Source organism: Eubalaena glacialis, chromosome 6 (genome assembly GCF_028564815.1).
Source record: "Eubalaena glacialis isolate mEubGla1 chromosome 6, mEubGla1.1.hap2.+ XY, whole genome shotgun sequence".
Classification (NCBI taxonomy): Eukaryota; Metazoa; Chordata; class Mammalia; order Artiodactyla; family Balaenidae; genus Eubalaena; species Eubalaena glacialis.
Window position 1 is genome coordinate 134,116,989 of NC_083721.1, and position 142,867 is coordinate 134,259,855.

The window sequence follows — 142,867 nt, forward strand, 5'->3', positions numbered from 1 at the left end:
CGCTCACAGGGAGGGGTGCAGGGCCAGCCCTGTTGTGGTCTCTCTTTTTTCTGCGCCTGCTGCGTCTCCTGCCATAGCAGTGAGCGACCTGCACTGGGTGAGACCTAGAGCTGGAACAGGACACCAAGGCCTTGAGAAGCCCTTCCTGGAAGAAAGCGAACATCCCATCTGTGTGCCCCACCCCGAGCGAGCACTGGTGTACCCCAGGTAACATGCGACACAGCTGGGGTCCCAGGAGCGGGACCCCTGCCCCTTCCTCTCTTTGCTGCATTTTCTCATGGGGAGTGGGGAGCTAAGTCAACCCCGGGAGGGGCCCAGTGGCCGAGATAATGGCGTGCAGCAGGTGCTGCAGGAGGGAAGGTGCCAGGTAGAGGGGAGAGGAATGGAGGGCCCTCAGAGCTGGATCTAGAAGGGTCCCGGAGGCCCCGGGCTGTGCTCAGACCCCCACTCAGGGAGAGCACTCTGGGCTGGGTGTGCTGCTGGCAGCGGAGGTTCTGAGGGGGCAGGGATGGGTGAGGCCCAAGGTGGCTTCAGACCCCTGAAGGTCCATCCGGTGGGGGACTACACTTGTCCTGCCCAAACGCTGCGAGCGGGGGCCCCCAGGAGCTGGGACTCTACACCGAGAGGCTGGGGTTTGGATCCCAGCTCTGCCACCTCCTAGCTGTGTGGCCTTGAGCAAGTTATTTTAACCTCTCTGTGCCTCAGTTTCTCCAAATATAAAATGGCACTAATAAAAGTAATCCCTCTTATTGGGCTGTTTTGAGGATTAAATGAATCAGCATTGCACCAGCACGGGGCAAGGACTGTCAACACTGCATGTTTGTCCAATAAAAATATAAACTAGTGGCCAGGGCGGCTCACAGGGGACCAGGCCTCCCCACCAGTGACACTGACAAAGTGGTGGAGCACTCAGCTGCAGAGGTGCCCTCCACCTTGGTGGTGGGGTAGTCGTTGGGCCCCCCTCACCCCCCCAACTTGGCACACAAGGAGCTAGGTGGGCAGAGTTAATGAAAGATCGTAGTTGAGTCCAAATTGTCAACAGACCTCCATTAGTGGCTGCAGGAGTGTTGGGTGTGGCTCGGGGACTGATAAACACACCAAGGGGCCCCTGGCCAGCCTCCAGTGATGACAAGGCTGACAAGGGAGGCCTCCAGGGGGCAGAAGGGAGGGGCCCGGAATGCAGGCAGTAGGGGGTTGACAGAGACAGCGAGGGCTTGGAGGCCTCAGGAGCAATGAGGGCTTTCCCAGTCACTGGGTCTTTTTGGACTTTATTTCAGCTCAATTCCATTAAGTAAACATTTTAAAGCAACGGGATATGCTCAGCCAAATGGGGGACGCAAAGAGAATGAACACAGAACCTTTGTCTCAAGGAGCTCACAGCTGACTTGGAGGAAGAGAACACCATCAATCCCACCACCCACCAGGCACCGGCAGCTCCCACACCAGCACCAGGAACTCTCGGCACCACCTCACACACTTATAACAGCCCCAGGATGGGCACAGAGAAGCTGAGAGGTTAAGCAGGCCAACTAAGGTAACACAGCTTGTGAACGGTAGTGGCATCTATGTCTGACTTTGGGGTCTGTGCCCTCAGCAACACATGTATTGTCTCCACTGGAACCTGTGAAAATAAAGGCAGGAACACATGGTATGTGTTAGGGAAGAGCCCCGAGCCTCAGTTTATTCATCTGTGAAATGGGCATAATGACCTCTAGTTTCCTGAGTGACAGGGGATACTGTATGTGACAGGTTCTACTGTTTTTATGGGGGCCCAGAATAGGCAGTAACAGGAGCTGCCCTTGAAGGGTAGAAACCAAGTGCTATGAGGCAGGCAGCAGGGCAGGAGGAACAGCATGAGCAAAAGCCTGGAGGCGGGACATGTAACTGTTCCAGTTTCAAGCGGAGAGGAAGCAGGAGGTTTCAGGGCTGAGATGAGAAGCTGCTCAGCTCCTTTATCTTTCTTCTTCCCTCTGCACCCCTGGGGCAAGTTCTGCTGGCCTCCGTTTGCACTTTCTCCCTTCCAGCTCCTCCTCAGCCCACGTAGTCTGGCTTCTGCTCATATCACTCACCGGAAACACTCTTGCCAAGGTCCTCGGTGCCAGCCTATAGCCAGCCCGATGGCCATCCTTGGGTCTTATCTTCCCTCCTCACTGTCCTAGGCATGCTCCTGACCTCCTTCTCGAAACACTACCCCGGGGCTATATCAACATGTGGACATGCACTCTTGGGTTTACTTCCCTCCATGCTGGACTCTTCCCCTCTGTCTCCTTTGCTGGCTCCATCCCCTGCGCGACCTGGATGTTGCTGTGGCTGGTCCTGGACCTATTTCTCCAACAGATTCTCACCAGGAGACTCATCCTTTCTTGAGGCTTACCCACTGCCTCCATGCGGATGTCCAGGCCACAATCTCTAGCTCAGCGTCTGCCCTGAGCACTGGACCCCTGTACCAATCTACCTGCTGGACACCTTGCCTGCATGTGCTCCAGGCAGTCTGAACTCAAAATGAACCTAGAAGGACTCATCGCATTCCCCCAATTGCTGCTGCCCCTTCTGGTCCCCTCTGCCAGTAGTTGGTGTCACTGATGCAGGTTGCCCAAGTCAGACCCTGGGAGTCATCCCCGCAGAGCTCCTGAGATGCCTTCTAGACTGCCCCACTGCACTCTGACCCCACTGCCAGAGAGGCCCATGTAAAATGCCAAACAGCCCACGTCACCCCCTGTTCAGAAGCCTTTAAAGGCTCTCCATTATGTTGGGGATAAGACCTACACTTCACTGCATGCCACTCTTGTCCCAACCTCTTCACTGCACACCTTCCCACTGTCCCCAGGTCTCATGCTCCAGCCAGACTCAAATCATGGAGCAGATTTACCTTCCTTCACCTTAATCCTCCCAATCCTGACAGTCCCTAGGGCTCAGCTTGAAAGTCACCTCCTCCAGGAAACCTTCCTCCTGCCCCAAGATGAGTTAGGACCCCTCTTCTGTGTTCCCATAGCAGATGTGCACAACTGCTCTTTTTCTATGTCACACTGATGCTTTCTCTCCTCACTCCCACCCTGAGTTCATAGAGTCACAAGGAACTGTCCTTGTGCTTTGTTTTTCTAGTGCTGAGAAGTATTTGCTGAAATCAAAGGATCTGGGAAGAGTCTTAGAAACAGACCTTGGGGGTGTTCTTTGAGGGAAATGGGTTACCCTATGTGTAGACACTGAAAGGAAGCAGCTAGAGTATTAACTACAATTCTTAGCCGCCTTCTAATGGGTGACCACGTGACCCAGTTTGGGCCAACAAGGCTTAAGGAAATGTAGCTGAGCGTGCACAGGAGAGATTTGCTTCCCTGATGTGCTTACGGCCCCTTCCTGTTTTCTGTCTTCCACTTCCTCCCTGGAATTAGGAGAGGAGGCTGGCGGTGGAGCAGCCATCTTGTGACGATGAGCCAGCCATAAGTACAGGAGTCACACACTAAGGAATCTTGAAGGGACCTAGGTCATGACCCCTGGACTACCTACTAGGGGCTTCTTATTATGAAAGACAAATAAATCTCATTGAGGCCCCAACTTCAGCTGGGTCTCCATTACATTTAGCTGCACTCCCCCATAGAAAAGGCAGTTGATGGCAGATAACCATCTGTGGGCATTTCTGAATAGACCTTTTCTTTAAAGATGATGCTAGTCGTGACAGTGGGCAGAGGCAAGATTAATGGATCAGGACAAGGTGAGGGTTGGAGAGGCTGACCCTGCCTAGGATTCTATCAGAGGACCACGGCAAGGACTCACTCAAGGTTTGAGGAAGAGGCTCCAGTCATGGCGGCCCTAATGTGACCATGACCTTGGCCTGGGCCTCTCTGGTCTCTGCTTGGTTTCACTTGTGAAATGAGGCTGCTGGAATAAATAGCTTTTCAAAGGGCATAGCGCTGCAAGTCTGGGCTTTGGAGTCAGGAAAGCAGGGTTCAGGTTCCAGCTTCATCGCTTACTAGGTGTATGACTTCCAGTCACTCTTTTTGGTTGACCTCATCATCATCTGTAAAATCCAGATTGTGACAGTGCTGATAACTGTTGGGCTAATGCTGGGGTTCTGTGGCATCGTGCCTGGGGGTGCCAGCAGAATGCCTGGCGCAATCCACCATGGCTGCTACAGCCCAGCGCCCAGCACACATTGAGTGCTCTGTGGGGAAGGCCGTTCTTGTGTTGCAAGTTCTCTAAGACGGCTACTGGTGACCAGAGTTTCATGCCTACTCTGGATCTGGGGCTGCTGCAGGGCTCTGGAAAGCCTCTCTGATGCCCCTCGATCTGTGGGTGAGTAAAGTGGCCCAAGGCCACCCACTGTCCAATGGCTTTTCCTCCAGCACTGTGTGTTGTTGTGTCCAGGGTCCTAGGCCACAGGTAGAAAGGAGAAGCCCCTGGACATCGGACAGCCCAGACCAGGCCCAGAAAGGCATCAGGCCTTGGGTAGAAGTAAGAAACCTACATGGTCCATTCTGTCCTGTGGCCCCTGTCTTAGCCGAATCTTCCTGGGAGTTGAGGGGCATCTTTTCCTGGGAATAGCTGGGAGTGGGGATGTGAGGGTGGGGGCTTGAAGAGGTTGGTTCTGCAGAGAACTACAGGAATTAGGGAGTTAGAAAAATACCCCTAGAACTGGATTCCTTACTGCAGCTGCTTTGGGCAGACCCTTCTTACCCTTCTCGTTAAAGTGTCACCTTCTTTCTCTTTTCTGCACTACCTCTCCTGGTGGAAAAGATCTTGGGGGAAAAAAAAGTAAGCGTCTGTTCTATTCCAGCCCTGAAAAGGAGATCAGTGGGTGCATCCCATTTGTCCACGACCCGCCCCCCCTCCCCTCAACACTCCAGGCCAGGCGCAGCCATGCTGACACTCGACAGCACCTCCAGTTTACCTTGGCTCTCGTCCAGAGAATCCAGGCCCAGCCCGGGGCGGCCCCCACCTCTCCACCTTTGTTACCAGGCCCCTCTGCAGCGCAAAGAGCAGTTTAAATATAAATCAGTCCTGGACGCAAACAGAGCCTCGGCAAGTCTCAGAGCCATCACCGGAACTGAGAGCCCAGGTTTTCGGCGAGTGCAAACAAGCAGAGACCGACTCCGTAAACCTCCCTTAGCGCGTCGGGAGGGGCGCGGAGGCTCCGCTTCCCTTCACAAGCGTCGGCGCCTCTCCCACCCCCCTGGCTCCCGCTGGCCCCCCCGGCGACCCTCGCTCCTCCGCCAGTCTCCTCCGGCCCCCGCAGCCCTGCCGATCCCTTCTCGGGGCCCCTGCAGCCTGCGGGCCTGCGGCATTCACCCCGCCCCGTCAGCGCCCCGGGCGCCCCCCTACTCCGCAGCCTCCCGCCCCCTCCCTCAGACCTCCCCCTCCCGGGGCCCGCCACCTCCCGCCCCCTCCCGCTCCCACCCTCCAGCGGGCGGGACCTTCTCCCGGGGCGATCGAGCCTCGCGGGTCCCTGCAGGGCTGCGGGAGCGGAGACAACACCGGCCGGAACGAGGTCAAGCGCAGCCGGCCACCGCGTCACACCTGTCTGAGGGGGCGGCGGCGGGGCGGGGGCTCGCAGCGCCTTTGACACCCGAGGGAAAGAGGGAGGAGGGAGCGCGCGTTTCATCATCAGCGGCGGCGGCGGCCACTTATAAAACTTCTGGGCGCGCACCCTCGCGCTCAGTCTCCTCCGGCCGCGCCGCGTGCCTCCTCCGGCCACCAACGCCGCACCCGCCACCCGCCGGCCACACGCCGCAGCCCAGGCGTCCCGGCCCCGCTCGCCCGGCCTCCCACCCCGGGCCCCGCGCTGCAGCCACCATGGGGCTCCTACCCGAGCCCGGCGCGCGCCAGGGCAGCGGCGCCTCTGCGGGCCGAGCCGGCCGCTGTCCCCGCTCTATCTTCAGCAACGTTAAGGTGAGCGGAGAACCTGGGACGTCCTGGCCCGAGCCGCTCCGGGCGCACCTTCGGCGGGGTCCCGGCGTCGGTGCTGCGGGCGCTCGGGATGCGCTGGGGGGGCGGGCTCCCTCCCTCGCCGTCTATCCGTCGGTGTCGCGCTCCGGGACGCATCCCCGCGGGCCCCGCGCCGCCGGCGAGGGGGCACCTGGCCAGGGAAGCGCGTGCTGGGCGTGTGTGCATGTGTTTGCGCGAGTATGTGCTCGCGCGCGTGCTCACACGCCCTCGTCAGGGTAGGAAACGGCGATGAAAGTACTTGCTTATTGGGCCAACTCTATTCAGATAGTCCTGGCACTAGCCGAGGGAATTGTTCTGTTCTTTGAAAAAGAACATCTCCGGGGCACCTTTTTGGGCTCCTGTGGGCAGTTACTTCTTTAAGGGAGTGGGCTTGGAGTTGCCCGTGTCTTGCGCCTGGTAGGGGACAGGCTGGGGTCCCTCTGAGATGAAGATCAGAGCCCATCTCATCCAGGGTGGCTGGCAGAAGGGCTGTTCTCCGCTAGGCTTTCTTCTTCCCCAAGGGCGGCAGCGCGTGAGCTCTGCTACCTGAACGGGCTGCTGCCTGCAATGCTGAGAATTCCCCCGAGGCTGGCAACCAACACTGCAGCTCTTGGACCAGCTTTCCTGGTCCGGAACTGGCCCCAGGAAAGCAGAGGCTTTTGCAGTCTATTCCGTAAAGTCTAGGCAGGTGCCTGGCAAGTTATGGGGAGTAGGTGAAGGGGTGTAGGCAGTAGTGTGGTGAGGACGCTTTCCTCCCCAGGGGGTCAGGAATGCTTTCCACCCCCTCACAGGTCCAAGAGGACTGGAATGGTTGAATCCACACTCGGGCTTTTTTGCCTCTTCTGGCACGGCAGAAGCAACTGAGGAATGCATCTCCTGTGGTGAGGATGTGGGAGGTTGTAAAGCCCAGGTCACGGCTCCTTGGGGTCAGGGTGGGAATATGGTGCAGAGAGGTTGTTTCCGGCAATCACACAATCAGATGGGGCTAGGTAATGCGTCCAGTGGCGCAATTAAGGGGAACCCAGAACATACAAATGGAGGATGGGGGTCTCTGGGGGCCAGTTATGTGTGTCCAACAGAAAAGGATCTGGAGGTCACAGTGGAGCCCATCTATGTACTTACTCATATTGTTAGCAGTAGAGCTGGGCTCCCCACTCCTGCTTCTGCTCTTTCCCCACACCACACTAAATAAAGGTTGAATTGATTCCATGGTTGGACATAAATAAGACATAGAAATTTTGAGATAGTTTAAAATAATCCTCAAATCTCCTCACCTTTGGCCAGACCCTGATGAGAACACTGTGTGTGGTTTTGGTTCCATCATTTAAAAGAGTTTAGAGAAGTTTCAGCAGAGAATTGTGGAAAATTTGGGGTTTATAAATTAGGAATTGGGAGGAAAGGGCAGGGGCAATGGTTGGGTGGTCTGAAAAGAGAGAGGCCCAGGAGGGAGCCAGGGTGGGGGTAACTCTCTCTGTTTTTACCACTCTTAGGGTTGGGAGCAGGAGGGACAGCTGACAGCGAGGGTAACCCCAAACGAGATTGATCCATTTAGACCCGCCCTGAGTCCCTAAAATAAATGAGTTTATGGCAGCAGTTTCTCTGAAGATCTATAAAAATAAAATAATTTATCACGTGCTGATGATTTAGCCACACGTGCCTGAGGCCTGGACCCAGGCCAATTGGCCTCTGGAAGGCTCATACCAGTTAAGAGTTTTTCTGAACTCTAAAAACCAGATTCCTTTAATCATTGCCTCTGTTGATCCATAGTAATTCTAAGACCAGAGTTAGGAGCAACTTCCACTTAGCTTCACTTACCCGCCTGAAACCAGGTAGGAGATTGGATATCTCAAGGCAAATCTGGGGGCTGGAATTCCATTAGTTAAACTCCCTGAATTCGTTTCTTCCAGGGGGTAGGGCTGGCTTCTGGGGGCTTTGCTATTTGATGAGAGATTTCCTTCTCCCAATGAGAGGTTTGGTGGCTGCCATGCACCCTCCCAGGGGGGTATGGACTGCACATGTCGTGACATGTGTGACATGGGAGGAACACAGGACACCCAACCTGAGGACCCATCATTTTTCTAGGTTCCTCGTTGTTGGGACAGACTAACCAATAGGCTTTATGACATTCCTGCAAAACGCCACATACCATATGGTTTAGGGAAAGGGGATGAAGCCAGGGGACTCAGATCCAAGCCCCATGCCATCCGCTTACTAACTAGGTAACACAGGGAAGCACTCCTGAGCCTCGGAGTCCTTATGTGAAAAAAAACTGGGTAATATGAACAATTCCCTCCTCCCGGAGGCAGGGTGGAGGAGGCCTTCATAAGGATTATGTGGAATGAGGCAGAGGAAATGGCTTTGTAAACCATACTGGGCTTTCTGGGATTGGCATCACTGTGAGGTCAGTTCTCGCCTCAACAAACAAGACTGTGAATTCAAACGTCATTTAGGATCGATTATTCCACCAATTACGACTCATTCTATGAGACATAGTTAATAGTTAAGAAAAACTACAGTTAATAATAATATCCAAAAAATAGCAGTAGTAGCAAACAACAACAGATCTGTCTGAATTTACTGGGAACTACGGAAATATCTTACCCATATGCAGTCCTCATTACAGCTCTGTCAACGGGATGCTGTTACTGTCCCCATTAATGATGAGGAAAACAAGGCTTAGTGAGGCTGGTCCTTTGGGCTTGGATACATAGCCAGAAAGGGTGGAGTGTAGAGGAACCAGAAACGTGAGCCTCCAAGTCAGAACCCCTAACCGCTGAGCGCCCGGCCCTCTCTGTCGCACGGCACTGGTCAGCTCAGCGATAGCGCGTGGAGATTCCTCAGATGTGCTTGTTCCGAGTGGTCAGGGCTTTCTCCAGGCCCTGATGACACACACATCCCAGCCGTGACCAGGGGCCACTGCCATGGCTGCAGCACAGATCCGCGTAAGCACTAACAGGCTCAGACCCTTTCATTCCTCCTGATCTCATCTCAAGAGCCTGGTGACTCTCAGGCTCAGGGTGAGTTTTTGGTACTTCCTTCTGCAGGAGTCAATACAATCGTATTTAATCTAGAGACAGTCTCAATTGCCTCTGGGTTACAGCATTCTTAAGAACTAGAGGACCTGCTCGCCAGTCGTTGTTAGAGGGGGCAGTTCGGCATCCAGAACTCCAAAGCTCTAAATTAAAAACAGGTTCATTCAACAATTACGGGGCAGGGGTGGGGGAGTTAGTGGGGAGCCTTTTGGCTAACTTATCCTGGCAGCCTGAAAGAGATCTGTTTCTTCTGAAAATGAAACTTTTGGGGCCAAACTGAGGTTGTCTTATAGAAGGAGTGGTCGATTGGTAATTGCTGCCCAAATTTTGGGAACTTAAACACACCCAGGGCCCCAGTGTAGGGAAATAATGGATTTCCAGTCAGTGGGGACGGAGGCTGGGGAAGAACAGTGGGAAGAAAGGGATAGACAAATCTCACAGCTTGGCCTGGGTGGCTCTGGTGACCTGTGACCTGTGACCTGGGAGGGAGGCCCCCAAATGAGGGAGCGGTGCTTTGTCCTGGCCTGTGTCCATAACGTCCTGAGGCCTCTGACCCCCAATCATGGGGCAGCAGCTTGGGCTTAACTTCTCAGTTTCCAGAGGAAAGTGCTATATCCCAGCAACCTGCAATCCATGCTTGGGGAGACACTCTGAAGAGAATCCCCTGGGCCAAAGAATTCCTTCATCAACCTGGTGGATTAAGATATGCTCCTCCCTCCCCAGGGTGTATTTCTCTGACATTGGGGACAGCATATATTATGATCTCCAGGGTGTCTGTCCCCTGAGAGGCCCACCTTGCCCTGCTTGTGTGTGTGTGTGTGTGTTGGGGAGGCAGTTTTGGGGGATGGTTTGGGGGGTGGGGAGGGAGAACTATGGGAATGGGTGGGGTGGGGGTCAAAGGTCACTTAGATCCTTTCCTCCTGTAACTACGCTCAAAGCCCTTCCTAGCTTTCCTCGTGTCTCCTGGCGATGAATTCGTGACCTGTGCTGCCACAGAACAAGTGGAAGAGGGATTTATTTTGAAATAATTATAGATTCATAGGAAAAACAGTGCTGAGAGGTCCTGTGTTTACCCAGTTCCTCCCAAGGATTTCATCTTACATAGTTACAGTGTAATACCAAAAGCAGGAAATTGACATTGCCATGATGTGTGAGTATAGTTCCAGGCCATTCGATCGTGTGTACAGATTCAGGGAGCCACCACCCCACTGCTTCAAGACAGAACTATCCCATCTCCACAAAGGTCTCCTTCCGACTCCTATCCCTGATGTGTTCTCTAGCGCTGTAATTTTGTCATTTTGAGAACATTATATAAATGGAGTCATGCAATATGTGTGTGACCTTTTGAGACTGGCTTTTTTCATTAAGCATAATGCTCTTGAGATCGACCCAAGCTGTTCCATGTATCAATAGTTTGTTCCTTTTTATTGCTGAGTACTATTCCATGGCATGGATGTATCGTGATTTGTCCAGCCATTCACCTATTGAAGGACCTTTGGGTTGTTTCCTGTTTGGGGCTATTACAAATAAAGCTGCTATGAACAATCATGTATAGGTTTTTGTGTGGACATAAACTCTCATTTCTCTGGGGTAAATGCCCAGGAGTGCATTTGCTAGGTCATATGGTAGTTGCACGTTGATTTTTAAAAGAAACTGCCAAACTGTTTTCCAGAGTGGCCATAACATTTTACATTTGCCCCAGCAAGGTATGAGAAATTCAGTTTCTCTACATCCTGGCCAGTATTTGGTGTTGTTACTGCTTTTTATTTTAGCTATCTTTTTTTTTTTTTAAGAATTCCACCCCTACAGAAAGGCACTGCCCCTGGTGAAAATAAACCAGAGGACCCCATTTTTATGCAACAATAGAATGTAAACACCGGCAGGAACCTCCTCCAGATGAAGAAATGGGCCCAGGAGGGGAGGTGACCTATGCAAGGTCACAGGGAACTGGAAGTAGAGTATTTTAACTATTCGAATTGGTGTGTAGTGAGATCTCATCATGGTCTTAATTTGCATTTCCCTAATGGCTGGTGATGTTGCACATCTTTTCATGTGCTCATTTGCCATGTGTATATGCTCTTCACTGAAATATCTGTTCAAATATTTTGTCCATTTTTCTTTTCCTTTCTTTCTTTCTTTCTCTCTCTTTCTCTCTCTCTTTCTTTCTTCCTTCCTTTATTTATTATTTTTGGCTGCGTTGGGTCTTTGTTGCTACGCTCAGGCTTTCTCTAGTTGCAGTGAGCTGGGGCTATTCTTCGTTGCGGTGCTCAGCCTTCTCCTTGCGATGGCTTCTCTTGTTGTGGAGTACGGGCTCTAGGTGCACAGGCTTCAGTAGTTGTGGCATGCGGGCTCAGTTGTTGTGGCTCACGGGCTTAGTTGCTCCATGGCATGTGGGTTCTTCCCGGACCAAGGATCGAACCCATGTCCCCTGCATTGGCAGGCGGATTCTTAACCACTGCGCCACCAGGGAAGTCCCTCCATTTTCTAATTGGATTTTTAAATTGTTGTTTTGAGAGTTCTTTATATATATGAGATACAAGTCCTTTGTTGGGCATGTGGTTTGCAAATATTTTCTCCCAGTCTATAGCTTATGTTTTCATCCTCTTAATAGAATCTTTCACAGAGAAAAAGGTTTTGATTGTGATAAAGTCCAATTTATCAATTTTTAATTTTTTCTATCCTGCTTTTAGTGTCATGTCTAAAAACTCTTCACCAAATCCTAACTCCTGAGGGAGAAATCCTCTGTTTTCTTCTAAAAGTTTTATAATTTTACATTTAAATCTATGATCCATTTTGAGTTAATTTTTGTAGAGATGTGAGGTTTAGGTCAAGGTTCATTGTTTTGCCTGTGGTTATGCAATTGTTCCTGCACCATTTGTTGACAAGACTCTCCTTTCTCTATTGAATTGCCTTTGTATCTTTGTTGAAGATCAGTTGGCCATACTTGTGTGGGTCCATTCTGGGTTTTCTATCATGCTTCATTGATATATGTGTATATCTCTCTGCCAATACCACAATGTCTTGATTACTGCAGCTAAACAGCAAGTCTTGATATCAGGTAAAACTTGATTTTCATTCTGCAATGGAATGATTACCAAACCTTATAACCCATTCAGTTTCTCTTCTACTTTGCCTTTTAGGAAGATTTAAGGACAGATTTAAAGCTTGCTTTTAGTAGGTGGATGGGATCTTACATATTTACATGTTTCCAGCTTTTCTTCTGGCCTTAGCTGAATGGTTGTCTTTTCCCTTGAATTTGATTTTTCAGTCTATGTTCTTAAGCTTTTTCTATTTGTAATGACAGCCCTGCAAGGGAGGTATCAGCATCTCCATTTCATACTTGAAATCGAGGCACATCCAAGACCACATATCCAGTCAATGGCAAAGCAGAAATTCCCACCAGAGTCATCACTCCCAGCCCCTTTCTTCCCACGGCCCCAGAATGCCTCTCAGTTCTGGATTCTTTCATCCGTGAACCTTGGGGCCTGAGCTCAGTGATCTCTGAGGTCCTTTCAGGTTCTCAGATTCCCATCTCATGCTAAGTTGCTGATTGAGATGAGACCAGGAGCAGGGCCAGCTGGGTCTGAGCTTTGCCAGGAGACCTGCTCTGAAACCTGGCAAAAGAGGAGGGTGCGGCTGGCCGGGTTGTCTGCGATCAATCCCAGCTCTCTTGGTTTCGTGGACCTTGATTCCCTGGGATGGATTAAGTTTGATCGGGGTGAAGGATGAACCCAAGGCCAGGAGTCTCAGACTACACTGTGCACTGGATGGAGGGGATGATCCTATCCAGTGAGCAGCCCTCTCCCAGAGCTGTCTTCCCAGCCTCGTTGCCTTGTTGGGTGGAGATGCTATGGAGGCTGTGGCTTGGGGAGAGGGCACCAGCCAGCGCAGTAACCCCAGGACTTGTGACCTGTGGGACACTCAGTCTGGTCAGCATTGGCACTGACCCCCACAGGGCTGACTGCTGCCTCTATAAATATGGGCAAACGAACCCTTTCTTTATCATTTAGTGTGCACCAAGTCCTGTAGGAACCTGAGAGTCCTGATGACAAGTTTTATTTTGTTTACCCAAACATCAGCCATACCTATTTATGTTCTGAAGGGTGCTCCATCCAACACCCTTGAGAGATGCTGGCCTAGAGCACAGAAGGCCTCAGTTAAAATGCAGAGGGCACCAGGGAGGGTATAGCAAGCTAGTGGTTGTCAATCTGCCCACCAAGATGCCCTGAATTCTAGAAGGGAGTGACCGGTCTCCACAATGGAGCAGGACAAGGGGATGAAGGGTGGTGTCTGGAAATGTGGTTTAACTAATCATGAATATTACATTTCTGTAGTATTTTATGTTTCATCCTAGAATCAAGTGTATTTTATATTTTCCTCCACAATGTATCTACATGCTTCCAAATAATATGTTGTATTTCCCCCCAAATCTTGGAGTAACACTGATGCTCCAGGAAGCTATGCCATGTCTAGCTCATGTCTCCCAGATGTGACCCCAGCTGGAGTTTGGGAAACAACACAGCAGGCCTCAAGTCAGAATTAGTTTTTCTAACCCAGCCAGCTTGTTGGGCATAGAAGGAACCTAGGAAATGTAAGTGGGACAGGTGTGGGGTGTGAATAGCAGACAGTTCCTGGGCTGAGCCTGTGGGACACCCCAGGAGAGGAGCCGGCTAGAGAACACGGTGAGGCCCCTGCTGGCCTGGGGAAAGGGGACAGTGGCAGAGGGGAGGGGGAGGACGGCAGGCTGCCAGAGCCACACTTGTCCTGCCCGACTGGCTGCCAGAGAGACTTCAGGATGGAATTAAACTGAACACATTCTCAGTCTGTTTTACACGTCTTTCCTGCCTGTGCTCCAGGCCCTTCTGAAATTGTGCTGCTTTGCCTTTAATTCACAGTGCATTTGAGGGAAGTGGTGGGGAGCTGAGTGTGGATGCCGGAGCCTGGGCCTCACTCACTTGTGAGCCTTTACTGCATGTTTACAGTGGGAGGCTCTTCCCCAGGCTTCGCTGTTTGCACTCAGCTCCCAAAGAGACCCCCACGTTTCCAAGAAACAATGGCCTGTAGAGCCCTGCTTCTCAATGTGACCCACTGCCTCGATTTGCCCAGGACCGAGGGGGTTCCTGGGACACAGGACTTTCAGTTTTAAAACTGAAACTGTCTGGGCAGATTGGGATAAGTTGGTCACCCCACTGCCATTTTACAAGCATGGACTTCCACCCACTGATTGTGGGGCAGGGGAGGTGCCCATGGAGAGCCAGGGATGGTGCCCAGCAATGGAAATAAGCCTCAAGGACTCATGGCAGGAAGGAACTGGAGGCTTCCAGGGAGAAACCAAGCGGCAGGGCCCACTTATGCCTCTTGTTTGTACATGGAAGTCCTGCCGCCTGGCCCTGCCTTCATTGCCCGTTGTGATTTGTGCAGCATTTTTAACCTCTTACTGTATAGAATCCATACAAGTAATGATAAAACTGAGCTATAGAAACATGGTGCCCCTCACTTATAGAATTACTGAATTTCAGAATTGTATATCCCCCAGAGTGAAGCTAGCAGAGCCCCCTCTTCCTGGCCACTCTCCTCATTGTTTCTGGTAGAAAGCAGTCTCCCCTCTCCCACAAGTCCCTCTAACTAGGTTGAAACAGAAAGCCACGTGTCCTGGGCTACCCTCCTCTAAAAGCCGGGCCAGGCTCTGAAGGTGGGTGTTGCTGAGGGGCACGTGCGGCCCTCCGACTCTTGTTGTCCCAGATCACAAAGGTTTCCTCGCTGGTTCTGGTTATCGCTCACGAGGGGACCTCAGGCTTTAGGGAGACTGGTGGGCCCGGGGTTTCCTGGAACCAGCAGAGACCTTCCCATGATGGGGACCCCCCCAGTTTGTTATGCTCTCAGGAGCCCAAGGCCTGCTCCCGCCCCGGCTCTCACACTGTTCCTTCTTACCCCCGTCTTTCTCTCTTCTCACCCCAGCTCTCGCTTCTCCCTGACTTGGGAGCTTTCATGGAGAGTCCAGCAAGAGCCCTGGACAGGTCACTGGGTCCACCCTCCGGCCTCCAGCTGGGCGACATCTCTCTGGAGCAAGTAGACAAGGGGTTCACTGGGACCAGAGTCCCTGACTTGATCATCAGGGGGCCTGACAGAGACCCTTACAGAGGGCATCTGGCCTAATGCCAGTGGGAACGTTCCTGTGGACCCCCGCCTGTGCCCCAGGCTGTAACGCCCACATCCCACCCACGCAGACTGGCCGAGACCAAGCGAGGTAGAACCGGCCTTGTCTAGCAGACTGTCTCCAGCCCTGGACCTTGTCACTGACTTGGAAAGTGAGCCTCAGGGCCTTGTGGCTCCCGCTTCATTTCCACACTGCCCTTGCTGTCAGGAGGCTGCCCTCCAGGGTTCGCTGCCGCTCCAGACTCCTCCCTCTGTGTCCCGGGAAAGCGCAGGCCCACTGAGTCATCATGTGAATTTAATACATAAACACGTACAGTTAACAAGGAGTGGGGACAGGCGTTGGTCAAGCTTGTATTGGTTTACCTTAAAGTCACAAATATTTAGAATTCCCACCCTCAGCACCAACACATTTTTAGCCGCAATTATGATTTTCTGAGCTATCATCACAAAGACGGACACGTTTTATTAGGCCACATCTGTGTGATAAAGCATAAGGGGACATGTGGATATTTAGTTGTGAACACAAATGCTTTGTTGGGGGGCACCCATGTGTGCCACATTTAGTGAAATAACAAGGGCAGGTCCTTTCAGAAACGCTCTCTGTGCCGCGAGGTGCATGTTGTCCACTTTGTGTAGTGGAGGAAGGTGGCAGGCAGCCTGTGGAAACTGCCACATCACACAGTGACAGAGCTGCAATTCGGGCACTCTGTCTTAAGACCCTGTCCTCTGTGGCTGCTCTCCATTTCCCACCACAAACCCCAACCAGCCGAGCCAGGACTCTGCTACTTCCGTCCCCATACTGACAGACACAGCAGGGCTGCTTATTCCTATTTATTGTTTCATTTTCCTGAACCAAATCTGACACTGGTGGCCCGGAAAGTCCTTCTTCCTCAGTCTTCCTCTCTTGTGTCACGTTGTCTCACCCACAGCACACAAGCGTTGAGACCAGGGACCCGGCGTGGGGTGGGGACAGAGACCAAGTGGCTTAGAAACCCTTCCTGAACAAATAAATGGAAACCCAGTCTGCTGAACAACGTTTTATCATGTAACTCATCTGTTCAGAAACTTGTAATGAGGAAACGACTCGTATCGCTAGTTATTGGCAAGGCAATAAATAAATCATGGGACATCCATCTATGAGATATTTACAAGACACGTTTTAAAGTTTTATTGCGAACAGTTTCAACTTGAGGGAAGGGTTCGTTCTATAATGTTAAGTAGAGGCGGCAGGATGGACAACTGTATGAAGAGATGATCCAGATTTTTAAAAGTCACGAGACTTAAAGAGGGTATACCCAAACAGAGATAGTGCTCTGAGTGGGATCCTATAAATCGTTTTTTCTTCTTTGTGATGTTCTATGTTTTCCATATTTCTACAATAAACATGTCCTGCATTTATAATTAGAAAAAACTACCAATTAAAAGCCCTGAAGTCTGCGGTGACCCCCCCGGACACCCACCTTTGCCTGGTGCCGCAAGATCTGTCGTTGTGGTCTATGAAATGAGACATAAGGTGGGAGGAGGCTGGTCTCCAGGTCCCTGAGGATGCACCAGAGATGCAGCCAGGAGGGCAGCCAGGGGATGGGGTTGTCTGTAAGGACCATTCCTGTGCCTATCACTGTTGTCACTGCGTTTTTACATCTATTATTTCATTTGAGTCTTATGGCTCCTCAATGATGGAGGTGAAGTCAGATAACAATGCTTTAACGCTTAAAGAGAGGCAAAACTATGGAACATTTTCTTTTCTGGGAAGATTGAGAAGTGTTTCTGTCCAGGAAGGCCTCTCTGCTCTTCTGTTGCCCCACTCCCAAGGACTGGCTCAGAGCTTGGGAATCCAGCCCTAAGGGTTGGCCAGACATCTTAGGGGAGTGAGTGTACCTGGTCAGCTCCATGCCATGTAGGAAGAATGAGCCTCAGGGGAAGGTGGTGAGGGCAGAGTCTGGGATAGGATCTGCTAAGGGCTGCCTGTGGTCTGGTCCTGAGCCTGGAGTTTTATACTTGGGAGGATGTGGTGACATCCCTGGGTTGGCTTTCACGCAGTCATTTTGGTGAGCCTTGAGTCAGTTGGTGACCCACTGTTTGCAAGGCAGGACTCTGCTGATGTCATAAATAGCAGGGGTTTCAGAACTCTGAGGCTAGGAATGGTGTAAGGACAGCTGCCTGAGATGCATTCATTTGTTCATTTATTCATGCAACATGTAATTATTGATCACCTACCATCAACCATTGGAGGTACAGTGATGAACAAAACAGAGTGGGCCATGCCCTCATGAGAGATGTAAACAGTGGGCAGATGCACAAATAGATGCAAAGTTATAAGATGTGTCAAATAAGAGGGGAAAGAACTGGGTTTTGTGAGGGAGGAGAAGGTAGAAACAGAACTGCGTTCTGCTCAATACATCTGGGACCGCAGACTCTGAGCTCTAACATGCCACCTTCTTGCTTCTGCTATTTAGCCTCTGCATGGGGAATACAACCATGAATCAGGCAACGTCCCTGTCTTCCAAAGGCTCTGGTTAGTTGGGATAAGATGGGTCGTAAAGAACTATAGTGAATTGTGGTTTTCATCCATATGACAGGTTTACAAAACACGGGACCCTCCTACTACAAATACCTAGAGTTGCTGCATAAAATAGAACACCATCAAATATTTAAATACGGAGCTGAACTTGGAAGAAAGAAAGTGAAATCTTCAGGGGCAAGAAATGATGAATGAGTTGGACACCCAAACAATGACTGTACCAGCAGGGGTTGAGGGGAAGCTGTGTGTAAAGAAACCCTCAAGAAACTCCTGTTGCAGATTGGGTATTAGTAATCATACAGGCACCGAAGATGACATGGGGAGCTGGCACGAAGACTCATGCATGAAACTGGGTCCCTTGCTGAGAAAGGAACCCGTAAAACTTTGCCCACCACCCTGTTAGAGGTAAGAGGTATATCTCTAACAGGACCTCTGGGTAAAATAATTCCGCTGAGAAATCAAAACACCAAGTCCATGCCACATGGACTTGGAAGCAGAATGTATACTATCCACACGGTATGGGAATCTCTAAGCAAATAAATTAGGATAAGAAATTCATTCCGGGCTGGTGACAGTTCTTTGCCATCTGGTAGACACAAGAGCAAAACCACTCTGGAGGGATACTTCTACAGTCCAGACCAACTGGAATCCCCAAGAGAAGACAATGGCCGTGGAAGAGGAGCTTACGATAAACAGTTATACAGGAAATGACCCATCATAAGCCACAGGCAGTACATATATTCAGTGAGGAAGATTAGCACCTCAAGATTTTAAGATAATGGAACATTTTGAAAGAGACTATAAAAATACATTGAAATGTTTAAAGAAGTGTAAGAAGAAATAGAAAACACCAGGAAAGAACAAACGCTATGAAAAAGGAACAGGCAGATTTGAGAAACAAATGGGAATTCTATACATACAGAAAGTAAAAATTCAGCGAATGGTTAAATAGCAGATTAGGTACAATGATTGGTTAATTAACAGATTAGATAATTTCCCAATTTGAAGTCCTTAACTTAATGACATCTGCACTAAATGATAATTAGTAAGTGGAAGATAGGGTTGAAGAAGTCACCTGAATGCAGCACAGAGGAATAAAGAAGTAGAAACTGTGACACTTCACAGAGGAGAAACCTGGCAAGCACTGCCTTGGCCAAGTGACCAAGGTTAGCATTATCAGTGATAAGTCATCTTGAAAATATGTACCCTTTAACTAATGTGGTGAGAAGGGTGGTTTACCTCTGTGGCCTTCCTCCCCCAAAAAACATAACCCCAGTCTAACCATGAGAAAATCATGGACGAACCCAAACTGGGGAGCATTCTACAAAATACCTGACCAGTACTTCTCCAAACAAGGAATGTCTGAATGTCAGAGAACTGTCACAGCCAAGAGGAGCCTAAGGAGACCTGATAACCAAATGTGGTATGGTGTCCTGGATGGGATCCTGGGACAGAAAAAGAGAAAAGCTAATGAGATTTGAATAAAGTATAGTTTCGTGAGTAAAAAAACAAAACAAAAACAAAAGAAGTGGAAACTGTAAAAGGCAAGTTAAGAGGCATGAAAACAGTAAAAATAAAGTCCAATATAAGTCTGAAATGAGTCCCCAAGAAGAGAAAAGAATGAATAGCTGATAGTCAATACTGAAAAAATGACAGAGAATTTCCAGAATTAATAAGACATATGGTACCTCAAAATAAAAAAGCACAGTAAGTTCTGACAGGAATTTGCAAAAAAGTACACCTATACATATCATACTGGAACTGCAGAACAGTAAAGACAGAAAAACTTTAAGAGCTACTAGAGCAACATTATAGATTATGCATAAGACTCAATAATTAGACCAATAACAGTCTTCTCAAAATAAATAGATATACTAGAAAATAATGGAATACGTTTCAATATGCTGAAAGAAAATTACCACCAAATTCAAATGTTATAACTAAATGATAATTCAAGAGGACAAATAGAGATTTTCAAACAAAGGCAGAGAATTTACTAATCGTGAGTCCTACTAAAATAAACTACGAAAGGATGAAATTCATAAAGCAAGAAATCAAACACAGAAAAAGATGATACAGAATGGTAGTAATTATTGATTGTGAATAGACAAAAATAATAATGATTTATGGAGGGCAGAAAAGATGGAAGTAGAATAAGACATACCAATAATATGAAGAATTGGCAGGGAAATTTGGAGTTAAAATCTTAAGTCCTTGGCTTGCTTGGGAGGAGAGTGGAATAATTAATTAACTTTAGTCTTTCTTAAGTCAAACATTAAGTTAAAATGTATGGGTAATTATTCAGTGTAAAGACATTGAATGCATACCTTCCAAAGCAGAAGAGTGTAAAAAGTAGAAACCTAATCAACCAAAAGAGGGCTGGAAAAGAGGAGAATAAAAGGCAAACAAAAACAAACAAACAAAAAACATTATGGTAAATAGGAGCACAATAAAATGAGGTGGACATAAATCTAGATTTATCAGAAAATGGAGTACTTTCACCATTTCAAAGCTAGAGACAGACTGCCTAAAAGAGAGAGAGAGAGAGAGAATCTAGTTTCATGCTCTTTAAAAGAAAATGTTGAAAATCAAAGGACAAAAGAAGATATATCAGGAGAATACCAACTTAAAGAAGGAAGATTTATCTACTTTAATAACAGAAAATAGTGTTTCAGGCAAAAAGAATGACGGATTGTGAGATGTCTGCAATGTCTAAAACTGACTAGGATATGTGGAACCTAGAAAAATGGTACAGATGAACCAGTTTTCAGGGCAGAAATAGAGACACAGCTGTAGAGAACAAATGTATGGACACCAAGGGGGGAAAGTGGTGGGGCGGGGGTGTGGTGGGATGAACCGGGAGATTGGGATTGACATATATACACTAATATGTATAAAATAGATAACTAATAAGAACTTGCTGTATAAAAAATAGATAAAATAAAATTCAAAAAAAATAAAATTAAATTAAACTGACTAGGGACTAATATCTAGACTATACAAAGATCTCCTGCTAACCAACAAGAAAAAGACAAGAAACACAATAGAAAAATGTGTGAAGGATTTGGGCAGGTGGCCTGGAGTGCCAGCTGGCTCCATCTCCTCTCTCCTCTTCTCTTAATTCCCCTCGTCATTGTCTTCCATTGTAAACCTCTATCCTCTTCATGGCTGAGTCATGGTCAGCAACCAGCTTACCTGCTGCCCTTCATTTAGTTCCAACCTGAAAAACTACTGGGGCAGGACTCTCATTGGTTCAGCTGGGTCACGTGCCCTGAGGCAAGGTGGGGTCTCTGGGGGCTTCTCATAGTTGAATAGGTACCCTTTTCTAAATAAGGGGGAGCGCTGTTCTCAGGAGGGGGGCTGAACAGACAAGACGATTGAGACTTCCTGTGGAAAGTTGGAGAACAGACCCCAGGAGACGTCAAAAAAGGGGAGGTGTGGTTCTGCCGAGGGAAAAGAAGTGGCCTGAGTGAGGGCATTGAAGCGGGGGAAGATGGGGAGGGTTGATATGAACCAGGGATTGTATTAGTGTACTACTGCTGCTGTAACAAATCACCATAAGCCTAGTGGCTTAAAACAACATGGATTTACTCTCCTACAGTTCTGGAAGACAGAAGACCTAAAATCAAGGTGTTGGTAGGGCTGTGTTCCTTCTGAAGGTTTTAGTGAAGAATCTGTTTCCTTGCCTTTCCCAGTTTCTAGAGGCCACCAACATTCCTCGGCTTTTGGCCCCTTCCTGCATCTTCAAAGTCGGGAGTTCAGCATCTTGAAATCTCTCCTTTTCATCTTTTATTCTGACTCTGACCCTCCTGCCTCCCTCTTATAAGGACCCCTGTGATTACACTGGACCCTTTCAGATAATCCAGGATAACCTCCCTATGCTAAGAATCTTAGTTCAATCATATCAGCCAAGTTCTTTTTGCCATGTAAGGCAACGTATTCACAGGTTCTAATATCAGTACACAGGCATTGGGGAGGCCATTATTTTCTCTACTGTAGGGTTTAATCAAACCAGAGCCAATAGAAGATACAAACACACACACATGTATGTGTGTGTGTGTGTGTGTGTGTGTGTGTGTGTATATATATATGCATTAAGAGATTAATTTCAAGGAATTGGCTTATACAGTTGTGGGGGCTGAATAAGCAAATACAAAATTCACAGGGCAGGCAGTCAGGAAAGGATGATCACAGGCATTGGGCCAAAGCTCCTATTCAGGGGAATCAATTCCTCTCTCTCTCTCTCTCTCTCTCTCTCTCTCTCTCTTTCTCTCCACCCTGCTTTTAAGGCCTTCTGATTAATTGAATCAGGCCCACCCCGATTATCAGATTATCTAAAATAATCTTCCTTAAAATTGTATATTTTAATTACAGCTGCAAACTCCCTTCATAACCAACACCTAGATTAGTGTTTGATTGAATAACTGGGGACTGTAGCGTGGCCAAATTGACAAGTCAAAAGCACTGTCACAGGTCAAAGGGCAGTGACATTCAGGACACGTATGGGACAGAATGTCCCGCAGGAAGGAGAGGTGAGCACCCCTGGGCAATAGGCCTGCAGAAGGAGGGGCGTGGGGGACCAGAGGGGCTTTGCTGACATCACTGATGGGAGGAAGCTGTGCTTAGGGGCGAGCTTCCACAAGGAGGCTTGCAATGGGGCATTCCATCCTCTTCTTCCCACAGTTTGAAAATTCCACGATCGGGCTGTGCTTCCCTCCCCTACTCAGAGCAGATGCCCAGCATATCACCAGCGTCTCAATGACCCTTCCTACGCTGCCCACCAGTATTTGTTCTGTGACCTGCTGCTGAGGTCACAGCCCCCTGGGCTGCAGACATGAATCGCCCGCAGTGTTGGAAAGGTGGGTGAGCTCACGTCTGCTCCTCCCAGGGCTGCGGCTGGTAGGCGTCCAGTATTTGCTCAGCTAATCTTTCCCTATCTAAAGATGCTTACTGATGATTTCATTCAGGAGTCTTGAAACCTGCCAGGAGAGAGTCCAGCCAAACAGACCAGGTGTGGAAGATGAAATCACATTCCCTTGCACTTGCTGTCAAGAGCTCCACGCGAGGCAGTCCAAAGGAGTTGGGAGGTGGATGGAAGTTCCTAGTCAGAGCTAATTGTGGGGTGCTCTCGGCCCACACGACAGCGCGGACAGAGCCTCACTGTGCGAGCAGACCCCGTACCCAGATGGGCAGATGGCCAAGGGGAGGGCAGAGACATCAAGGGTGTGTCTCAGTTTTACCCCCATTCCTTTGTAAAGGGTTTACACAGACGTTGGGCCTTGTCTCCAGGAAAGAAGTGCCCAGAAGTAAGGATTTGGGTTAGAGTTTGGGGGACCTACTCGAGTCTGAGGCAGTGGTTCCCAAAGTGTGGTCCCTGTACCAGCAGCCTCAGCGTCACGTGCGAGCTGGTTAGAAATGTGAATTCTTGTGCCCTACCCCAGATCTACTGAATCCAAAACTGGAGGTGGGGCACGCTGCTTTAACAAACCCTCTAGGCGACTCTGATGCACCGTAAAGGTCTCGAGAACCTCTGCTCTAAGGCAAGGCACATATCAGAGCACTGATTCACAGGCAGAGGGCACTGAGGTGGCTGTGGTATTCTTGTCCCCAAGGTAATCGTTAAAGTGATTGATGGGAAGTAATCGTATTAAACTGAAATGGTTCCCAGGGAGCATGAGTCTCTCGTGTGGAGAGGAACTGATGGGAGGAACTTAGGGGAGCATTCTAGACTGGCCAGTGACGGCCTCCCAGAGCTCCCTGTGGAGAGAGGAAGGTGGGTGGGGTGGAGCAGAGCCTTCTTGGCCTTGAGGAGCATGGCGGCCACACGCTGGAATTCAGAGAATCTCCAGGGGAGCTCAGGGCACACAGGCGTGCTGTGCTAGGCTGAGTTCCATTTTGCTCTCTTTTTCCCCACAGGTAGTTTGGAAATGGCAAATGTTTTCGTAGGCTGAGGTCAGGGGCATTGTAACTAATGATATTTATAGCTTAAAGCTTACTGTAGGTAAACAGGGAATTTGAGGAATTGGTTTGCTTTCCCCTTGCTCCCACTCCTGCCCTCATTTCCTGTGTTTAGACTGGCCATTTCGCGGCACAGAGAAGACCTTGACAGCCTAAACGACCCCTCCCGGCAGCAGTGGAGATCCCTGTGGCCCACTCCCCTGCTCGCTCCCTGGGGCCCTTGGCAGCGGGGGTGGGAGGGAGCAACGGAAGGTGTGGGTACCAGGAAAGGATGTTCAGTTGCTTTCATCTAAACGTGGCTTTGTGATGGGAAAGAGGCTAGCATGCCTCACTTGGCCCCCTGCCTTGACCTTTCCGAGTAACAGTTTCCTTTCCTCTCTCAGGCCAAACCTGGGACCTGAGGAAACTTTTCCAAGAAAGGCTTTGGGCATTTTCTGTAGTGCTGACTGAAATCCTCTCCTGTCAGCCAAGGGCTGGATCCCACCCAGTTTCTTCTACCTTCCCCTCTCCAGGCCCCGCAACTGTTTCTCCCTCTTCCCTGCTCCTTGCTGATCTGAAGAGTGGAGTGGGAAGGAAGGCAGACCTGGTGGAGGGCAACGGGAACACCTTGGGAGGCACATAGGAAAGTCCAGGAGGTGAGACCATGGAAGGAGCAGCCCTCAGCCCAGAAAAGTCCAGAAATAAGTTGAAGTGATGGAGAGAGTAGAGCTGGAATAGAGGCTCCTTGGGACAAAGATGTCCCAGGCCACTGTGCTGGCCGGGGGTGACTACAGAAGACCAAGTAGATGCCCTGACCACCCTCATCCTGATGCAGCCTTCAGTGACCAAGCTGCCCACCCCTGGAGAAGGGGACCAGATGGGCAGACTTCTACCCATTTAAAGACTAGACAGAAGACTGGACTTGGACCAAATCATATTAGAAATCAAATAGCCTCTGTCAGGCGCCAGATCCTTTATCTTTCAAGTCAGAATTCACATGTCCCAGAGAGCCTCATCAAAAGCCGCTTTGTCCTCCTGATTCTTCTGCAAATTTAGCAAGTGAAGTTCTGTTAGGAGATATCCTTGGGGCTCCTTGCAGGCAACCTGTCCATCTTACAGATGGTGACTTGCAGCTGTGTGAAGTCTAACAAGGCATGAGGCTCTGACCTCTGGGAGAAGGAGCAAAAGGTAACAGAGATAATAGGACAAGACATCTTCCCACAGCTGCGGTCTTGCTCAAAGAGTGCCAACATAAAGCCCTAGGGGGATTTATTTCAAGACCCCAAATAGTAGCTACTGAGTCACCATTTTAACGTAGTGATTAGTCCTTGGATTCCGTTTGGTCCTGAAGGGATCTTCTCCTTTCTTCTTGGGGTGTGGGGTTAAAGAGCTGTCAGAAGTGAGGGCATATTTCCCTAGAGGTACCTGCCGGCTAGCCTGAAACCAGGGATGGCTCCCTGGATGTCCACTTGGGTCTTCCCCTGCCCCACAGCCCACCTCTGCCTCCCACCATTCACCCTGCTCCGCATTGTCTTTTGAGCTCCTTGCTTCCCTTTCCTTGGTCCTCAGATGCCCACTCACCATCCCCCACTTCTCCTTAGTCATCACGTCATGACTTTCTCCCCTGCTGATGTCCCTGCTGACTGCCACCCCCTGACTAGAGGCTTCTTCAACCTTGTCCCAAGATCTTTCATTGGCCTCCCTGCCTCTACTCTGTTACAGCTTAACCTTTCTAAAAATGTTTGACATGCATTATCCCTGCTCAGAAGTCGTCGGTGATGGCCAGAGAGAGAGAAAATTCTGTGGCTCCTCTCGGGTACCAATCCTCTTACTTGACTTGGTTTTCTCCTCTCACTTAGCCAGAACTTCCTCAGACAAACCAGATTGTTTCCTGACCCCTAATCACGCTTGTGTTTTTCTACTCTTCATTTTGCCTCCTGGGCCTGGGATGGCCCCTTTTTTCCATTCCACTTTCTGATGTTCTCCTCGTCCTCAAAGACCTAAGTCTAACCTCACTTTCTCCAGGGACCTCTCCCTCACCCTCGTGTGTCCTGAGCCCCTTTGGCATCTGCCATATTGCCTTGAGAGTAGTTGCCACTACTGTGTACACATACCCCATCTTATTAACAAACTGCCCCAGAGGAGTCTAGCCCTGCTTGGTCTCCCCTGGAATATGCTTGGCCCATAATGATATTCAATAAATATTTGCTTACCACATTACTTCAAATGTTCCTTCTGGGCAAAATTAGCAATAATGTACCCCCTGCCACACACACACACACACACACATCCCCCAATAAGATCTGTCAAAGCTGGCAGGCCACGGGAACTGTAAACTGTGCTTGCACCTTTGCCAGAGGGAGGTGCCATTTCAGTCTTCATAGGGAGACACAGCCTCCAGTGAAGGATGTCTTGACTTGTGCATGTTTTGAAGTAAATGAGCATCTTCGGGAGCGGATGCCCGAATCACTGCTCTGGAATCACGAGTGTGATGGCGTCGGAGAGAGGGGTCCACAGGTCCCTGTGGGGGTATGTGTCAGCAGCGGAGTAGCCTAAATAAGGGACCAGGAAGGCTTCCTGGGGAAGCGATGTTCAAACAGCGCTTGACAGGGGAGTCAGTTAGGCCAGCAAGGAGGCAAGGGAAGGGGCAGGAGAATGTTCTAGGCATAGGGCAGCATGCACAAGGAGTTGTAACCTGGATGAAGAGGGCTGAGTTCAAGTTCAGTGTGACGGGGCTGCACAACCCTGCAAGGCGAGGAGGCCTCTTTCAGGTACACATGTTGCAGGCTCAGGTTTAGAGCAAGTGTAGAAAAGCCAATCAATCTGGAGTTCTGTCTCTCACAAGGTCTAAAAAAAATGGTGGGTAGACATTCTCTGGCCTGTGGAGAAATGCCTGCAGACTGACTCTGCTACCTGGGAGAATTTGCCATCAGCCGAGAAGGCAGAGCACCCTACAGGACAGCTTCGAAGGGAAGGAAGGAAGCAGTCTCAGCTTGTGGAGAGAAGGAAGGCCCCTCCACTCCACACGGGCTTCCTGTAACTACTTGGCTCCCACAGAGGAGAGGTCTGTGTTGGGGGCAAATCCTCATGGAACGTGAGCAGTCAGGCCCCCCCAGGTGTGAATAGAAGGCAGAAGAGCCTGGGAATGAGAGGGGGGCACCCAGGGCAGGGGAGTGGAGCCCAGAGGCAATCAAATCAAGGGTGGGAGAGAGTGAGGCAGGAAATGGGTGACCAGCGCAGGAGGCCTCGGCTGTCTTGGTGTTTGTCCACAGAGGACAGTGATGAGTAATAGCGGACTTAAGAAAATAGCTGGGTGAATTTGGAGGGACTCAAACAATTGAAAAATAAGGCAACCTGCTTCCTCAGTCAGCTGGAGAGCAGGTGAGCGCAGACTCTCTCCGAAGCTGGAGGAGGAAGGGTGGTGGGACCGGGAGAGGTGAACCAGGTTTCTAGTAGGGTCAGCTGGGGACATCTGGGCCAGAGGGACAGGATTCTTTCACTGAACTGAGGGAAGAGGACCAAGGGAGTTGCAGGTGTGCCTCTAGTGACTGCCAGAAATCCTTGCCTTTTAGCCACATCACTCCATTCCGTGCCTCCAGTGTCCTGTGTCTCTGTTCCCAAATTTGCTCTTCTTATAAGGACACTCGTCTTTGGATTAAGGCCCAGCCTAATCCAGTATGACTTCACCGTAACTTGATTATATCTGCAAAGGCCCTATTTCCAATTAATATCATATTCACAGGTACCAGGGGTTAGGCCTTTGACGTATCTTTTTGGAGGACACAGTTCAGCCCGTAATACCCAACAAAGAGGCTGGGGACAGCACAGGTGATAGGGAATGTCCTTAGCAGAGGCAGAGGGAGTAGGGTGGAGAGAGAGGTGAGATCAGTCGTGAGGATCATAACGGAGGTGCTGGGGGACCACCTGGGGGGTTGGAGGGGAGAGGGGCTTGTGGGAGGGTGAAGTGGAGGCCCACAGGGCATGGTGGCGACAGATATTCTGGTTTCCTTGCCAGAGTCATCTGCAGGAGGTGCAGCCCTTTGGGTCAACATCCTTGGTATTTTGACTGTCACCGGTCAGTGGGGAGCCGGGACCACCAGGTTCCACGCCCCTCCAGGGATCTCCAGGAGGGCAGGTGGTGGGATCTGGATTTGTGCTCAGCACTTAGGGAGAACACGTCATCCTCTTGAGGCATCTGATGGGATAGAGAGGTTTGAATGTTGGACAAAGCCTTTTCCTCCTGCCACCCTTCCACCTGCCGCCAGAAAAGCAGAGGGAGGGCATGCCCACGAAGTGTGGAGATTGTCCTGTGTAGGGACGATCTGCTGGGAACATCTTATCCTGGCTGCCAAGGGCCTCTCCTCTTGGGACGGAGTTTTCAGGGAGCTGCCGTGGCTTTTGGAGTGATGGGGTGGAGGAGGGTCTTGGAAGGAAGCAGGCACCTGTGAGAACAGCCGTGGTTATGACTGTTGGGTCCCCGGCAGGCAGAGGAATGCCGGGGTGATCAGGCTGGGGTATGGGAATGCTTCCGTGCAGGAGAGCGTCGCTGCCAGTGACAGCCTATCGCAGGGGAGTCCCCGCCTCTGTGAGCGCAGGCGGTGGCGGCGGTGGCGGCGGCGGCGGCGGCGGCGGGACACGCCTTCTGCGTCCGTGCGGCTCCGGAATGCCACAGCCTCAGGAGGCGCTCTGACACCAGAGCAGCCAGCGAGAGGGCCAGTGGGACGAGGAGCAGACCCAGCGTCGTGGCGTCCACGCACGCCTGTGCCTTGGCCTCTCTTGGTGGGCGGCGGGCCCACCCTCGTCTCAGGCCCGCGTCTTCTGTCTTTGACTCTGTTACAGGTTCTCGAAGTTGGGTTCTCAGACCTCCACAGTGGCTTTGCTGGGGCTGGGCGTGCTGTGGTTTATCAGGAACTCGGCAGCCTCTGAGGGGGTGGGCACAGGCTGCCGGGCAGCGCTTCCCTGGGCGAGGGCTCCTTTCTTGTCCCAGCGGGGCACCCGCTGTTCCCGATGGAACCTCAGACTCCCCGCCAGGCAGCCTTGGGGGGACACCCAGACACAACCTCCCTCACTGCTCCGTATGTCTCCAGTCTCTTTTCTCCTAAAAAACCTGGCAGGGCCAAGAGGTGAACACAAGTCCAGGGGTTCATTTCTCCAAATGGAGATGTTTGGGAGCTCTGATGTGCATCTGGCTCTGGGTGTCACCCTGATGACGGTGAAAGAATTTACAAGGGTTTGCTAAGTAATTGATTTACCTCCTTGGGAGATAAATGGGCACAGTAGCAGGGGGAAAAAAAGAAAAAAGACCTATTTCTTCAAGGAATTCATGATCCACATTGATAATTTTACATCCACTTACTTATGGCTTACAGGTGTCTATGTAACCGGTGGTGTCATTCCCTGAAATTCATTCTTTCCCGTTGATTTGTTCATCGCCAGATATTTGCTGAGTGGACTGCCTCTTCCTCATAAAGTAGCAGCAGTGCTTCTGTGGTCATTTTCCTCCTCCGCCCCGCTGGCTGGCAAGAGCTATGCTCTGTGTGCCAGGATTGCCACAGGGCACCAAACACTTAAGGTGGTTGTAACTGCAATCTGGGCGCAGGGCCATGAAGTAACAACGGAGAATGTGTAACAGGAGGGACATTCTTTGCCATCATATAGATAGGTGAGTAGAAGCTAAGCAAGGGAGGGGGTGGGAATGAAGAGCCCCTCCCTCCATAGAGAGAATGGGCCCCACCACCAAAGGCTCTGAGGCAACACATCATCTCACATGGGCCATGAGTTTTCCAACCAGCTACAAATTTCAACTGCCTGTTACCCTAGACCGAATGTAGGTAGCTTAGTACCCGAGGAGAGGCCATGGTGGTGGGAAGCTCAGCGAGGCCGGAGATGGATGGGAGCTGGAACAGGGAGGGCCCTGTAGGCTGGGGTGCTCTGCTTGATTTTGATCTGAGCTGGTGGGAATCCATTGGAGGGTTTTTTCACAGTGTCATGACAGGCTCAGGTCTCCATCTTCAGAAGATCACACTGACACACTATATGATCGTATTTCTGTAAAATACAAAACTGGCAAACTAACCTGTGCTGCTAGAGGCCAGGAGAGTCGCTACCCTGGGGGGTTGGGGGGTGACTGAGAGGGCACTAGAGGACGTCTGGGAAGCCGGAAATGTTCTGTTTCTCTGTCTGAGTGCTGGTCCCTCACGTGTCCTCGGCATGTGACATTTTTATCAAGCTGTACCCTTGTGACTTGTGCCTTTTTTTGGTGAATGTTATACTTAAATAAAGCTTCTTAAAAGATCACTCTGGCTGCTGGTTAAAGAATAGATTGGAAGGAGGAAGGAGTGGGCTTGGGGAAAGGGTAGGAACTTGTAGTAGTGGCCAGATGGTGTCTGGACGGGAGGTGGCAGTGGAGGTGGAGATGCGGCGTGGGCTGGAGCCTTGGTTTGGAGGTCGAAGCACCAGGGCGAGAACTGGAACCCAGAGGAGGCAGCGCCGGGTAACGATAGTCGATAGTCATTTGGGGCGTGAATTTCAGATACTGATCATTGGGAGTAAAGTTGAACTGCGTGGGAAGCAGGGGGTTGAGGTGGGAGGTCCACATGGAGACTCCAGCACACCACCAAGGATGACCTCTGGGGTGGACGAGTAGGACCCCCAGGGTGAGTGTGTGCAGAGAGATGGGCAAGGGGGCTGAGGACAGAACCTCGGGTGGGGCGGCAGGAAAGAGCTCCCACAAGAATTTCTAAGGAGAAACACTTAGAGAGCCTGCAAGAGCTCGGGGGTGGCGATGACATCACAGATGGTGAGAGGAAACAGCAGTGTCAGATGCTGCAGGACTTGGGTAAAGCCGTCGTTGGAGAGCCCACTGGATTTGGCAGTTAGGTAACTGGCAATCTTGGTGAAAACAATGTCAGTGATGCCTTCTTCGCCCAAACTCTCATGCGCTTGGGCTGCTGGGTGGAGCAGAACGAGGGCGTGACATGGCTTCAGTCGGTTGCTACAATTTACCAACTGTGTGACATGAGAACTTTGTAAGCTTCCCTGGATCTCAGTTTCCTCATCCATAAACCAACAGAATCATATTTGCCTCTCAGGGTGGTATGAGGATTCACTTTATGCAGGAGATATTTATTGAACATTTGTTACGTGCCAGATAGGCAGCCAGATGCAGAAGATACAGGGTGACCAACAAACAGGAAGACAGAAGTTAATCATTAAACAAACAAGATGAGTGAGGAAAATAGCCCCTCAATGCTTCCCTGTGGCCATGAGCCAGGCTTCTTGGGCAGTGGGGTCCCTCCTTCCTGGCTGGCTTCCCAGGGATCAGCTCCCAGGGTCCTGGGCTCTTCTGATACCACGTCCCCACACCGCACTTTCTCTCTCTGAAAAACTAAATTCCCCTTCCTTGAGGGCAGGAAAGGAAGAGCTTAATCTGCAAACCCTTCAGGGAGGTGAGGAAAAATATTAACATCCCATCCTGTTACACAAAGAATAGGAAGAATATAAAATAGGTGAAGTTTCTATATTAATACAGTTTGAATGTTCTTTTCCTGCCATGAATGGATTCAAAGCAGTTTCCCTAATGGCTCCTTACTTCACCTAACAAACTGATCTTGTGCCAACTTCCAGAGAAGACAAATGGCACTTGTTTTCTGTGAAGGAAAGCTTTTCTGACTTAAAAAAAAAAAGTGACTTTGGAAATTTCTGAAGAAGAATTTGTACACATATTTACATAAATGTCAATGATAATTTTGTTTCAAAGTTTCTATTTTTCTGGGAAACTTTGAGCACCATGCTTCTAGCTAATCTGATAAATTCATCTAGTCTCATGCGCTTACGTTTCATCTCTTCCAGAATTTTTTTTTCATCTATGATTTCTAAAGCCCACACTGCAGGTCCTGGTCACCTCAGGCGGTCTCTCGCCCTTTGCTCTTTCATCTTCCCTCACAAATGCCACCAGGTCAACCCAGCCATCTGCCTTCTTCATCCCTGGGGCTGAGCTTCAGACACGCACCACCGGGCGAAACAGAGCAAAACAACCACAGCCAAAAGTGTGTGAGGATTACTGGTGTTAGGAGCTAGGAAGCTCGTCCGCCTTGCTTTTCCGTGGCCGTGTCGCTTCCAACAGGGCCGCTGCCATGGAAATCCATGTGTTTCTTTACATATAGTGCTCATCTTCATACTTCCAAGGTCTCTTAGGACTCGGTCTTATCAAAGGCCTTTCCTAGCTCACAATAACAACAAAAACCACAGAATTATGCGGATCGGGACTTCCATTGTCCAGTTAAATTTTCTCTTACCTAGAGGCCTTCAGGTGAGATTTTTTTCTAAGCTGAGTGGACTAAACTAAAAAATGGCCGAAAGACCCTGGTCTAACCTAATTCCTTGGCGACCTGGCTCCTAGAGGTACTTGGCCAGCCCCACCCCGCCCCCCAGGAGTATGAACGGTGGGATAGGCCACTTCAGCACCGTGGTCCTCTGGGCCTGTTGTGGTTTCTGGTGGCCTCCTGGCCTCCACTGAGGCTCCAGTCCTCCCTGGAGCAGCTCCCACAGACCTCAAAGGAGAACCCGCCGGACAGGAAGGTCACAGTGTGGACAGCAGGGCTGGCTCGGGGGCCCCGGAAAGAACACTTGCACTGAGCAGAGGTACTGTCGGGGCCCTGGCTCAGCTGGCCTCCCTTCCCAGGCAGGATCCCGGTCCCAGCTCTCCAGCCTGGCCACTGCCCTCTTAGGGAACAAGGAAGCTCTGAGGAAAATCTGTGTTTTTCTGTGATTGTTCTGATTTTTATACTTCCAAGGGTCCCCAGGACTGTGTCTTATCAAAGCCTTTTTCTAGTTCATAATAACACGAATGATACTAAAGATACCTTCTATTCCTGCTACTGTGACTACCACCACCTTGGACCCTAGGCTAGCTATTTTGAACCTCTGAACTTTATATTTTTTCCAGCATTCTTGCTACACAGGAACATACTTGATTTCCTGAATCACTTCTTGAAAGAGACATTCCCCTTTGGGGCCACTGGGCCATGATTCGGATCCAAAGTCACGCCCTGTTGAAGGTACAGGAGGGGTGAGTAGGCCGAAGGCCTTTACTCCAGGACACACCTTTGCTTTGCTTCCTTCTTCTTTTGGCAGGATGGGGGAAGGATCCCCTCTCCCCTCCAGCTCTGAGGGGCCTCAGAGGAGCCAACCCACAGACCCTCCTCCCCTTTCAGATGCTGCCTCTCTGAGATCATTGGGAAACAGCCGGGAGTCACCGTTTCTGAGTTTCCTTCTCTGTCCCCATTGCATTAGGGCCTCTTGAGCCCTGAGCCTCACCTCCCAGGTCTTACCCATTTGGTGAACTTCCAACCAGGACTGAGCATGGGCTATGAGAATAGAGACACTAAAAGCATAGAAATATTTAAGTGGAGATGGGGAGACACCCCAAGCAAGCACCGCTCTCCAGCCATGTGCCTTCTGTTGGAGACACGCCAACCATTTTGGAAGATTCTAGTCAAATCATGAGGTGTCAGGATGCATGAGTGTCCTGGGGGTGGGGGAGGGAAGGTTGTGGAGAAGGGCCTGGCTACACTTTTTGGTTTGACCACTTAGTCCACTGACAAGTACATCTTTTTTTTCCCATTGAAAAAGTGGGGACAGAATTATTAATTTGTGTACTGGACTCCTCATCAGGAGGTAGATTGGGTTCATAATTCAAGGTGGAAGGCTCATCACGTTTGTCTCCCCTCATCTCCAACACTCTCATTAGGATAAGAGCAATGAATTCAAAAATGGTAAAGACCAGTAACAGAAAAAAGAAAGGGAGAGGGATTATGAGTGGATGAAACGGTCCAATGGCTTCAGCAAGATGGAAGTGTTGATGGATGGAACAGAGCGGGGGAGGGCGGGCTCTTAAGTGCGTGGGTGGGGCCGGCAGCGGGGGAGCCCCTGGACCTGGGACTGGGCACAGCCATGGGGAGCAGCGCGTTCAGAGCAGGCAGGCGTGGCAGAAGGCAGAGATGACACGTGAAGCTGGATCCGAGGGGCTAGTACCGAGCAGCCCTTTACCCCAGGGAAAGCACAGGCGGCCTTCTCTCCATGAACCAAGGGACCGTCAGCTGGTGCGGGTGTGTCCCCAGGGCGGAAACCCTGCTCCTGGCTCCCAGCTTGCTTGCCACACAGTGAAGTGATTCAATAAGGATGCAAATACTGATAGAACTATTAAAAGTTGGGGGGAATAGTGAGAGGGGTGGGACCTGAATAAGTGAGCTAGATGCTCTTCTATCATGGCACACAGTCAAAAGTGATAAATCAAGAAATTGCAGAACAAGCATATTATTTTGAGATGTGTGGATGTAATCAACAGAAACACTAAAAACAGAGGTGATTGATTGTCCCTGCACTGCAGTACTGGTGGTGGGTTCGAGTTGAGCTCAGGGCTGGCCTTGTCATTCTAAGCCCTTCCATATTACTTAATTTTTTTAAACATGCGCATGTGATACATTGATTCAAAATAAAAGAAAAAAATGATAAAGTGAAAATAAATGTAAGTGGATTTATGATTGTAGGAGGGATTCCAGCTGACCGTGAAAAAGAGCTTCTGAAAGCCAGTGTGGCTCAAAGCCAGCTGGGTTATCACCATGGCTGGGCAGCTCTGGTGCTGCCCAAGAGACATGTGAGCCTCCAGCTGCTCCTGCCTCTGGGCTGCAGTCCACTCCAGCCCAGAGAGGAGGAACCGCATGGACTCTGGGGCCAGATTTTGACCCGTAGAAGCTGGAGGAGCTAAAGCAAGCGGCACTTCGGAGTCTCCGCGCTCACTCAGGAGAACTGCAAGCAGCCCTCAGCGCTCCTCTGAGCCCTCCCTGCACTGCTGGGCAGGGTGAGATTAAGGTTTCCCTGAGCTCTTCTCTTTCATCTCTCTCTCCTTCCCTCCCGTTTCTTCCTTCCTTCCTCCCTCCTCTCCCTTCCTCCCTCCCCTCCTTCCTTCCTTCCGAAGGATAGTTCCATTTAGACTGCTGACATCTGCCATCTATGGATCAGAGCATTGTTCCAAACTGGGGGGTCACAGCCGATGTCCCAGTCCAGCCCCATCTCCTGCTCCTGAATGGCTTTCTTCCCACTCCTGGGCTCCCTAAGTGTATTAAACTATCTCAGAGACATCACATCCTAGTGGACCTAAGGCATCAGCTGAATTTTCTAGAGTTTTGCCTTTATCAGGATGCGTGTGGATGAAATCAGAGTTGGTTGACAACAGAGTCAGTGGTTAAACAGGTAATAACCCTGTGGGGTCCACATTTCAGAACTTCTCCCAGTGTCCCTGTAACTCTTAATTAGCTGCCTCAGATCATAGTTCTTATGTCTAGTTTGGAAAAGAGGGTCATGAACGTGTAGAGCAGAGGAAACCATGGCTAGGCAGGACTTTGATCCTTTCTGATTCATCCTGTGCTGTGAGGGTTTCACTCTTTGTCCTAATGGTTTACCCTTATGGTCTGATTGCTTACTTATTTACTTACTTAGAGCTCTGAAGCTTGGCTGGGGCCTGGGGCCCCACTCTGGACCTTCACTTGGCATCTCAGCATCTTTTCAACCTTTCTTAGCTCTCTGGCAAAGGTGGTAAAAAGAGTCCTCATTGTTAAAGAAAGATCTTCATGACCACTCCAATCTCCCTGCTTCCTTCCTCGTCAAACTTCCTCTTCATGTTTGTTAAGACTGGAAAAAGAATAGAGCTGTGAACATGAACAGTTAGAAGTTTTAGAGCTTCCCACCCACCACACCCTACAAGAATGTTGTTCCCCCTGCATTAACTTTCCCTTCGAGCTTTCTTCTGCAAGATGTGCCTAAAGACATGTATAGTTTTAACACACACATACACACACACGAAAACCTAGATGTTTACATTAGCACACACACACATAGATATTTACATGGGTTTTGATGGTTTCAAAGTGAACCCCTTAAATAAACAGATCTATCCCAATGACATTGCCCATGCTCATAGTATTTTTTAAAAACTGTTTGTGGAATTCCCTTCAAAGGCTCAGAACGTTATTTTTTTTTTTTTTTTTTTTTTTTTAAAGTTTGCTGTTTTTTCTTTCTTTCTTTCTTTATATTTATGGCTGTGTTGGGTCTTCGTTTCTGTGCGAGGGGGCTTTCTCTAATTGTGGCAAGTGGGGGCCACTCTTCATCGCGGTGCGCGGGCCTCTCACTATCACGGCCTCTCTTGTTGCGGAGCACAGGCTCCACATGCGCAGGCTCAGTAATTGTGGCTCACGGGCCTAGTTGCTCCGCGGCATGTGGGATCTTCCCAGACCAGGGATCGAACCCGAGTCCCCTGCATTGGCAGGCAGATTCTCAACCACTGCGCCACCAGGGAAGCCCCTGAACGTTATTTTGAATACCTTCCTGGTTGCAGATCTTTTTAAAAAGATCCTTAAATCAACTTTATTAATGTATGGTTTACATATAATAAAGTGCACAGATTTTAAATGATTGATGAGTTTTGACAAATGCATACACCTGTGTAAATACCACCACAATCAAAATATAAAATATTTCTACCACCCCAGAAAGTCTCTTCAAACATAAATGCAAATCTTTAACTTTTTAATTTGAGTTTAGAAATATCCAAAAATGATTTTGAGCTGAGCCAAGTGAGTAAGTGTAAGTGGGGCAGCTGAGCTGACTAATGATGTTTTGTACCTTGTAAACTTTGTGGCTTGTAGACTGATTAAAAGCAATGCTGAAGGGGAAATCTGTGATTGAGGACAGATCACTGGAACAAATCTGCAGCTTCCCGAATGGCTACTCTGATGGATACATATGCTGGAAGAGGGTTCATCAGTTAGACTATTTAAAGACATATTCATTCACTTGACAGTGAATGAGCCCCATTTAAGGACTAGGCATTGTTCCAGACAACGGGGATGTGGCATCTTAAAAACACACATCATTTTTCCTCTGTGAAGTCTGCATTCTGGTGGGGGTAGATGTCCATAAGTGAGAAGTCAAATGCATGATGTAATTTTAGGAAGCAATAAATGCTATGAAAAAGGAAAAAAGTAGAGTGAGGAGACAGAAAATGCTGGTGTGCTATTTTTAGAAAGATAATACAGCCCATGTAATATATCTTTATTTTCTTTTCCTTTTGTGAAGAAATCTCAAGACCCAGATTCTACCATAAGCTACTTTCAAAAGGGACATGGAATCTTTCCCTAAGCTATATTCTGCAGAATGCTAGAATCTGTTTTATATATATACAGGGGGTTACATGGCTAAAGAAGCTATGGAGAAAGTTGGGTAAAACAAAGCTAAGACGGTCTTTACTGAAGGTTTTCTTAGAGCCTTTAATATGCTAATGCGAATTGTAAATATTCGCAAGGGAGGATTATAGCATGCAAAGTTTTCCAAACTTTTTTCTCCTTTCCAATCCTTTCAACTTGGAGCATCTCAAGCAAGTGGTGATCTGCCTAAGACATTGTGGGAAATTCTATCCTAGAGTTTTCATGCCACAGGAGACATGAAAGCAACAGAAAGGTTCAATTATTTGGGCAAGAGGAGGGAGTGGAGGAAGCCTGGGCTTATTACATATCCCTCCAGAATGTGGAGCACTCTCTGTGGGCCAGGCAGGGCGCCAGGCCTTTAAACACAGACTCTCTCGTGCAAGCCTCACAAGGCAGCGGGAACAGGTATTATCACAGCTTCCGTTTACTAGTGCGGAAACTGCTGTCAGAGGGTCAAATACGTGGCCGAAGGTCTTGCCATTCCTTACAGTCAGGATGTGAACTTCGGCTTGTTTGACTCCCAAACCCAAACTATCAAATTCCACAACACTATGTTGTCTAAATGGTGGTGGCAGGGGGTGGGTTGCAACCCAATGAGCGCACCTTTCCTTCTCCCACCAACCCATCTGCTTATGCTCATAAGCCCCATGTTCTCGCGGGGGGTGGAGTTCTACGTCCATGCATGGTGTCCTGCATGGTGTCTAGTGTTCGCTGCTCCATGTCATGCTGGCCATGGAGCGGGTACTTGGTAAGTTTGAGCAGCCTGGGTCTTGTCCACATAAGCTCATAAGCTGGTAGGTGGGACCAGATGGCTGTGACCCTGAGCGGCTCAGGCCAGAAAGCTCTGCTGGAACCACCCATCCACTTCTTTCTCTTTACCTGGCATCTTCCGCCGGGGCACCCATAAGGCACCCCGACCTGACAGGACTGCAGTGGCTGAAAGCTGGCAGTGCGGTTGGCTCTTTGGGGGGGGTGTGTGGGATGAGGAAGGCACCCGCTGGCTCTAGGTGGAGTCTTCCACCTCATATCTGAAGGGATTTTTGTATTTACTGGAAAAAGCAAAGGCTTATCTTTCAGGAAAAGATCTGAGACAGATTTTTTCCCCACTATCTTCACCTTCCTCTCATGAGACTGCTAGGGAACTGAGTAGAGATTAGTCACTCCTGTTAATTCACTACTAATTTGGTTAGAGGGAGACCAGTCTTTTCTGAGCTTTATGCTCAGAACCTCGGGTGTTCCAAACCTGAACTCAATGTCCACCCTCTCCATCTACACTCCTCCTCGTGGGCCCCCATCTCACACACAGCCTTGCCCCGTTCCTGGCCCTCAGGCTGGAAACACTGCCCCTTTTCTTCCACCTGGGATCAGTGACAGCCTTGTCAACTCAACCTCTGCAGGAGCCTCTGATCGGCCCCTGCCCACCTCCCCACTGCCCTGGACATTGGTTCAGCCCTCACTGTCTCTCCCCCAGGCTGTTATGACAGCCCTCATCCTCTGCTGGATGTCGCCCTAAATGCCAGCCATGTGCCAAGGCATCAAGATACCTCTTCGCAGAAGTCAGCATCAGGTGCCGGGATTTTCGGAAGCTACCTTGAACTAGACACATACCTGAGCCCTGTGCTGGGCAAGGGGGCCACCGAAGGGTTATCCAGACAAAGGCGGGGAAGATGATTTTGTGCAGATTGTGAGCAAAGATGCAGACAATGAGTGTGTGCTGTGGGGTAGTGTGACCTTGATGAAGTTTGAAGGACAAGGTGTTCTAGCTCTAGCGCTGCATAACAAAGCAGCCCTAAATTTAGTGCTTAAAACAATGGCAACATTTAGTTTGCTCACGGATCTGCCATCTGTAGAAGGTTTGGTGGGGATAGCTCACTTTTGCTCCACTTGGCATTGAAGGCTGGAATCCTCTGAAGGCTCTCTCAGTAACATGTCTGGCCGCTGATGCTGGCTGCAGGCTGAAACTTTAACTGGAATTGTTGGCTGGAACACCACCATGTGGACCCCCCATGAGTAGGGAAGACGGGGCTTCCTTATAGTGTGATGTCTGGGGTCTAAGGGTCCCAAGAGAGAAAGAGCTGGGGGATTCACTATCAACTTTCGGGACTTGGCCCCAGGAGTCACAGAGCATCACTTCTTCTTCCTTCTCTTCCTTAGAAGCAAATACCTAAGATTGGCCCATATTGAAAGGGAGGGAACACAGAGCCCACTTCTTGATGAACGAATGTCATTGTCCCATTGTTAGAGGTGTATGTGAGACAGGAGATATTGGTGTAGCCATCTTTGTGAAACATGATCTGCCACGGCAGGGTGTGGAGCCAAAGAGGCAGGCAGGGTCTAGGACCTGTAGCATCTTGGATACCACACCATGAGCATTGGTTTTTATCTTGTAGGAAGTGGGGAGCCAGTGAGAGGTATTAATTTGGGAGTAACCTGCTCACATTGGTGTTTCATAAAGCTCTTTCTGGAGTGGTGGGATGGAAGATTTGAAGGGACGGACAGATCTATGAGAGGCTGTTGAAGGAATCTAGGGGAGAGGGGAGAGGGCCTGAGGCAAGGCATAATCAGGAGATGAAGTGCCGGTCAAATACAAGAGACGCCAAGGTGAAATCACGGGGCTTAGCAGTGGCACCAAATGCCAGGGGGTGAGGAACAGGCATCCAGGAGGGTTCCCGGTTTCTGGCTTAGGGAACTGAGTGAAGGTGATGGGGAATGAATGAAAAGCTGGAGAGGTTTGTGGGGGAGGACCCTGAGCCCTATTTGGGAAGCGATTAGCCTGAGGGGTCTGAGAATGTCCACGTGGACACGTCCAGCACACAGTGAGATGGACTTGAGTGTAAAAGCTCTGGGGGAAGTTCTGGAGGAGGGTCTGAGATGTGGGCACCACAAATGGGGTTTCCAATGAATGTGTGCAGGAAGGGTGCCGTGTGCAGAGAAGGGGACTACAGACAGAGTTTGTGGGGGCATTAGCCTTTAGGGGATGGTCAGAAGAAGAGGATCTGGCAAAGCATCCAAGACCAAATTGCCTCTGTCCTGGATGTGGCAGGCACTGTGGGCTTAGTGCCAGGCACTTGAGATGCCTGCCGTGGACCGGTTCTGGGCCTGCCTCTCACACAATGGAGCAGCCATGGCCAGTTCCCGCCCTCGCAGGCCCTTGGTTTCCCCAACTCTGGGGCGCTAGGATTCCCCCTCTCTCCCTCTCTGGACTTCTGTTTCCCCATTTATAAGAGAGACTAGACCATTTTCCAGGGTACCTTTATCACAGAATATTAAGAATTCTAGTATATGAAATGAAGCAGAGCTGAGCCTCCCTAGGCGGGCAGGGGTGGAGGGCTGCCCCTGACTCCAGGTGGACCTGCTTCCTTCTGCCACTGATGAGGAGTGAGGAGGCCCCGCGGGCTCTGGGGTCGGGGGGGGGGGGCAGCAGTTCGGACAGGTGTCTGCTTTCGTGGCGTGATGACCTCCTTAGATTTGGATGCACGGGCAGGCAACTAGGGCTGCACCCTGGCCTCACAAAGGCCCTGCCTTGACAAGTAGGAGAGGGGAAGTCAGCTCTGATCCCACAGCCTGGAGCGGGGCCCCTGCGGAGGGGCTGGCTTGGCTTTACAAGGAAACGGAAATGAAGGTGGAGCCCCAGTTGCTCTCCTGAGATGCCAGCCCTTCAATTAAGGGAAGAGCTTTGGCAGACTACGAAACATAATGGCACCCCACCCTTCCCTGGAGGAAGAGTGAATCTCCAGAAGGGGCAATTCCAGGGAGCTCAGGATGTGGGGCTCTGGGCTCTGAGCTCTGAGCCTGCTCTCAGCCCAACAGCCGAGGACCCAGGAGAGCTCGGCCTGCAGCCGGCTCCACATACCACAAGCCCTCTCCACCCTCCCCATCAACCACATTTACTTGTCACATTTACTCATACCCACAGGACAAGGCATATGGGGCAGGGTGGGATGCCTTCCCCAGGCCCTCATCATCCACTCAGGAGAGGAGCCAGCACAATCGCAAATACCCCATATAAGAGGTGGTAACAAGCTTGGCTAGTGTTTCCATTCAAATGGGCTAGTGTGAAAGCCCATCCTGGAGCCTCACTGGGGTATGAGAGGTGGGCCTGGGAGGATGGGTGTTGATGGAGGGAGGGGAATGGAGGGCAGGTCAAGAGGAGTGGAGCAGTGTGACGCCTGGCTTGTTTGTGCCCCTGGGAGTGACATGAATGTGGCCCTCAGCCCTCACAGGACACAGGAGGGAGGGCAGAGCTGTCAGAGAACAATTCCAGGTGCTGAATGCCCTGGGCCATGGCTGATGAGTTAGGCCTTTCCCTCAGGGATGCTTCTCCAACCCTGTGGTTTTCCTGCCATTGATGATAATGTGACAAGAATGGCAGGAATGATGGGAATGGTTCACATGTGTTGACTAAGGCTATGGGTGAAACTGGTCTGAGGATGATGACATTTCACCCTAGGACCACCTGATGGAGAAAGTGTTCCCAACTAACAGGGGAGCGGGGCCAGGCTGCTGGGCCTCTGTGCCCCAGAATGGAGGGCCAAGGTGGGTGGTCAGGGCTCACCGTCCAGAGGCCTCACCGTCCAGGTCTCCTCCCCAGGTGTTCGTGCTGTGCCATGGCCTGCTGCAGCTCTGCCAGCTCCTGTACAGCGCCTACTTCAAGAGCAGCCTCACCACCATTGAGAAGCGCTTTGGCCTCTCCAGTTCTTCCTCAGGTCTCATTTCCAGCTTGAATGAGGTAAGCAGGATGCTCTAGTCCATCAGATCCCACTTGGGCACCACCCTGATCAAGGGATCCGGGAGGGGCTCGGGAGGAGCAGAAGAACGGGGCGGGGGGTGCGGGGTTGGACCCATGGGGGATGGAGACAGCCAGCTACATTTCCCAAGGCTGCCCTGCACCAGGCACTGAGCTGAGAGCCTCTGGAGACACCTGACCTCCTCACAGCAGCCCTGCGAGCAGGTACTCTGCTCCTCCCTGCTGACAGCTGAGGGCACCAGGGCTCAGGAAGGGCAGCAGCTTGTGCCAGGTGTGCAGGGCTGCTGCCTCCAAACTCTGTGCCTCTAATTGAGTTCTGTGACCACCCACGAGGTTATGTGGCCTCTGCCCATCCCCAGTCCAGGGGAAGACGAGCCCCAGGCATGCAGCTAGGGAAGCAGCCCCAGGCTGGCAGCTCCTGTCTTAGGAGGGCAACAGGAGCCAGAGCTGCTCAGTGGCCCTGGCTCCCAGGCAAGGTCAGAGGTCTATGACCTCCCAGCCACATGGAGTTTACACTGTCCCTCACTGATGGCACATCAAAGTTAGAGGAAGATAGGGTGGGCCAAGAGGCCAGGGTGAGAGATCAGAGGGCAGGGTCAGCTAGGAGTCACTGGAAGCCAGGGAGAAAGGGGCAGGGGAGGCAGCAAACCCCTGCATTGTGGCTGCAGCATCGTTGGCTCCAGGTGAGGAGATGGGCCCTGGGCCTGGCTCCTGTCTTTTCTTTCCACAAGGCCCACTGTTCTGGGATGGAGGCCATGGCCTCCCCCTCCCAGGAGCCCAGACGCAATTAGATCTTCCCTTGACATAGTGAAATTCAGGCCAACAACCGACCCAGTAGAGTCTGGGCTCCCCAGACAGCTTCTGGGATGGGCTGAAAAGAAGGTGGGAAGCGTTCCAACGTCCCCCAACCCCCACCTTCCAGTCTCCCCATCCCACAACCTGCTCCCTGCTGGAAACGCCCCTTCACCCTTGACTCCTGCACCCACCACGGCCCACACGGCAGTGCCACTCAGGAGCCCTCGCCGCCACGCCTGTGCCAGATCCCTCTGCAGTCCTCGGAGGAGGGCTCTCTTCACAGTCACGTCTTCCAGACAGGAAGCTTGCGGCAGAAAGCCTACCCCCATCCCACATGCGTGTAGTGCGGCCAGGATGGGAGCCCAGGTCTGTCTGACGGTCGCCACGCACTCCGCCTCCCCGTGGACTGTTCCTCCACCCTGTGACGTGCACGTATTTGCACACGTACAGCCCTGAGGCCCATCAGTCATGCCTGCTGGCCTCATGGGCCTCAAACCCCCTCCTCTGAACCCCCAGGCCCACGTGGATGCCTTCACTGCTTTCTGGATGTGGGTCTGTGTCCGTGTGTTTTAATGTGTGTGTGTGTATACACGTGCATACATATGCCTCTGTCTACCTGATTGTGCATCTGTGTCTAGAGCTTCCTGGTGATGCCCAGTGACGGGGGTCTTCCCCTCCATGTAGGCTGTGCTCTCCTACAGGACAGGGACCTGGCACCCCTCACACAGAATGCACCCTTCTACTTGTTGGCCTGTGACTTTGATAATGCTTCTGGCACATGTTGTCTTCACTCACGAAGGACACAAGAAAATCAAATCTCTGACATTTGTGTCATCACAGTCCTATCCCGTGACCCTGGCAGACATCACTAATCAACTGCAGTCTTCTTTTCTGCTGAGTCCAGACTCTGAATCCTTCTCAAAACAGTGTTCTAGGTGCCTCTACTAATCAATATCAGAGCTGGTGTGTAGGCTAATCCTGTCTTCCACCACGGCTCGGATGATAGTTGAATCTATGATCTTCGATGGTTAAATTTTCGTTCTTATTTTTCCCATGCTTGGAACAAAGATGTGGGCCCAGGAACAGCTAAATTTTTCAAGGGGCAGGGAGTAGCTAGCTGGGACATGTGGCAGAGTCTGCGACAGGAGGCTGATTAGGCAAATAAGGGGCAAAATATTTCCCCAGGTTATAGTTCAATAAAAAATGAAAATAATTCACACATTAAATTTTCTCTTTTCTAAACTTAGATGAGCTTTTCAACAATCAGGTTTTAGAACATGCCTATGGGCATGATTTGAGGCAAATATCATAAGAAAGTTAATTCCTTGAACCTAACAATCTTGTGTGTGTGCTTAGTGGGAAAATGTGTGTCTGTGTGTATATCTGTTTCTCTGTGTGTCTCAGTATTTGTGTGTGTGTGTGTGTGTATGACTATGTGTGTGTATCTGTGATCTGAGACTGTGGGTGTATCTGTGTGTCTGTCTGTCTGTATTTGTGTATCTGTGTGCATCTGTGTGTGTATCTGTGTGTGTGTGTGTATCTGTGTGTGTTGAGGGGGAGTGGATGGGTGATTGCGTGGAGAAGGAGACGAGCTCAGCCAAAGGGCTTTCTACAATCCCGTTGATTCTGACCGAAGCGTTTAGAAACAGACTGAGTAAGAAAGTAGGGGTCTTACCGGAAGAGCAGAGAGCAGCCAAATCAGAGGGGGCTTCATGTTCAAGCTCGAGGCTCCCAGGTTTTGGGGTGGGCAGTAAGGGACTGGCCTGGCTTCTTGAGCAGAGCCAGGCCCGGGTGCACAGTCTCGTGAAGACGAACCCTCTGGAAGAGGTGCCTGGTAGACACTTGAGGTGGGGGACAGTGTATCCCGAAGTCAGATGGCTGGGCGGCTGTCACAGCCAGGCCTGAGTGGCTGAGGGAGAAGAGGACCCCGGCAATGCTGCAAAGGAAGAAAAGGCAGGATTTGGCAGCTGCTTGAGCGCCGGATTGAAGGCACCGCAGACCGCAAGGCGGCTGCCTATCAGAAGCCTGAAGGGTGTGAGGAAAGAACCAGGCCTGGTGGAGGGGAAGGTGAGCCCATCTGGACGCCTGGAGTGTGCAGCCAGCTTCCAGGGGACGGGAGCCTTCACGCTGCACCCAGTCTCACTGGGGTCCAGAGGGTGAGGAGAAGGGGAGACCAGGGCTGGGTGTAACAGGCCAGCGGCAGGAGGAGGGCTTGGCTGGCAGGGAAGACGTTGGGCATCCAGCCCGGTGAAGCAGCGGCTTCCCTGGCCCACCCACGGCCAAGGCTGAGCAGACGCAGTCAGCCACCCTTAATGCCCCCCGTCAGTTTGTCCTGGGCCCCTTTGGTTTGAGACATGGGCAGGGATGTGTTACAAATGGGCTGTGTGATAACCTTCAGATGCTCTAACAGGAAGTCCACAGAGCTGTTTTAGGGGCCATTTCCGGGCCGAGGGGCTGAGGCCCGGGCTGCAGAGGCTGCAGAGGCTGCAGAGGCTGTTCTCCTCAGCGAGAACAGCTTCTTCTTTTTTTTTTTAATATTAGGGAAAATAATCTTTTTCAAAGGAAAGCCACAGCTGAAGGAAAGTTTGGGAACCAAGGTCTTAAGCCAGCATCAGCCATAACAGCGGTAGAGGCCCAGCTTCCCTCCTCGAAGCCAGCCCAGGCCCTGGGGGGAGCGCAGGAAGGGCCGCGCCAGGTGGGCGGGGCGGGGCACCCCCCAATCCTTCCTCCCTGGGTCCCTTCGGGGCCCTCTCGCGTCCCTCTCCCAGACCTTTTCAAGTCAGCCTCAGTTAGCTTAGCTGATATGGTCTGACATTTACAATCATTTCATGCAAAACGATGGGGAAACAAAAAGGGAATGAAATCTAGGAAGCATAAGAATAAAGCTTTGTTTCCAGGTGCTGGTTTCAGAATGTCCTAGAACCACGTCTTTCCCGATCAGACTAGGCTGCCTCCTCACCCACCTTCACATCCCCTTTCTCTGTGTGTCATAAACCATTCTTACTCTTGGCCACGCAGGAGGGGTCTCCTGGGCAATCGTGTCCTCTTCTTGAAAAAACCTACCATTTACACCAGCTATGTGTCAGACACCATTCTAGGTGCTGGGGAGACAGGAATGAACAGACAGACAAAAATCTCTGCGCATATATCATTCTAATGATAAATATGACATTTATTTATAGAAATAAATAAAACATGGTGGATCAGATTAGAGTAAATGCTATGAAGAAAAATAAAATCATGGAGGGGCATGGTGGTTACATTTTAAATAACTCTTTATTCTTTAAATTATATTTAAATTGTAAATATATTCAAATGTATCATAATTTATTTCTGTTAAGTTTTACAAATATAAGTTATATTTAAATAACTCCTTTTTAATTAAGATATCACTGATATTTAACTTTATATCAGTTGTCCAGGTGTACGACATAATGGTTCGAGATACGTATATATTGCAAAACGATCACCACAGTGTCTAGCTAACAACCAGTACCTCACATAGTTCAAGTTTTTTTCTTGTGATGAGAACTTGCAAGATCTATTCTCTTAGCAACTTTCAAATATACAGTACAGGGTTATTAACTATAGTCGCCATGCTGTACGTGACATCCCAGGACCTGTTTATTTTATAACTGGAAGTGTGTACTTTTGACGCCCTTCACCCATTTCACCCACCCCACCCCCTTCTTTTTCAGAGAAGGCCTTAATGAGAAGGTTCAACCTAAGCAGAGATCTAAAGTAGGGCTCGTTGAGAAGGGAGCCCCCCGCAGACATGTAAGATGAAGGAGCAGCCAGTGCCAAGGCCCTGTGGTCACAGAGCAGCAGGAGGCAGAGTGGCTGGGGTGGAGGAAGGGAGGGGGGCGGGAGGAGAGCAGGGCAGAGCAGTGATGGGGAAGGGGGCAGGCTCCTCAGGGCTTCAGGGGCTCTGGGAACGACTTTGTTTTTGTTACCATATCGGATTTGGGCAGAGGGAACGCGGTCTGACATTTCAGCAGGACCACTCTGGCCGCTAGGAGGAGAATAGAGGGCTCTGAGGCAAGAGTGGCGGTGGGTAGGAGGCAAAGCTCAGACAGGGTGCCATGGCGGCTGAGACCAGGTGGTAGTGGTGGAGGTGGTGAGAAGTGGTTGGCTTCTGAGGAGCCATTGAAGGCCCGGCCAGTGGGATTTGCTGATGGTTGGATGTCGGCGTGAAAGGGCAATCGAGGATGATGCACAGACGTTTCGCTTGAGCCACTCATAGGATGAGGTGCCGTCTACTGAGAGGAGGAGGACTGGGGAGGGGGGCACCAGGTTTTGGGTGGAAGATGAGGAATGAGCTCTGGGACGTGCGGGGCCTGTGGGAGTCAGAAGCGCACACAGAACAAGGAAAGCCGTGGGACTGGCTGAGCTCCCCAAGACAAGAGCAGAGGTATGGGGACTGAGCTCTGAGAGTTGAGAGATCAGGGAGGCGAAGAGGAACCAGCCAAGAAGACTGAGAAGGAGCAGCCAGGGGCAGCAAAGTAGGAGAACGTGGTGTCATGGAAACTTAGTGAAAGGAGTGTTTCAGGAAGGCAGAAATGGTCAACTGAATCAAATGGTGCTGAGAGATCAAGTGAGAAGAGAACTGAGAATTGGCCAGCGGACTTGGCAATGAGGAGGTCATTGACAATCTTGGCAAGAGCCACATACCAAGACTCTGGTCCCTATTTCCTGAGACAGGGACACCTGCTTTAACAGCCGGAAGGAGACTGTGGTGTGGACAGGGCAGGGGCTATGCATGCTGACATCCAGGGCTCCTCTGGTTCAGGTGAACTTACCTTCTGGGGCAGAGGACCATCTCTTTGGATGGAGTCGAGGTCAGAAGATCTGCCAGCACCCCTTTTACCATTTAAGACGCTGCTCCCCAAGCTGGGGCCTTCGGTTCCCCTCTTTGGCTCTGGGTGGGGCTCAGAGAGCACGCTTTCCAGGGAGCACCAGGAACATGAGTTACTGGTGTTTCCACCCGGGAAGGGACTTAGGGCGCTTTAGTCCTCATCCCTCATTCACAGAGGTGGAAGCCAACCCAGGGAGGGCCAGAGCCGATTAGGAGCAGAGCTGCTGGGGCAGAAACTCACTTCTCCAAGGGGCAGTAGACCACTGTAGTTAAGACGGGGCACTTTAAACTCAGGCAGTCCTTGTTTGAGCCACCTCCTGACCTCATGGACATGGCAAGTTACTTAATATTCTGAGCCCCAGTTGTGTCGTCTGCAAAAATGAGACTTGTTGCATGATGAAACGAGATAGTGAAGGTTGCTTGGTGGTTATTCTGACTATGAAGTCAGAGTCCTTAGAGAGTTTAGTTAGGGAACATGTACTGTTCCTAGGAGCCAGCCAGAATAGGAAGCTTTCTTGAATTTGGCCCCAAAAGCTTTGGTCCTAATGGTTGAGCTTCCCATGGTCTCTAGATATTTCTCTTGGTCTGGTCTAGAAGGCTGAAGCTGGGAAGGGTTTCTGACAACAGGGGAAAGCTGAAACTGCATGCTTGGCCCTCCCGGCAAAGCTGGCACCACAGCTCTGCTTGGGCCCTTGGGTGACACCAGGCAGCTTCTTGCCTCTCTGCTGTGACAGTCAGGTCCACTCTGTGGGTGGGTGAGGACAGAGCCTCTGGTCTCACTTGACTCCTCTGCTCTCTCTGCAGATCAGCAACGCCATCCTCATCATCTTTGTCAGCTACTTTGGCAGCCGGGTGCACCGTCCGCGGCTGATCGGCATGGGGGGTCTCCTCCTGGCTTTGGGTGCCTTTGTCCTCACCCTCCCACACTTCCTCTCAGAACCGTACCAATACACCATGACCAGCATGGGTAAGTGGCCTCCCACTCTTGCTTCAAGGGGATGAGGGTACATGATTCTGTAGGTTCTGACTTTCAGATACGCTCTGGGGAGAAAAGCCGAGGAAACTTTCTGGTGGGAGAGGACAGCATAGCCCAGAGTGGTATCCATTGCCCCAGAAGCACCCCAACCAACTTTGTGAGATACCCACTCAATCCTCCTGTGCTTTTGGTGGGATCCTGGGATGTTTGGATGCCCACCATCCTCTCCCATCTTCCATGTTATTGTTGACTATATTTTAGCTCTGCCTGTCTTTACCCTCCTCCCAGTGGTCATTATTAATATAGTTGTTGTTTATAAATAGTTCAGTACTTATTTATATTTACCCACAAGTTTACTGGTTTCTTTGCTCACCATTGCTTCTTGCATTTCACCCACCCTTGTTAATTTAACTTCCTTTTTCCTGAAGTACATCCTTTAGCATTATTTTCAAATAGTTTTTCAAATATATCTGCCCTATTTTCATGGTTTCTTGGTAGTTCCTTATGATTTCTGTTTTCATTTTAGTTTCTTCAACTATTTTAAATGTATTTATTTTATAGTCCTTTTTGGATTGTTTTATTAGCGCAAATTTTGAGATTGCTAATCCTCCCACATTCTGTGTCTGCTTGCTCTTGTTTATGGTGGAGTGTTTCCTTTATGTTCTGTAATATTTGATGGGGCAGTCATTGGCAGTGGGATTTTTTTTTCCCCTGTGGAAATTTTGTGTGGTCTGGGTAGGAAATAGCCCCAAGGGTGGTTTTGTATTTGCATTTACTTGGCACCCTGGGAACATCACTGCTTTGGAGCTAACTTTATGATAATGTATTGGCGTGGGATCAATTTGCACTTGTTTTAAGGGATATGGTATGTGGCAGTGGTTTTGTGAGGAGCAGCAAGTGAGAGGCCCAGTCCCTGAATGCTTATTCTCGGTCTGCTGTATTGGAGTTGAAGATGTCTGAGGATAGACGGGCCACCCAGGGATGAGCTGAGGGGATAACTGATTCCTGTTTGCTTAAATACAAGGCTTGTTTTTAGTCATATATGCAGATCCGGTCCAAGAGAGGAGTCACTTAGAATGCCAAACGGGAATGCTTTATAGGCTGTGAGACGTACAGTGGGGAGGTGGGTGGCTGGAATGGAAAAAGAATGGAGCAGGAACAGCGATGTGTAATGATGAAATGTTTGTTGGGTTGGGAATCTTTTCCCCACCTCCCTGGTAATCACCAGTGAACTGATCACTGGTGATTACCATAAATTCACTGTGGCCTTGGATCTATTTGGACTACTTAAGCCTGAGTCTTGCTTCAAGTAGGCCCAGGAGGAAGACAGACCCAAGCTTAGGGGTCTAAGCTCTTTCTCCCCCTCGGTCTAGACAAGGGGTCTGAGGCCAGCTCTGAAGGAGAGTCAGGAGTTGCTGGCCACCTCAGAGAGCCATGTGCCAAGCCTGCTCCAGACACATGGTCCCTGCCCTTCCCCGTCAGCATGAAGACTGGGCTAATGAAATCAGCAAGGGAACCTGGGGTGCTGGGGCCAGGCTTCGGGGAGGGCATCCTGCCAGGCACCACACACCATGGCCTGCTTAGCCTGGGGGCTGGCTCCCCCAGCCTGGGCCGAATACCAAGGGCATTTGCATCACACAGAGCGGCCACCACAGAGAGTGGCTGGAGACCTTCGGGCCTCTGAAAGCAATCACTCTGCTCCTTGTTAGGGATGGGCGGGCGTCTTGGGTCCTTTCCACCACCATCCTCCCTGCTCTGAGGCAAACTCTCTGCCTCAGTGCTCTTAGCCCACCTCCACTGAGAGAGGAAAGACGGGGACTGTGAGAGGGACCACAGCTTGCCTGTCAGCCTGCAGGGAGGAATCGCTGTCCAGGAGGGTGAGCTTCGTTGTTTTTTTGTTTGTGTAAATTCTATTTGCAACAATAGGACACAGTCTCCTTCACGCTGGCTGGGATCAGAGCAGCAGCTGCTAGTGCTCAGGGCTGGGCTACCTTCAGGGCATCTTCCCAGTGCCAGGGGGTTGGGATAAGGAGGACTTTGGCCCAGGAGCCACATCCTTGGGATCTAGCTGGAGCTGTGGGTGCCAGTACAGCGGGGGCATGTGCTGTGCTAATATGTGCAAACAAAAATATTCATAGAATCTCACTTAGTGGGAAAAGTTTGAAGTACGACTCTTACTTCAAATGTATTCCTATGGGAACTTCAGTTTTAAATTATGCAGGGCCATCAGGCACACACAAATTTCATTAAACGCGCCACCCTGAATCATGTCATGAATCTGGACGGTCCGGGGTCTGAAGCTGGGCTTTGAAACCCCCTAACAGCATGGCCTTGGGCCACTTCCTCCGCAGCTGAGTCTCAGTTCCTACCTGTATAAAATGGACCCTCCCTCGCAAGGCTGCGAGGGCTGAAGGATGCATGCTCTGAATTTAGCCAAGGGGCTGGCACATGTAGTAACCATTAAGCAGTGGCTTTTATAACAAGCGGTGCTGGGGACAGTACATGTAATATGCTGGGTAAGTAGGGTCCCAAATGAGGAAGCGCCTGCTTCCTCTGGAGAGTCTGACAGCTCACAGCCAATGGGCTGGGCGTCCTGTGGGCACTTGAAGGCAGCTTCTCCCTGGTCCTCACCGTACAGCTGTCCTCTGCTATAGCCGGAGCGGGGCCCCTCCCTTGGCATAGTCCTTGATGCACCTTTATATGTGAGGCCATAGGATTTCTCTTGGTTGAAGCTTAGGCTGCTGTTCTGCTCTGTTCCCAGACCCTTAAGTTGGAGCCACCTGGTATGCTGGGTAGAGAGAGCATAGACATTCAAATCCCAGCTCAGCCATTTAGGTGCTAAGTCTGCTTAGGCAAGCTGCTGTTCATCTTTCTGAACCTCAGTTTCTTCATCTGTAAAATGGGAACAATAATACCTCCACTTTCAGTGTGTTCTGAGGGCAAAATTAAAACTACACAGTATAGATAAAGTGCTTGGCCCGTGTTAGCTGTTCAGCACATTTCTCTTTGCCTGCCCTTGATGTGGTATTTGAAATCTCTTCCTCATGAGCAATGACCCCCAGACCTATTATCATGTGTTGACTGCTGACTCTTTCCCCTTGGAGCAAAGCTGCTCCAGAAATGAACATGGGAAATGAAAAGTAACTCTGTGTTTCAGGGAAAAAAATTAAAGAGGAGCTGAACATTGTGGGAATCGCAGAGACCTTTAACAGCTCATGGCTAATTTTAAAAAGGCCATGCAGACATTTATGAATGTTTAGATTTGCTAAATGTCAGTGGGGTCCGGAAACACGCCTGGCGCCTTTAGAGAAAAGCCTAGCCACCAAGCCAAAGCCTCTAAGACCACTTCTGGAAGGCTCAGAGAGGTTTGGATAGGTGGGAAACAGGCCAACCCGAGACCAGTTCTCCTGGGAGACAAGAGAAGGGTCTTCGGAAACAAGTGTCTGGTAGGAGTAGGTGTAACCTGTGAGAGGTCCTGAGCCAAGTCTAGAGGGAAGTCGGCCCCACCCAGACAATGGATGCACACAGGCGGGGCTTCCTGTGGGAGGAGCAGGGCGGGGGGAGGTGTATTTTTGGAGCAGTCAAAAAAAGAAAGGGAAGAGTGGCTTTCTAGTCCTCTGCTCACGAAGTCGCCAGTCCCTCACGCACGCTGGTTCATCAGAGGCGTCCCTGGGCAGGAGGGTGGTGGGCAGGCCTGGGGACGGGAGCCTCGGGCTCCTGAGTGACTGCGCCCCTTCCTCGGCGGAGGACACGCTGGCCTGGAGCAGAACCCCAGTGCCACGCAGGGTCCTTCCACTGGGGGAGCCGCTCAGGGCCCCTGAGCTCAGGGCAGTTCAGGGGGGAGCACCCGGCTGTGGTGCCAGAGGGACCCGCTTGGAACTGTGGGGGAAGGGAGTGTGTCTGCGGGGTAAGCGTGAGTGAGTGTGTGAGGGAGGCGTTCCTCTGTGAGGAGGCGGCCCGCAGTGGAGGGAGGGGTGGAAGGTGTGGGGTCTGCGTGGGTGTGGAGGTGGAGGCGGGGATGGACGAGGGGGGCAGCGGGGCCGCTGTTAGGGTGGAGGTGCCTAGGGAGGCGGGGGGAGCACGTGTGTGCTGGGGCGGAGAGTGGGTGGACGGTCGGAGCGGGAGGTGCACAGCCCGGCCAGCTGGATCTGTTTAACCTGAAAAGGGGGGGGAAAGCAGCAGGGGGGGCGAGTCACAAAACACATGGGTGTTATCAAGTCAACTGAGAGGGAAACAGCCCTGAACGGATGAGCACAGCTAAGCTAACGAGACCTGATGTGGAACACATTTTCAACGCACAGTATAGGAAAGAAGAGATGGAGAGATGACAGAAGACACCAGGCTGCTGTGTTGCGTGTCAGGGGGAAGGCCAGGGAAGGAGCTGGGGCTGCGGAGAAGGGGCATCTCCAAGGCACGGCCCCAGCGGCTGACCTGAGAGCATTTGCCTCTGTCAGGCTCTCTTAACGGCTGTTTCGTGGGAGAGTCACGACCCCCCCTGGCTGGCCTGGAGGCGGGATCCCTTGTTCTTCTCCAGCCCTGGCCCCAGGAGAGACCTGAGTGTGACTCCCCCTCCCCTGGAGGCTCGTTCCTCACTTCCCTTGCTCAGGAGTGAGGCTGGGGGGTGCAGTCCTGCTCCATGTCTGGTGCGGAGGGGAGGGACGCCTAGGGGCCAGGCTGCGTCCTGCGTCCTGCTCCTCTGGGGAGAGCGGCGTCCCGGGGACCCCTGGCGGACTGTGTGTCTTGGGCCCACCCAAGGCAGCGGGGAGGGTCTCCTGGGGAGAGTCAGCAGCCAGGGTGGAAAAGGAAGGCTGGTTACAATTCCAGTGGCTATGGTTGCCCCAGGAAAACTGTCAGGGAGTCGGGGATAGCCCCACAGAAGCAGGGTGCCAGCCCCTGTTCCCTGGGGCACTGTGGTTTGAAGAAACCATTGATGCCTCCTGCCCGAGACGTTGGGTCCCCAAGGACCCCCAGAGGACACAGGGAGCAGCTTCTGCTCTTCTTGCCACACTCGAGGCTGCTGTGCCCAGACACCTCCTGTGGCCCAAAGGCTTGACTAGGGAACCAGCAGGCACATTCGGGCAGCGAGCGACCCACGCCACGAGGCAGGAAACCAGCAGAAGCAGTTTCTTTCTCTCTCGAACAAAAGGACTTTTGAGGATTCAGAGCTTGGATTGGCCGCCGTCAGGGGATGTGAGGCTCAGAGATCTCAAGGGGGAAACGGCAAAGAGAAGTCAGGTATTTGGAGGTGGGGAGGTCATGGAAGTGGAGCCCCGTGGTGGGATTCGTACCCTTGTAGAAGAGGCCAGGGAGCTGTCTGGCTCTCTTTCAGCCCTGTGAGGGTGCAGCGGGAAGCCAGCAGTCTGGCTCTCACCAGAACCCCACCATGCTGGCACCCCGATTTTGGACCTCCTGCCTCCAGAACTTTGAGAAGTAATTACGCTGTGTGTTAGCCTCCCAGGCTATGATTCTTTGGTACAGCAGCCGTAGCTGACTCCAGAAGATTCAGTCCCTTTGGCTGGAGCCCCTCCTTGTAGCCTGGGATCTCATCTTGAATTTTCAGCCTTTGAACTGTCTTATTTGCCATTGCCACCGGCTTCGCACCATTCATGTCCTTCACAAATCTGTCAGCTGTTCTCAGCTGTCCCCAGGTCCGGGACAGTGGTGCTGCGTGGTGTCTCCCAGGTCACACTGGCCCATCTGCGCCTCCACTGGGCACGCTTTGAGCAGTTCTCCCTGGAGGACTCAGCCACGTGTCCACCTCTGGTCTGGATATCTGTCAGGATATCATGACAGGCTTTGTCAAAAGGCTTCCTCCACTCAAGTAACACCGTGTTATGGCTTCCTGCCAGTCTGGGAGCCCCATTAACAAAGGAAATGAGCTTGGTTTGGCATGACTGGCTCTTGATGAACTCATGTTGGCTCAGCTAATCCCTTTTTTTCCCCCCCCTTCAAATTGCTCCTCATCAGCCTGTTAATAAATCTGTGAACAATAAGTTCTGCTTCACTCCCAACTGGGGGGTGCAAATTAAGCGCACATTCTCTTTGAATACTAAAATTAAATGTCTCTGAGCCGCCATCCTGTTGCCTCGGGTGTGTCTTGCTTCCCTCCTATCCACTAAGAAACAGTGTTGATGATGAGCTGAGCTGGGTGATGCCTCTTTCCGAGGCCTGGTGGCGGTTCCTCGGGCGGGCGCGTGTGCGGGGCGGGGGTAGGGTGGGGCTGGGACAAGCCCCTTGCCAGCAGTGTGGTGCCCAGCCTGTCACACTGAGCACAGTGGACCTGCCCTCTCATGCCCAGCTCACTGGTCCCATGGCCTCCTCAATACAAGTAGGCATTTCCCCATGGCCCCTCTAGTGCCAGGGTGGCGGTGCGGAAGGGGCGTCCAGCCTCAGTCTCCGTCTCGGAAACTCAGTCTTGAGAGCAGAGCAGGGGAACCCTCTTCTTCCACTCACCTAAGCTCACTCTTTTCCTGCATGGACGTGAATCCTTGCAAGCAACCCACTTGCCCTCAACCCCTCTATTACATCCATCCGTTGCTAGTGACCAGCGCTGATCTTACTTGTCTCTAAGTTTCTGGATCCAGTCCCCAAGTCCTTAAAAACCTGGGCAATAATGCCTGTCTCCAGGGTTCTGCCATCTCCCACATCTGTTTAAATTTCTCCGTTTCTGGCCTATTTGGATGAATATGGATCTTACCGTGTGATCACTGTATCCCAGGTTGTGACATTGTTATTCATTTTCATCTGAATAAGAACGTTACAAGGTAGGTATGATTATCTGTATCGTTTTGGAGGTGAAGAGACTAAGATTCTGAGAGTTCCCTGACCAGTGAACAGCAGAACCCAGACTGGAGCCCGGTCTGCCTGCTTCAAAATACGAACTCCTTGCACTGCTCCACCATGTGACCCAGGCTGTCAACCCCCAGCTAGCGCAGAAGGATATGTTCTCCTGGTTTCCCAAAATAAAAGTCAGAATGCACGTGCCCATAGAAATCATTTTCTAAGTGGAGGCTTAGTCTAGTTGGAAGAGAACACATGTTATCACAGGGGCATGATGGACTGACAAGGCTTTGTGAACTCCATGGGGACCCAATCACCTCTGATATGCAAACAAGTCACTTTATAAATGACTTTGAGATCTCAATCATGAGTAAGTTCGGGACAGCCTGTTCCAGGCCTGCCGGTGGGCGCTGCCAGAGTTTCGGGAAGAACTGTTGAGTGGCCGAATTTAGGAGGATGAGGAAATAGGTCTTTCAGAGTGGAACATTCTGAATGAGGTCCCAGGAGTTTGCTGATAGCTCGAGGCTTGGCATTTTGGCCACGCTTCCAGAAAACTCTCCGGAAGCACTGCTGCCTTTCTCTATTGTTCTCTTATGGGTTGCTTCTGAGGTTTGGGTCTTGCTAACCTCCTCCTCATTTGGCCCTACTCACTCGCAAACGGTGCCCCCTTCCGAGCAGGGAGGTAACGGGTGGCTCTCAAGGTGCTGCCCTCTTGTTTCCTGGCACAATTCTCTCTTTCCTCTACCAGACGACAGGAAGGACTACTCAAAGGAAAGCCCACTCGCCACAGCCTTCCTACATTGCTCAACCCTTCTAGGGTCCTCTCTTGGCCCCAGCGCTGGATCTTTGTGCAGACACCTCTTATTAGACCCTTGACAGCCCGCTGGCCTCATCCTGGCTGCACCTGGAACATGTGTCCTTGAACAACGGAGAGGCCAGACCTTAGTCTGCCCAGCTCCACCCCTCTCTGTGGGTCCCATTCCAGGGAGGTAGCCCTTCCTGCCACCGCGTCCCCACTTTCCAAACCCACGGAGAGGTTCAGAAATTAGAGCTGAAATTCTGCGTACGTAAATTGTGGGATGAGTCAGAGGGTTGACTGGTGTGCATCTGGGCTGGTGGGGGGGAAGCTGGAGGAGGGGAGAGGTCCCGACTTGTTTCTAGTTAGCCCTGTGAAAACTGGCACGGCTAGACCTCTGGTGTCTTGTGGGAAGAATGTGCTCTGATAAACTTGAGCCTTCCCGAAGTGGGCCTCAGGGAAGATGAGAAACAGACTGACAGCCAGTTGGAACATACCCCCTCCCTCCCTTACCCAGGCCCCTCAAGGCAGAGGCGGGTGGCCCCCGAGTCTGTGGTGGCTGGAAGAAGCAGGCGTTTCTCTGACCATGTCAGAGGATCTGATGGTGGGCAGGTGGGAGGAGGAGGGCAGTGAGCTTCTGTAAGTCCAAGGAGAGGACTGGGTGCGGGGCGTTTGCTGGAACGCCTGAGGAACGGGGAGAGGTTGCTCTCTCTTCCTCACGTGGCCCGAGCTCTTCTGTTCCAGGGAGGAGAGGGGTGGGGTGGGCTGCAGAAAGCTGAGCCCCACAGCTCTGCCAGTGGGTCCTGATACAGGTCTTTTCACTCCATCACTGTCTTCTTCTTTTTAAGAGAAGAGCCTAATGTTCTAAACTCTAGAAGACTCTGTCCTCACCAGAGCGAGCTGGCCACGGCCATCACCGCAGGGAGGCCCAGGCATGAGTTCCTGGAAAGCTCAGACCTTGTCTCTGACAAACACCTTCTCCACAACACAACACGTCAGGGAGCAGCGGGTCCTACCCACCGCCGCACCCCGCCTCCAGGACGGAGAGCAAGCTGCTGCTTCCCAGGTGGAGGAACAGATCTTTCCCTTTCGCCTGTGTCACAGCCTGGTCTGGGGTGGATTTGGTCCCATTTAGGGCAGGTATAAGGAAAAGAGAGTTTGTTGGGAGATCTTGAATTAAAATTTGGAATGTAGAATAGCCCAAAAGGATCTCAGTAGACTTGGATTTAATTTGGGGCCAATTGATTATCTTTTAAAGTACACATTTTTAAAAATTTACTTATTTTAATTTATTTATTTTTGGCCACGTTGGGTCTTCGTTGCTGCACGCGGGCTTTCTCTAGTTGTGGCGAGTGGGGAGCTAGTCTTCGTTGTGGCGCGCGGGCTTTCTCTAGTTGTGGCGAGTGGGGAGCTAGTCTTCGTTGTGGCGCGCGGGCTTTCTCTAGTTGTGGCGAGTGGGGAGCTAGTCTTCGTTGTGGCGCGCGGGCTTCTCATTGCGGTGGCTTCTCTTGTTGGGGAGCATGGGCTGTAGGCGTGCGGGCTTCAGCAGTTGTGGCACGCGGGCTCAGTAGTTGTGGCTCGCGGGCTCTAGAGCACAGGCTCAGTAGTTGTGGTGCACGTGGGCTCAGTAGTTGTGGCTCGTGGGCTCTAGAGTACAGGCTCAGTAGTTTTGGCACACGGGCTTAGTTGCTCCACGGCATGTGGGATCTTCCCGGACCAGGGCTCGAACCCGTGTCCCCAGCATTAGCAGGCGGATTCTTAAACACTGCACCACCAGGGAAGTCCCCAAATACACATTTTTAATAAAGGCAGTTAGTTTCTGACATGTAATCTGACATTCTAAAAGTTAATGATAACAGTTAAAAGATACCCAGAGAATTTTGCCTCCTGGACACTTCATTAGGTGAAATTTCGTGAGGATTTTTGTGGCACTGGTGCACCGTGCAACATGCCATGTGAAGACTTAATAAGCCAGTCAACATTTTTACAATCTTTGATGACCGCTAAATGGCACACAAAAAATAATTTTGCCAGCAACAATGTTCTAATACATATGACTTTAGTAAAATAATAAGAATCAGCAAAATCAAGAACTAGAGCTCTGAAAAGAAACACTTATTCTCTGGCCCTTTGTTTCTGAGGCTCCTGCTTCCCTACAGCCAGCCTGGCCTTGTGTATCTGACACACCCGCTGTGGGCTGAGCATCCCCGTGCTCGCAGCCGTGGAGTGGACCAGCACTCCCTGCCTGCCTCTCATGCAACACGCAGCCTCACCTATTTTACCACCGAAGTAGCTCTTGGCTGGGTCAGTTCCGCTCTTTACACACGGGCCTTGAAAACTGGTTAATCCCTCCAGTGTGTTAGTTGTACTGCCCCCCTCCTGATCGTCACCCTCTGGGTTCTCCTTAGGATGTAATCCAGGCCCCTTTGCAGGACACGGCAGCCCTCCAGGAGCAGCTGGGCCTCGCCCTGGCGGTGTCTGCATACTGACCCCGCTGAACCTCTGAGCTCTCCCCTCCTCACCACGGCTCTTCTGTCTCCTCCTGCTGATCCTTCTCAGCTCAGGGGCTATTGTCTCTGGGAATCCTTCCCAAACCCTCTCCCCAACAGCACTGGGTTTGGTGCCTCCCCACGTGCTCTCTGGTACGCTGTGGATACCAGGCTGTATTTTTTATTGTGGTAAAATATATATAACATAAAATTTGCCATTTAAACGTGTCCAATTCAGGGCATTAAGTACTTTCACACTGTTGTACAGCCATTGTCACCATCCATCTCCAGAGCTTTTTCATCTTTCCCAATGGAAACTGTGCCCCTTAAACACTAACTCCCTCTTTCCCCTTCCCCCAGCCCCTGCCTGGCAACCATCATTCTGCTTTCTGTCTCTATGAATTTGTCTATTCTAGGTTCCTCATATAAATGGAGTCGTGCAATGGTTGTACTTTTGTGTCTGACTTGTTTCAGTTAGCATAATATCTTCAAGGTTCATTCATTTTTTATGTAACATGTGTATTAAGCCTTCCTTTTTAAGGCTCCATAATATTCCATTGCATGTGTATATCACATTATGTTTATCCATTCATCTGATGGACATTTGGGTTGTTTCCACCTTTTGGCTATTGTGAACAATCTGGCTATGAACACCAGTGTACAAATACCTGTTCAAGTCCCGGCTTTGAATTCTTTTGGGTAAATACCCAGGAGTGTACATGCTGGATAATATGGTAGTTCTATGTTTAATTTTTTTTGAAGAATTTCCATACTGTTTTCCACAGTGGCTGCACTATTTTACATTCTTACCAGCAATGCACAAGGGTTCTAATTTCTCTACATCTTACCCAACACTTGTTTTCTGTTTTTTGAAGGGTATGAAATGGTATCTCACTGTGGTTTTGATTTGACCAATATTTTGGCAACGTTGCGGTTGCTTCTTTGATGATGTGTGTACCACAGCAGACAGAAGGCTTTGGAAGGTGTGTCCAGGTGTCTTTTCAGGTCTTAGCATCCCAGCTTTTCCCTGTGAGGCAGGCATCGTCCATGGGAGCTGACGGGCCTGGGTGTGGTCCTTCAGTGGCTGCACTGGGAGCAGGGGCCAATTCTTTGCACCTCTTTCCCCGTGTGGTCGTTTGCCTTTGGGTGATCTTTACACCACCCTTGCACTTAAGGGAGACCTGGCCCTGCCACCCCATAGCCGACCAGACAACATGTGACAGGGAGCTGCTGTCACACCTAGACAGAGACAGGCAGCTCAGCCAATTACATTTGCAAGTGACAGTAGCCCACGGTTTTAGGGAACTCCAAACTTTGCTCATTTCCTCTTACAAAATCTACTGGAAATTTGTTTGAATCTTCTGAAAAGAAATGCCCATTTGAGAACTTACCCATTTGAGCAGCTTTTTAATTTACGAGCCCTTTAGATGTGTGTCACCTCAGTCAAAGTTGGCAGAGGGAGGTGAGCAGGGCGTGCAGCCAACTGTTTGAGTGACCGCACAGCTGCACCTGGCCTGTTGGTAGCACAGATCAGAGGGTGGCCAGGGCCAGGCAGCCAGCCGGCTCCGCCCTCATTCCTGAACTTGCCCATATGGTCTTGAGAAGGGTAGTGGGGTCTTTTTCTAAAGACTAGCACAGCCCACAGCATGTAAACACTCACCCGCTGGGGTGTCCGTGTGGCTGCCGCACTGAGGGCACGGAGTGAGCTGTGAGCCTGGTCCTCCGGCTACCGCCCACCCTCTGCAGTGCATGGCCCCTTCCCCGGAATCCTCTGAGGTCTTTCAAAGTCAAGGTCACTGACGTGAGGAGTCAGATCCAGGACTAGAACCCAGGTCCCAGGCTCCCAGCCCAGCCGCTCCAACATCTATGGGCCTTGCCTGCCCACAGCCACCTGGGCCTCCCCCTGGGGATGAGCGTGAGTCTGCCAGCACCACAGCCCCGTCTCTGAGTGTTGGACACGGGGCAGTGTTGGTGGGAGGGTTCCTGAGTGTGGTGAGGAGTGGGCTCTTTCTCAGCAGGAACATTTCACAGCTTTGTGCTTCCAGACTAAAGTGACGATCCTGAGAATCAGGCCCTTGCAGCATCACTGAGGCACACCAGCCTTCCTACAAAGGGGCAGGCACAGCCATCAGCCATGCTGACTGACCAGCGGGTCCAGTTTTTCATGCCTGCTCCCCTTTCTGGAACCATAGCCTTCTAGCCCTTTAATGACCCATAGGGACTGTCCCTATCCAGCCACCTTATGGTCTCCGCCTAAAGGGAAACTGAGGCTCAGAGAGGTTCAGAAACTTGCTCAAGATCACACAGCTACCTAGGGCTAAAACCAATTTTTCTTTCTTCAAAAAAAAAAAAATGCCTTTATTGAGATATGATTGACATGTAAAAAGCTGTACATAGTAATGTATAAAACTTAATGAATTTGAGGATGAGTATACCCATGAAACCATCACCACCATCAAAGCCACAGACATATCCATCATGTACCAAACTTTCCTCCTGCCCCTTTATTGTGTGTGTGTGTGTGTGTTAAGAACACTTAAGTTCTACCCTCTTAGTAAATTTTGAGTGTATAGTGCAGTATTGTTATCTACAGGCGCTATGCTGTCTAGTAGATCTCCCGACAGAACTTATCTGACATAACTGAAACTTTATACCCTTGACCATCACCTCCCCATTTCCCCCTCCCCCAAGCCCCTGGCGATCACCATTCTACTCTCTGCTTCTTTGTGTTTGACTGTTTTAGATTCCACATATAAGTGAGATCATACAGTATTTGTCTTTCTGTGTCTGGCTTATTTCACCAAAGCCAATTTCTTGACTCTTTATACCATGTGTTTGTTTCGTCTCTTTGTCTCGGATTTCAGCAAAACTCCCAGCAGCCAGCCTCTTTCCAGGATACCTCTACCTGGGAGGAAGTTCCCAGACACTTACAGAGGTCAGAGGGCTCATGTGTTTGAATGTAACTAGGGATGGGTAGGAATCTCCCCAGGCCTGGCTCCTCCATCCCTGCAAAATGTGTGTTGTGTCTTTTCAAAGCTGCCATTTCAGATTTGATTTCATTAAGGACTTTGAGTCAGGCACACATGGGTTCAAATACCAGCTCTGCCCCAGAGCAACCACTTATGTGGGCCAATAACCCCTGTGAGCAGGACAAAATGTACGTCACAGCCTTGGCAGTGTCTGCCTGTGCAGTAAATAGAAGCTTAAAAATTCTGGCGCTGGAACTTGGATCTCTACAGTAAAGCGTGTAAGTCAGAGAAAGGCCCAATACACAAGCAAGGAGAGGCGTCAGGGAAGGTGGGGTGGGCAGAGAAACTCAGCCCTAGTGTGATGGGCCTGCCTTTTGCAGGCCTAGGGCAATGGCTGTGGAACAAAGAAATAAGAAGTGGGAGAGACATTGTTAAATTTTGGCTATATATTTTTATGAAAAAAATATTTTTAATTTAAAAGCTTTTACTGTTGCTTTATTTCAAAAGTATCTTGTGTTCATTATAGAAAAATTAGAAAGTACACTGAGGCAAGCACACACACACACAAAGATCACCACAATCCCATCACCCTGAGAGAACCATGGTCTTCCAGAGTTTTTCTCTGCATATTCCATCAGGCCGCATACATTTTATAAATTAGGGATCATATTCTTCTCCAAACTACTAGTTATTTTTTGAATCTACAAGATGTTACAGCTGTCTTTGCATGTCAGTAAGGCTACCTCCCCACTCTAATTCTAAGAGGCGCCTCCTATTTACCCATGTGGTTAGACCACTCTCTATCCGAACCCTGAATTGAAAGGTGGGACAATGGGTGTGGAGTGGGAGGAGGAAGGTACAGAGGGACACTCACAAAAGTCTGGGGCTGGCCGTTGGCCTGGGTGCACACAGCTCCCCTGCACACAGCTGGGGTCAGGTCTGGATGACCTTGACCAGACAGGCGTCTTGGCCCCCTTTGCCAAGGGGCCCCCTGATCGATGGGGGAGCCCCCTAGGCCAGTGGTTTTTAAACATGTCCTACACAGGCACTAGTATAGAGGACAGGAGATGCTGGGGCCAGGCTGGACAAGCATGTGTGTCTGCGGGAGGTGAGGGGACGATGAGGAGGGCAGACCCCTCCCCAGCCCCACCGTCCAGAGGAGCCCTGAGCTCAACAGCACTGGGCAGAGTCCAGTGTGATGGACAGATCTCGTCCACGGCCCTCGCTTTTCCTCTCTGTGGGACCCTGAGGCCCACCCAGCTCAGAGCTCTGCCGTCTCTGGGAGGGCCACAAATGAGAGTGAAACGGAACTCCAGGGAGCGGGATCAGGGACGTTAGCAGTTTCCATTGGCTTCTACAAGGCTGGGAAAGAAGGCATCTCATGGAAAGGAGCCCTCAGGAGCCCTCAAGGCCTCGGGGAGCTGACAGCGCTCTTTGTTTCATGTGGGCCAAATTGGAAACAGTGGCATGGGAGTGGCCGTCCAGCCTGGCCAGGTCCCCAAAGCCATAGGCACTGGTGCCCACAGGCCACACTGGGGCCTCTGGGGCCCTCACAGAAGGTGCAGCCTAGCTCCTGTGGGTGCAGCCTCGCCCCCCCATCTGTAACAGGAGGGTTTAAACCGGACGGTCTCAAAGTCCCTTCAGCTTCCCAGGTTCTTGACCCTTGGGAGCTGCCAGGTTGGGTAAGCACGTTCAATGCCTTTGACAACAGGGCTCTCTAGCGTGACCCAATGCCGGGTTCATCCAGGAGTGAGGGATCTGGGAGTCATGACCCCTGGCGAGCATCCCAGGCTGGGGGTGACACCATCTTCTGTGGGACAGAATGACCTCTGTCCTGCTGAAGTGAACCACACCTTGGGGGCCCGAGCCTGAGGCTGTGCACAGGGGCACTGAAGGCCGACAAGCCTGGGTTCCTCTTTCCCAGGGAGGAAGGTACTGATCCCTCCATGCCCAGCCCCCCACCTGCACCCAGAGAGGAGAAGGAATGGATCCCCAGGAGACGAGGATGCCTCTCACACCCGACAAGGGCTGGGCCGCCTCAGGGCAGGGAGCCCACCCTCTCCCCTCCTTTCACGTTTGTTTCTAGAGCCGCTCCCAGAAGGCCTGGGAGAAAGGCCGGGTCTGGAGGCCAGCTGATGCGGCCAGGACTCCAGGGTGGGGGTGACCGGCGCCCCCTGTCTCATTGCAGGGAACAGCAGCCGCCTCCAGACTGAGCTCTGTCAGAAACACTGGCAGGGCCTGCCCCCCAGCAAGTGCCACAGCAGCACCCAGGACTCCCGGAAGGAGACCAGCAGCATGTGGGGTCTGATGGTGGTGGCCCAGCTGCTGGCGGGCATCGGCACGGTGCCCATCCAGCCGTTCGGGATCTCCTACGTGGACGACTTCTCGGAGCCCAACAACTCGCCCCTGTACATCTGTGAGTCGGGCTTGAAGAGGGCTGCGGGATGGGGGCGGGTCCTGACGTGGCCCAGCCAATGTGTGCAGAGGTCTGGGGATCTGACACACCTGGTCTGAGTCCCGGCCCAGGCACCAGCTCCTCACCTGCAGGATGGGGCCCACAGTCTCTGCGCACTGGGGACGTGGGAGTACCTGAGGTGATGTACGTGAGCCCTTGGTCCCAGGGCAGGCACCGGGCAGCTCCTCGACCAGCAGTAGCTACTACGTCTGTCGAGTCTGGGCACAGGCTGGGCACACATGTTCTCTGAGCCATCCACTTAGGGAAAAGTTTGGCCTCAAAGAAGCATATGCAAAGCAGATAGCACATGACCATCTGACTGACCAAATCCTTTCCTTAGAACAAGCCACACTGAGTATCCTCAGGGCCCACGGCCCAGACCAGACAGACCACACCCACAGGCTCTGTGGCCCACAAGCTCCCCCGGGGCTGCCACTGCCACATTGTACCTGCAAGGAGATTTGCCCACCAACACGCACCTGGGCCAGCATCTGTAAATGCCGAGGAGGCCGCTTCTCTCCCGGCAAGCGGATCTCTCTGGCATCTGGCTGGAGGAGAAACAGCTTTGGTTCCGCACATCTCAGGATCTTGAGTGGCTCCAGCCATGCCTATAGTAAATGCCACAGGTGTGGACTTGTCAGGGCCAGGGGACAGATGGGGTGATGTCTCAGGAACCCCTCAGCAAGGGAAAGAGCCCGGGGCTGCCACCCTCTCAATCCCTCTCAGCCTCCTTTCCTCCTCCCCTTTCCAGCCATCTTATTTGCCATCTCTGTATTCGGACCGGCTTTCGGGTACCTGCTGGGCTCGGTCATGCTGCAGATCTTTGTGGACTACGGCAGGGTGGACACAGGTGAGTGTGTGCCAGGACCACAACCCCCAGCCAATCAGGACAAGGATGAAGCTTGAACTTTAAATGCTCACGGCCCCCTCGCCACCCACTCCCTCCCTCCCTCCTGCAGTCAGCAGACAGCGTGGGCCTCCTCTCTCCAGGGCCCGGGGTGGGGGTGGGCAAGGGGGATGAACTGCTGAAGAAAACACACTTTCTTCCCTAAGAAATCACACTTTCTGCAGCGGGAAACCTTGAGACCTAGGGCAGGGGCTCAGGTGTTGCCACCACAGCTGCCTGTCTTGGTGGTGGTATTAAAAAGAGCTCTATGATTCTTTGATTCTAAGATGGTTTTGATTGTTTAAGAAAATATTGATAAGAGCTCTTTGGGGGAAAAGAAGAAGCACTACATAGAATACACACATGGATTATGACTCCCATCCAGAGGGGTGTAACATCGTGTTTAACCATGTGGGCACAGGTAGCAGAGAACCTGTGTCTAATCCTGGTTCCACCTCCTCTACTGGCTGAGTGATCTTGGGCAAGTATCTTCATCCTTTCTGTGCCTCAGTTTCCTCATCTGTAAAATGGGGCTAATGATAGTGAAATAGAGATGTTGCCGTGTTTAGAACATGCCTAATATATATTGAGGTTGACAGGAGTGAGCTCTTTAAAAAGTGATCTGGATGAAGCCACTGTGTATGTTAGGATGAGAAAGTACAATCCATAGACAGGATCACACGTACTGAGTTAACCGTTCAGGGAGCTGACCCCAGGATGGACCCTGCAAGGGCATATGGCTATTGTGAGGTTGCCTTACACACCCCAGCCTCCCACAAGACAGGGAAGACTGCCACTGTCACAGAGGGACAGACAAAGTGCTTTGACAGTTCCAAGGCAGAAAAAGTGCTCCTCCATGAGGTGATGAGGGAGGGCCTCCCAGAGAGGTGAGATCTGCATCCCATGTGGGTGGAATTACACAGGTGGTGATGGGAGAGGCCTTCCCAGTGGAGGAAACCATCCGGACAGAGCCAAGGGGGGCAATGCGTGGGGCGTGTGTGGGTGATATGTAAGTTCCCACAGGCCAGATGTGGCTGGAAGGCAGGTCCAAGCCAGACCTTCAGGAATAACACCCCCCCACCCGCCAGTGCCCAGCACCCAGATCAGAACCTGCCTGTCTCACAAAGACTGTGGGCAGGCCTTAAGCCAGTCATGCTGCCAGAGCCCATGGACTCCTGTCCCTGGGGCTGTCTGACCACAATGTCATCTGCTCAGGGTCATCCACCTGTACTTCAAATGAAAGGGCAAAGCTAGCGGAGCTGTCTGCTCAGGGTCAAGCCATCTTTGCCCTTCACTGGCACTTCCTGAGTTGGGTCCTGGCTCTTCGCTGCCCAAAGAGACTAGCAACTGAGCTCCCAGGCCACCAGGGACAGTGCCCAGGACAGTGTTGGGCTGAGGGCTGTTCTGCTATCTTCTCCCTCCCTCCATGCCCATGTAGTTTCTTTACAAAGGGAAGTACAGTGGCAGACCCTTAGACGTGGATGGGAGACTACAAAGAAGAAAGCATCTCCTTCAGAGGCCTGGTAGCCTACTCTGTTGGTGGTTGTTTTTTTGAGCATCTAAGGATTATGAGGCCTCCTTTCTTAGGGATCAATAAAGTTGGGAGGCAGTAGCATCCAGTGATTAAGAGTGCAGGTTTGGAAACCACGAATACATGCATGGGTTTGAAAATTGACCAATGAAATGGCGCTTGCAGGCCAAAGTTAACCTCACTGATCCTCCCAGTGGCCTCCATTCTCTGAGAAGACCAGAGTGGCCTGGAGAGAGAATGCCATCTGCACGAAGATGCTAGCTCACAGCTTACCTCTTCTCCATCATGGGAAGAAAGTTTCCCCGATCAGTAAGGTGAGCTCATGCATTCATCCAACAAGCACTTGTGTCCTTTGTTTTCTCTTCAGCTGCAGTTAACTTGAGCCCCAGAGACCCCCGATGGATAGGAGCCTGGTGGCTGGGCCTGCTCATTTCCTCAGCCTGCCTAGTTGTTACCTCTTTCCCCTTTTTTTTCTTTCCTCGAGCAATGCCCAGAGGAATGGAGGTAAGCTTCTGAGAACCCACAATTCTACCGATTATAAGAGTTTCATAAAAGTAGGTAGGGGTAGAAAATAAACAGAGCTGAGAAGTTGCAGCAAGTTAAGTAAATTCTGGGTGAAATCTAAACAAGTTTCATGATACAGGACTTCTGAGAGACTTTGAGAGGTGAGAGTGCTTGTGAATTTCCAAAAGATGGTATCTCATCAGTGTTCCCTTTACCGTGTTAGCATCTCAGAGATTAGGAGGGCTCCAGGGAATGTAGTCTGGGGAAACACTGAGTTCATCTAAAGTGGGATAAAGAATTAAGAGCCAATAAAAGCTGAATATGTGCCCTGGAGCAGTTGACTTTTGCATGTAATAGGGCCGGTCATGTCTAATCCTAAAGGACTGAGTAAGAAGGGGATTCCTCGTGCTGCAGAGCGTGAGGGTGGGCTGCGAGTGGAGCACGCTTTGAGCCGACTGCCCTGCCCTGCATCTTCCAGTCATATCTGTTGGGGAAAGAAACCAGGGAAGGATGAGAATGGAAAATGGGGGGAGAAGTCTGGGTGGGGGCCTTGACCTTAGGCTGAAGGGTCTAAAACTTGTTCTGATCCCATGAAATTCTGAGTGACTGGTACCCACTCAGGTGACAACATGGCAGCTGGGTCAAAGTTGAGGTTGGAGAGTTGGGAAGGAATGAAGGCTGGAGATCTGATGAGGCCAGTGTAGAGATGGGGGATGCAGCTGAGGACCGAGGCCATGGCTGCCGGACAGCTGAGGCAAGGGCAGGGGTAGATGTCCTCGGAGGGGGTGCCGAGAAGGACTCAGCAGTGAGCTGAGAGGGGCAAAAATTTGTGCCGAGGTTCAGAGCCAGAGGCAGAGCTGGACGTCTGGCAATGAGGTGTGTGAGATCTAGGCCCAGCTTGGGGGAGGGGCGAGGGTAGAGGGGCCTCCGCTTGTCTTGAGGAAGAATTTCAGAGGTTGGCAGCACATTTGGGTGGTTTTGGGGGGAGGCAAACCTGAATCCAGCTTTGCTACTTGTCAACTAGCTGAGGGATCCTAGGTAAGTTTCCTTGCTCCTAAGTCTCCTCTGCTTTAAAATACTGGCGATAGAGTCCCTATCTTGGGAGGAGGTTGTGAGGAGTGGGACGTTGCATGCAGAGCGCTGGGTGTGGTGCCCACCGTGGAGAAAGCACTAAATGAATGGGAGCTCCTAGGCCTGCTGATGAGTCCCCTGGGGGATCCTAGTGGTGTCAGAGCTCAGGGACCTTGCGTCTGTGTGGTGGTTCAGAGCTGGGGGCCTCAGGCTGCAGCTAACAAGTTCGGAAGCGGAAGGCGAGTTCACTGAGGAGGTTTGCCCAGGAAGTGCAGGCTAAGAGCCAGGTCAGAGCCTTGAACAGGACCCAGCTTTGGGCCCAGAAGAAAGAAGGGACTCCATAGAGGAGATTGAAAGAGAGAACTGGAAAACAGAGGTCATTCTAGACCAGAGCGTCCCAGAAGCCCGCAGCCCCTGGAATCTGAGGACAGGGAAGAAGTGTAGCCATGACAGACAGACAAGGGGTGAGATCCACTCGGATGCCTTTTGGCATCAGCCAACAGTTAGATACGAAATAATATGCCCAGGTATGAAATAATATCTTGGGAGGCCCTGGCATGGACGCGTTCTGGTCGGTGGCCAAGCACCGGGCTCACTGACACGCAGGTGGTGATGGCTTTGGACGCCCTCCCACACACCCGGGGTGGCTGACCACTGCCCAGCCCTGAGCCACTAAGACCAGAAGGATCAAGGGCCCAGGGAAGGTGGCTGCAGGGCACATGGCTCATTAACCCTCACCCCATTCGCCGCCTTCAGAGGACGCCCACCATAGCGGATGAGGCAAGGAAGATGGAAGAGGCCAAGTCAAGAAGCTCCCTGGTGGATTTCATTAAACGTAACTGAGTGACCTGGCAGCCCTGGGAGGGCTGGCTTGGGGTGGGGGCGGCCCGGGGTAGCCCAGCCCATGTGGCGTTAGGTGTGGTGAGGGGCACCTAGAGCAGGTGGTCTAAAACTGGCCAACCCCTCCCGAGGGGCTCTGCCAGGGGCCCTGGTGACTGCTGCTGTGCAGATGGCAGGAGACCCAAACTCAGACAGAGGCAGCGCCACCCGCACCGCCTGGCCCACGTTCTCCTCTCCCCTCCCTGCCCATGGGTGCAGCCATCATGTACAGTCGCCCTCCGCCTGACTTCTTCCAGGCCTGTCCTCCTTTCATTCAGCCCATGTGCGTGTTGAGTGGAATCCGAGTGGCTGTGTGCCCCCAACAGGCCACTGAACGGCTCAGGGCCTGGATTCTGCCCTGAGGAAGAGAGAGGAGCTGCCTGGGGGGGAGGAAGGGCAGTGGCCAGGGTCACGGACCCTGTGACCACTGCCCGGAGGCCCGGCCCTGACGGCAGTCTGTTGGCAGGGTTCCCCCGCATCTTCCTGAGGCTCCTGATGAACCCGCTCTTCATGCTGGTGGTCCTGGCCCAGTGCACCTTCTCCTCCGTCATTGCCGGCCTCTCCACCTTCCTCAACAAGTTCCTGGAGAAGCAGTACGGCGCCTCCGCGGCCTATGCCAACTTCCTCATCGGTGAGTCCCCCGGGTGCCGCCGCAGCTGGGCCCTCCCGCCACCCACCCAGGGCCGGGAGCCCCCAGACCGGACACAGGCAGGAGCCAGAGGGTTCTTGCCTGAGAGAAAGAATTTTAAGGACATTCTTCCAGGTTGGCAATCTAGACCGCTCTTGGCAGATTTCTTAGGCCCCTATCATTCCAGACAGGAGTGGGCGGAGGCTGGGGGATGACTTCCTCCCCGCCAGAGGGGCTGAAAGCCTGACTGCCTCCCAAAGGCCCTGACATCATCAGGGGCGACAAAGGAAAGAGAGAGGATTGAACTGGGGGCTGGGCAAGATGCCTCTGGGTTTTTTCCTTCTTCTCCAATGACTTGAAGACATTCACCTGGATAAGGAGTATGGGGCCCAGTGATTCTCCGTCCCCGCTGCACTTTAGGCTCCCCTGGAGAGCTTTAAGACATACGGACGCCCAGGCCCCACCCTCGATCAATGAAAGCAGAGTGTCCAGCATCCAGCATCGGTGTTTTTTGCAGCTGAGGGTGAGAAACACTGATGTGGTCCCACCAAGTACCCAAGGGAATTATGGGGCCCAATTCACAGGTGAGCTTGACCATGTGGAAGTGGCAAGGTGGTCAGGGCGTGACCCCTGACCTCCTGTGTGGCTCTTGGCTGTGACTTCACGCCTCTAGCCTTTGGCCTCTGACTAGCACATCAGGCAGGGGGCACCATCAGTGCCTTGCTAACCCCATGTGGTCATAGCTCAAGGACAGGCCAGGTAATGAAAGGCACTTAATAAGTGCACATTCAACCCACATCCCTCTGGCTGCAAGGGCCCCACTTCTTTCTTTATTCTTGGCACAGGCAGGGCAGTCTGCCATGTCAAGATAACTCTGCAGTAAATGCTCAATTAATGTCATTTATTACTATTGCAATTAATCATATTGAATGTCGCTTCAGGAAGCCATGCCCCCTTCTCTGTGGTCCAGCTCAGTGTGCGGCCCACACACACTGCGAGGCCTGTGTACCCAGACCAGCTTCTCTCCGTCTGTAGGTGCTGTGAACCTCCCTGCTGCGGCCTTGGGGATGCTGTTTGGAGGAATCCTCATGAAGCGTTTTGTTTTCTCTCTGCAAACCATTCCCCGCGTGGCTGCCACCATCATCACCATCTCCATGATCCTCTGTGCCCCTCTGTTCTTCATGGGCTGCTCCACCCCAGTCGTGGCAGAGGTCAACCCCCGCAGGTAGTGGGAATGAGGCTGGGGCCAGAGCCTGTCAGTGGCTGCCACACGTCTTCCTTTCTGCTTCTTCAACTGTCCTCTCTCCTTTTCCCTTGTTGATCTAATCTCTTATGTGGCAACTGAGAAAATCAGATCTTGAATAGTGTGCTCAATTATGAGAAGAAATCAGAGGGTCCTAGTGGGTCACCAGCAATCAGGGTTAGGGTTCTGTTTTTTAAGAAGCACCAAAAACTAATTAGTTTGGTTTCAGGATGAATCTGTAGTGCTGTGAGCCTCAGGAACCAGGAAATAGCTACCTTTAGCATCCACTCTGTACCGGCTAAAATTACAGAGTCTTATTGAGCGTAGATGAAAGATGAGAGAAAGAAAGAAAGATGAGAGACGGAGACCTGCAAAGATCTGGGAAAGAACAAGGAAAGTGATGGCAGATTTGAAAAATTAGGGCAGGTGAGGAAGAGGGCAGGTAAAGTATACCTGTCGGTTTGCATAAAGCAACATGGTTTTAAGTTCTAAGTCTGGCTTCATGTTCAGAAAGGGCTTTGAGGACCATGAGGGAGTGTGCTGAGCAAGGAGCAGTTACTTTTTTCCTGGGAGCCACCTTTCAACAGCTCTTCTTTAAGATTTTGCCCCGTGAGGTTGCAATACTTGGAGATGCCATACTTTTCAGCCTTGGTGTTTTCTCTTTCTCTTTGAAAGAAACTCTCCTGTCTCTGGTGGATATGAGGGAAGGGAGCGTCACTCAGGACGGGACCCCCCACCCCCTGGTTTGTACTGGTCTTCTGGCTGTGGATTGAGAGAGACCAAGAAGGTTTTCACTGGGAGTTTAGCACGGGGCTTTGTCATCGGACCAGGTCCTAGTTCTGGCACTGTTCTTTACTGGTTGGGGAAAGTTACTTAACTTATCTAATCTTCAGGTTCCTCATCCACAAAAGGAGCACCACTCATTCTAGACTTACTGTGATGGCGCATGAAAAGCCCTCGGCACAGTGCCTGGAGCATGAGTTAACTAGGATTAGTATAGTTATTTTAGCAAAGCTCTGAACTGTGGTTTATCGGCCCCAATCTGGACCCTCCCCTAAGAAGATCAGGAATATCAGATATGGTAAGATTGGTGAGATCAACCAGTGAAATCCCTTGGTTGAAGCTCAGGGGAATGGAGTGACCTGGGTGATGGCTACATAGACCCAGAGACGGGAGCCATCTAGACCCTGGATTGCCTCAAGGGGCCTCAGCCCAAGCTCAGATGAAAGAGAAAGGAAGGGAAATTATTGCCTGTGACTTTCCCATAGCATCTGCCATCTGTCTCATCGGAGTCCTGACTGGTTGGCTGTCTCGACCCCCTCTGAAGTGGGGAATTTGCCAACCAAGCATTTCCAACGACTGGTAGTTTGGGCTCCTACTAGCAGAAGAAGTAGAGGTGCCATGAGCACCGGCCAAGTTCACTGTTCGCTCCAATAGACATAATTCAGATCCCTGGGTGGCACTGGCCCAAGACAAACAGAGACGCACAGGCACACTAACCAGGCAGGGGACTCACGCTGGGCTGGAGTGGAGAGGTTTTCCTTTGGTCTTGCTTTGTTTGATTCCCATTTCCTGTTTTGCTGGCAGCACATCAAGTTCTATACATCCACAGCCTCCCGCCTGCCGCAGGGACTGCTCGTGCCCAGATTCCGTCTTCCACCCAGTCTGTGGAGACGATGGGGTTGAGTACCTCTCCCCTTGCCATGCTGGCTGCAGTGAAATCAACGTCAGCTCTATAGTCTCCAAGCAACCGGTAAGGGCCGGAGGGGACCCGGGCCACTGCCGAGTGTGTGCCCCTGCAGCCGGCTCCTCCACTCGGGATGGGCAGGGCTCCACCCCACTCATTCCCAGCATCCTGGCCTCTGGGCCACACCCACCCTCTCTCCACCTCCCCTTCCCTAGGGTCATGACCAGATGCCTACAGCCTAAAGTCAATTAAAGATGGGCCGATGTCCAACAAATTCACATTCCTGAGGCCTAACAATGCTCAGAGCAGAAACAAGCCAGAGCACTCCTTCAGCTGAGGCCTGCCAGTCTCACCCTCACGGATCCTAATGGGCCTGTCTGCGTCCTGGCAGTGTTGCAAAGCCACATGGACTGGCCCAGATAAATCGAGGGCAGAGGGCCTCTGTAATGTGGACCTGGAAGCTTAGAGCCGGAAGTAGTGATAGAGGGCATTTGGTTCAATCCCTCTCGACACTCAGCTATGGCCACACAACTGGCTTGAAGTCTGCAGCTATTTAGGGGCAGATCTGAGACTAGAACTCAGGGTGCTGCCTCAGCCTGGGGCATGTCTGTGCAAGGCCAGGTGTCTCCCAGCCACAGCCTCCCACTCAGGTAGCCCACACTCACCAGGCTAACTTGGTGAGGTCCTGGCCAGCCCTCAGAGCACTACGGCTCCCAGCCTCCCAGGATCAGACAGCAGCAAACCAAGTCCAGTCATCTGTGCGGTTATTCAGCAAATACTTAGTGAACAACAGACACAGCCACGGGTGCTGAGTATTCAGGGGGGAACCCATCAGCCCAGGTCCCTGCCCTCACGAGTTTGTATTCTACCAAATAAATGCACAAGGGAGTTTTAGAAAGTAACCCATGCCATGAAGAGACTTAATGGGACAGAGAATGCCTGGGGGCCTCCCTGAGGAGGTGACATTAGAACTGAACCACCAGAAGAAGAAAACGCTATGAAGACCTGGGAGTGAAGCGAACAGAATGCAACTGCAAGGCCCCAGGGCATGAATGAGCTGGCGCAGGAGAAAAGAGAGAAGGCCAGGGCTGCCACGGATTGAGGAGAAGTGTCACACCCTGCTCGGCCAGGGAGCAGGCAGGGGTCAGGTTAGGATTTGGATGTTCTTTTTCCTAAGAGCACTGGGAAGTCTTTGCAGTTCCCCTGAGGATGCCCTAAGGAAAGGATGCATCTTATTCCTTTAAGCCTGTGTGGAGGGCACAGGCAAGGCTAGACCTATTTACCATCCTCCCCTGAGAGGACAGGACAAGGCTGCTTCCACAGCCAGCTCTGCGGGCAGAGGAGCGTGGTTCTCAGGCAGCAGGAGGACAAAGAACTTGGACAAGATGCTCTCTCAGTTGCTTTCTAGTCGGAGGAGCCTGTGGTGGCTTCTGTGGTTTTCTTATCTTTATTTACTTACCTCTGACTCATCTATTTCCAGAAATAATCTTGACAGGTTTCCAATAACAGCACAAGCACATCAAGACCAAAATCCATTAGCATAATATCAAGAAAAAATAGCAAATTATAAGGAAAAGTTTCTATGTTTAAAAAAATCCAGACTGAGGGAGGTAGCAGCAACACTGCATATAACTTAATTATGAGCTTCCTAGTAGCCAAAGTAAAAAGGGTACATAGTTCCAATGCCTAGTAGAAGGATCTTGGCCCTATAACTACTTTGACACTTACAGTAATTGGACCATAGGCTGGTCTATCAGACAATGTGAGAGAAAAGGTGAAGGCCACCTGACAGGCAGTGCCCACCAAGGAGAGCTGTACAACAGTGTTGAGCCGTATGGATTCGCAGACTTGAGACAGAGACCTTTGCAGACAGGAAGAATTCCTCTCAGGCAGAAAGTACAGTAGATTCCTCTGGGTTCCCACTGCTATCTCCTCCTATTTTTATCTTTCTTTAACGTCCCTGCAGTAAACACACAAACAGCAAAAACAGCAAAAACAGCAACCCACAAAACCACTGCTGCTCCAGAGGAGGGCCCTCCCAGGCCCCGGTCCCCACTGGGTGGGCCGTGCCTGGCAGTGGAATCCTACATATCCGGACGCGGGTGTAACTGCGGGAAGAGCCCAGCCCACGCTGGACAACTGGTTTTGGTGAAGATGGTTTCTGTTGCCCAAATAGTGGTCAGAGGCAGGATCCATGGGGCACCTGAAACCCCCACCTGGTCTCCTGTCCAACCTCTGCATCCAGCATCACCAGCTCCCCAGGGAGGGCAGAGGAGCGAGAGCTGGAGCAGGCGTTTAAAGTATGCGGAGTCGAAATAATAACAGCAGGTTTCCCCCATTCTCCTCCCTCTCCTTCCAAGACCTACTTGAACTGCAGCTGCGTGAGAGGAGGATCCGCTTCAGCAAAGACGGGCCCATGCCCCATCCCCTGCGCGCACTTCCTGCTCCCGGCCATCTTCCTCATCTCCTTTGTGGCGCTCATAGCCTGCACCTCCCACAACCCTCTCTACATGATGGTGCTGCGGTGAGTGCGCCTCTCCTTCCCCATGCTTCCCTCACTTCGTGCCCAGCTGCCCCCTTCTCAGCTCTCCTGCCTTTCGTGCCCCTCAGAGTCCTTGGACGTTCTTGGGGTGATACAGGGAGATAATGCTGGTGCGCCAGTGGCGGAGGCTTCTGTGCCGGGCCTGTTGGGAGTCCCTAGCGGCAGCCTCACTCCGTGTCTCACGGGGTCCCTGTGCCTCCATCCCGCACAGGGACCTGACGGCTGAGCCACGTGACCAAGCCAGGCTGCCTGACTGCACGCCTGTAGATTCACTTATCTTCAAGTCCTAAAAGAACTGAGAGGACGGAGGAGAATTCAGTTGGATACATAAAATCGGGGAAGGAAAATGAGGAAAGTTCCAGAGACAGAATGAGGGCCACGGAAAGGATGGAAATGAGAAAAGCGCAGTGTGCTAGGAGCCAGGTCAGAAGGGAGGGGCCAGCCAGGTGAGAGGGGAGGACAGAGGTATCCTGTTACAGCAGCACTGAGGTGCCCCTGAGGTGTGGACAGGGAATGACCTCCCTTCACCTCACCCTCGGCGAAGGAGAAAATAAGGTTTCAACGAAGTGGGCATAATTCACCCCCTGCCTGCCTCCCTCATGTCCTCATCCATCTGGCAAGCAGAGAGGGAAAAACACAGGATCTGGAAGCCCGGGGCCAGGGTCAAAGGCCCACTTCTGCCACGTACTGGCTGAAAGTCCTTGGGTGTTGCCCACCTCACCGAGTCTCAGTTTCCTTGCAGATGAAAGGGGGTTAATGATATTGACCTCGAAGGATTGGTGTCAGGGTTATGTGGTAAATTGCTTTGTAAATACAAGGTGCTCTGCATATTGGTTAATTATCACTATTGACCAAATTATTGTTACCGCTATTACTATTATCAGCTAGCTAGGTGGCAATGACCTAGTTTCCCCAGAAGACTAGGAGATGAGGAAGGGTCTGGGATTTTACCTTATTTACAAGTTAGTTTGCAAACTACCAAGCTCCTGTTTCTCTTACTCTTCCACAAGGATGCTGGCAGAGGCCGGGAGACTCCTGGGTCAAAGCCAAAGGACTTTGCTGCTCACAGCACAGCAAGCAGTGTGAACCTCATGTTGCATCATTTATCCATGCCCCCCAAGTCCTGCTGGGTGACGTGGAGGGGCTCAGGTGTATGTTTCACCTGCAGTGGGTGTAGGTCACAGCTAAGGAACACTGAGCTTGGGAGAGCCACTGCTTATATAGACCAAGCCTACTGCTGGTCTAGAGATTTTACCTCATGCTTCAAGGTTGCTCGTTGCAGCCACAACCCTGGGAAATGGCCCACGAAGCGAACAGTCAGTACCTTGCATTCTTAGCATACTCCGCAGGACTGTGTAGGGATGCTCAGAGCACATTGCCTCCCAACACCACCCTCTCCTCCACTGCTCCCCATCCGTGCATTCCAAGTACCCGTGCTTTCACCCAAGGCCCCTGAGTGGGCTTTCCTTCTTGCACCCCAAGTCAGATGGACCATGGTGGACCCAGTGATCCTGAGAAAGGTGTGTGGGTGGCCATGACGAGGAGAGGGAATAGGATAAGGAAGTCCCTGAGCAGCGGAGAAGGGCATCCCTGTTAGATCACCTCCCAGAGGACTGTCAAGCCCCAGGGATGGGGAAGTAGTGGAGGCAAAGCACCATTTCAACCACAGGGTGGGCTTTTCTAGAAAATCTCTGGTCAGGGGCTGGAGTGAAATTGGACAAGAGGCCCCAGTATCCCAAAATGATTTAAAGATAAATCCCACTGGGAAAGATGAAAGAATGGATGCTGTGTAGTATGGAGAAGGTGAGGCTTAAAGATGGCATTGCAGGTGACCCAAACCTTATTTGTATCAGTCGTGGCCTCCAGCCAGGCATGGAAATACAGGCTGGGAGTAAAGGTTTGCCGAAAATGTATCAGGAAAGAGAGGTCAGAGAGCCAGTGTTAATTCAGGGCTGAAGGGGCAGAGAGTACAAGGAACTCAAAATCTCTATCAGAAGCCGAATTGGGGTTCCCAAGTCCCATTTAGCTGAGAATCCAGGGGAGTCTGCCCAGGGATAAGGACCAAGACACGGAAGCATCTATTATGGATTGGACCACTGAAGGGATCTGTGGGCAATAAAGGGAGTGTCCATGAGATTGAGATTTGAGGCACTTCCCACTTGGGGGATCCCAGTGGGTGCCTCCCCACTGCTTCACCCCAGTGGGTATTCTGAGAAGCTGAAAGAAGGTCCCTTTCCAGTTTGCTAGCAGAAGTATGGAGGTAAAACAAAACGTGTGCAGAGATCTGGGGATTACTTCTGAGTTCCCTCCCTTGCTGGCCCCTCAGCCCCCGAATGCTTTCCCCCAACCAGCTCCCACTCAGGAGTGTGTGCACTCAGGGCACAGGGAAGCCTGGTGCCCCAGCTGGCCCGCCCCTGGCTCCCCACCTCGTGGAAGGACGTGTCCTCCCTCTGCTCCACGCCCAGCAGGGATGACAGGGCCTGGCAGTACCTCCTCCAGACAGCCTCCCTCCTCTCTCGCTGAACCTCCTTCCTCAGCCAAGCACTTTTCTCCTCTTGAGGGAAGAAGGGTGGGGGCAGGACTGGCTGCATAATTTGCAGGACCCAGTGCAAAATGGAAATGCAAGGCTCCTGGTTCCAAAATTATTAAGAATTTCAAGGCAGCCACAGCAGAGCACGAAAGCAAACACGGGACCTTTCTGAGGGTGGGGCCCTGTGAGGCCACACAGGGCGCATGCCCACGAAGCCGGCCCAAAGTAGAGGATTCTTTTAGTTGCACACAGGAGCCGACAGCCCTGGGGCGTTAATTACACTTTGTATCAGGGCTGTCTTCTATTGCTGTAAACACCACAGGAGCTGTTCAGACCTGCGGCCATAAATACAGCCTTCAGTATCCTCTCCGCTGCCAGATGCTCTGCCCTTTGCTTCTTGAAGGGGGCTCTGGGCAGCCCAGAAAATCACAGAGACCAGTGGTTCTCAAACCTGAGTGTGCACAGAATCTCTTGGGGGGCTTCTTACAACACAGATCGCTGGGCCCCATCCCCAGAGTGTCTGACTCTTCTTCTGAGGCGAGGCCTGAGAATCTGCCTTTCTAACAAGTTCCCAGGGTGATGCTGCTGGTCCAGTGACCATGCTTTGAGGACCACTGAGAGGAGCTCGGGGCCCAGGTGAACCCAGTCAGGCCACGTGAGGGCAGGTTCCAATGTGCCCTGAGGCTGGCTGCCCCAGTGGAGGGAAGGCATAGCCCTGAGTCCTCCCATGGCTGATTTCCTGTTTGCCTTTTCAGCGTGGTGAACCAGGAGGAAAAGTCATTTGCCATCGGAGTACAGTTCTTGCTGATGCGTCTGCTGGGTAAGTGTCAGAGATGCCCCCTTCCTCGTGGCCCTAGATGAAGGGGAATCAGAGGGCTGTGGGGTGCAGGGTGGGGACGGGGAAAGCCCCATCTCATCTCTGTCGTAAAGAGAAGCTGTACACAGTCAACACAACAGTAAATGCCAAATCCCACATGGGCGGTTTCCCCATCACTTGAGGTTAGGAAAGATTCCATCTATGGCATTAACACCAAATGAAATTACGTAAGAAAAAGGAAAAGTGGGTGCAGCTGAGAATGCCTAATAGAACATTGAAGGCAGGTATTTTTTCATCTCTCTCCAAGAATTCTCTGTAGAAACAAAACCTCGTGCTCCTGTCCCAACCAGAACAGCAGCGGAGCCCAGCCCTGGCTTCCTTTCCATTTGACAAAATCCACTCCTCCTACCTCTGTTCGGCAAAGTGGGGCCCTCTACCGGCCAACCCTGCCTGCTCTCGAGCAGCCCAGAACCCAGGAGGAAGGGAACTGTGCCCAGTGGTCAGGACTGGCTACAGGAGGACGAGCTGCCTGCAGGCGTCAGGGAACACCCAGCTTGCCCTGCAGGTCCTTTCCCAGACTGCTCACGCTGGACTGTCCCTTCTGGACACCTCCAGGCACGAGATAAACACAGGGCACTAATATGGAGACCCTTGCAGTGAAGGTACACTAAGTAAAGGGACCGATTCCAGGACGGATTTACACTGAGTAAAGGGACCAGATAAAAGGACAGATTTATTGAGGACCCGGGGGTATGCACTGCAGCGGGGAATACGGTGACTGCAGTGAAGGGACTTCATTTGTGATCAAGGTGCACTTTCTGACCTTAAACGCTGAAATCCCTGCAGAGCCCATGGTGCATTATTACCCGGGAGTCTGATCTGCACTTCACCCCGTAGCAGCTTCCATGATCACGCTGGGGTGTGTGGGTGATGTCTCTCCTGGGCCTGCTGAGCAGGGGGCCCTCTCCGACCAAATCTGGGTGAGGTGTGGGATGATGAGGAGTGAACCAGTTTTTTCGGTGGGATTTCTCGGTCTCTGGCCACTTGCTCCTCTCGCCCCAGAAGCCCCCCTTCAGACTCTGTTCCTCTGGCCTATATTACAAGCACAAAGGACACAGGACACTGGGATCTATCCTGTCCTGGTGGCAGAGGTATGGTCGTCACCACAGTGCCTTTCCATTTATAATTTATCATTTATAACTTGCTCTGAAACCTCCACTGGGAAGGAAACCTTACATTCCGTCCAGCCCAACAGCAGCCAGGATGGGCTCTGGAGAGTCCTGCCCTGCTTCTTCCAGCCACCGTGAAAACAGCCCCTCTCCTGAGGCTCAAAGCACCTGCTGCCTTTGTTTTTTCATTTGAGCTCAGATAATTCAATGTGGCCACCACAGATAGAAAACCCAGGCTGGAGGGATCCATTCATCACCTGAGAAGGCAATTCCACCCTGGGTAGAAAAAAGGACTTGGCAAGTTTCAAATTACCCACTGGGACTTGGTTGAAAATTTTTCTGGACTTTATTTCTATTCAGGGAACATCATTCAGGTAGGTCAGTCCTTGTGTCCAGTTTCCATCCCCTGTTCACCTGGAGATTTGGGAGCCAGCAGGTCTGAATAGAGAGGCTGGTTCTTGAAGGTTCCCAACTCTGGGCAGAGCCACAAGCAGAAGATTGCCTTTTTCTTTCCTCCAGAAGCAGCTTCCCACGGGGCCCAAAACAGAGTCTGAGAGGCAGTTCAGAGTGGTTCTGAGAATGGGGTGGCCTGGCCCAGATGTGGGTCCAGCCAAGCCCTTCCCCAGTCCAGTGACTGCCTAGAACTGTAGCTAAGGATGCGGGGCTCATCCGAATATTCAGCAGCCGTAGGGCGTGGCCCCTGCTGGACCAGTTCTCACCACTCAGCTGTGGGGAAGTTCAGGGGGCCTGGGAGGTTCTGAGCAGCCAGGGTGTTGGGGGACTGCTGGGGGTCTGCTGGGGGTGTTGTCTAACCCAGCAGGGCAGCTTCGTGTAGTGGAAGAATGTGGGATCTGAACCTCCAAAAACTAGGGTGCAAAGTCCAGCCCTAACCCCCCTTGCCTATGCAAAGGTGAGCCAGCCAAGCCCACCTTCCTTCCCGTTAAAATGAGGACACCCACCCACCTCCGGGCTGCTGTGAGGACCCGAGGAGTTGGTGTCCTCAAGAGCCTCCTGCCACCCAGTGGAGCCTAGCAATCCCAAGTGTGGGAACTATGGTATCTGTCTGAGCAGGCCCACGGTGACATCTGTGACTCACTCTGCCCTGGAAGGATGGCTCAGGCCCCTTTTCTCTTCTAAGCCTCTGGTGAAAGTGTAATTCAGGCTTCACGGAAAGCTCTTCTGCTTTCCAAAGTCACTGTGGTTCCCAGGGTGGGTCAGAGCCGTGCTCATGCCCGTGAGCCGTGCAGGGGCACTTGGGGGCTCGCTCCCCACCCTGCCAGGCGCCTCTGCTGGCAGCTGCACGTGACCTGAGCTCTCTGAACTCTCTTCCCACTGATGCCAGCCTGGCTGCCATCTCCAGCCCTCTACGGCCTCACCATCGACTACTCCTGCATCCGCTGGGGCGCGCAGTGCTCTGGAAGGCGAGGGGCCTGCATCTACTATGACAACGACGCCCTCCGAGACAGGTGAGGGCCCGCACGACGTGCCAGGCCCCAGGCCCAAGCAGAGGCCGTCATCTGCTCTGGTGGCAACTGTGAGGCTCTCAGGCCTCCGAGGGAGAGGGCAGGAGGGGAGCTGCCTTGGGCAGGGAGCGGGGCCACCGGTGACCAGCATTTCAGGGCTCACAGAGAGCCGTCCAAGACTCAGGGGCTGCTCTGATGTGGCCCCCGTTCTGCGGTCCCCACTGGCCCTCGGCGGGCGGGAACAGCAGCAGAAAGAGGTTTTTCAAAGGGAGAGGCCGTGGCTGTGGGATGATGATGCCAGGCCAGCCTCCCACTGCTCAGAAAGAGGTGGCCCATCACGGCTCCTGGCAGAGGCCAAGGGCAGGCGGCACCCAGCTGCAGCACCACAGAGTTCGGCTCCTCTTCCAGCCACCTCACCTGCTGCCTCATCCCACAGACAGAAACAGCAGGGAGAGTGGGCTTCAGGGGGCAGGACGGGATCTGGAAATGGCGTGGGAGTGGTATAGAAGGCCTGGAGAGGGGCAGACCAAGAGGGCAGCGGGAAGGTGCCCCCTCCTGGCTGTGCTGGGCAGCAGGACCCTCCAGGCGGCTGGGTCTGCAGTGTTTCTCTGGCCCTCCAGTGGGCGCCAGGGCAGGGACGAGGAGCACTGGACTGGGAGTCCCACATCCACTCCCTGGGAGGCTTGTGGTCTTGGGGATAAAAGGAATGAGGAGAGCGGCCCCACCTGGGTGGGCCCGGATCCTTCCCTGAGTGGTGAGGACACATGGCCCGGGCCACTGGGATGCTGGCCACAGAGCCTCCACACCCCTCACGGGTCCTGTCTCCTGCCCCACAGGTACCTGGGCCTGCAGGTGGGCTACAAGGCTCTGGGCACGCTGCTGCTCGTCTACATCAGCTGGCGGGTGAAGAAAAACAAGGAGTACAACGTGCAGGAGAAGGCCGCCAGCCTCATCTGACAGGCGACCTCGCCGCCACCCTGCTCCCGAGAGCAGACCCTGCCCCACACCTGCCCACATTTACTAACGTTAACACGGCATCTCCTTTTCGTTTCTTAAATAAGAAAGAAAACCCCACCACCATTTGCCTTCCCTGTCCCCTCCTCCCAGAGCACCCCAGGGTCCCTTGGGGCCGCTGTGCACCTGGGTGGGGGGGGCACAGAGCTGGAGGGCTGGGTCTTCCCTGGCCCCTTGGGAGGGGCCCCCAGAGGCCCAGGCTCATCCTGCGCAGTAGGGATGCTCACTGAGGCAGCTCTGCCCCCCCAGCCCCATAGTGGGTGGTTTCCCAGGCGGAGAGACCTCTGGGTATCTGCCCAGAGGAAGAAGGGAGGGCTGAGCTCTTACTGGCCAGAACCAGGCTAGGGGAGGGGGAGGCTGGCTGCAGCCCCCTCTGCGTCCGGGTTCAGCACCAGCACAGAACACAGGAGGGGCCGGCTCCCTTCCCCTCAGATCCTCGCTTCCTGCCCCGAGAGGCCACTTTGGAAGCTGCCCCGTTGGGAAGTACGGCCAGCTGGTCCCCTCTCAGTTACCCACGCTCAGGCACCAGAGCTGGGACTGACACCCAAGGATGGGCCATCCAAATGCCGTTCACGTTAACTCTAGGCCCTTCCGTACACGGGTCTGTGCATGTTTATCTCTGTCTTTCTGGGGGTATATCTCGAACTAAGAATGCCACGCTGTGGTGAAGACCTGCGGCCGGCTGTGGATAGCCGTGATGCCCAGGCCCCACTCCACGGTGTGAGGACAGGGCTCGTCATCTCAGAGTGGCGGGAAGAACCCCTCCCCCACAAGCCTCCCCAGGCGCAGATGAGGTGGCTTCACACGGGCTCCCTCGTCTGGACTTTAGCCTGTGTGTCGCGGAGTAAAGAGAGGCCGTCGGGGATGTCCGCAAAACAGGTGATGAAGCCCAGGGAATGTCAAAAGCTGCCAGGCTGCTCGGCCATCTGAAGCCCACAAAGTAGAGGCCCGAGAGGTTGACTCTCCTGGTCCTGAACACGCTCATCAGCATTTTCTCAGCCTCTTCTCACCGCCTCCAGAGGGGTGGGCGCCTTCTCCGGACTTGGCCAAGAGGCGCTGCTGCTGTGGGTGCAGGTTCAGAGTCAGAAGCCAGCAAGGGAGGCCTTTCATCCACAAGTACTTTATTTATTGGAGACCGGCTTTGTGCAAGGCGGCGCTGGTGCATGGTTCTCCCTGAGCTTCCCCGCCCTCCATCTGCACTAAGGCCTCCTCCCAGAGTGGGCTCACTGGGCAGGGCTTGGGCTGCACAAGCAAGAACCCGGAGATTGTCAACAAGACCTTGACCGTCCACGCCCCATCGGACTGAGCCCGCTCCTGGCCTTTACCAAACAAGGAGCTGACTCGCCATGTCCTCTGGAGCAGCTGGACGTTGGTCGTGGCCACATGCAGATCTCTTGAGTGCCACTGCTCTTGGAAGACCCTTCCAGAAGCCACCCCCAGAAAGGCCTCATATGGTGGAATGTCAACAGCCACACTGCCATGGGACCGAAGTCTTTGTGAAAGCCACTGTCGCAGACAGTCTGATTCCAAAGCCACCAGCTCTATTTCCACAGATCTCACTCCGGAAGGGAGGCTCCATGCAGCCTCAGGGGCCAGTTTTGGCCCTTAAATGGTCCTGCTTGGAAAATGATTCCCTGCCACTAACCCTGGTCCTTCTCGCTGCCATTTAACCAAATTCTGAAGGCACTACCTTCAGCTGAGCTCATGAAGAATGAATGCCAACCTTCAGGTTCTGGAAGATGGTTGCCCTCCCAAGCCTTTTTTCTATTATGATATTGCTATTAATATATTATAATTCTGCTGTTGATATAATTTGGTCATGAATTTGTACTGTCATGTATATCTGCTAGAGAGCAGACAGAACCTATACCTTCTGGCCAGAGGAGTTGCCCCTGCCCCAACCCTTGGGGGCCCAAGGCCATGGGGATGGGAGGTGATGCCACTCTAACCCATCGTCCTGGTACAGAGCAGCAGCAGGTGCCTCTTGTCCCTACAGTGAAGCTCTGCAGGTGACTGTCAAGACCCCACAGTGCTGGGCTCTCAGGAGCCCTGATCCCTGCCCTTGAGTTTATATGCAGAAGTGGGGTTGGACACGGACAGCTAAGTCCATGACACAGAAGAGAACTAATATCATAATCATCACCAATCACTTGGTCACAGCCAGTACGACTGGCCCACAGCAAACCTGCCAGCTGGGACTATAATGGTGTCACCTTCATTTCACTTCTGGTGCAAAGCTTAACAGGCTTCCTTGAGTGTTGGACTCTCATAGAGTGTGTTGTTAAAATGCAGATTCCCAGCCCTCTCCACCCAGCCCCAGAGACCCTTTATATGGGGCTGAAGGGGGCCTGGGAGCAGCATTTTTAACTGGCCCCTCATGTGAGGCTGGTGCGGCTTGTTGTCAGACCCTGGGTGGTGGGTCATCAGAGCCTCAAGGATGCCCACTTATGCTTAGACCACTGAGAGACGGACCCACACTGGGCCTGTGGTCAGCTCAAAGTTGATGGGAGGAGGAAAAGGCTCCAATCAGGGGCTAGTGGGCATGGAAAACAATGCAAGACCCCACATTTATATTGGGTTCTACCAGTCCAAAGAGTGGAACTCTCCCTCTACAAGCTTGAGAGTGCAAAATGTGTCACTGTCATTTCTTCATATTGGTTGTGTCTGACTTCAGGCCCTCATGTTCCTGACTGGCTGGAAATTCAACCTCAACCAGCCTTGAGTTTGGCTCTCAGAGCCATCTGCACGTCCTTGGATCCTGCCACTGTGGGTCTTTGGTCCCTTCCCAGTCTGAGGCCCCCTAGAAGCCCTGCTTCTTCCCTGAGCCTGGAAACCCTGAAGAGGCCAGATCCCAAGACTAGGGTCCTGTGTATCCGCAATGATGCTCCCCGTCCCCACATCCAGTCCTAGGAAGCCCACCCCTCTGCTCCACTCCCTCTCCCAGCCCCTCAGGGGCTGAACGAAAAAACCAGGAAAGGAAGGGTATGCAGGAACCTTTTTATCCCATCCTTCCTTGAGCCTTCTTGGCACAGGAGAGGGAAAATGCAGTGAGAATTAAATGCCATATCTCCATAAATTATCCTTTGGCCCACAGCCCTTTGGGGTGATCCTTACCATAGCCCCATGCTGGAGGCCAGACTGGTCTTAAGGCTCCATTTGAAGATGAGGAATCTGAAACCAAGGAAGTGACCATGTAGTCAACTTTATGTAAATAATAACAGGCTGTCCAGCGCTCTCTGTCTGCTCCAGCTCCCCTACTGAGTCAGTCTGTTCCCTCGGAAGTTCACTAGCCCATGGGATGGAGGTGGGGGAATCTACTGAGGGCCAAGCAAGGTAGGTAATGGAGGTGGAGAGAACCAGGTAACATTTCACTTACCCACCTTCTATTCAAGTAATAAGAACGTTACAACTGTTCATTAACCAGGGCCGCGTCAGCCCTATAGCACCAGGAGTTAAAGGAGAGTCACGGAGAAAAGGGACAAAGAGGAAAAGGCTTTCAACAGAAAAGGCCTTGAGAGAGCTGCACACAGACAGACCTTCAAGGAGACACGCCCACCTGGTGACGGGTTAGCAGAGTCTCGCTTAGGAAACAAAGCCACGTTGTGATTTTCTCCAACTGCGTTCAAAGATGAAGAGATACAGTTAATCTGGGGGCTGAATCCAGTCACTATCAAATTAATATTAAAATATTATATTACAGATTCCCAGAGAGATTGACAGGGGCTGTGTCTGTGAGAGAGAGACAGAGACAGAGAGCAAGAAAGAGAGAAAGAAAATATAACAAAAACAAAAACTCTGAATCCAAGAGAGAAATACTATCTTTTACAACCACAAGAACTAAATACCTGGGAGAAATGTCCATCTCCTGCCAACAGCACAGAATTCATTATAACCTTTAATCAGAGATTAAATATGTAAACAGGTTGTGGGCAAGCCCTTGGCAAATTGTAAGTGAGAGAAAGTTTTTCTCCCAAGACACACCCTGCCCACTCACCCACTCATCCGCTCTCCACCCCACCCCTGCAGTGTCATTGCCGTGCCACACAGGGGTCACCACAGCTTGCTGAAGTCCCTGATCCCAGGCACCTGCTACAGCTTGATGACAATAACAGTAACTAAAATGTGCACAGATCTTTACAGTTCACAAAGCCATCCATTCATTTAACAAACTCCTCTAACTGGAAACTCAGTCAGGATAGGCTTGGCTGTGCTGGGTAACAAACCTCACCAATCTGTCACGTGACACAACAGGAGTTTACGTCTTAGTCCACTGTGGGTCTGGGTGACTCTCAGGGCAGTGGCCTCCAAGCGGTGGCTCAGTACCTCCATTTCATAACACACTGCCATGATGGATGAGGCAGGGCCAGGCAGTCCTCGAAGGTCTTGCACTGGTAAGTAAACGTTTTGGCCCAGAAGTAACATGCTTCACCTCTGCTCCCAGCCCCTTGACCAGAACTAGTCGGTGTCCCTGCCTAACTGCCACAGGGATGGGGAAAGATAATCCTTCTGTGAGCTCAGAAGACACAGAAAGCAGATATGGATAAGCGCTAGGCTCCTCCACCACTGGGGTGAGCCTGGATGGACGTAGGTGCTCACTGGGACACTTATGTCAAGTGCACCAGGTGTTGGGGGAGGGGGTACAGCAAAAAGAAGTTCTCCAAAGGAGGCAGCATCAGTACTGGGTCCCCAAAGGTGAGGAGATGATTTCCAGGCAAAGCTGAGCCCATAGGCAGTTTGCCGAGGAACAGGGAGGTGGGCCGGAAGGTTGGCTCAGAGGAAGCAGATGGAGTATTGGCAGAGGGAGATGCGGGGTCGGGGAAGGGTTCTCCTGAGATGGGAGAGACTTTCTGGGGCAAATGGCCAAAGGAACGGGGAGGCTGAGGAGCCAGAGAGAAGGGCCCTGAGGAGGAAGAGGGGGTGAGCCAATCCTCTGTGGAGGAATCTCACCCAGAGCTTCCACCAGCCCTGAAAGGCCAGTACAACTAGTTCTATCCTACAAATGGAGAAAACGAGGCCCTCCCAGTTGTAACTTGTGTCTTCATTTATTCACTTAGTACCTGATGTAGATGAGGACAAAAGATGATACACACATGATCCCTAACCTCCAGGGTCACATAATTAGGAGCAAGAATTAGGTACAAGTGCTGAGAGCTCATTCGGCTGAGAGATCAGAGTAGGGGCTTGATCCATCCTTGCAGGATGGGCTGGATTTCAAGAGACCCCAAGGTTTAGGAAAAGACATTCCAGGCAGAGATCAGGAAGCAGGAAAACCTGTGGGAGTTCTGAGAACTCACTGGACACAGGGTGCATGAAGGAGAGCAGGGGTCATCTCTGGAAAGGCAGTCGTGTCTGGGCTTAGCGGTTCCTGGAGGGTTTTGAGGGCGGCCAGGAGTGGTGGGGCCCCCTCTTCCCACTTGGGCCTGGAAGGAGGGCCTCAGAGCCCCAGCCAATCCATCCCAGGAAGGTCCTTCTAGCTCAGGTCCCCTCCAGGACTCTGTCTACACTGGGAAGGGGCTCCTGAGTGGGCCCTGCCATCCCTCGGGGAGCGGTCCTCTCGGTACCCCCAGCCCACACCAGCACACCTGGCATGCTCCCAGGGAGCCCCCACATCTTGTGCTTGGAGGAACCACCCATTTGCGTCCTCCCTCTTGGCCAGAGCTCCAAGGCTGCCCCAGCCCAGGGTGGGGTGGAAGCTACTCTATCCCCTCCCACCTCCTCTCTCTCCCCACTTGAGCCTGTTGGAACCCCAGACTTGGAGCTGGGAGTCAGAAACTCTGAGTCTCAGGGCAGAACGGGGCAGGTAATTTAAAGGGGCATCCATCCAGGCCTTCAGTGTGTTGCTACCCACTTCTCCTTGCTCTGTGGTCCATCAGCGTGCATCCCCTTCTACAGACACCAGCTCCATAAACTTGACCTCAGAGATCCCAGATGAGGCCCAACATTTGTTTAAACCTCGGCCCTCATTACACCTCACTACCACCAGCTTACGGAAGAGGAAGCAGCGGGTTCGGATGAGTTCTCCCTTGGGTCCCCCACTGCGAAAGACCGAGGCAGGTTTCACGCTATTCCCGTCTGGCTCCTTGACGCCAGCCTCCTCTCCATTTACACCGAGATTCCAGAAGGGCTCCTGCAGCCCAGCGTTTCAATAGATCAGGTGTGTTGAGCGCCCAGACTCTGTCCTAAGAGTTTCACATACGTTTGCACCTTTAATCGTCACCACAAGCCCAGTGAGATGCAATTATCCTGCCGTTTCCCATGAGGAACCTGAGGCACAGCGGACTGTGGTCCGGGGCCCTTTTCTCTCATTTCCACCGAAGGCGGCGCGGGGCAGGCGCTGGGGTCTGCAGAGCCGCGCCTCGCGGGCGCCATGGGAGCCAGGCCGAGGGGCAGGCGGCCACCAGGGGGCGCCGCCCGCCGCGCCGGGCCCGGAGGTGAGACGCCGGACACCACGCCCCGCCCGCCGGAGGGGCGCGGGGGAGATCGGCTCTGGGTCCCCACCGCGCGCGTCCGGGGGCCCCCCGCCGCCCAGCCCCGCGCGCCTCCCGCAGCCCAGCGTCCCCGCCCCGGCACCCTGGGGCCCGCCGGGCTCCTCTCGCCCACCCCACTTCCGCATCCTGGCCACCCCGGGACCGCCCGGGGTCTCAGCCCGCCGGCGCCTGCCCCTGGCGTGTCCTTGAGAAGATTTCCCTCCCCCGCCGCGCGATAAAGCGCCATTTAGTCTGTTTATCTGTATTTTCAGTACGAAAGTGCAGTAAACACATTCAAGAACGAGGAAGGTAGAGAAAAGGGTGCCAGGAAGCACCGAGAGGGCCCGCAGGCACACGTCTTCCCCCACGCTCTCCGACGTGTCGTGGGAAGGGCGGTCACCCCAGCCCGCCTTGTGGGGTCACAGCCTCCCCGCAGCGCCGCCGCCTGGGAACCATCGTTCTGTGGCTGCAGGGCGCTCAGGTATCCTCCCATCCCTCCTTAACTCCGGTTCTCGGAGTACCTCCTGGGGTCTGGCCCTGAGACAGAAGCGGGCACCAGAGAGAAAGCTATGTCCGATTCAGGCCCTGCCCATCTCGGGGAGTGTCCACTTGCCCATCCTGTCGCAGGCTCGGGCATCAGGCAAGTGCCGGGCACCAGACTTGTGGCGGTGAACAAGACAAATAGAAGCCGTTCCCCGGTGGAAGACAGACGTAACCAAGAAGACACACAAATTGTGTGGTTGAGATTGGCTAATAATTCCAGTTGCAATAGTGCCATGGAAGAGAAGTGCAGACAGATGCCTGCATCGGAATGCAGGGCGAAGGGGGGTATGTGGTGGTATCACAAAGGTGAGAGAGGCCAGTTCCCTAGTGGATTCGGGATCAGGAGTAGGGGAGGTGAACTCCAGCTGAATCTTGAAGGATGGGAGCAAGTTTGTGGAGTGGGGGCCTTAGAATGAAGATGTTCTGGGCGGGGGGAACTACAGGCTTGGAGACTCACAGGGGAGAAGCTTGTGGTATGTTTGCCTGGAGGGGGGTCAGGGGTGGGTAGCACAGTTACAAGTTGCTGGAGGCGGAGTGTAGCCGGGAAGCAGGCTCTAGAGGGAAGGTGTGCCACGTACCGTCTACACCTCCTTTAGTAACTGGATGCTGCCTGTGGGTAATGGGAAGCCACCGACACCCTTTTAAGAGGCAAGATGCAACCAGATTTCTGGGTTTAAAAGGCCGCTGGGGCTGCATTGTACTTGGGAAAGGGAGCCCGGCTGGCAAAGGTAGGTTCTCAGGAAGGAGGCCTCCTTCCTGTCTTGGTGGCTGCTGGGGGCACTGCTGCTAGAGAAGGTCAGAGCTGAGATGCCCCAGCAGGTCCAGAGCCGAGGGCGGGACCAGCGAGCGGCAGGAGCCTCCCACGGGCCCACAGGCTCCCGGTGGCCAGGCTGAGCTGCCCAGAGTGTGAGAGTTCACGTGAGACCTGCTGGAGCGGGTCCCTGCACCAGAATGTGCCTTGTTAAAAAACAGATGTTGGAAACTGGCTGTCTCTGGGCCCAACACATGGGGTCTAATTGGCCCACTTGACATTTATGTTTTTAAATTAGCTGCAATCATTGGGAGAGTTTGAATCTCGGGGGTTTTTTCTTGGAAAAACCCTGGGCCAGTACTCAAGTCCTACAAGGAACGAGCTGAGTAGAGACCACCCTTTCAGGTGGTCCCTGTATTCTTAGGGTTGCTGAGGTCCCCACATCACATGCTTAGCCCCTGTGGGTATTTAAATTTTCACACATACCTACACCCCTAAAGCTTCAAGCTAAGCCACCAGAAATCCGGGTGAATGTTGGAAAGGGTCAGTCCAGAAGCAAAGGGCTGTGTTTGAGAAATAACCGCCAGATAGATGACTGCCTGCTAGAAGCTGTGAGACAGTGGTGACTGCAGGTGGCTGATTTGGGCCTGCTGGAGAATGAAGTCCAAGCAGAACTCCCATCTTTCTCCCCAAACCTCCTTTCACTGACTTTCCCATCTCACTTAACAGCACTCTAGCCTCCTAGTGATTAGACCAAAACCTCGGAGACAATAGAAAATAAGCTTTAAAAAAAAAAAAAATCAACTTTATTGACATATAATTTGCATACAACAAAAAGCACTAATTTTAAGCCTACTTACTGTTCAGTGAGTTTTGAATCCAGATATAGAATGTTTCCATGACCTCCAGAAAATTTTCTGATACCCCTTTGCAGTCAATACTACACTTACCTCCCTACCCCATCCTCTCACCTCATTCAACCACCACTGATATGCTTTATTTCTACAGATAACTTTACTTGTTCTAGAATTTCATATAGATGAGATCATACAATACATAGTCTTCAGTGTCAGGCTTCTTTTGCTTAGATTCATTCATGTGGTTGTGGATACGTACAAGTTCATTCATTTTTATTGCTGGTTAGTATTCCATTGGATGAGTATACCATAATTTATCCATTTACCTGGGCATTTAGGTTGTTTACAATTTTTTTTACTACTATGAATAAAACTGCTATGAACATTTATGCACACATCTTTTTATGGATCTATGTTTTCATTTCCCTTGGGGAAAAACCTAGGAGTAAAAATTTCTAGATCAAAGGGTATGTGTATGTGTAACTTCATAAGAAACTGCCTGTTTCCAAAGTTGAAATAGAAGTGGAAGACCTCAGTAATGATCTCTTATGTAGAGTACAAGTAGCACTAACTATTAAAAAGATTGATAAATTGAACTACATGAAAATTAAATACTTCTTTTCAGCAAAAACACCATTAAAAGAGTGACACAGCAAGCCACAGAGAAGAAAAAGATTTCCAACTTATATAATAAGTAAAACACTTGTATCCAGAATCTGTACATAAAATTCCTATACATGTAAACAAGAAAAGCATACACCCAACAGAGAAATGGGCAAAGTACTTGTATACTTACTTCCCAAAAGAGGATATCCAAATGCCAACAAATATATTAAAATGTACTTAATATCATTAGTCATTCAGGAGATAAAAATTAAAACTACAAAATGATTCTACTATATCTCCACCAGAATGGCCACAGTTAAAAAGACCGATGATACTAAGTGTTGGCAAAAATAGGAATGCTCATACGTGGCTGGTGGGGGTGTAAATTGGTGTAATCATTTTGAAAGCATTTTGGCATTTTCTACTGAAGCTGAACACATTGCATATCATCTGACCCAGAAATCCCACTCCTATGCATATACCCACAGAAATACACTGCCTGTGTGCAAGAGACACCGGCAAGATGTTTCATAACAACATCATTCATAATAGCCCCACCTGGAAACTGCACCATACACATACACGAGCACATACATATACAATACATACAGCAATGAATATAGTAACCACAGCATCATGGATGGATCTTACAAACATTTCGTTGAGTGAAAAGCTGAAACCCAATAGAATTCATACCCCGGGCTTCCAGAACCACTCAAATGAAACTGCATGTTGTAAGTCAGAAAAGTGGTTACGTTTGGGAAGAAAGGAAGGCTTAGTAACTGGGAAGGGCATGAGGACGCCTGTTGTGATTGTAGCAATGTTCTACTTCTTGAAATCCTGGTGGGTACATTGTTTTGTGATAATTCATTGAGCCATATAGTTATGCTTTATGTGCTTCTGTGTATCATAGTTCACAGTATAAAGAGTCAAAATGACATGCATGCATCTCTTTTGGGCACCATTGTAATTGCACCATTGCCCCAGGGATGAAACACAGAATCGTCATTAAAGTAAAACTCACACCTAAGATTTGATTTTACAAGGGTTTATTTAATTAAGGGTTTTGAGTAAATTTTAGATTAAAATCAACACTTGTGATTTTATTATACAGTAACATGTTACTATCTTTTTAAATAAATGGTCTTTGTATTGAAGTACCTCAAATAGAAAACATTTCCAATTGTAAAAGTTTCACCAATTTACCTTTATATTTATGATTTTTTAAAATGAGGGCCAATATTATCATGTTATAAGGCACCACCTGCCCTGCAACTTATTTTAGACAGAGATGGCTTCAAGCCAAAAGTCTGATTTGTTTTAACTTAGGAGAATAAAAAAGTGACTTTTTATTCCCCACTTCCTCAGTCTGCACTGTCTGATAGGGGAAAAAACATTATGTGACAAAAAATAGGATTCTCAGTTTTAACATTCAGCATAAATTATAATAAATTTTAATATTTATTGTTCAAAATTCATCTGGATCTTAAAATGTTCTAATTATTAGTTTTTTACCCCAAAATATCTGCATACATTTGCTCTGTCTTGTCAGAGCACAATATTTACTTTTTAAAGGGGAGCTTAATTGTTAATACATAGTTTAATTTTATACTCACAAGCTACCTATTTCAAGAACAAAGTGTTTGAGATAGCTTCATCCACCAGAGGGCAGACAGCAGAAGCAAGAAGAACTACAATCCTGCAGCCTGTGGGAAAAAAACCACATTCACAGAAAGATAGACAAGATGAAAAGGCAGAGGGCTATGTACCAGATGAAGGAACAAGATAAAATCCCAGAAAAACAACTAAATGAAATGGAGATAGGCAATCTTCCAGAAAAAGAATTCAGAATAATGATAGTGAAGATGATCCAGGACTTCGGAAAAAGAATGGAGGCAAAGATAGAGAAGATGCAAGAAATGTTTATCAAAGATCTAGAAGAATTAAAGAACAAACAGAGATGAACAACACAATAACTGAAATGAAAAATACACTAGAAGGAATCAATAGCAGAATAACTGAGGGAGAAGAACGGATAAGTGACCTGGAAGACAGAATGGTGGAATTCACTGCTGTGGAACATAATAAAGAAAAAAGAATGAAAAGAAATGAAGACAGCCTAAGAGACCTCTGGGACAACATTAAATGCAACAACATTCACATTATAGGGGTCCCAGAAGGAGAAGAGAGAAAGGACCCAAGAAAATATTTGAAGAGACTATAGTCGAAAACATCTCTAAAATGGGAAAGGAAATAGCCACCCAAGTCCAGGAAGCACAGAGAGTCATATACAGGATAAACCCAAGGGGAAACATGCCGAGACACATAGTAAAATTGGCAAAAATTAAAAACAAAGAAAAATTATTGAAAGCAGCCAGGGAAAAATGACAAATAACATAGAAGGGAACACCCATAAGGTTAACAGCTGATTTCTCAGCAGAAACTCTACAAGCCAGAAGGCAGTGGCATGATATAATTAAAGTGATGAAAGGAAAGAACCTACAACCAAGATTACTCTACCCAGCAAGGATCTCATTCAGATTCGATGGAGAAATCAAAAGCTTTACAGACAAGCAAAAGCTAAGAGAATTCAGCACCACCAAACCAGCTCTACAACAAATGCTAAAGGAACTTCTCTAAGTGGGAAACACAAGGAAGAAAAGGACCTACAAAAACAAACCCAAAACAATTAAGAAAATGGTCATAGGAACATACATATCAATAATTACCTTAAACGTGAATGGATTAAATGCTCCAACCAAAAGACACAGGCTTCCTGAATGGATACAAAAACAAGACCCATATATATGCTGTCTACAAGAGACCCACTTCAGACCTAGGGACACATACAGACTGAAAGTGAGGGGATGGAAAAAGATATTCCATGGAAATGGAAATCAAAAGAGAGCTGGAGTAGCAATACTCATATCAGATAAAATAGACTTTAAAATAAAGAATGTTACAAGAGACAAGGAAGGACACTATGTAATCATCAAGGGATCAATCCAAAAAGAAGATATAACAATTATAAATATATATGCACCCAACATAGGAGCACCTCAATACATAAGGCAACTGCTAACAGCTCTAGAAGAGGAAATCGACAGTAACACAATAATAGTGGGGGACTTTAACACCTCACTTACACCAATGGACAGATCATCCAAACAGAAAATTAATAAGGAAACACAAGCTTTAAATGACACAATAGACCAGATAGATTTCATTGATATATATAGGACATTCCATACAAAAACAGCAGATTACACTTTCTTCTCAAGTGCGCATGGAATATTCTCCAGGATAGATCACATCTTGGGTCACAAATCAAGCTTCAGTAAATTTAAGAAAACTGAAATCGTATCAAGCATCTTTTCCAACCACAACACTATGAGATTAGAAATCAATTACAGGGGGAAAAAAACGTAAAAACCAAAACACATGGAGGCTAAACAATATGTTACTAAATAACCAAGATATCACTGAAGAAATCAAAGAGGAAATCAAAAAATACCTAGAGACAAATGGCAATGAAAACACGACGATCCAAAACCTATGGGGTGCAGCAAAAGCAGTTCTAAGAGGGAAGTTTATAGCTATATAAGCCTACCTCAAGAAACAAGAAAAACCTCAAATAAACAATCTAACCTTACACCTAAAGGAACTAGAGAAAGAAGAACAAACAAAACCCAAAGTTAGCAGAAGGAAAGAAATCATAAACATCAGAGCAGAAATAAATGAAATAGAAACAAAGAAAACAATAGCAAAGATCAATAAAACTAAAAGCTGGTTCTTTGAGAAGATAAAATTGATAAGCCATTAGCCAGAATCATCAAGAAAAAGAAGAAGAGGACTCAAATCAATAAAATTAGAAATGAAAAAGGAGAAGTTACAACAGACACCGCAGAAATACAAAGCATCCTAAGAGACTACTACAAGCGACTCTATGCCAATAAAATGGACAACCTGGAAGAAATAGACAAATTCTTAGAAAGGTATAACCTTCCGAGACTGAACCAGGAAGAAATAGAAAATATGAACAGACCAATCACATGTAATGAAATTGAAACTGTGATTTAAAATCTTCCAACAAACAAAAGTCCAGGACCAGATGGCTTCACAGGTGAATTCTATCAAACATTTAGAGAAGAGCTAACAGCCATCCTTCTCAAACTCTTCCAAAAAATTGCAGAGGAAGGAACACTCCCAAACTCATTCTATGAGGCCACCATCACCCTGACACCAAAACCAGACAAAGATACTACAAAAAAAGAAAATTACAGACCAATGTCACTGATGAATATAGATACAAAAATCCTCAACAAAATAGTAGCAAACAGAATCCAACAACACATTAAAAGGATCATACACCATGATCAAGTGGGATTTATCCCAGGGATGCAAGGATTCTTCAATATATGTAAATCAATCAATGTGATACACCATATTAACAAATTGAAGAATAAAAACCATATGATCATCTCAATAGATGCAGAAAAAGCTTTTGACAAAATTCAACACCCATTTATGATAAAAACTCTCTAGAAAGTGGGCATAGAGGGAACCTACTTCAACATAATAAAGGCCATATATGACAAACCCACAGGAAACATCATTCTCAATGGTGAAAAACTGAAAGCATTTCCTCTAAGATCAGGAACAAGACAAGGATGTCCCCTCTCACCACCATTATTCAACATAGTTTTGGAAGTCCTAGCCACGGCAGTCAGAGAAGAAAAAGAAATAAAAGGAATACAAATTGGAAAAGAAGAAGTAAAACTGTCACTGTTTGCAGATGACATGATACTATACATAGAGAATCCTAAAGATGCCACCAGAAAACTACTAGAGCTAATCAATGAATTTGGTAAAGTTGCAGGATGCAAAATTAATGCACAGAAATCTCTTGCATTCCTATACACTAATGATGAAAAATCTGAAAGAGATATAGGAAACACTCCCATTTACCACTGCAACAAAAAGAATAAAATACCTAGGAATAAACCTACCTAGGGAGACAAAAGACCTGTATGCAGAAAACTATAAGACACTGATGAAAGAAATTAAAGATGATACCAACAGATGGAGAGATATACCATGTTCTTGGATTGGAAGAATCAACATTGTGAAAATGACTATACGACCCAAAGCAATCTACAGATTCAATGCAATCCCTATCAAATTACCAATGGCATTTTTTACAGAACTAGAACAAAAAATCTTAAAATTTGTATGGAGACACAAAAGACCCCGAATAGCCAAAACAGTCTTGAGGGAAAAAAACGGAGCTAGAGGAATCAGACTCTCTGACTTCAGACTATACTACAAAGCTACAGTAATCAAGACAATATGGTACTGGCACAAAAACAGAAATATAGATCAATGGAACAGGATAGAAAGCCCAGAGATAAACCCACGCACCTATGGTCAACTAATCTATGACAAAGGAGACAAGGATATACAATGGAGAAAAGACAGTCTCTTCAATAAATGGTGCTGGGAAAACTGGACAGCTACATGTAAAAGAATGAAATTAGAACACTCCCTAACACCATAAACAAAAATAAACTCAAAATGGATTAGAGACCTCAATGTACATCCGGACACTATAAAACTCTTAGAGGAAAACATAGGAAGAACACTCTTTGACATAAATCACAGCAAGATCTTTTCATTTTTGACCCACCTCCTAGAGTAATGAAAATAAAAATAAAAAAATACAAATGGGACCTAATTAAACTTAAAGGCTTTTGCACAACAAAGGAAACCATAAACAAGAGGAAAAGACAACCCCCAGAATGGGAGAAAATATTTGCAAATGAATCAACGGACAAAGGATTAATCTCCAAAATATATAAACAGCTCATGCAGCTCAATATTAGAAAAACAAACAACCCAATCCAAAAATGGGCAGAAGACCTAAATAGACATTTCTCCAAAGAAGACATACAGATGGCCAAGAAGCACATGAAAAGCTTCTCAACATCACTAATTATTAGAGAAATGCAAATCAAAACTACAATGAGGTATCACCTCACACCAGTTAGAATGGGCATCATCAGAAAATCTACAAACAACAAATGCTGGACAGGGTGTGGAGAAAAGGGAACCCTCTTGCACTGTTGGTGGGAATGTAAATTGATACAGCCTCTATGGAGAACAGTATGGAGGTTCCTTAAAGAGCTAAAAATAGAACTACCATATGACCCAGCAATCCCACTACTGGGCATATACCCAGAGAAAACCGTAATTCAAAAAGACACATGCACCCCAATGTTCATTGCAGCACTATTTACAATAGCCAGGTCATGGAAGCAACCTAAATGCCCATCGGCAGGCGAATGGATAAAGAAGATGTGGTACATATATACAATGGCATATTAGCCATAAAAAGGAACGAAATTGGGTCATTTGTAGAGATGTGGGTGGATCTAGAGACTATCATACAGAGTGAAGTAAGTCAGAAAGAGAAAAACAAATATCGTATATTAACGCATTTATGTGGAACCTAGAAAACGGTACAGATGAACTGGTTTGCGGAGCAGAAATTGAGACACAGATGTAGAGAACAACCATATGGACACCAAGTGGGGAGAGTGGTCGGGTGTTGGGGGATTGGTGTGATGAATTGGGAGATTGGGATTGACATATGGACACTAATATGTATAAAATGGATAACTAATAAGAAAACAAATAAGTAAACATTAAAAATAAATTCAAGTATTAAAAAAAAAAAGAACAAAGCTTTTGTTTTTTTATAAAGTCCAGTCCTCTATCTATGAATTTTCTTCACTCATTTAATATGCTTACACACATTTTAGAATTTAAAAATCACACTCTTTCACTGGACTTTGTGTGAGATTGCAAAGATGGGCCCCTCAGGCCACAGGGACACATGGAGGGCAGGGGGACGGAACAAAACGTTCATGGCAATGAGTCAGGAATCTACAAATCACTGTACTGTCTATCTGAATACCACTGAATCTTATTCCACGTCTTTGGATGGATAACCTCATATGACCATGATTTCTTTTTTAAGAAATTTATTTATTTTATTTATTTTTGGCTGCCTTGGGTCTTCGTTGCTGCATGCGGGCTTTCTCCAGTTGCCACGAGCAGGGGCTACTCTTCGTTGCGCTGCACGGGCTTCTCATTGTTGCGGAGCACAGGCTCTAGGCACAGGGGCTCAGTAGTTGTGGCTCACGGGCTCTAGAGCTCAGGCTCAGTAGTGTGGCACACAGGCTTAGTTGCTCCGTGGCATGTGAGATCTTCCCGGACCAGGGATCAAACCCGTGTCCCCTGCATTGGCAGGCGGCTTCTTAACCACTGCACCGCCAAGGAAGTCCATGAGCATGATTCTTATGTGTTGATCGGGAATCTGTGGAGACACACCCTCCTATCTCCTCCCACCTCACTGCACTGGGACGTTCGTGGGGCACATAATTCACACTTTAAAAAGGAACAGAGCTATAATCATGGTGCAACCAGAGAGCACGAGGAGACCCTCTCAACCTGCACGGTGCTGCCAGGAATTCGACAAGTTTGGGGATATCTTGGGGTGCAAAGCAGAGGGCACACATCCAGAGAGGGGCTACATATCCTGACACACACACACAGCAAGCATCCCCTTTTAGTTCTGGCTCACAAATTGTGGACCCCATTGTTTCAACGTGAATGATGCTGCCCCAGAATACCCCGAGGGCAGTTAGGGAAAGGAAAGAGACACATGTGGTCTGAACTGACTCCTGTGGAAACAAGCCCTAGTGCGGCCATTTCTGGATCAATACACCCCTTTCTGCCTTCCTGTCCTTACCCAGGGTTCCAAAGAGCAAACACTCAGACCACCAGCGTGGGTGTCTTCTCTGACTGAAGCTTTATCCTCTCCCTGCAGAGAGGCCTCAGGCAGAGAGGCTGTTGGGCGCCAGGGGAGCACTGAGGAGAGCCGGGCCTCTGCCTTGGTCTGGGGCAGAGATGGAAACCTCCCAGGTCCGGGTTTCACAATTCAGATCGGAGTAAATTCACACATTCACAGCTTTCAGATGGAAACCTTAACTTATACAGTGTGAAGAGTAAAACTTTGCTAGCTGTTTCTCAATCTTATGACTTGTGGTAGGCTAAATGGTGGCTCCAAACATACCTCCTCGCCCTAATCCCCGGAGCCTGTGGTGCTTACTTTGTATGGCAAAGACTTTGCAGCTGTAATTTAGGATTTTAACATGGGTAGATTATTCTGGATTACCTGGGTGGACCCTAATACAATCACAAGTGTCCTTCTAAGAGAGAGGAAGAGGAAGATTACACACAGAAGAGGAGAAGGCAATGGACCACGGAGGCAGAGACTGGGCTGCAGAGGCCACAAGACAAGGGATGCTGGCAGCCACCAGAAGATGGAAGAGGCAAGGAACAGATTCTCCCCTACAGCCTCCGGAGGGACCGTTGCCCTACCGAAGTCTTAATTTCAGCCCAGTGATGCTAGTTCTGGCCCTAGAATTGTCAGAATAAATTTCTCTTATTCTTTGTTGGTTAGAACGAATTCTGACCAAATTTGTGGTCATTTGTTACAGCAGCCAAAGAAAGTTAGTACACCACGTCTCAGGCAGAATCCTAAATTTTTAAAGAAAACTTCCTCTTGTCAGTTTCTAAAATTTTGGTTTTCAACCCAGTTGGCTGGGAGGCAGGCAGGCATTTCCTTTCTATATATGACTTAGTGGTCACAAAGCATAATCAGCCTGCTCTTAGCCTTGAGCTGGCAGGGGGTTTGCTGTGCATCCTGCCCCTGACTCCCCACGACTCCATGACTGTCATGAAAGAGACTCTATGTTTTATTTAAAAGTGAATATGCATATATTTTTTAGAAAAGAAAGCTTAACCGTTAAATTTCTTATTCTCCAGAGACTCTACTTAGTTTACATGCTCTCAGATTAGTTATAACAGGGTCAGAGGGCACACAGTCAAGGATTACTTTTCAAGGGTTGTGAGCAAATTTCTTTTCCTACCACAAATACAGTTTGCAGTAATTTTTTATAACAAGTATCTTAATAACAACACTTTTCTCTAACAAGCGTACAAAATAAAGCGAGTATGGCAGTTTCTATGTCCTGAGATTAAGGGTTGCATTCCAGAGAGAATTAACAGTAAGCCTAGAGCTAGAAGGTTACAGAGCACGCCTACAAATAAATCACTTCAGGTAATGATGAAAATATCTGAATAAGCAGAGAATTAATTTTTTTTAAATTTTCTCTTTCATATGAGGTAAAACCAGTATGAGTTTTGTAGAAAGAATGCATACTTATTATAAATTATTCAAGCACTGTGTAGAGGTTAAAGAAATTCAAATGCCACTACTCATAAATAATTAGTATTTACATTAGGAGGGTATCATTCTACTCATCGTTTCATGTATGTGTTCCAGAAAAGCTAAATAGATATACTGAAATATTTTATCACTTCTCAGTTTTTTGGCTAAGATCAAGTGTATATATATTGAAATATTTTGATAAATATGTGATTTTTAATATGCTATATGTAATGTTATTGTATTTCAGTTCATTTGTAGTTAAAACCTGAAAAAGAAATCAAAAGGAACATGAAACAATGATAAAATTTCAAATAAATATTTATTCGCTTCAAGAGAGTTTTGTAAAAGTAAAAGATCCTTCTATAATTACAAAAAGAGAGTTTGGAGGGAAAAAACACATTGATATGAGGGTAATCATTTTTACTTTCCATACTTCAATGTAGGCATTATCATTGGACTCCCTGATATGAAAGATGAGGACACCAGATCCAGAGCTTTCCTCCCCCTCCCTCACATCGTCACATATTGTGATATTAATATGTTTACATAAATCGTATTTATATTTTAGTTTGTAACTGCAATTTGTAAAATGTTTTGTATTACTACTATTTCATAGTTAAATGTTTCCAAATCTTGACACAGCTTCTCCGCTCCTGAAATCTTCATTTTGATTTACAGACATTTTCCTTCAAGTAAGACCTTAACCCCTCTCTGATATTTATTTCTTGAATGTTTTTATCCTTGGAAGTATTTATTTTCAATAATACTTCCCCTTAAATTTTTCAGTTATGGCTTACTTTTTCTTAAATATTTAAAATTTTCCCAAGGCTTACAGAAATTAAAGAATTTTACCCTATGTCACACAGCTAGGATGCAAAGTCAAGATGAAAACACAGGCCTGATTTCAAAGTTCACCCTTTTGTCATCCATCCATTATCCACTGCCCTCATCCACTTACACACTCGCTCATTATCCATCATTCCCACCTATGTAGCTCTGACTCTATCCATCTGTTATCCCCATCCATCCATCAAACATCCACCTACCTACTTTGTCATCCCTCTGTTCACACACATGATGCAGACTTACATGCATCTATATGTAGCCATTCATCCACCTCCTATTTTGTCTGTCAGTCCACCCACCACCCTTACATTCATCTGTCTATCCATTTACCTATACTCATTTACTCCAATATCCATCCATGTACATAGATCCATACATAATTACACCCGCTCTTCCGGACAGTCTTCTATTCAGCTATTCACCCACAAAGCCACCCATTCAAAAATTAGTCCATTCCATCTCCCATGGATCCTTTTATCCTTTCTATTAATTCATCTACTCATCCAGCCAGTTTTTCAATTTATCCAATCACTGATAACTCTGAAATCTAGACCTTCCATAGAATAAGGAGTGGTATTCCTCTAAGATTCTCTTGTGATCTCATTCCATTTCCCATCATCAAGAGAAGACCACATACATATATACAATGGAATATTACTCAGCCATAAAAAGGAACGAAATTGGGTCATTTGTAGAGACGTGGATGGACCTAGAGACTGTCATACAGAGTGAAGTAAGTCAGAAAGAGAAAAACAAATATCGTATATTAACACATATATGTGGAATCTAGAAAAATGGTACAGGTGAACTGGTTTGCAAGGCAGAAATAGAGACAGATGTAGAGAACAAACATATGGACACCAAAGGGGGAAGCGGGGGCGGGGGGTGGTGGTGGGATGAATTGGGAGATTGGGATTGACATATGTACATTAATACGTATAAAATAGATAGTAAGAACCTGTTGTATAAAAAAAAAGAAAAAAAATTGAACAACAGAAAAAAAAGAGAGAAGACCACAGCATTCCATGAGAGCAATAAGGAGGTCTGTGAGCTCACACCCTAATCATCTCTCAGCCATATGAAAATTCTTACAACAGAGACTGTGGATCTTATGGCTCTAAGCATGGAGCCCTCTGTTAACAATCTCCCCAATAACTGAAACTTCTGATCTTCTCACAATAACCAATCCCCTCTTTATTGAAGGGTCATCAGCAAAGATGACAGCCGCAGACCATGAGGCAGAAATTTTGCCCATATTTGGATTGCTTTAGACCTCCTCCAACATTGGCCTGATATTTTTGTTGTGGGCAAACCTTTCAAAAAACCACCCACTGATCAGCTCTCTGGCCATCCAGCCAGTATTGAACGTGACCTGCCAATTTACACATAGTTTTAACATCTACTCCCACCCCACCTTATGTAGGTTAAGCAGCCTGGAAGCCTCACTTCAATGGACCGCAATAAGAACTTGATGGGAGAGAAGCTCAGTTTCTCACTCAGATGAGTGATTCATAGCTAGAATGACTGGATAAAGGCGATTTACGAAAAACACACATCACAACAAATCAAAAGGAAATAGCGTAGAAATAAAAATAAATTTTAAAGACTGTCTTGCAGAGTAATTTGCAAAGTAGAGATAAGGAAACTCTAATCAAACCTAAAGTTGAAAAAGAAAAGGAGAAAGAGGAAGAAGGAGGAAAAAGAAGAGAACGTTAATTATGATGATAAGGAATTCAAGGAAGAGAAAGGGAGGTACAAGATAGTGAACTAGCGCTGTCTTCTGGTTGCCTCCCCCCAAAAATCAATGACAGAGAAATTACAGAAATGAGATGGAGAAACTAATATAAACACTGTGACTAACCCCTGGGAGACTAAGCTGGGTGACTAATGTGAAACGTTAGTAGCAGTCTGAGGCGGGGGTGGCAGGTACACAGGTGGGAAGAAAGTGTGGTGGAGAGATGTTAAGTTCTGTTCATTCCTCGCTGCTGTATTTCCCGGAGGATGGCTGGAGCCTCTGTCATGGGAGAAAAGGAATGAGCGGCAGCAGCTTGGCTGCTCGGGATGCCAGGCTCATAGCAGAGCCACACCCATCTGGGATTCTGATGGAGCACATGCAGGCTGCCCAGATGCCCAGACATCTGCTCTTCCATCCCAGTCTCCTCCAGACCCTCATGGATGGCACATGATGGTTTCAAGGACAGTAGGTGATCCCACTCATGAGACCATTCTAAAGACTTTGTCTTCTATCAGTGCTGCTTTTTTCAAAGAATCTAGGAGTCCCTGACTAGAGAGATTTCTCTGTGACACAAAAGCAAGAAGGAGGTTGAGTAGCAGTTCTGGAGTACCCAGGGCTCTCCATCTTAGGGTCATCCCTATTCCACCCTTCATACTCACCAGGAGCGACAAAAACAGACCTTCATCGTATCCCTTACTCATTATCTGATTGGACAGCTGATAACCACAAGGGACACGGGAGTTCACAAGACAAAACCAGGAGAGACTTGAGGATTAAAACCTCTATAAAAGATAAACAACAAACTGGACACAATGCATACAGATCAACTGTGTAAAATAAGTATAGCAAATGTAGCAAATATATTCAAAGGTATAAGGGAGAATATCTGTAAAAGGAAGAAGGAACAAGAAGCAATTTTTTTCAAACCCCATGCCTCTTCTGATAGAAGATTAAGTGATTCATTCCGGACACCAAGAAAAACTAGGCGCAGTTTTAAAAAATATACTTGAAGATATTGGAGAGAGAATAAAGTAGCAAAGATGTAGTGGGCCTAGATTTTGGAGAAAATGGGAATCCAGGAAGGTGTGCCCAACATTTGGACTACTTCTGGCCCAGAAGCATTTACTAATTCTGGACAAGTCAGCCAAGAGTCTGGGAGGTGTACTAGTCAGGCTCAAAGGAATGGGGTAGATAGTTGTAGTCTAGGACTCACTGAAGAAGAGAGACTCATGTTGGGATGAGAACCCAAAGAAGTACAGCCTAGTCATCAGTTTGGACTGCAAGGAGACCAGCTCTCACAGAGACTTCAGTCCAGCTCCAAAGCATGTCAGTTTCTGAAACCGGATTAAGTGAATACTGTTTGCTAGGATTCCCTAGTGCCTGGCATAAACAAATGTAAATCCTCCTTAAAGAAAGATAACACCTTCCTAGGCATCAAGGAAAAGCAAATTAAAGCTACTGTGAGAAATCACTACCTATCCACCAGAATGTCTAAAATTAAAAGACTGACAATATTAAGTGTAAGCAAGGATGTGAAACACTGAAACTCTCATATATCACTGCTGCTTAGTACAACTCCTTTGGAAAGCTGGAAGTACACACTAAATCTGAAAATAGACATACTCTATGATTTAGCAATTCCACACTTAGGTATATGCCCAGAAGAAATATATGTGTATATCTGGCACATATATTCATCAAAAAACACATCTAAGAATTTTCATAACAGCAATATTTGTAATAACCAAGCACTGGAAACAACTGAAATGTCCCTCTACAATAGATGGATAAATAAACTGATATATTCACACCGTGGAACACTATACAACCTCAAAAATGGATCAACTACTACTACATGCAGCACCATGGGTGACTCTCACAAACCCAATATTTAATGAAAGAAGCCAGAGATGCAAGAGTACATATTGTTTGGGACTTCCCTGGTGGTCCAGTGGGTAAGACTCCACGCTCCCAATGCAGGGGGCCCAGGTTCAATCCCTGCTCAGGGAGCTAGATCCCACATGCATGCCACAACTAAGAGTCCACATGTTGCAATCAGGAGTCCACATGCCTCAACTAAGAAGTCCACATGCTACAACTAAAGATCCCACATGCTGCAATGAAGATCCCGTGTGCTGCAACTAAGACCCAGCGCAGCCAAAACAAATAAATAAATAATAAATAAATATAAAAAAAAGAGTACATATTGTTTGACTCCACTTATACAAAGTTTAAATATGGGCAAAACCAGTCTTTGCTGAAATATCTGAATAGTTCTTTCCTTTGTGGGAACAGAGCAATGCCTGGGAAGGGGCATGACGGAGACTTCTGGGATGCTGGCAATATTCCTCTTCTTTTTTTTTTTAATTGAAGTATAGTTAATTTACAATGTTATGTTAGTTTGAAGTGTTCAGCAAAGTGATTCAGTTATACATATATATATATAATATTCGTATTCTTGATCTGAGTGGTGGTTAGATAGATATGTTCACTCTGCAAAAATTCATTAAGCTGTACACTTGTGATTTGTTGACTTTTAGGCATGCATGATATATTTCAATAAAAGTTTACATTAAAATATGTAGGTAGAAAGGTGGAGCAAACATACTTTTCCCTATTCCTCCTGCTAAATACAATTGAATACTCTAGATATTATGTACAAAACAAACATAAGAAAACTCTAAAAGGTGGAGAGAAGAAGGCAGACCTGCTTTGGACCTTAGGGCCTGAGGAATGACACGGTGATGAGTTCCCTGGGTTTTCCTTTTACCTCTTATGTCCTGGACTTGGAGCTGAAGAAGCTAATGACTAAAAAACACCACTGAGCACAGACAAAAATAAAGCCCCAACCAAAGCTTGCTCTCTTTAGTCAATGGAGCAGGAAAGGGGCAGCTTAGTAAGACAGAAAACTTTTAGTCAAACACTGCAGAAAAACTGTGAGGTCCCCGCACTGCCACCTACCTACCCCAGCAAAGTCCAAGCAGTGAGTATAGACTTCTACCATCTCTAAGCTAGATCGAGGTGCCCCAATCCTTCAGCTGGGATGGGGGCATCAGAGAAGGCCAAGATGGGAGCTGGGCCTGTTGTCCCCACTGGGCAGTATGGGGTGGGGGGAGGTGGGCAGTGACTCCCACCTGCAGTGTCAGCAAAGACCATGTGGGGAGTCCGGATGTTCACCCCCTCCCCAACAGTAACAAGGCCCACCTGATTTTTGACAAACGGCTGAAAATAATTCACTAGAGGAAGAACAATGGTGCTGAAGCAGCTGGACATCCATAGACCAAAATAACCCAAAATAAGCCTCCAACCTAAGTCTCATAGCTCATACAAATTTAACTCAAAGTGAATCATGAACTGAAATGTAAAACATAAACCTATTTTTAACCTTTTAGGAAAAAACATAGAAAATCTTTGAGACTTAGGGCTTAGTCATGACAGCAAAAGCACAATTCTTAAAAGAAAAAAATCAATAAGGTGGGCTTCATCAAAATTGAAAACTTTTACTCTGCAAAAAACCCTGTTAAGAGGATGAAAACACAAGCTGCAGACTGGGAGAAAAATATTTGCAGACCACATATCTGACAGAGGACTAATATCTAGAATATATAGAGAACTCTCAAAATGCAACAGTAAAACAGCAAACAATCCAATTAAAAACTGAACAAAAGCCATGAACAGATATTTCAGAGGATATACAGATAGCAAATAAGCACATGAAAAGATGTTCAACATTATTAGCCATTAGAGAAAAGCAGATTAAAACCACAGTGAAGTATCTCTACGCACTTCACAGAATGGCTCAAAAAGTAGTGACAAAACCATATGCTGGTGAGGATGTGGAGAGACCGGATCCCTCATACGATGTTGGTAGGAATGTAAAGTGGTACCAACTGGAAAAGAGTTCGGCTATTCCTTTAAAAAAAAAAAACTAAACATGCAGCTACCATATGACCCAGCAATTGCACTCCTTGGTATTTATCCCAGAGAAATAAAAACTTATATTCACACAAAAACCTGTACATGAAAACAAACAAACAAACAAACCTGTACATGAATGTTCATAGCAGCTCTATTTGTAATGGCCCCAAACTGGAAATAACCCAGATGCCCTTCCATGGGTGAATGGTAAACAAACTGTGGTAATCCCTACTATGGAATACTGGTCAGCAGTAAAAGGGAGCCAACTATTGATACACAAAACCTGCGTGAATCGCCACAGAATTATGCCAGGTGAAAAACACCAATCCCTAAAGGTTACATACTGTATAATTTCATTTATATAACATTCTTAAAATGACAAAATTATTGAGACAAAGAACAGTTTAGCGGTTGCCAGAGATTAGGAAAGGGGTGGGGCAGGAGGAAGAGGATGTTCCTATAAAAGGACCTCATGAGGGACCCTTGTGGGGATGGAAATGTTCTGCACCTATCGACATCTTGGTTGTGATATGGTACTATAGTTTGTTTTTGTTTTTGTTTTTTTGGCTATGTTGGGTCTTCGTTGCTGTGCACGGGCTTTCTCTAGTTGCGGCGAGCGGGGGCTACTTTTCGTTGTGCTGTGCGGGCTTATTGCGGTGGCTTCTTTTGTTGCGGAGCATGGGCTCTAGGCACGCAGGCTTCAGCAGTTGTGGCTCGTGGGCTCTAGAGCACAGGCTCAGTAGTTGTGGCGCACGGGCTTAGTTGCTCTGCGGCATGTGGGATCTCCCCGGACCAGGGCTCGAACCTGTGTTTTCTGCATTGGCAGGCAGATTCTTAACCACCGTGCCACCAGGGAAGTCCGGTACTATAGTTTTGCAAGATGTTACCACTGAGGGAATCTGGATAAATGATGCACAGAATCTGTCTTATTTCTTACAACTGCTTGTAAATCTATAATGATCTCAAAATAAAAAGTTTAATTAAAAACACATATAATAATATGTATAAATGAATCACTTTGCTATGCACCTGAAACACTGTAAGCCAACTATACTTCAAATTTTTAAAAAGTTTTTAAAAAGTGCATATAATAGCAAAGAGCTGAGAACAGTCAAGACTCTCTTGAAGAAAATGAAAACTATAAGTGAAGGTGTAGAGCTATATGAGCTGAGGACTATTTTTGGAAAACAGTTTGGCATAAGATTAAACATATACTTAATTCTATACCTCAGTTTATTTACTCAATACACAGCTTGCAAAAACTTCTCACAGGTGTATCAGGAGGCACATAAAGAATGTTCACAACAGCATTATTTGTAGTAGCAGAAGGAAAACTGGGTGCATTTTCCAGTGTTAATTTCCTGGTTTTACTAAAGTACTATGGCTCTGTAAGATGTTATCATTGTGAATCTAAAAGTATTTCACATTTTTAAACTGGACACATTTTACTGAAAATGATTTTTAAATTGGAGCAAACAATGGAATACAAAATCGCAGTGAAAATGAAAGGACTGCTGTTATACGCATCAACAGATGAATCTTAGGAACATGACGTAAGAAAAATGTAAGTCATAGGAGAAAAACACGTCATTTGATACCTTAGGTAAGTTCAAAAGATGCAAACAAAAGGAGGTATTGTTAAAGGACACATCCAAATGTGATAAACTCAAAGAAAAGCCAGCTGGGGTTCTGGATTTCTGCATTGGGGAGGGAGGGGGAGGCAGGGGTGCAGTGGAGGGAAAAAACAGAGACTTCAAAATATTGTAATGTTTGATTGCTCCAGCTGGGTGGAGGGTAAATGGGCATTCCTAATGACAGGTTTTCTTTACAACTTATATATACATCGTTAGCCTCAATAGGAAGCTTTACATAATTTTCAAAAATGGAACACAAGGATGTCATGTGGAAGAAACTTGTTCCAGTGGGATTGCCAAACTGAGTGTCACGGTGGCCACATTTCACATTTTGTTTTCCCCACCTGGAGAAAGCCTGTTTGCTCTAGGGCAGGTTAAGGACAAGACCCCAAATAAGGAGAGATGAGCAATGACAAAAGGTGGGGAAGGAGAGGGATGTGGAGCCAACTCTGATCCCATAGCCCGATGACCACATTCTGTGAGCAATGCCACTGTCTGCTCCCGCTACCTGAGCCAGCCCACATCGCTGCATCTAAGTAGCTGGAGTCGGGGTTTTGTCATTTGAACTGGAAGAATTGGACAGAGTCCCACAAGGCATCCTGGCCCACAGTCAGCTGGGGCTGGTAAGCACGCAAGCTGACTCAGAGGCTTAGAGGTGCCCAGAGGGGCCCGTGTCCCACCCCTCCCTCCCCTACGGCCCCACTGCCTCACGTATGGACCAGATGGTCAGGGAAGGCACAGGACTTGCCCAGGCTTACCTAAAAGATGGTGCTATTTCTGTCACACTTTGTCTTGCCACAGACGATTTCCTCAGGATGTGACAAAAGTGTGTGGGAAGACAGCACCAGATGTTACGAAAAGGTGTGGGTGGGAGGAAGGGTGCCCCATTGGGTGCCTCCCCTGCCCCTCCCATGGAGGGACCACTCATAGAGGCAGGAAGGGCTGTGGCTTGGGAGGGTTGTCTCCTTCTAGGGCATCCTTCAGCCCCATGCTGGATGCAGCCTCCTGAGAGAGCAAAACCCCAGAGCAGAAGTGGGGTGGGAGTTTGAAAGGTGGCCCTGTGCCTGATGCCAGGCATCATAGGGGAGATATCCCAGGGTGATGCCCTACAGTCTATGGGGCTCCAAACCAAAGGCCATTCTGAGGAGTGGAACAGTTGTTTGTTTGTTTTTTTCCCAGTGGGAAAAGTATGAATTTTTTATTTTTTAAATTTATTTTTATTTAGAACATTTTTTATTGAATGAAAGATTCTTTAAATCCTACAGTGCTTTACAATTTTCAAAAGTTTCACACATATGATTTCATATAATCCCATAATAACCTTTTTTTTTCTCCTACCCCTATATTGCCCCTTCCCCTTCCCTCTCCCCACTGGTAACCACAGTTTGTTCTCTGTATCTGTGAGTCTACTTTTTTGCTTTATTCACTAGTTTGTTATAGTTTTTAGTTGCCACATATAATATCATACAGTATTTATCTTTGTCTGATGTATTTCACTTAGCATAATGCCCTCCAAGTTCATCCATGTTGCTGCAAATGGCAAAATTTCATTCTTTTTTATGGCTGAGTAGTATTCCATCTATATATATATATATATATATATATATACCACATCTTCTTTGTCTTTATCTGTTGATGAACACTTAGGTTGCTTCCAATTGTAAATAATGCTCCTATGAACATTGGGGTGCATGTATCTTTCTGAATTATTTTTTTTTGGGTATATACCCAGGAGTGGAATTGCTGGATCATCTGGCAGTTCTATTTTTAGTTTTTTGAGGAACCTCCATACTGTTTTCCACAGTGGCTGCACCACTTTACATTCCCACCAACAGTGTACAAGGGTTCCCTTTTCTCCACATCCTTGTCAACATTTGTTATCTTTGGTCTTTTTGATTATAGACCTTCTGACAGGTGTGAGGTAATAGCTCATTGTGGTTTTGATTTGCATTTTCCTGATGATTAGTAATACTGAGCACCTTTTCATGAGCCTGTTGGCCATCTGCATTTCCTCTTTGGAAAAATGTCTATTCAGTTTTTCTGCCCATTTTTTAATTGGGTTGTTTTGTTTTTTTGATGTTGAGTTGTATGAGCTCTTTAAATACATTGAATACTAACCCCTTATTGGTCATATCATTTGCAGACATCTTCTCCCATTTAGTAGTTTGTCCTTTCATTTTGTCAATGGTTTCTTTTGCTGTGCAAAAGCATTTAAGCTTAACTAGGTCCCATTTGATTATGTTTGCTTTTGTTACCTTTGTTTAGGAGATGGATCCAAAAAAAACATTTCTGCAATTTATGTCAAAGAGTGTTCTGCCTATGTTTTCCTCTAAGAGTCTTATAGTACATGGTTTTACATTTAGGTCTTTAACCCATTTTGAGTCTATTTTTGTATATGGTGTTCGAGAATGTTCTAACTTCATTCTTTTACACATAGCTGTTCAGTATTCCTAGTACCACTTATTGAAAAGAACAAGACAACAATGTCCACTCTCGCCTTTTTTATTCAGCATAGTTTTTGAAGTCCTAGCCACAGCAATCAGAGAAGAAAAAGATATAAAAGGAATCCAAATTGGAAAGAAAGGAGTAAAACTGTCACTGTTTGCAGATGAAATGATACTATCCATAGAAAATCCTAAAGATGCCACCAGAAAACTACTAGAGCTCATCAATGAATTTGGTACAGTTGTAGGATACAAAATTAATATACAGAAATCTATTGCATTTCTATATGCTAACCGCATACTATCAAACAGAGAAATTAAGGAAACAATCCCATTTACCATTGCATCAAAAAGAACAAAATACCCACGAATAAACCTACCTAAGAAGATTAAAGACCTGTACTCAGAAAACTATAAGACACTGATTAAAGAAATTGAACATGATGGAAACAGATGGAGAGATATACCATGTTCTTGGATTAGAAGAATTAAAATTGTATACTACCCAAGTCAATCTACAGATTCAATGCAATCCCTACCAAAATACCAATGGCATTTTTCACAGAACGAGAACAAATAATTTCAAATTTTGTATGGAAACACAAAAGACCCCAAATAGTCAAAACAATCTTGAGAAAGAAGTACAGAGCTGGAGGAATCATGCTCCCTGGCTTCAGACTATATTACAAAGCCACAGTAATCAAAACAGTATGGCACTGGCACAAAAATCAGACACATAGGTCAATGGAACAGAATATACAACCCAGAAATAAATCCACACACTTATGGTCAATTAATCTATGACAAAGGAGGCAAAAATATACAATGGGGAAAAGACAATCTCTTCAATAAGTGGAACAGTTGTTCTGATTTGGGTTCTAGACGTTCATTCAAACATTCAACAACTATTTTCTAAGCTCTGAGCTAGGTCCTTGGGATTCAGTAGTGGAGCCTCAACTGCTGATTTCATGGAACTCACTCTCTGGTTTTTAATAAGCAATGAGAGAAAGAGAGACTCTAAGTAAACAAACCGTGGAGCCAGAGAGGGAGACATCCCAAGCAAGCCACGTAAGTCAAAAAGAGGGCAACAAATGTCCCCTGGAAATCTCCAGAGATGAAGGTTGCTTCTCACTTTTCTCTCTGTATGAAATACACACACACACATGCAACTTGTTCCTAAACATTTGGGTTATAATACCAAATAAATGTTCATTGAACAGTCCTAAAAGCATAGACCACGTGGTGGCAGCACAGTAGAGGCAGCTTTGTAAAACCTCAAAGCTAGCATTAGCCAGAATGCTAGGACTGGGTTGGGAGTGCTTCTAACACCTGGCACCTGCTCCTTGTTCTCACCCACTCACAACTTGCTCTGTGTGCCTTAACAGGTCAGATGAATACAGAGGCAAATGGGAGGTCTCCCTCCTGTGCTCCAGGAGCTCATTGTCCAGATACACCTAATTGCCAGGGCAAGGAGTGGCGTTGTCAACACGGTGGCCCCAGGGTCCAGGGATCCAGGGCACCGTTCTGGAGATGGAGGTGCTGACATTAAGAGCCTCATTGCTCCTTCTCTCCCACGGGGCATTAGGTTTAGGATAAAATGATCCTTAGGAGCGGTTGGTTTGAGGAAGGTACGCCTTTTACTGGTGTTTCCTCTCTCGTTGGGCATGTCTGTGGGGACACCTATGACCCCACAGATTGTGCCCAAGAGGAGGGATCTGGGTCTAGAGAGGGTAGGGAGGGCAAGAGACGCACAAGATGACAGTAGAGCCTGTCTGCGCACACACGGTCCACCACACCCTGGCTCACCCCCCACTCCTTTCCTTTCCACCCTCTCGGATGGCCAGGTTGAGTGTGCATCGGTGTCGCAGGAGGTGGAGGAAGGGACTAGCATCCAGGTTTAAAGACCAGAAACGAATATCCCCTGATAATTTCACGTCATTTTCTGGATTCAAAGGAGGGGTAGAGTGGGGAAGACCGACGTAGAGGGGCAATGAGACAGGGCCCGATTCGGGGTCTCTCTGAGGCACGGCGAGGCGGTTCTCTTCCCCCCGGGTGCGGGCTCCGGGTGGGTGGACTGGCGCCCCCCAGCCCCTTAAGCCCCGAATGACATCAGAGGCTGAGGAGCGCGCAGAGCGCAGGCGCGGGCGGAGAAGAGAGGCGGGAGGGGGGCCGACTAGTGCGGCTAGGGAGAGCGCTCCTCCGCCCTGCGCGCAGTCCCTGCGCCCCGCTCCGCCCGCGCCTCGCTGTTCGCGCCGCGCCTCGGGCGTCCAGAGCGCGCCCCTCGCACCGCATCAAGCGCCGCCCGCGGCAGCCCAGCCCCAGCCTTCCTCCTCCTCCTCTTCTTTCTTTCTCCTCCTCCTTCTCCTCCGCCGCCGGACACGCAGCCGCAGGCCGGGGCTGGGACGCAGCTGGGGAGTCAGGGACGCGCGCAGCCAGCCCTTCCCCCTCCGGCTCCCGCACCGCCGGCCGCCTCCCCTCGCCCTCCTCCTCTCCCCTCCCTGCTCCTTCGCTTCTCCTCCTCCTCCTCCTCCTCTCCCAGCCCAGGCTGCCAGCACCATGTCCGCAGGGGGAGATTTTGGGAACCCACTGAGAAAATTCAAGTTGGTGTTCTTGGGGGAGCAGAGTGGTAAGTACCCCGCTTATTCTCTTGGCTTGGCGTCGAGTCTAACCCCCGCCAAATCATCCACCCGATTGGGACCCCGGCCCCGGCTCGGAAAGGCCCCTCGGTGCCTGGGTAGAGGGGAGGTTTGGGGATGAGAGGTCGGGGCCGGCTCGGGCGGGGCCGGGCAGGGGAGGGGCCAAGGGTAAGGGCCGAGGAGACGCTGGGGCCGGAGGTGGGGGTGAGGGTGGGATCTGGGGTGGGGGCTCGGGGTGCGGGTGCAGGTGCGGCGTTGCGGGGGGGCCGGTGGGCGGCGGCTCGCTCAGCGGCGCCGGCCGAGGCGTGAAGGCTCCGGGCTCGCTGGCTCGCTCGCACTGCGGCACCGGCTGCGGGCGACCGCGCAGGTGGCGGGGCGCCGGCGAGGGTCGCGGGGAGGACGGCGCCCCTCTTTGGAGAACGAGACGGGACTGGCGTCTGGCCGCTCCCCACCCCGCGGCACCGGAGGGGTTCCCTGGGGCCCCTGCCCGGAACCGTAATTACGGGCACGTCCAGATCCCGGGGCAGACGGCCGCGGGTGGGGGGAGACCCACAGATGTCTTCTCTGAAAAGAGCGGGTGCAGGTCGTGGGAGAACAGGGCGCCTACCTCCCCTGGCTTACGTCCGACTGGGCACAGAAGGTTCTAGACCCGCTGCCCTTCGCCAGTGTGTATTAGCCCCTATGGGGCTCAGAGATCTGGGCGATGACAGCAAGGGTTCCCCAGTGCGAGGCAGATTTGGGGGATGGTACGGGGCGCCTCACACCAAGAGCCATGAAGCCCGGGGCTGGGCAGAGAAAGGACCAGGCGACACGCCCTGCCTGGCTTCCCAGCACCCCTCCCGAGAGCGTTGACGGCGGATTCTTCCCACCCCCCAGCTCACCGCCCTTCTTGGGGGAGGGGAGGTCACCGTGGCAGCGGGCCAGGGGCCGGGGAGAGGGGGAGACAAATGGCTTCCGTGCTGCCCAGCAGCCTCCCCAGGGAAAGCATCTCTGAAATCCAGGTTAGTCCCGAGGTGGGAAGACCAGGCTGAAGAGCATGGACCCTCTGACACTTGTAGGAAGGAGTGGTTTTCAGAGCATCCCTCCAGAGGCCTCTCACCTGGGGCTGCAGGGAGACCAGCTGGGCCCTGACCAGCTCTGCTGTGGGAGAAGGCCGTCACTGGGAGCAGGACCAGCAGCTCTAGCGCTACAGACCAGTCTAGTTCACCTGGTTTGGTGCCTGTCTGTACAAGGGGCCAAGACACACACAACCTTGGGAGGACCTGGTGGGCTCCGGGAGCAGTGCTGCTGTGATGTGTGTACCTATGGGTTGTGGAGGTCACATAGCAGCCTCCTGCCTGCTGCTCATTACAGCTCAGAGAAGGGTGTCAGAAGGTGGTCAAGTTCTGACATGGGTTTTGGGGCCAGGCTGGGCGTTTCAGAACAAAATCAACTCAGGCAGCCAGCCCTGTGTCCTGGACTCTGAGTTTCTGATCTTAGTAGATTCCAGTTTCACAAAACTAACTTTTCCTTGTGCCTAAAGGGATTTGGGGGGTGGGGGTGGTCTTCACATCCCAGTGCTATTCTTAGCGGGCCTAGAGCCCTGGGAGTTGAATTCTTAGCTGTGTTCCCTTGAGCAGATTTCAAAGCCTCTCTGAGCCTTAGTTTCTGTAAGATGGTTGCCTAAGGGCAGTTCTCTTACCCCTTCATGTTTCCTCAGTGTCTCTCAAAGGGCCTGGACCATGGGAGGTTCCCAACAAACACTTGTTTATTCCAAGTCTGAACATGCTTCAGCAAAGGACCAGGGGTTTGATGAGGAGAATGTCTGGTGTGTTTGAGTGAAAACTTTGGGCTCCCACGGAATCTCTGATGGGCTGAGGCCCCTACTGAGCCCTGCAAACCCTCTTTGCCCCTAAAATCACAGAAATGAGACCTGAAGCCCTCAGAGAGTGAGCCCCCACCTCTCCAGCATGTTTATATGGGAAGTTCGAGCCCCAGGGATGGGGTGTGGACCCAGAGTCCTATTGTGAGTTGTTAACCCTTCTGGGACTGGAACCACATCTCCTGTTCCCAGTCACTAACATGCCCTTGGGAAATAAGGTGACCTTGAATTGGGGAAGCCAAGAATTGGGGAGCTTTCCTGATAGGGGGTTAGGGTTGCCATACTCTGGCCAGGCTTGTGGCTGGGTTGGGTGACCCATTGGGGATACCAGGCTAGTTGGTTGGGAGCATGCTCTCTGGGCCCTTTGAACATGGTCATTAGGGAAAAAGGCACTGCCATCAGTGAGATTGGCTATTAGCCACTCTGGTCCCTTCTGGCAGGGAGCCCTAGGACCCTGAAAAGCCTCCTCCCACTTTGTTGTGTCATTAGTGGGTTGTTTACCTTCAATTTTACAGAGCTTTTGGGGTCCCTAAGTTAGGCAAGAGACATGTGCATCCCTGAGCCTGGTGGGACAGAGGAATTGCCACCGCAGCCATGGCTTCCATCTTGCCTGCATGCACTTTTACACGTGTTGGTCCTTTGTGCCCGCATCCTCTACAGCCTGTGTGGTGGAGGGAATTCTGAATTCCCACTGAATTCTGGCCATCACCTCCACCCCGGAGGGGTGGTCTCCCTCCCTGTGTGACCTTGGAGGTACCTCCCCTTCTGTACACAGGGAACTTGGGTCAGCTGAGCACAGCAGGGACTTCTAGAACAGCAGGGGCTGGCCTATATGAGCTGAGTCCCCTGGAAAGGGGCCAGGGGAAGGAGCTGGCCTTCTCCTGTTTCCTGTGCCTGGCTTACTGGTAGCATCTCTCTAGGCCAGTGGGCGAGGACAGCTGGATCCCAGAGAGGAGTGCCCGGCCTGGAGCCCGGTGATGAGGAGGGTGCCCAGGACCAGATAATCCCAGGGGCATCAGGCCTTCAGAGATTCCAGGGACCTGGTTTGGGTGGGAAGCCTTGAGGAGCCACTCTGGAGAGAATACCTCTAGCCCATGAGAGAGTACCCCCTCCTAGCAGCAGAATGATTGCCTTACTGTGGAGCATGAAATACAGGCTGGCCAGTATCAGCCTGGCAGGGGGAGGGATTGTGGAGAGGTTGCTGTGGACCCAGGATGAAGGGTTTCCTTGCAGTGGGGAGGCTGTGCAATCTTGCTGGGGCTCAGATGGCTCTCTGGGCCTGCTGGCCTTGCCCTTGTGCTGATGGCAGTGGAGGGGGAAAGAGGGGGTGATGCACACCAGTCCCGACTTGGGCACTTGGTGGCGTCCAGAGAAGGCAGGCATGAGCAGATATCTGAGGAAGGAGCTCGACCTGGGGGACACAGCCCTCCTCCTGAGTTCTGATGGCGTTCTGTGGGGCTCCAGCTTCACGCGGGGCTTCTCCGAGTGTGTGTGACAGGGAGGGGGAAGTGGGCTGTGTCTGTTGCACCCTGGCCTCTGCTCACCTCCCTTCCCTGAGACTCCTCCAGCCGGAGCAGGGAGATTGATGGACACAAGTTTGGTCTCCTTCCCCAGGCTGAGGCCAGTAGGCCAGCTTCTCCCTCTGACCAGCCACCTTCCTGTCGTCCCCTGGCAGTTGTGTTGCTGGAGGTGCCATCCATGCCGAGCACGATGTGAGTGGCATCCCTGGACTCATGCAGCATGGTGACCCTGCAGGCAGCTTTGGTTGTTTACTCATTTGTTCAACCATCCCTCTCTCCCTCCCCCATCCGCCTCTCTCCCTTCCTCCTCCCAGCATCCATTTATTCATTCAATCAGATCTTTGAGTGTATCCCTGCCTCGTGGAACTTATAGTCCACTGGGGAGCACAGACATCTGCGGATATAATTACAGTAAAGGTCTGCGAGGGCCATGACGAGGGAGGAACAGCTGCTGTAGAAGCACATAGCAGGACGTCCTACCCACCTTTGGGGGCAGGTGTCAGAGGCGCCTTCTAAAGGCTTCAGAGGGGGAGACGCTTCTATAGGCAGCATGCTGGTACTCCTTCTTTGGGCCGAGTGCAAGGAGTAGGTCCTGCAAGGGGCCCACCCTCTCCAGGGAGTTTTGTCTGCTCTTCTCCCCCCTTCATAGAGGAAGTGTGTGGGGTGGGGAGCAGGAGGACAAGGGTGACCCGCAGGCGTCTGGCTGCTACTGCTGAGAGGGAAGGGTCTGTCCCTCCACTTTCATCCCCGTCCTCACTGCCAGGAGGGCTCCCGCTCCCCACCTGCGGCTGGGCCCTGCCTGACCCCTGCCTTCCCCCCACCACACTGCTACAGCCACACAGGGAGCCCACCGCTGGCCTGGTGGTTGTGCCTGAAGCCCATCCCAGAAGTTGGTTTCTCCCAGACCTGCTGGCCCTGCTGTGCCCAGCCTAGCTGGGCACTCACCATGGTGGAGCTTTGTTTTTTTCTGAACATTTTTAGAAACAATCACGTGCCGCCCCAAGACCTCTGTTGTCTTGGTTACTCAGGATTTTTAAATGCTTATTAACTTCTTTTAGGTACAAAAACCCTAACTGAATTTTAAGCCCCTTAAGGACAAATTTCAGCACCTTAAGGTGACTAGTCATCTTAGTCATCCTTCCCCCTTCTCCGCCTGCAGGAGGTTTGTGCTCATTAAATATCTCATTTGAAAGTGATGAGAGATCTTTGCTGTGTGGGATTTGCTGATGGCCCATCAGTAGATTGAAAGCGACAGGAGTCAAGGCCGCTTTGGAATAGGATTCTTCATCCTGACACCTGCCGCTTTCTCAAGCCAGAGGATTTTTAACTGCAACACTTACAGAGTCTTTCATAGAGGATTGGCTCATTTAGTCTTGGTCATGCCCACCTCACCGTTCATCTCACGGAAGCTGAATTTCTCAGGGCACCCCCATCCCCACCACCGTCTCTGCAGAACTTTGAGAAGCAGCAAGGCCACCAGAGGTGGGGCGGAAGGGACACATCCAGACCCGGCAGAGCTCACTTTGAGATCTGAAGTGAATCACCAAGTGGCTCTGTGCCTCAGCTTCTTGGTCCTGCTTTCTCTCTTCCCAATTTTTCTCCCTGCCCCAGTGGCTGGAACGAGAGAGGGAACCTTGGATGTCAGGTGCAGGCCCAGAACCTTTGCTTTATTTGTTTAAAGAGCTGGGTGTGAGACCAGACAGACAGACACCAAGATGAGAATTAACCTGTACTTGGTATAAGAGAAAAGCGGCACCCTCAGTGCTGATGATAGATGCTCGAGAACTAGCCAGAAGAGAAAAAAGAAACTGTGAGAACACGTTCTGGTGGTGCAGGTGTAACAGTAATTACCATCGTTTGCATGGTCTGATTATCATTATCATTTGCAGCCTCCAAATTATAATGAATACCATTAAAATATAACAAAATAACCTCATTGTCCTTTTGTTACTTATTAAATCCCTAAAATCAGTCCATGAATATTTATCCTTATAGGTGTTGCCTTGACATTGCAGGCTCGCCCAGGGCAGGCCTGAGGGTGGTACCATCTGTGTCCCATCCAGGCTGCAAAGTGCCCCTGTCCTCCCCAACCATTCTTCCGCTGTTGCAGAATGAATGAGCCTTTGAATGTGCAGGGCTTTCTGGTCTCAGTGTAAATCATTTAGAGAAACTGATGGACAGACCCGTTGGGGAAGGTGAGGAAGGGTTAGGTGGAACAGCAAAATTCATAAACATTGGGGGTGGACTACTGTACTGGGCATTTCCTCCACTGTCTGTCTGTGTATCTGTCTGTCATCCTTTTCCATTTCTCACCACAGAGAAGATGGGGGAGGTTGCCAGGGAGAAGTACCTGACGCACCCTGAGATGGACAGCTTTTGTTAGAGCCCAAAAGACAGGCTGCTGGGAAATGGGGCTGCAGGCAGGGCTGGGCACTTAAGCCCTGAGGGGACCGCGATGATGAGGAAGCCAGTCTCTGCTTCCTGGAACAGGGCAGGAAAGGATGCAGATTCCTAACGCCTGAGGACTCCTAAGAGAGCTTCTTTACTGAACTTGAAATTTCCAATTCCCTTTTTTATTTCGGTAACTTTGGCCCTGAACTAAGTGGGATCTTTTTTAAAAAGTAAATTTTCACTACCGTGAATATGTTATCATTTTAGTAAAATGATTTATTTTTAGTAGAAAAGCATATTTATCCTGGTTTCTTGGTAACAAGGCCGGTGGGAGCCTGAGTGACTCGGCCAGGTGCCACCTGTTCCCGGGGGGTGACATACCCAATGGACAGACCAGGGTTCAGGAGAAAGCAGATGATACCTCACCCCTGAGGGCAGAATGGAGCCTTTACAGTAAAGGTTACCTCTATAAAATGCATTAAAAGAGTGGCAGCCTGGAGCCCCAGCAGGACCGGCGAGGGAGGAAGACTTCATTTGGGAGCACTCTGTGCTGGAGACCACAGCTTTCTTCCAGGGCCTGGGCAGTCGGGGGATGGGCTTGTTGCTTTAGTGGGGTTTCCCTTGAGAAAGGGGTTTCCAGTATTGGGATAACTGGCTCACCCATTTCCCCCTGTGGCTGGAGATGAGGTGAGGGCAGGTCACAGAGGCTGGCTCGGCCAGGAGCTGGGACTTTATCCTGAGGGCAGCGGAGAACTGGTGGAGGATCCTCAGCTGGTGAGTGGCCTGGTCACATCGCCGCTTGGGGAGGATCTGTCATTCTAGGGGCTTGTAGAGGAGGGTGGATGGGGAGGGGTCCAGTCCTCCCCCAGTTAACCCAGTGGGCATTTGGGAAAACCCACTGTGCCCGAGGCTCCACACAGGCATTGTGATCTTCCTAGCACCCTGTGGATAGACGTGGGGTTCACCCTGTTTTGCAGGCCGGGAGGCAGAGGCTCAGAGAGGGCTGGTCACGTCCAAGGGCTCTCTGCTCCTGTGGCAGGATTGGAATCCGAACCCAGGTCACCATGAGAAACCATGGACTGTTGGGCCTCGTGCCTCAAAGGCAGGCCCAGGCCCAGGCGGAAACGAGGTCCACCGTAAATGCCTCCTAGGGAATTACGTGCCACGCTCTCTGCTGAGGAGGAGCCTGTAAGCACAGCGTGGGGGTGGGCGGGAGGAGGCCTTTGACTCCCCCAGCCTGGCGAGGGGAGCTGGGTGCCGGAGCCGGGAGGAGGGCAGTGGGCTCTCGGAAGGAAGCAGGGTCTCCTCGTGGGAGGCTGACGGAGCTGGGTTGCATAGCAGGCACTCCGTTCTCATACAGGGTGAGCTGCTTATCTGGGATGGTTTGAAGGGAGCTGATAGGGATGGGGGCACTAAAGTCCTCTAAGTCGGCCTGCAGCCCACTGCCATGGAGGAAGGACCCTCCCCAGGTTCTAGCTGAGAACTCATTACTCAGAAGGGAAGAACCAGTTGCACTGAGAAGCTGGTTCCTACCTGCTCTGGGGGTAGCCCTTCCTCTGGCCTCATTCTCCCTCCAGGGCTGGAGATATCAGGGCCCTGGAGACCCTGATGCTGTCTAGGGTCTGCCACCAGCTGGCCGTGTGGTTGGATTAGCCCCAGCCCATCTTTCGCTTTCTCGATATGTCCCTGGAGGCTAGTGGACTTGGTGATCACTAGGGCCAGTGGAGCTCTAAGTGGTTCTGTAATTCAGCACCAGCTTAGAGTATGATGCCAAGCCAGTAACACTCCCAGCTGGGCACGGCACAGGTCAGAGGGGCTGCAGGGATGAATGCATGGGATCAGGGCCTCTGCCAACTATTTCCCCTGGAACTGCCCTGGGCTCCAGTGCAGGGTCCTCTCCAGTCTGCCACCTCTTCTCTTGGCCAGCATTCTAGGCCCACCTACCTGGGCCCAGCCTTACCTACTGTGCCCTCAGGGTGCTCTGGTTCATCCCTTCTGATGATGTGTTTGGCTCAGGTTGCCAGGCAACAGAGATGGAGCTGTTTTGCCCTTCCTGCTGACAGGCATTTATCCCATACAGAGGACAGCAGAATGGGTGACAGCTCCCAGGTACTCCTACTCCAGGACACTTCCTTCTGTAGCCAGGTGGGTGGGTGGTAAGCGGGGAGGGCTGGGAAGGGGCCAGAGCCAAGAGGGATATGCGGTGTCCCCAGTAGACCAGTCCCAGCTCCTACTCCAGCTCCATCACCAATGGCATCGTCTTGAGCCCTGGGCTTCCACCCCAGCCTGGCCCTCTCTGTCTGGGTGTTGGGATGTAACACCCAGACAGAGAGGGTCCTCAGAAATGAGGACCCCGGTGCTCATTTCCCTCCAAGACAGTAGGGTCTTTATGACCTTGTTGGACTTTCAAGATGTGTCTAATACATCAATATGTGGCACATGCTAAATGCTCCAGTAAGAGGTAATTTTGTTGGTGAAATAGTGACGGCAGCCCCCCCTCCCCCCGCTGCTCGTAGATGTATGAGGGAAAGAGAAGTAGGGGTACAAGGTTTGGAGAATCACTGATGGACCGTTTTTGTGTAGTGAGCTGCAGGGCAGCGTTCTTGTGCTCTGACAGGTAGAGCTGCTTATCCATTTTGTAGATGAGGGAAGTGAGGCTCTGAGAGGCGAAGGTGTTTACACAGGGTGCGGGACCCAGAAGCTGCTACTGCTGAGCTGGGAAGGACCCCCGGGTCTCTGACTCACTGGCCGGCATTTTCCCTGCTGCCTGGCCTGGCAGGGAGGGGGACAGACTCACCCTGACCCCCTGTGGCCCCACAGCTGCTCACAAGCAGGGCACCTCAAGTTCACTGCCACTGTCCTTCCCTGAGGACACGGCCCAGGGACTGCAGGCTGGAGGGTCTGCGGTGTTGTGAGTGGGACAGTTCTTGGACCGAGGTAGGTGGATCATAAGCCTCAGCCAGTGTTGATGTGAGTATTAACTACACAAGCAAGGCTGCGGGTGTGGTCTGCTGGGGAATCAGGGGAGGCTTCCCGGAGGAGGTGGTGCACAGTGAGCAGGAGTTCACTGGCAGGTGAGGGAGGCATCATGAGCAGAGTGCCCAGCTGTGCCAAGGCTGAGGGCTGTGACGGGCGTGGGCCTTCCGGGGAATTGGGTATCTTTCACGTGGCTGGGCTCTGGCATGGTTGGGGGAACGTGGTGGGAGGAGTTGCACCTGGGGAAGCAGGGTCAGGCCACACGCAGGAGTCTGGGTCTTCCCTGCAGGCAGCCGGGACCCACTGGGGGGCTTCAACCAAGGAGGGACATGCTTATGGGTTAGAAGACAAGGCTATGGCCCACTTGCAGGCAGGAGATCCAGGTGGCCTGAACCAGGCCGGCTGGGAACATTCAGAGGATGGAATTTAGAGGAGGCCTTGTGACAGGTATCAGCTTGAGCTTCCTTCCAGCCCTGAAGTTCACCTCTGCTGGGAATGTACATTTTCTTGATTCTTTCTCTGTTGACTGAGGACTCAGGAACAGTGAAGGGTTGTAGAGGAGGGACTTTTGTCCTTCTCTGCAAGACCACACTGTCCCCAGATGTACCCAAACTGGCTGCCTTAAGCTCCTCTGCCCTTCCAGCCTCCACAATGCCCTGGGTGCTCCGGGACTGCTGGCAGCCCTTCCAGACTCTTCCCATCTGCCAGCTGCTCAGGGCGGGTGTACACCTGGAGAGGAGCGGGCCACTGGGTGTGTGAGCTGCTGCCTCTTGTGCAGCCTCCTGCCACTGCCTCCCTTGCTGGGCTTCTCTTCCAGCAGACACCGGACTCCCTTCCTTTGCTTTCTTCCATAGATTCCCTTGCTCTTCTCAGCCAGCTTCCAGCTCCCCAGCCAGCTCAGGCGTCCCTGAGGACTTGAGGGAGGACTGTGTGGGGAAGAGCTTCCCTCCCCGCCTTGGAAACAGAAACCTAGTCTTAAGCTGGCTGTGCAAAAGGCAAAGGGTGGGAGCCAGGGAGCTGGCGTGGAGACAGGGGGCTGCCTTCCTGAACCTGGCCCCCACCCGCAGGCCCGCTCACGGTCTGATGGTCTGTTCTCAAGGGCTGAAACGCCACCCTCCAAAGCCCTGGTAACCTCTGCTCCCTGCCCCTCATGTCTTCTGCCCATGGAGGTTACTGAGCCCCACCTGGCTATTCCTTTGCCGGTGTAGCTGGTAGGGGGAGAATATCCTAATTATGCATCGTCAGTGGTCACAGCACGGTTCAGTGGCCCCTGTGGGCAGGGCCACATTAATGGTCTGTGAGGTCAGAGTGGGTAAGGAGACCTGTGCCCTCGGTTGGTGCTCAGCAGAGGTGTCACCCCTGCCCAGAGCTGCTGGCCTAGAGAAAACGGCCTGGAAGCGGGCCGCAAGCAGCTCAGCCCAGCTTTGACCTGTTCGAAACCCCGCTGGGTACCCCCGTTGCCCCCATCCCGGGGCAGAAGCAGGACCAAGAGACACATCCCTGGTTCGGGACTGCAGAGCTGCGAGTGTGACCTCCACATGGGCGTCAGGTCCCTCTAGGGGAGGCGTGCGGATTCCGAGAGAGGTAGAGAAAATGTTCTGTTCTGACCCTGTTGACGAGCGGGGAATAAACATCACACAGACTGAAGAGGATAAAGTGAAGCATTCAAACACACATTTCTTGTGTATTTCCCCATCCAGTGAAGGAGAGGGGGGAGTCGGGAAGTGCAGGGAAGAGAGGGCCATGGAGGCACTGAGGGGAGGCCCCCCACCAGACACAGGTGCCGGAGCGCACCTTCACAGGCCTGCTGGCCGCCACGCGCTGCGGCCTTGGGAAAGCCCGGGTGGCGTAAGGCTCTAGGCAATGGTGCTCTCCGTCCTGGGGCCCCGACCAAATAGAATTAAAGGGTCCTGTGGAGGCGCTGATTCCTGTTGGGGCACAGGAGTGACAGGACTAATTCTGTATTCATGTGGAGGATGAGCTAGGGGTGGGGGCTGCTGCTGTGAGGAGGCCGACGACCCTCGCCAGGCAGAGCAGGAGTGGAGAGAAGGGCTCTCGCCTCGGCCCCGGGAGATGAGGGGGGGCGTTCTTCAGCTCCACGGCCCCAGTGCTGCGACACCGGGCTTCCATGAGCCGACGGAGCCTCGTCTCTCCCTCCCCAAGGCCAGCTGGCTCTGCCCCACTGGGACCCTGCAGTTCCCAGACTGGGCTGCTGCAAGTAGGGCCAAGCCTTGGGGCCAGGAGATTATTTGGTTCTGCTCTTCTCTGTGTAGAGAGCACCTCTGAGAAGGGTTTATTTTTAGGGAAATAAAAAGCCACTCTCAGATTAGCCACTTATTTTAGGGATATTAGCAGATCCTACTTGTAGCACCAGGATCCGGAAATTCTCCCGATTCTAATCCATCACTCCCCCACATCCAGCCAAAGCACTGCCGGCTGCTGCCCACGTCCGAATGTGAAATGCAGGCCTGGAAAGGTGCCCTGCCAGCCCACCCACCCTGGTTCTCTCCCACCTGCATCAGAAGAGGGCAGAACCCCAGGTATTGGGCCAGAAGAGCCAGCTCCTCCCCTTTCTCCGTCATGGAGCCGAAGGGTCCTCTAAGCCAGAGTTCTGGTCTGGACAGCAATGTCCACTCATCTGTCCACCTCACCTCAGGGGGCTGGAAGTGCTGTGGGAAATGTATGGTGAGGTAGTCACAGCCCCTGCCCACCACAGCCTCCGTGCAGGGCAACTGGGGCCTTCAGTCCTAAACAGAGAGACCTGCGAGCTTCTGCTGCAGATGACCAGCCACTAACACCGCCGCAGGAGAGGAGGCAGGGGCTGAGGGAAGAGTAGAGGGGGCATCTTTTAGGGATGTGAGATGGTTTGACAGGTACAACCTAAGGTGACCCTGAATGAGTCACCCCCTTGCCTAGTCCCTTCCCCTTGAATGCAGATGGAACCCGACACTTGCGTCTAGCCAACATAGTATGGCAAAGATGATGGGCTGTCACTCCCATGATTGTTTCTCTAAAAGACACCTCTGCTGGCCTTGAAGGCGTGAGCTGCCATGTAGTGAGAGGGCAGTGAGGGGTGATGTGGTGAGGAACTGTGGGTGGCCTCTAGGGGAAAAGCAGTCCCTGGCCAGTAGCCCCCAAGAAGATGGAGACTCAGTCCTCCAGCCACGAGGGACTGAATTTGGTCAGCCACCACAGACAGGAGCTTGAAAGAGGACCCCGAGCTCCAGAAAGAAACATAGTCCTGCCAATACCATGATTGTAGCCTTGTGAGACTGCGAACAGAGGTCCCAGGAAATCCGTGCCCAGACTCCTGCCCCAGGGGAATGTGATATAATAAACGTATGTTTTTTTTTTTTTTTAAATTTATTTATTATTTACTTTTGGCTGTGTTGGGTCTTCGTTTCTGTGCGAGGGCTTTCTCTATTTGCGGCAAGCGGGGGCCACTCTTCATCGCGGTGCGCGGGCCTCTCACTATCACGGCCTCTCTTATTGCGGAGCACAGGCTCCAGATGCGCAGGCTCAGTAGTTGTGGCTCACGGGCCTAGTTGCTCCGCGGCATGTGGGATCTTCCCAGACCAGGGCTCGAACCCGTGTCCCCTGCATTGGCAGGCAGATTCTCAACCACTGCGCCACCAGGGTAGCCCATGTATGTTATTTTGATCCACTAACTTTGTGGTATTTGTTACACAGCAACAAATAACTAATACAGATGGGGTGAAGATTTTTCCAGGGCAGACACACCTTAGAGATGTCCTCCTTTTGCGGACAAGGAGTTGGAGCTTCCGTGAGGGATGTGACCTGCTCCTGGTTAAGCAGCTGGCTGGGGCCATGGGAGGAGGGAGGCCCCGGGAGTCGGGTCCTGGTTCTTGCTTTGCTACTGCTCTCCCTTCGTGCAGCTTTGAGCAAACCCTCCTGCTTCCTGGGCCTCCAGTTTCTCCTCTGTTACATGAAGGACTGGATCTGATGATCTCTAGGTGTCTTCTTGCCATGACTTGGTATCCTGAGGCCACTCTGATCTGTGATCCTTCTATAAGCCAGGCCTCAGGGCCTTAGTGAGTTTTAATCTCTGCTGCTCCTCTCGTGCTGTGTGTTTCCACTGCGGCTTCAGGAGGCATGATCTTCCTGTCCTGGGCATACTTCCGTAAGCCTGATGGGTTCAGGCAAACCTCTGAAGTGGAGCTCTTGGCTCTGTACCAGGAGTTACTATCTGGCCGTGACCCTGGGGCCATGTGATCCTGGGCAAGCGGCCCCTCTTCTCTGACCTCACATCTCCTAGCTCAGTGAGAGGCTTGGACAAAATTAGTTCCAGAGTCCTCGATGGCTCACACCCTCTGTGGTGCTGCTTTGGAGAAGGGCTCCTTAAGGACCTGGAGCTTGTGGGATGGGACAAGTGAGCCTGGATACATCTTCTTGGTACCCAGGCATCCAAGTCCAGGGGCAGACCTGGATATACGCCCAGTTCCTTGTTCCCCAGCCTGGCCCTCCGGCCACCTCAGTGCCTGGCCAGCAGTCATCTCTGGTCCACAAGGGCTGGAGACAAAGAATCCTCCTTGCCTGCTGGGTGGTCCTGTGCTCACTCTTAGGCCCAGGGGTCCGGAGATCTAGAGTGCATCTTCCACCCCCGAAACAATGGTCCTCGTCTCTAAACTTCACGTGGAAGGCCATCCCTACTCTCCAGGTGAATCTTGAGCAGGTGCCCTTGAGCCCATCCTGAGGGCAGGAGGGGTCTTCTTTCTGTTGACTGAACGGGGAGGTCTCCACATCCACTCTTCCCTCACCAGCTGGCTCTGGACGTGCAGGGGCTGGGATTGTGCCCACTTCCTCTTTGCCAAGCAGCAAGGTGCACAGAGTGAGCAGGCTGTGTGAGGGTATGCAGGGACAGGAGGGGGCGCTGGGCCCCCACAAGTGCCAGGAACAGCTCCCTGTGCTCGGGGAGGCCTTGGAGTCAGCACCCTTGGTCAGCGCCAGCCCAGGGTTCCTCTGAAGGATGCCATGCCTCCAGCAGCCTGTGACCTTGAGGCCACCTTCCACCTGACCGGGCGAGCTTGATCTCATGGCCAGGCAACAGCTGGGCCCCCTTGGATGGGGGCTGTGGGTCCACTGTCACAAGGCCCCTCTGACTGGACCTCAGCTGATAATCTGGAAAACACAAGCCATGGCTCTCAGCACTCTGTCTATGCATTGTCACGGCCCCACTGTCCTCTCCCTGTGAATGAGGCTTTTAATAGCAATGCCACCAGCAATTTGCCTTAGGAAGAGAAGTATAAATGTGAGCATGTACGTATATTACTTTTCCAACCTCCATGCTGTGGATGAACCAAGAGTTCCTCTTAGTTAAATAAACTACCAAATTGCGTTAACACCAGCCTTGTCAAAAGATCAGCTGGTGGTGGGAATTTAGCATGTGTTTCTTCCTTCTCTCAAACATACATGTCCTCACTATGGATGAATTCTTCACAGCACCCATGCAGCTACTCAGACATGTGACATGATTGGCCAGTGTAGGGTCTGACTAGAGTTGGGCTGAGCCTCAAGCCAATTGGAATGGAGTGCATCCTGCCCATCCAGGTCTGGCTGTCCAGGGAAGCCAAGCCAGAGTGTGTGCACTGCAGGCGGGGGCTCCTGTTCTAGCTGGGGGTGGAGAGTGGCTAGCACTCAAAGCTAGCAGGTGCTGATGCTGCTGTTGGGACCTGGAGGGGAGACCCAGCACCTCTTTGAAGCTGAGAAGAGTGTTCAAGATGACTCAGTGAGGTAGAGAGGGTCCAGACAGTGGGTGAGCTGGCCATGGTGGGGAGGAACTCTGCAGCCCACATGAGCTGTGTGCTCAGGCTCAGGTGGTTTTCAAGAAATCCTGAAGACGTCATCCTTGATGAGGTTCTCAGTTTCGTAGCTAAGACACCAGGGGTACTAGAGAGTTCCCCCACACACCAGGTGTCTGGTGCCTGCTGGGTTGAGAGAGAGAGAGAGAGTGTGTGTGTGTGTGTGTGTGTGTGTGTGTGTGTGTGTGTGTTTGCATGCATCTAAGTGAGCATGAGCACATGGTGGTTATGCCAGGGTTCTGCCCACCAAGCTGTCCTGTCCAGGCTTACTCCATCTCCTGGCCTGTGGTTAGAAGGGCTCACAGCAGTTCCCCAATGCCCAGCTAGGTCCCTGTTCTTGGTGAAGACTGTTGATGCCAAGTACAGTTATATTCTATTTCCTTAGGAAAATTTCACATTGACCACAACGTTTAATCAGAACAAGCCATTTCCTGAATGTGTGCAGAATCTGAGACAGGGATATAACACACATATGTATGTGTGTGCATAATTTAAAAAATCATCATATTTCGTTTTTTCCTTTAACTTTTTATTTTGACATAAGTTTAGGCTTATAGAAAGTTGTAAGACTAGTATGAAGACTTCTCACATGCCTTCCACCCAGAATGTTAACATTTTACTGCTCTTGTGGGATTCATAGCACTTCTGTGAGATAGGCACTTCTGCCTCCATTGTACAAATGAGGATGCTGAGCCTCAGAGAGGATAGTAACTAACTCAAGATCACACAGCAAATAAGTGGCAGAGCCAAGATTAAAATCCAGGCCTGTCAGTGTGTGTGCTGACCATGTGTGATGTAAGCATGAGTGTGTAGGTGTCTTGCTCCTTCTGCCCAAAGAACTTCCTTTCTTGTGTTGTAGATCTGCTAGCAAGAAATTGTCTTGGCATCTGACTTCTTTATATCAACTCCATTTTTGAAATATTTTTGCTGGGTATAAAATTCTATGTTGACAATATTTTTCTTTCAGTACTTCAGAGATGTCAGTTCATTTTCTTCTGGTTTGCATGGTTTCTGACAAGGTAACAAAGATTTTTATTCTATGTTTTCTTAGGCCTGTGATCCAATATATTCTTGTTATTTCTGTTTAAACAGTCAGTTATCTTTTAAAGAGATTTCAATGATACAAAAGAAATCTTACACATTTTCCCATGTAGTGACCATTCCCTGTGTTCACTATTCCTTTATGTGGACCCACATTTCCATCTGGTGTCATTTCACTTTTTCCTGGAGTACTACCTGTACAGGTCTGCTGCTGATGAATTCTGTCAGCTTTTGAGTATTTGAAAAAGTTTTTATTTCATCCTTGTCTTTGAAAGATGTTATATAGTATATGTCTGAAAGTTACAGAATTCTAGGTTGATAAGTTTTTCTTTCAGGACTGGACAGATATTGCTCCATTGTCTTCTTGCTTGCATTGTGTCTGAGGAGAAGTTGCTGTCTTCTTTATCTTTGTTTCCCTGTATATAGTGTGTCATTTTTCCCTGGCTACTTTTATGATTTTCTCTTTATCACTGATTTGGTGCAATTTGATTATGATGTGCCTTTGTGTGGTGTCTTTTATGTTTCCTTTGCTTGGGGTTCGTTGAACTTTTTGGATCTGTGGTTTACATTTTCTCTCAAATTTGTAATATTTTCAGTAAAACTTTCTTCAAATCCTTCGAGGACTCCAAATACATGTATGTTAGTCTACTTGATGTCATCCTACGGCTCACTAGTGTTCCAGTAATTTATTTCTATTCTTTTTACTCTGTGTTTTATTTTAGATATTACTCTGTCTTCAAGTTCATTGATCTTTTCTTCTGCGTTTAATCTGGGATTAATCTGTTGCTAGCCCATCTAGTGTATTTTTCGTTTCCCACATTGTAGTTTTTACTTCTAGAAGGATGATTTGTGTCTTTTTAAATATCTTCCACATCTCTGTTTAACTTTTTGAACATATGAAATGCAGTCATGATAATTGTTTTTTTAATATTTTTGTTTGCTAATTCTAACATTTGTGTCAGTTTTGACTGATTTTTTCTCCTTATTAAGGATTTATTTTATTGCTTCTTTTCATGCCTGGTAATTTTTTATTGGATGCTAGACATTGTGAATTTTGTCATGTTGTGTATTGGATGGTTTTTGTATTCCTATAAATTCTTAGGATTTGTTAGCTGGGACTGGAGTGGTGCTCAGTCTGGGGCTAATTATTTCCCACTCTTGAGGCACAGCCCTTCAGAGTTCTCTCCCCAATGTCCCATGAATGAGGAAGCTTTTCACTCTGGCTGGTAGGAACAGGCACTATCCCAGGCCTATGTAGATGCCAGGTGCTGTTTCCTTTTTAATCCATTTGGGTGGTTCTTTCCCAAGTCTTGAGCAGTTTCTTTACACACCTTTGCTGATCAGTCCTCAGCTGAAGACTTAAGGGAGCCACTTCGCAGACCCCTGGTGTTCTCTCTCTCTCTGTGCACCTCTTTCCTCTCTTGTGAACTTCAGCTGCCTTGTTTTCTCCAGACTCTCAGCTCTATCTCCCCATTCCCTGTGCCATGTCCTGAAGTTTTCTCAAGGCAACAATTTGGGGGCAGTTGGGGGGCTCACTTGATTTGCTTCATGTCTCTCAGGGTTTACTGTCCTTTACTGCCCTTATGTACTGTCTTGAAAATCATTGTTTCATGTATTTTGTCTGTCTTTTGATTGTTTCCAGTGAGAAGATAAATCTGATGACTGGAAGCTAACATCTTGGGTCTTTGTTTTTTCATTTAATCATTTATTTGTAGGGGACACTGGTCTGGGCCCATGAGTGAGAACATTGGCTTGGACAGGAGTGTTGTCTGGTCTAGTTAGTATTCTTGATTTTCATCTGTGACGTTCATGCAATTAATTATATAAACGTAAATTTGCTGCATGATTTCTGCGCTCTGGACTCTCTGCAAGAACTTTCTGCTATCCAGCTCTTATTACAAGCTCATCATTAACAACTAGTTTGGTCTTGTCTTATGAACACTGTGAATTGTACAGTTGATCACGTTAGCTTTTTTTTTTTTTTTTTTTGCTCGGACCTCCAGAGAGCTCAGGCAGTTTCTTAGTCTGACTTTAATGATCGGGTAATGTATTTTAAGATGTATGTCTGTGAACAAACTTTTTGCTCCAGCCTTCTCTTTTTAGCTTATTTATCCTTTCCCTTATATCCTTCTCAAAATTCTTAGTTGCAAATAGGAGAAATCTACTCTCACTCTCCAGCTGATTCAAGCAGACAGTATATCAGAGCAATGACTGGGGAGCACAGAGTCTCTGGGAGGGTCAGAGTCAGAGAACCAGGCTTGGAGCAGCAGCCTGAGTCACACCAGGACTGGTCCAGGGAGAGACACAGTCCCTCTGCTGGGTACTGTCAAAGGCTGACGTTGAAACCCACATCAGAATCCAGGGACATCCCACACCTCACTAGATTCATGTCGGTCATTTCTGGTGAGTCTCACGTGAGCATCTGATGCGAGAAGTCTAGGTCAGATGCCTACAACAGAGCTGCAAGGGGGGCTCTTGCATTGGGGAGGATGGCTTTAGACCTCCCCAACACAGTAGGGGCATTCAAAGGAATTGGGCAGCTATCCACTATTGTTATTGATAGGAAGCTACTGCATCCTGATATTATTTTAAATAATATAGTCACCAGTGATCCTTTTGTGGGGGAAAAATGGAGAGGGTTAACCCAGGCTATCAGATGAGTGCGAGTACTCCTGTGCACAGCAGTCATGCCAACGTGCAGCCTGGTGCACCCTCCCTGGCCTCCGTGCCCCTCCGCCCTCCCACCAGAGCAGACAGCGGAGCAGGGCTCCAGGCCGGTGGAGGTGGGAGTGGGAATGGGATGAAATGTTTGAAGGTTAGCGAGACCCAAGGGTCAGAGGGACTCCGCCCACAGCTGGAAATGAGCCCCTCCCTTGGTCCTTTTATCTAGCTGCATTTCAGGCTTGGTAAGCATTGTCACTCGCCTCAAACTGGAAGCAGCCCTTAAAGACCATCTAGCCTGACCTCATTGGAATAATGACCTCTTAGCTCAGTGAGTGGCAGAGGTGAGATATATGTTGGTGGGGGGAGGGACTGGATGACACCCCACAGCCACTGACCCACGGCAGGCTTTCCTGGCATCACTGGGCTCAGAGCAGATGCGGACAGTTGGAGGACAGTGGGGAAGCGAGAGTGTCGGGGATGGACCAGGCTCCCAGCTGGAGCAGGAGAAAGGGCCTGGGCCGGACCAGCCCCTACCACTGTCCTGCGACCCCTCCTTCCGCTCCTCCTCCCTCCTCCCTCCTCTGTTCTGTCTTCCCTGGGTCCCCCGGCGAGGCCCAGGTGACTGAGCATCCTCTGGCAGAGGGAATTAACACACTTAATTAAAGTGTCCAATTAAGAGCTTTGCATATTTCTTAATTACCGCCTGAGTCTTTGGGGGGATGGTTTGAAATGGGATTTTCACGTGTTTCCTCATTTAGCCTATGGTGAGCCAGCTGGCCCCTCAGGGCTCAGGTAGGAGCTGGCAGAGCCCTATTCTGCAGAAGCTCTTCTGAGCATGAGGTGGCAGGGTGGGGTGTGCAGCAGGAGCCCGGCGCCCAGCCCCCCACGCTTCTCCACCTTGCAGGAGGGCAGGGCTGGGTTTTCTGGTTTGTGAAAATAGAACAAAAGGAAACAAGGGGCAGACAGATGAAGCTGGTGTCTCCAGCTGTTCGTCTTATCATCACAGGGCCTGGGGGCTGTGCACCCCATGGTCAGGCCAGGAATGGGGGACTTTGTAGGCAGGGAGGTGCATGGGACTGGTGGAGCCATCTCCCCAGGCCCCTGCAGAGCAGGGACACTGGACCAGGAAGGGACTGGCCTCCTTCCCAGCATCAGGATGAGGACTGGGCCCCTCCGTGGCAGGCCTTTCCCAGCACTCCCCAGCATTTCCCATCTGTGTTCTGGAAACTGAGCTGATGGGACGCCTGAGTTAGCTGGGCCCATCGTAGGAATGGGTTGCTGGTCTGAGCCCTGGGGAAGCAGATTTGCCTTTTCAGCCCCGAGGGCCACCTTGTGACAGCTTTGGACCTTCTCTGACCTGGGCAGGCTGATGGGGCTATGGGCCAAGAATGCAGAGACCCTTTTCCTGGCATGGGGACTGCTTTCCTAAAAACATAGGTGTCTGAGAGGTGGGCAGCCCGCCAGGGCAGCCTAGAGATGGCAGTGAGGTCTGCCACATCTTTCTTGCTTGCCACCCTGGGCCCAGCTCTGTGACCCCGAGGAGGACCAGGGGGGACCCCACTGACCATCCAGTGGCGCCCCTGCGCTGGTGTGGATGGCAAACTTGAGTGAGCAGCTGGGCACAGATTGTGGGGCAAGGTTCGGGTGTGGCTCGGTGGGGGGGACCCCAGGGGTGGGGCACACGCTGCCAGGTCTTGGCAGACCCTCTACCAAGTCTCCAGCGAACTTCTTGCGCTCTGCCTCACATATTGCCCCATTTCTGGCCCTCACGGCAGTCTTTCCACCTCCACCCTCACACACAGTGGAGGTGACAGGGCAGAGGGGGTTCCTTCCTGGAGCGAGACAGTGTTGGAGTGGGAGTCTGGGGGCTCACAGCCCACTCAGCTGTCAGCCTGTGGCCCGGGCACCAGCCACGCCCGGGAACTCTCATAGGCACTGACCCCAAAGCCCTGGGAATCTGGCTTCACGTGGCAGCCGTGGTGAGATGTGGGTAAGGGACAGCTGTATGCAGAGGACACCTCAGCCTCACATCACCAGACCCCTCTGGTCCCTCTCCTGGAAATGCTGTTCCCCTGATGCCTCGTCTTCACCAATCAAGACCCAGCCCAAATGCCACCGCCTGCAGGATGCTTCTGCAATTCCCCAGCAGAGAGTGGCCTTGCCTTTTTGTTTGCCTCTCGGTACACCCTCTCAAGTTGCCTCGCATCTTAGGTGTTTGCACCTGAATCTGGCTCTGCCACTGGGTGAGGGCTGCTGTAGGGCAGAAGGACATCTGCTTCTCACTATGAATTCTGTGCCTAGCCTGGGCCTAGCACAGAGTAAGCCCCCACTGGGTGTTTATTGAATGAGTAAGGAGGCCTCACGTCCTCTGCAGCTACCTAGAAGCCACCTGAATGTACAAAAATCTATTTACCTGGGACCTGCCACTGAGATGGGGACTGGGGCCCATGGGAGGCTGGTGGAGTGAGTGGCCCCCATGGGTGAGGTCCAGGTGGGTGCTGCTAGCTGACTGTGAAGGGCCACCTTGCACTGCTGGAACTTCAGGGTGTGTGGAACCGAGCTCATCGGGACAGCCCACGGGTTTGCAAGACCTCTGGGCCCGAAGCTTAGATGTGGGTAAGGAAAGGACTGTTCCGTGGTGACATCAATAATGGAAAATAAGCTTAGATCCTCAGCTCATGAGGTTGAATGATTATTACCCATCATTATGTAATGATTTTTTTCTGAATGTAGTGCTGGTATTTGTGCTTTGGTCTGACAATTTTAAAGACAGCTTTTATGGGTGACCTGAATCCAGAGTGATGACTTGGTGTTTGCTCCTTGTCCAGTTTGCTTGGGCTTAAGGAATGGCCCCATCATGTGCTAGTCACAAAGCCAGGTGTCAGGGAGGCGTCCTGGGCTCTCCTCTGAGTCTGACCAGTTACTAGGTCCTGTTGCTCTCCTCTGCTCTCCACTTCTCCCCAGCGCCACTGCCTTTGCTTTAACTGAGATCTGCCATCCCTCGCTGGACTCCTGCCCCCAATCTGGCCCCTGTAGGCCCTTCCCCCCTTAGAAGTGTAAGTTTTCTTCCTAAAGCACAGAACTGTTGCTCTGATTACCTAATACTCTATAACAAACCACCCCAAACTTAGTGGCTCAAGAGGATGAAAATATTTACTTTGCTCAGGAATCTATAGTTTGGGCAGGTCCTAGCAGGGAAAGGGTGCCTCTGTTTCACTTTGATGGCTCCAAGGCTGGGGCTCGAGTCATCTGAAGGCTCGCCCACCCACAGGTCTTCTGGCTGTTGGCTGCTGGCTGGAGGCCTCCGTTTCTCGCACATGGGTGTCTCCATGTGGTTCTCCCACGTGTAGGCTGCCTTGGGCTTCCTCACAGCATGGTGGCTAGGTTGAAGGGCTAGCTTCCAGAGTGTGAGGGAGTTGGAGCACTCCAGACCGAAGCTGTGCTGCCTTTTCTAACCTCGCCTTCGAGTTACACACGGTGCCATTTCTGCCACAGTCACAGGCCCGCAGATTTACCTCTGGATAGAGTGTCCATGGTACATTGTAAGAAGAGCACATGGTATGGGGCATATTTTGTGAGCCATCGTGGCCATTATGAGCTGCCACACCTTTCCCACCACCTCTCTGCTTAAGACCCTTCGGAAGCTCCTGCCACCCCCGGGAGAGAATCGTGCTCCTTGATGTGGCCACATGGCCTGGCCATCTAGCCCCTGGCCCACCGGGCTTGCCTCTATCTGTCCGTCCCTTCCCTTCCTCTACAACTGGCCCCAGAGATGGATTTTGGTTTAAATCAACTCAGTGGCCACACGTAGCTTCCTTGAACAGTGTTTGTCGTTTACCCCTCTCCTTACACACCTGGTCTGGCCCCATTTTCCCTGAGACAAAGGACAGGGGAAATGACCTTGACCTTGTTGCCTCCCATCTCTTTGCACAAGCTTTTTATCTTCCTGCCTGTGTGCATTTGCTCCCACTGTTCCCTCCGCCCGAAATACCTGGTCTCCTCTGACCCCCGCTTCCCACAGTTCAACAGCTGCCCTTGCAGCCTTCCTGATGCCCAGCCCCCTGGGCCCCCGCCCTTTGTGATCTCCTGCTTTGCTGCTGGTCAGAACTTCCCATAAACCAGCGCAATGTCATTCATGAGGTGAGGTCTTTGGTGTCATGTCTGGTTTTATACGTCAGCTCCACTGCTTCCCAGCCATGTGACCTTGGGGATAAGAACCACCTCATTGGATCATGATGAGGATTAATGAGGAAACCTAAGAATTTCTTGTCTGGCGCTGAGCAGAATCCCATTAAGAGTTAGAGTTTCCATTCCTTCTTTCTAGAGGCTCCTAGTAAGTGCTCAGGAATGAATTTTCTCACCCTCATTTGGGTGAAAAAGGGAAGATACGTCTCCCTGCTTAATCATGTGGGATTAAACCACCAGAAGATTATAAGAATATTGCTGAGCCATGAGCAGAGAGAAAAAAGCTCAATAATGATTGCCTGCTTATTTTTAATAAAATTCTTCCAGTAGAGCTGAATCTCTGCCCTGGGAAAGAGCTCCACGTTGCTGCAGTGGTGTCCGAGAGCAGTTGTTAGAAGGGCAGTGGGACAGTGTGACCTTGAGAACAGGGCTGTGTGGGGAGGACGGCCCTCCCACAGGCTGCAAGGGGCCTCAGGAGGGCGGGGGGCCTCAGGGGGAGGGTCTCCCACCCCTCCCCCCGCCCAGCCCTGTCTGAGCTGCTTGAATGCGCTGCCCTCTTGGGCTTCCCCTTGGCTGGCCCAGTGGCGGTGGGCTTCCCCTTGGCTGGCCCAGTGGCGGTGGGCTTCCCCTTGGCTGGCCCAGTGGCGGTGGGCTTCCCCTTGGCTGGCCCAGTGGCGGTGGGCTTCCCCTTGGCTGGCCCAGTGGCGGTGGGCTTCCCCTTGGCTGGCCCAGTGGCGGTGCCCAGTCAGGTGACGGCTCCAGCTGTTGCGCTGCTCTTTGCGGTGAGACGAGAGCGGCCAGGTAAGTGGGCTGTGCAGGCTCTTCATACCCAGGTTCCAGCACCTTCCACCCAGAGCAGTTGTTGAGGGTGGGGTGTGGGGTCAGGAAGTGCATGTGGCGGCCCCTTTACCCAGCCAGCTCCTTTACGTGATGCCAGGGCAGCAGTGGGCGAGGGGCTCCTTTGTAAAGCTCTGCCTGAGGGCCCTAGGGACAGAGCATGGAGGCACCTTTCCTGCTGTTGGTGCTGCACAGTGTTGCCTGGGCTCTGCTCTGAGGGCTCGTTGCTCCCCTGCAGGCTGGTGAGCCCCACTCTGGAGCCCCAGGGCCATGGGTCAGGGTGGAGGCCTGGCTCAAGTTGGGGCCGGGACAGGACACACCAGCCGTGATGTTGATGCACACTTGCCTGCAGTAAAGAGTGCACACTGAGGCCGCGGAGAGGATGAGCAGTTAGAGGCCTCTAAGCAGCGAGGCCAAGTTGACAAGTTCAGACAGGGTCTCAGCCATGTTGTCCTGGCAGCCGTGGAAAGAGTATGGGTGGTCTTGGGGAAGCTCTGAGGCAGGGAAGAGGAGGGCTTTTGCTCTGAGAAATGAGAAAAACCACCTAGAAGAGTGGGAAGAAATCATCCCCTTTTGATAACAAGGCTGTCATTCAGTCCAGGCCTCAGTTGGGGTGCTGGGCCCCAGGTGTCCTAACCCATCCATCCTTCCTTTGCTGAGCCCTCCGTTTGCCCAATACGTGCCTGAATTCCCAGTTTCTGGCCTTGCAGGTTGGGTCAAGTACTGTCTGAGTAGGGAGAGACCCTGCCTCCAGCCCATCCCAAGAAAAAGGTGCCTTGACTTGGCAAGGCTATTCCCGGAGCTCCGTGACATCTACAGTGGTGGCAATAATGACCCAGCAGAATCCTGAAACCCAGCATGACCCAAAGATGCTGAGGAGCATCAGGGGTAGGAGCTCAGTCCCTGGTCCGACCACCTTATCCTGGCCCTGCTCAGCTCTGGCCCTAGGCAAGGAGCTGTCAGCTCGTTTCCCCTTGTATAAAATGGGGGTGCATGAGTACCTGCTTCAGGGTTGGGGACTAACCAGGGTGGTCTTAAGGGCTTAGTACAGCGTTGCCGCAAACACAGAAGTCCTGCAAGCTTCAGGTAGGCGGGTGTCCCGTCTCCTCTGTTTACTGCTGTCGTGTAAATCTGTGCCTGGCACAGCCTTGGGGTGTGCCTGACGCGCTCTGTAAATACAGGGTTCAGGTGTTGCCTGTTATGGTGACTGTGAGAAAGCTCAGAAAATACTGGCACTGGCCAGGACCCCACACCTAAAAGTTCCTCCTGCACAGTCCCAGGACACTACTTGTTTCTTTGGCATTTTCTCCTCCCACCTAGCAGTCGCCCTGCAAGCCACTATGAAGCCACTGGCAGTGGCTGGTGCCTCAAGAAGGGGAACTTTGTAGAGAAGCCTTGCAGGGCTTTCTAATCTCTCAGCTCCTCCGTGAACCTCCTGTTCCTTTAGTGGCTTTTGGGGATTCCGCTGTCTCTCCTCCCTGCCTGCTCAGCTGCCCCAGGGGAGAGCCTGCTGGAGAAGAGGACCGTGTCCCTTTCGCCAAGGTGTGAGGTGCTGTGTGTCACCATAGAGGGGAGCTGCCAGTGGGCCCTGCAGTACCTCTCTTCCCGAGAAGGAAGGAACTTTCCACTGTCTCTTGGAAAAGGAGGATGCCATGCGCTCCCTGATTTCATCCTCCTCCTGCTGGCTCGGGCTGCTCCACTTTTCACTCTGTGGTCGGTCCCCTAAGCAGTTCCCAGCCAGGCCTTTCTGTGGCCTCAGAGCCGATCCTCCAGGTGTGGGAAGCCCCCACTTCTCACCTTCGTGTGAGTTTAAGTGGAGATTTAAAACAATTGGAAAGCACTTTACAGATTTAATTTTTATTAGAAGCTCAAAGGGCATTTTCCAGGGAAACTTACAAGAGATCCTGGGTGTATTACTGCTCACCCCAGAGGTACTGAGAAGAGAAACGAGGCTATTCTGACACCAGCGGGTGTACTGCAATTCAGTCCTGGCGCTACCCACTCTGAGCTGGTGTCAGACTGCCCAGGTTTAAGGGCACAGTCCCCAACTAGATTGCCAGCCACCTCAGACACAAGCTGTGAGTGGGGTCCCCAGGAGCACCCGCACTTCTGACCAGCTGGCTACAAATCTGGGGGTGCCCACGACCCTCCTCAGGTTCCATAATTCACCAGAATAACTCACAGAACTCAGGAAAGCACTCTACTTAACAACTACAGTTTTACTATGAAAGATACAAATCAGCAACAGCCCAATGAAGAGACACGAAGGGCGAGGTCTGGGAGGGCCTGGAACCGAGCAGCGTGTCTTCTCCCCGTGGAAGACAGTTGCCCTTCCCTTACAAGTGCTGGCTGTCGGGAAAGGACTGCACTCAGCTGGGTCACTACTGAGGCTTCCGAACTGGAAAAGGACCTTTCCCAGAGGAACCCCATTGGGTTGCCCTGCTCCGTCCAGGCAGTGACCAGTCACCCTTCCAGGCCGTGACCAGCCACCCTTCCAGGCCCAGCCCATGGACATCCCGTCCGAGAATCGGGGAGAGGCGGAATGAGAGCTCTTGGGCGCTGGCTCTCGTGCGTTCCCTGCCAGAGTTATCTGTCTTCAGCAGCCCGGAGCACAAGGAGCTCTGAGCCAAGCTCAGCCGGCCCGGTGCCCCCCTGAGCCGGCCCGGTCCCCCCTGAGCCTCCCAGGGCCATGGCAGAGACTCGGTGGGACGGAGTAGCACTCCATGCTGGGCCTGACCTAACAAATATTCCTATCGCCCTTCCTTCCCACCCAGATGCTCACAAATGCTGCAGCAGGCATTTCCGCCACAGCCAGGCCTCAGGGGACCTGCACAGGGTTAGGTCAGAAGCCAAACCCTGCAATCTGGGAAATTAGCAGCATTTATGGGATTCCCAAGAGACTTCCTGGTTCTTTTAGCCATACCAGTGGTTCTCCTTTGGAGGTGTTACTGCCCCTTAGAGGGCATTTGAAAATGTGCAGGGGAGTTCAGGCTTGTCACAGTGACAGGGGATCCTGAAGGCATTTACCCAGCAAGGTCCGGGGATGCTAAACATCCTGCGAGGAGCTGGACAGTCAGGCACATGTCATGAAAAATAGTCCTGCCCAAGAGAGACACTGGGGAATCATTTACTTCCCCTGCCCCATGGTTCCTTGGAAAGCCACCTTCCTCATCAGTGCCCAGGCTGAAATAAAGGAGCATGTCTCCATCCTAGCCTGTGACCAAGAGCAAGGCAGTATTTCCAGGTGAGCGTGGGCCCATGTGACAGGAGCATCTTGTAATGCACACACTTGCTCTGATTCTTCATGTATGGCTCTTGCATGAGTTGGGCTCTTATGGGTCAAGGAAGACCTGGATTTGGGTGGTAAGAGTTCACAGGGCAGGGGGAGGCCTCCTCCTTGGTGCCTGGCGGGAACGCCCCTGCAGCCCACCCAGTGTAGACTCGGCCACCTCACCTCAATGTCCCTCTCTGGGGGTCCCACCTCCCACTTCTGGTTCTGCGTCTCATCTTTTCCTCTGGGCTTTTTTGTTTCATTATCTGCTTTTGTCACGTGAAATGTGTTTAGAGGAGCCTAGCTCGGATCACGGCTAAACCCGTCTCTTCTTGTTGTTTTACAGTCGGAAAGACGTCTCTGATCACGCGGTTCATGTATGACAGCTTCGACAACACGTACCAGGTGAGTTCCTGGGTCCCTGCCCCCCACCAAGCCCCGCGGTGTTTGCAGCCTTGACAGCCACCTGGACACCATGCCAGCCTCCCTCCCAGGGTCGATAATGCTAGGATGAGAGTGGGGCATTCCTGGGACCTAGGGCATCCATCTTGCCTTGGAGGAGCTTCCCATCTGCACACTGGTCCCAGCCCGGTAAAGACCCTGGGCCCTTCTGAAGATCCAAACCTCAATAAGGGAAATGTTTCCAGTAGAGAAAGGACACCTTTTAGTCTGTGTTCTGGCAGGTCTAAACCATGACAGTGTTTGGTTTCTTGGGGGCATCATCATGTGGAGGAGGATGGGCAAGATGCAAAATGAGGGACGTGAAAGAGCAGTAGGAGAACTTGCTCCTCCAGCATGGCTGTGCGCTGGACCTCCATGAGTGCGTACACCCACACACACACCCACACACCCACACACACCCACCCACACACACCCACACACACCCACCCACACAACCACACACACACACACACACACACACACACACACACACACCCCCACACCCACACACACCCACACACACCCACACACCCACACCCACACACCCACACCCACACCCACACACATGGTTGCTGGGGCACTTCCTTCCCTGGAGAGGCTGGTGTGATGGGCCTGCACTGCTCTACATGGGCAGGAGGCTGGATAGAGTGACCTGTGTGCTCCTGGCTCTCAAGGGTGGTCTGGAATCAACCAGAGGTGGCTCCACGTAGCCTAAGGCTGAGCTCTTGAAGGTCAGTAACATTTCACTTTCCTGTCACCGCTGATAAGCAAATGAAGTGAATTTCCCCTGCAACTAAAGCTGTTATCACAAGGCACCAAACTTAATCATTTCAACTATTTTTAAGAAAAAATATATTGTTTTCTTCCTTAAGACAGACACAAATAATGATTCAATTTTCTAAGCCAGTGGGTTCTGTGAGATAGTAGTTCCAAGGGATGTTAGTAGGTGTTATCTGAGGAAAAAAAGGCAGGGAGAAGGGTTCGGGGCTTAGGGAACACTGGTGAACGAAAGTAAATCTACTTTTCTACTGCAGGACTTCTCAGGGCCTTTTACTACATCAGTGTATGGTTTTGATTTGCTGAAAGAGAGATGTAGTGTGCAGGATCTCCCAGATGTATTTGGTCATGGAATCCTTTTGTCATCGAGTCCTCAAAGGATAAATATTTATAGAACACACTGGGGACTGCTGTGCTAAGAGGTCTCCCACCTCCCGGGACCTACGGAGCATGCAGAGCACAGCCCACTGCGGATTACAGTTCTGTGTCTACTCTTTAGTCTGTCTGTCTCACTCTGGACCAGTCAGCATCTTTGCCTCATACACAGCCCCTTTCTCTGCCTCCCTCTAAATCCCTACTTTTCCTCTGCTGTCATCTGAAATACCAGATAACTAGTGGACTTGGTAAGAATTGACTGAAGGGTAAGGACATGGGGCCCCGAGTGATGTACACAGCCTTGGACATCTGCTCTGGGATGATTATCTCAGCCACACTTTGTCTTGCTTGGTACAGGCCAGGCTGTGTACCACGGCAGGCTTGCAGAGCCCTCTCCTCCTTGTAAGGGGAGTCCTACTGCGTCGCTTTGCATCCGAATCACAGCTCTAACTTCAGTTCTTAAGTCTGACTTGGTATTTGCATATTTGTGTGTGTGTTCATGTGCATGTGTGTGTGTGTCAATGAATGATCTCACAGATATTATTTTGATTATTTGATTTTTCAAATGTTAAGTTACTTATAATACTTCTTGTTGATGTCCCATTGATAATGAGTGATGCTCTTGGCTGGCTGGTGTTCTTGGAAGTGGTGGGCAGTAGAGATGGCCTCAGAGCCTTTGCAGTGGTCCTCACTGGTGTGGATCAAAGCCTCAACTCCTCCCCATGTCGTTTGAGTCTCCAGTGTCACCTCCTATGGCCCACTGCTTGTCCCATATCCCATGGTCCAGCGGACCTCTCTGCTTGCTGCTTCCCACTCAGTGACACTCTCCCACTTCCATGCCTTGGCTCATAGTGTCACCTCTGCTGGAATGCCCTTCCCTCTTCTCTCCTCTGCTCTGAAAAATTCCTCTGACTCATCAAGGCTCAGAGCACATGTTTGTCTGTGGTCAGGACCCTCCTCATGCTCTGCACCCCTCCACGGCTCCATCTTCCCTGGCACACTGTCCTCAGGGCTCCTTTGGCCTCCCAGCCCTACAGGAACTCCTCCTGCTCTGGCTGCTGGATGGGCTCTCAGCTTGGCTGAGGCCAGTACCCCTCGGATCCACCCCTGCATTCATGGGTCCAGAACAGGGCCTGCCCACAGCTGGTGTCAGCTGGTGTCAGCTGGTGTCAGAATCCACCACAGTGGCTTCAAGAGGCCCTGTCTGCCTTGGTTTTTAGACTCCATCTGACTGAGCGGCCACAGTGGCCCAGTGTCAATGTCCACTGTCCTGGCAAAAAGTGAAGAAAGCCCAAGTCCCTCCCCACTGCAGGCTTTTCTG

General features: G+C 50.5%; 2 protein-coding genes across 2 annotated transcripts in view; both read left to right on the plus strand.

Annotated features, from left to right (window-relative positions):
• Nucleotides 1-5,427: 5,427 nt before the first annotated feature.
• SLCO2A1 (solute carrier organic anion transporter family member 2A1) lies at nucleotides 5,428-83,465 on the plus strand. The gene is made up of 14 exons (XM_061194652.1): nucleotides 5,428-5,883; nucleotides 41,419-41,556; nucleotides 48,029-48,191; nucleotides 63,423-63,650; nucleotides 64,441-64,539; nucleotides 66,474-66,610; nucleotides 68,438-68,516; nucleotides 69,027-69,191; nucleotides 70,224-70,413; nucleotides 72,019-72,184; nucleotides 74,479-74,642; nucleotides 77,946-78,010; nucleotides 80,519-80,642; nucleotides 81,476-83,465. Exons 1-14 carry the CDS (start codon nucleotides 5,788-5,790, stop codon nucleotides 81,594-81,596), a joined length of 1,935 nt encoding a protein of 644 aa, XP_061050635.1. The 5' UTR covers nucleotides 5,428-5,787; the 3' UTR covers nucleotides 81,597-83,465.
• Nucleotides 83,466-112,921: 29,456 nt separating this feature from the next.
• Nucleotides 112,922-142,867, plus strand: part of RAB6B (RAB6B, member RAS oncogene family) — a 55,357-nt gene continuing 25,411 nt past the window's right edge. The window contains exons 1-2 of the mRNA XM_061193672.1: nucleotides 112,922-113,378; nucleotides 140,300-140,358. Of these exons, the coding sequence (XP_061049655.1) occupies nucleotides 113,309-113,378; nucleotides 140,300-140,358 (129 nt within the window). The 5' untranslated portion in view covers nucleotides 112,922-113,308. The remainder of the gene's footprint in view (nucleotides 113,379-140,299; nucleotides 140,359-142,867) is intronic.

Coding starts and splice junctions, on each gene's coding strand:
- SLCO2A1 (XM_061194652.1), top strand. CDS start 5,788: ATGGGGCTCCTACCCGAGCCCGGCGCGCGCCAGGGCAGCGGCGCCTCT. Junction 64,540..66,473: donor CTACGGCAGGGTGGACACAG/GTGAGTGTGTGC, acceptor TTTTCTCTTCAG/CTGCAGTTAACTTGAGCCCC. Junction 70,414..72,018: donor GCAGAGGTCAACCCCCGCAG/GTAGTGGGAATG, acceptor TTTTGCTGGCAG/CACATCAAGTTCTATACATC.